Below are 144,179 nucleotides of genomic sequence, written 5' to 3' on the forward strand. Positions count from 1 at the left end.
TAACTCAATAGCAAAAAACAAACAAACAAAATACCAAAAAACAAAAAAACAATTTAAAAATAGGCCAAGGACCTATATAGACATCTCCACTGCAAAAAAAAAAAAAAAAAAAAAAAAAAAAAGGCATACAAATGATCAACATGTAAATGAAAAGGTGCTCAACAGCATTCGTCATCAGGAAAATGCAGATCAGATCAAAACCACAATGAGTTTGTTTCTCAGAGTCCATAGTCTCTCATGCTTCATTCCCCCTTCTGATTACCTCCCCTTTGGGCTTCAGAGGGGAAGGGGGTGGGGGAATGGGATAGGCTGGTGATGGGTAGTAAGGAGGGCACGTATTGCATGGTGCACTGGGGGTTATACGCAACTAATGAATCATCGAACCTTACATCAAAAACCAGGGATGTACTGTATGGTGACTAACATAATATAATAAAAAAATTATTATAAAAAAAAACACAATGAGATATTACCTCACACTTGTATCATTAAAAACACAAGAGATAACAAATGCTGGCAAGGATATGGAGAAAAAGGGACCTTTTTGATGTGGAGAAATATAACGGGAATGTAAACTCACAGAAAACTGTAGTGATTCCTCAAGAAATTAAAACTAGAATTACCAAATGAGCCAACAATCTCACTTCTGGAGATGAGGCAAGGAAATTAAACGGGATCTCAAAGGGATACGGCATTCCCATGTTTACCACAGCATTATTCACAATAGCCAAGATACTGAAATAGCCTAAGTGTCCACTGATGGAAGAATGGATAAAGAAAATACAGATTTATCTGTATAGATAAAGAGAGGAATATTGGTTAGCCTCCAAAAAGAAGGAAAGCCTGTCATTTGAGACAACATGGATGAACTTGGAGAGCATTATGTTAAGTGAAATAAGCCAGAGAAAGAAAAATACCACATAATATCATTTATTTGTGGAATCTAAAAAAAAAAAAAAATGAACATATAGAAACAGTAGAAGAGAGTTTGCCCGGGACTGGATGATGGGGGAAATAGGGAGCAATTAGGAAAAAGGCAAAAAGTTTCAGGAAAAAAAAAATATCTCAACAATTCCTTTGATGCTTCCTTTCCAAATCACAACAACTTTCCTTCGCTACTAGAAGTAAATACTAATCTGAAATTCTTTTTGGCTCAACATTGTGAGATTCATCTATGTTGTTATGTGTTGAATAAGTTCAATCATTTCCACTGCTATATACTATTCTATAATTTGTTTTTAAAATTTTCAGACAATGAAAATGTGGCTGGTTGCCATCTTTTTTCTTTGTTTTTGTTCATTTTGTTTTTTACTATTAAGAATAATTCTGCCATTAACATTCTTATCCACCTGCCCTGCTGCAGTATAGGCAAGTTTCCCAAGGGTGTGTACCTGGGAGAGGAATAGCTATGTTGTAGTGTATATACTCTTTTAACTTGGCTGGATAATCCTACATTATATCCCATTGTGTTTGTACCAAAGTACACTACTACCAGAGATATTTAAGAGTTTTCAATCTATGAGTTAGTTTTTGATAATCTGGTGAACGTAAGATATATATCATTGTGGTTTTAATGTGTATTTTCTTGATTGGTAAAAATACGTCTTCTCATATATTTATTGGCATTTCCTCTTCTGTGAAATGTTTGTTCATGACATTTGACCATTTTTGATTTGTCTTTTATTGATTCATAGGGTGTGCGTGTATTTGTGGCTTGGCTTTTTACTTTTATATCTTGATGAACCAATGTTCTTAATTTTAATGTAGTCAAATGTATCAATTCCTTCCATTTTGAATTGCATTTTTTTTGTCTTTTACAAAAAGTCTTCTAGCATCATGAAAATATTCTTAATTTGTCTAGAATTGATTTTTGTCTATAATGGGAGGTAGGGGTCCAATTTCAAATTTTTGGATCTAATTTCAAGGTGTTTTTTTTTTTTCTACATGGAAAACCAAGTATTTTAGCTCCACTTATCTGCAGTGCTATTTCTGTTACAGTTTAAGTATCACTATTTGAGTGGATCTTTTTCTGGACTGTTATTTCTCATCCATTTTCTGTTGATCTATCCATAAATAGATCTATCCATAATTCTGTCTTTTTAAAAACTCTGACAAAGAAACACAAATCTTCCCACCCACCCTTCATTCTTCTTCAGAGCATCTTGTTTTGGTTTTCATCATTTTGTTTCATTTGTTTGTTCTCTTTGCTCCCCATATGTTTCTTGTTTCTTTAACTTAGATTATGCATAGGTAATACATTTACATGGCTAATTTTTTTAAGTATACGGGAATATGCTGTGAAAATTCATTCTCCTGTGTTTGTTCCCCAGCTACACACTTCCATTCCTGTAAACAGCCATTACTAGTTTCTTCAGGGTCTTCCCAAGGATCCCCAGGACATTTTATATATATCAAGCATATATGTGAATATTGTCTCTTATAATTGTAAGTGCTCTTCTAGGATATTCAATATTTTGTTTTATCTTTAATAATAGATTTCTATATCTTTCTTATCAGTACATAAAGAATTTCTTTTCCCTTTTCTATGGCTAAAAAATATTCCATTTTAAGACTATACCATAATTTATTTTATCAGTTTCCTAGTGATTGAGTTTATTTCCTTTTGAATATTTTGCAATTAGAAAAATGCTGACATTACTAACCTTCAACATACATTTCACACAATGCAAATATTTGTACATAGGATAAATCCCAAGAAATAAAATTCTATATGCATTTATAATCTTGATGGTTATTGCTATCAATTTACACTCCTAAAAGCAATCTCAGAAATCTGAATAGGCCAATGCAATAACCAACAAAGAAATTAAATCAGTAATCGAAAATTTCCCAAAAACAAAAGTCCAGGACCAGATGGCTTCCCAAGGGAATTCTATCAAACATTTAAAGAAGAATTGCTATCTATTCTTCCCAATTGTTCCACATAGAAATGGAAGGAAAACTTCCAAACATTCTGTGAGGCCAGCATTACCTTGATTCAAAAACCAGACAAAGACCCCACTGAAAAGAATTACAGGCCAATATCCCTGATGAACATAGATGCAAAAGTTCTCAGCAAAATACTAACAAATTGAATCCAACAGTACATTAAAAGAATCATTCACCACAATGAAGTGGGATTTATTCTTGGACTGCAAGGGTGGTGTAATATTCACAAATCAATCACCATGAAACACCACATTAATAAAATAAAGGATAAGAACCATATGATCCTCTCTATAGATGAAGAAAAAGCGTTTGACAAAGTACAGCATCCATTCTTGATAAAAACCCTCAACAAAGTAGGGATAGAGGGAACATACCTCAACATTATAAAAGCCATATATGGCCATATATGAAAGAGCCACAGCTAATATCATCCTCAATGGGGAAAAAATGAGAGCTTTTCCTGTGTTGTTAGGAACAAGACAGGGATGTCCACTCTCACCATTGTTATTTAGCATAGTATTAGAAGTCCTAGCTTTAGCAGTCAGACAACAAAAAGAAATAAGAGGCATCCAAATTGGCAAGGAGGAAGTCAAACTTCCACTATTCACAGATAACACGATACTCTATGTAGAAAACCCAAAAAACTCCACCAGAAAATTGCTAGAACTGATACATGAATTCAGTAAAGTTGCAGGATATAATTTCAACATACACAAATCTGTTGCATTTCTATACACCAATAATGAAGCAGCAGAAAGAGAAATCAAGGAATCAGTACCATATACAGTTGCACCAAAAATTGTAAGATAGCTAGGAATAAACCTAAAAGAGGTAAAATATCTGTATTCCAAAAATTATAGAACAGTTGTGAATGAAATTGAAGGGACATGAAGGAAAGGAAAAACATTCCACACTCATGGATTGAAAGAATAAATATGAAAATGCCTGTACTACCCAAAGCAATCTACACAATGAAATCCCTATCAAAATACCATGAGCATTTTTCACAGAGCTGGAACAAATGAAAGACTCTGAATAACCAAAGCAATCTTGAGAAGGAAAACCAGAGCTGGAGGCATCACAATTCTGGACTTCAAGCTATATTTCAAAGCTGTAGTCATCAAAACAGTATGGTACTGGCACAAAAACAGACACATAGATCAATGCAACAGAAAAGAAAACCCAGATATGGACCCACAACTATATAGTCAACTAATCTTTGACAAAGCAAGAAAGAAAAGAATATCCAGTAGAAAAAAGATAGTCTCTTCAACAAATGGTGTTGGGAAAACTAGATAGCAACATGCAGAAGAATGAAACTAGACTGCTTTTTTACACCATACACAAAAGTAAATTCAAAATGGATGAAAGACCTTAATGTGAGACAGGAATCCATCAAAATCCTAAAGGAAAACACAGGCAACAACATCTTTGATATTGGCCGTAGCAGCTTCTTGCTGATACATCTCTGGAGGCAAGGGAAGTAAAAGCAAAAAATGAACTATTGGGACTTCATCGATAGGAAGAGATTCTTCACAGCAAAGGAAACAGTCAATAGAACTAAAAAGCAACCAATGAAATGTGAGAAGATATTTGCAAATGACATATCTGATAAAGGGCTAGTGTCCAAAATCTATAAAGAACTTATCAAACTCAACACCCCAAAACCAAATAATCCAATTAAGAAATGGGCAGAAGACATGAATAGGCATTTTTTCAAAGAAGACATACAGATGGCTAACAAACACATGAAAAGATACTCAACATCACTCAGCATCAGGGAAATACAAATCAAAACCACAATGAGATACCACCTCACACTTGTCAGAATGGCTAAAATTAACAACACAGGAAACAACAGATGTTGGTGAAGATGCAGAAAATGGGGAACCCTCTTACAGTGGGAATGCAAAATGGTGCAACCACTCTGAAAAAACAGTCTGGAGGTTCCTCAAGAAATTAAAAATAGAACTATCCTATGATCCAACAATTGTACTACTAGGTACTTAACCAAAGTATACAAAAATACTGATTCAAAGGGGCACATGCACCCTAATGTTTATAGCAACCTTATCAACAATAGCCAAACTATGGAGAAAGCTCAAATACCCATTGACTGATGAATGGAAGATGTGGAATATCTGTATCTATCTATCAATCCATTGATATGATGGAATATTACTCAGCCATCAAAAAGAATGAAATCTTGCCATTGCAATGAAGTGGATGGAGCTAGGTGAAGAGTGTATTATTCTAAGTGAAAAAAGTCAATCAGAGAAAGACAAATAGCATATGATTTCATTCATATTGGAATTTAAGAAATGAAACAGATGAGTATGGGGGGGGGAAGAGAGGCAAACCATAAAACAGACTCCTAACTATAGAGAACAAACTGAGAGTTGCTGGATGGTAGTGGGCACAGGGATGGGTTAAATAGGTGATGGATGTTAAGGATGGCACTTGTGATGAGCACTGGGTATTATTATATTCCTAATTTTAATATACTCTTTTTTAAAAGATTTTATTTATTTATTTGATAGAGAGAGCACAAGGGGTGGCAGAGCGAGAAGGAAAAGCAGACTCCCCACTGGGCAGGGAGCCTGACATGGGACTCGATCCCAGGACCCTGGGATCATGACCTGAGTTGAAGGCAGACACTTAACCTACTGAGCCACCCAGGTGCCCTTTAATACATTCTTCATTTGGAATTAATTGTGGTAACATATAAGGTATAGAATTAAAATTTAAGGTATAGTTTAAATAAATATCCAATTAATTTCTAGATGACTACCCAGTTCTCCAAATAGGTGTGTTAAATACTGAGTCTTTTCTTCACTGATCTGATATAGCACATTTGTCATACATTGCATCAATTACCTACTACTGCGTAACAAATCATTCAAACATTTAGCATTTTAAAACATTAACCATCTTATTTGCTCTCACATCTCTGTGTGCCAACAATCTGGACTGGACTCAGCTGGGCAGTTCTGCTGGTCTCATGTCAGGTCACTCAGGTGATGAGGATTGGTTGGTCAGAGGGGTTTCTGCTACTTTCTTGAATGTACTTTATTGTTTATAATTTTAGAAAATGTATTATCTTGGGTTTTCCATTGAACAATTATATTATCTACATATAATTATAACTTTTTTCTCCTTTCTAATTTTCACATTTTAACTTTATTTCTATTGTTTCATTGGGTTTTCTAGTACCTCCAAATAATGTTAAATAATAGTGAGTGTCCTTCCTCTTTTTTTTAAAAATAACTTTATTGAGGTATAAATTATTACAAATCACTGAGCATATTTAATGTGTACAATTTAATAAGTTTGGACATATGCAAACTCCCATGATATCATCACTGTTATCAAGTTAATAAACATATCCAAAAACTACCAGCATTTTCTTGTGTCCCTTTGTTAGTTTTTTTTTTTTGTGGTAGGAATATTTAACATGAGATGTATTCTTTTAAATTTTGAAGTGCACAGTACTATATTGTTAACCCTAGCCACTGTTATATAGCAGGTCTCTAGAATTTATTAATCTAACATAACTGAAACTTTATATCCACTGAATAAAAACTCCCCATGTCTCCCCTTCCTTAGCCCATAACAACTACTATAGTATTCTCTGCTTCTATGACTGACTATTTAAGATATCTCATATAAGTGAAATCATGCAGTATTTATCCTTCTGTGACTCGCTTATTTCACTTAGCAAATATCCTCAAGTTTCATCTTTGAATATTGATAAATATAGAATATTGATCTTTGAATATTGATTCAATATTGAAATTGCAGGATTTCCTTTTTTAAGGCTGAATAATATTCCATTGTATGTATACTGCTCATTTGTTTATTCATTCATCTATCAATAAACACTTAGGTTGTTTCCATATTTTGGCTACTGTGAATAGTGCTACAATGAACATGGGGGTGGAGATATCTCTTCAAGATCCTCATTTCAAATCTTTTGGATATATACCCAGAAGTGGGATTGGTGGATCATTTGGTAGTTTTATTTTTAATTTTTTAAGGAGCCTCCATAGTGTTTTCCATAGTGGCTACACCAGTTTATATTTCCACCAACAATGTATAAGTGTTCCAGTTTCTTCACAACCTGTTTCCTACCCTAACAGACATGAAGTGATATTTCATTGTAGTTTTGATTTGCATTTCCATGATAATTAATGATGTTGAGCATCTTTTCATATACATGCAGATCATTTGCATGTCTTCTTTGGAGAAATGTCTGTTTCAGTCTTTTGCCCATTTTAAAAATAGGGTACTTTTTACTATTGATTTGTAGGAGTACCTTATATATTTTGACAACTCCTTATCAGATATGGTTTGCAAATATTTTCCCCCATCTGTAGGTTGCCTTTCCATTCTGTTCATTTTTTTTTTTTTGCTATGCAGAAGCTTTATACTTTGATGTAGTCCCACTTGTTTATTTTAAGCTTTTTTTTGCCTGTGTTTTTCATGTCATATTCAAGAAATCATTTCCAAGACCAGCATCAAGAAGCTTGTCTATTTTTCTTTAGGAGTTTTAAATTTTCAGTTCTTACATTTAATTCTTTACATTTTGTGCTGATTTATGTATGGTGCAAGGTAGGGGTCCAACTTCATTCTGTTGTATGTGGATATCCAGCTTTCCAGTAGCAGTTGTTGAAGAGACTATCTTTTCCCCACTGTGTGTTGTTGGCACCCCCGTTAAAGATGAGTGACACTCTACTGGGTATTTACCCCAAAGATACAGACGTAGTGAAGAGAAGGGCCATATGCGCCCCAATGTTCATAGCAGCAATGTCCACAATAGCTAAATCGTGGAAGGAACCGAGATGCCCTTCAACAGATGACTGGATTAAGAAGTTGTGGTCCATATATACGATGGAATATTACTCAGCTATCAGAAAGAACGAGTTCTCAACATTTGCTACAACATGGACAGCACTGGAGGAGATAATGCTAAGTGAAATAAGTCAAGCAGAGAAAGACAACTATCATATGATTTCTCTCATCTATGGAACATAAGAACTAGGATGATCAGTAGGGGAAGAAAGGGATAAAGAAAGGGGGGGTAATCAGAAGGGGGAATGAAACATGAGAGACTATGGACTATGAGAAACAAACTGAGGACTTCAGAGGGGAGGGGGGTGGGGGATGGGATAGACCGGTGATGGGTAGTAAGGAGGGCACGTATTGCATGGTGCACTGGGTGTTATACAGAACTAATGAATCATCGAACTTTACATCGGAAACCGGGGATGTACTGTACGGTGACTAACATAATATAATAAAAAATCATTAAAAAAAAAAAAAAAAAAAGATGAGTGACATTATATGTGTTAGTTTATTTCTGGAATCTAGTAGTCTAGATCCATTCTAGTGGACTGTATTCCTGTCTTTATCCCAGTACATTATTTACTTAATTACTGTAGCTTTTTGATATACTTTGAAATCAGAAAGTGTGATGCCTCCAGCTTTGTTCTTTTTTCTCAAGATCACTTTGGCTGTTCTAGGTCTTTTGCAGTTCCATAGGAATTTTAGGATTTTTTTTCTATTTCTGTAAAAAGTTCCATTAGAATCTCATTGGGGATATCACTGAATCTGTAGATTGCTTTGGATAGCACAGACATTTAAGCAATATTAGCTTCCAAGTTATGAACACAGGATATCTTTCTATTTATTTATTCCTTCTTCAATTCTGTCATCTATGTTTTATAGTTTTCAATGTACAAGTCTTTTACCTGCTACAAAAGGAGTATTAAAAGGGAATTTGGTAGCAATAAACACTACTTTAAAAAAAAATGTTTCATATAAATAACCCAAAATTATGCCTCAAGGAACTAGGAAGAGAAGACCAAAACTAAGCCCAAAGTTAGCAGAAGGAAGAAAACAATAAAAATTAGAGCAGAGGGGTGCCTGACTGTCTCAGTTGGTTGAGTGTCTGACTCTTGGTTTCAGCTCAGGTAATGATCTCAAGGTAATGAGATTGAGCCCCACATTGGGCTCCACACTCAGCACAGGGTCTGCTTGTTCCTCTCCTTCTCCCTATATTCCTCCTCCCCACTTATGCACACATGATCTTTCTCTCTCTCTCTCCAACAGTAAATAAAATCATTAAAAAATTTAGAGTAGATGGACATTAATGAAGGCATGTGATGTAATGAGCACTGGGTATTATGTAAGATTGATGAATCACTGACCTTTACCTCTGAAACCAATAATACATTATATGTTAATTGAATTTAAATTTTAAAAATGGAGAAAAATTTTTTAAAAATTTAAAAAAATAGAGTATAAATAATTGAAATTGAAACTATGAAAGCAATTGGTAAAAAAAGCAATGAAGCAATAGGTGGTGTTTTGAAAAGATAAAATTGACAAACCTTTATCTACACTAAGAAAAAAAGGATAAAATTCAAGTTAATAAAATCAGAAATGAAACAGGAAACATTGCAACTGATACCACAGAAATACAAGGGGTCATAAAGGATACTATGAAAAAATGTATGCCAACAAATTGGATAACCTGGAAGAAATAGATAAATTCCCATATGAACTACCAAGTATGAATATTGAAGAAATAGAAAAGTTAAATAGACCAATAATAAATAGATTTAATTAGTAATCAAAAACCTCCCAACACAGAAAATTCCAGGATTCAGTGGCTTCACTAGTGAATTCTACCAAACATGTAAAAAAGAATTAATGCCAATCTTTCCCAAGCTCTTTCAAAAATTGAAGAGGGGGGAACACTTCTAAACTCATTTTATGAGTCCAGCATTACCCTAATACCAAAGTCAGAAAAAGACACTACAAGAAAAGAAAACTACTGGCCAATTTTCCTGATAAACATAAATGCAAAACACACACACACACACACACACACACACACATGCACACACAGACTAACACAACAACATATTAATAGGATCATACACTATGATCAAGTGGGATTTATCCCTGGAATGCAAGGATGTTTCAACATAAGCAAATCAGTCAATATGGTATACCACAATAACAAAATGAAGGATGAAAGTCAGTCTCAATAGATGAAGAAAAATCATTTGACAGAATTCAAGACCCTTTCATGATAAAAATGCTCAACAAACTAGGTATAGATGGAATGTACCTCAACATAATAAAGGCCATTTATGACAAGCCCACAGCTAACATAATACCCAATAGTGAAAGCTTTCCCCTAAGATCAAGAACAAGACAAGGATACCTACTCTTGCCACTTCTATTCGAAATAGTACTGGAAGTACTAGCCAGAGCAATTAGGCCAGAAAAGGAAGTAAAATTAATTCAAATCAGAAAGAAAGAGATAAAATTATATGTTTGGTGATGACACAATATGTAGAAAAACCTAAAGATACATTAAAACCACTGTTAGAACAAATAAACTAATTCAGTAAAGTTGCAGGATACAAAATCAACATATAAAAATCAGTTGCATTTGTATATACAAACAAGGAACTATTTGGAAAAAACAATCCCATTTACAAGAGCACAAAAAGAACAGAATTCTTCTATTCTTGACTTTAGTTGGGTTGCTTCTAATGGTTTCTCTATTAACATAACCTGTGTTTCAAACAAATAGATATATTTTATCATTTTAAGGAAATATTCAAGTTTTTCTCTTTTATGAGTATATTTTAGAAATCTGGAAGGACTGTTGAACAGTGTTTTAGAATCTATGAAGGTGATAAAAGGGAGGCACACACCATAATGGTTTGGAAGATAGAGTTTGAAGTTAGTCTTTGCTTGGGTTCTGGAAAGTGCTTCTGTCACTTACTTGGTATATAATCCTGGGTAAGTTCCTTAATGCTTCTCAATAACAGTTTCTTTATCTACAAAATAGAATAATGATTCTTATTATTTCATATGGATATTGCAAAAAATAATGAGTTAAGATATGTAAAGTGCTTAGAATAATGACTAGTACATAGGAAACACTAGAGAAGTGTTAATATTATTATTTTTCTCATTCTATCTGTTAATATAGTAAATTCTATTAGATTTATTCCAATGGAATCTTCTTTGCATTTCTCGAATAAATCTCATCTAGCTATCAATTTTTTAATACCTGAATTATATCTATTTATATTTCATTTAGGATTCCTGTGCTTATAATAATATATTAGTTTGGTCTATAGTTTCCTTTTCTTAGGGAATCTTTTACATGTTTTGATATCAATGCAATACTTAATAAAATGCATGCATTTTCTACATTCAGGACCAGTTAAGAACTTTAATATTTGGCAGAATTTCTTTATGAAAACATCTGGATCAGGAGTATTTTTTAAATTCTAGTATAATTAACATACAGTATTCTCTTAATTTCAGGTGTACAATATAACAGTTCTGTACATTACTGAGTGCTCATCACAATAAATCATGAAGGAGTACCTCATTGACAGCTTCTTTTTCTTCCGTGGAAACTGATTAGATTTTTCATTTCTTCTAGAGTTAGATTTTATAGTTTATATTTTCTAGATAAATGTCCATTTCAATCAGGTTTTAAAATTTGTTTCTATAATATTAAGCAAAGAATATTATAACCTTTTATTTTTTCTCTAAGTCTGTGATTATTTCTTCTTAATAATTTGTGTGTGTGTGTGTGTGATTTTTGTGCTTTTTCTCTTTGTGTAATTTTCTTCAGTTTGTTGGCTAGTGGTAAGCATTGTGGCTTTTTTTTTTCCAACTATCTACTCTGAATTTTTTTAAATTATCTTTTCCATCTATTATGTTACCTAGCTAACAAATATTTCCTTTTCTCTATTATTCTTTTCTTTTGCTTCCCACTGTTTCTTAGTTTTTCTTTTTTCCAAATTTTTAGGTTAAATACTTATTTTTATTCTTTCTGAATATAAATACTTCATATAAATTTTCTTGGGAGTCTGTTTTACTTGCTATCTCATAGTTCTGATATGTAGCATTTTAGAAACTTCTATTTTTTTTTTTAGATTCACTATAATTTGTATTAGGGTTTTATTTTCATGTAAGAATTCAGTAATTAAGAATTTTAATTTCCAGGTGATGAGATGTTCTTTGTGTTCTGACATGGTGTTAATTTCCAGTTTAATGATATTATATTTAAAGAATATAATCTGTAAAGTTTCCACTTTGGGGAATTTTTGAAGTTTCTTTTGCTTTAATATTTGGTTAATTGTAGGAAATATTTTACGGGCTTTTGATCTGTCATGGTCAGAGAGTTATATAGATGGGCGTTATCATAGATGGGGTAATTAAAGTCTGTTACCACTATTTTCTTCCTACCAATACCTCTTTTTTATCTCTTGTAGTTTTTGCTTTATGATGTTGTTATTTGCTATAAATGTACTGGATTTTTCTTAAGATTTATTTATTTATTTTAGAGAGAGAGAAAGAGAGAGAGCATGAGTGGGAAGAAGGGGCAAAGGGAGATGGAGAGACTCTCGAGCAGACTCCCTGCTAAGCACAGAGCCCAAAACGGGGCTCAACCCTATAATGCTGAAATCATGACCTGAGCCAAGATCAAGAGTTGGACACCCAACTGGGTGAGCCATGCAGATGCCCCTAACTGTAACTGTTTTGTATTTTTTATTGATAGCAAATTTAACATTACAAAGTACTCTTTGTTTTCTGGGTTTTTAAAAAGGTCTTATTTATTTATCTGACAGAGAGAGAGCACGCAAGCAGTGGGAGTGCAGGCAGAGGGAAAGGGAGAAACAGACTCACCATGGAGCAGGGAGGCCCACTCAGGGCTCGATCCCAGGACCCTGGGATCATGACCTGAAACAAAGGCAGTTGCTTAACTGACTGAGCCATCCAGGCACCCCTAACTCTATTTCATATTTATTATTGATAGGAAATTTAACATTACAAAGTACTCTTTGTTTTCTAATTTTTTAAACTTCAATTTAATCTTGGGTTAAGATTAGATCTTCACCTTTTTGTTTGCACCTGCCTACTATATATTTGCACAGTTTTTGATTATCAATATTTTTCAATAACTTTATTTTAGAGGGGCAGAGTTAAGATGGCAGAGGAGTAGAGGTCCCCTTTTTCAGCTAGTCCTCTGAGTCGAGATGGATAGGTACCAGACCATCCTGAAAAGCCACGAAATCAGCTTGAGACACAGAAAGATACATCTGGTTCTCTACAAATGAACATCTCCAGCACTGAGTATTGAGGTACGAAGCAGGGAGCTGTGAATCCTCGCACAGATATCGGAAGATAAATGGAAGGGGGAGGAAGCCGACACGTTCAGGCACCGGGAAGCGGTAGCCACCTGCACTGGGGAGTGGGCTGATTCATGGACCAACACCTGTGAGAGAGCAGACTGAGACCGTGAGCCTGGAAATGCGTGCGAGCGACCAGACTGAAAACCAGAGCTCCGGAGCGCTGACTGGAACCTGTCTGATAATGGGAGCTCGGGAGTGCATGCGTGACCAGACTGAAATCCGGTGCTCCAGAGTGTGCCTGAACCACACTGAAACAGAGAGCTCGGGAGCACAAGCAGGGCCGGCTGGCGGTGTTAGAAACACAAAGGACAGAGATATGCCGGCCCTGGAAGTGAGGGCTGGGACACCAGCTGTGGGGTGCACAACCCAGGATGCTGCAGGGTTTTTAGCAGCACTAACAGAAACAGAGTTAAAGAGGCCAGGAGAGCTCAGTGGAGAGTGGACTGCGATCTCTCTGTTCTGAGATAGAGGCTAGGATTCGGCCACTGCTGCTCTGACGCTCAGAAGAGCCACAGAAAACCACCAGGAAAAGCCGCTGGAGAACAAAAGCCCAGAAATACCAGCTCACATTGTGCCCATCCCCATCTCCCCTTGCAGAGGACAGGGAGACTCTACCCAAACAGGGTTGCCCGAATATCCACGCAGCAGGCACTTCCCCCAGAAGGCTGGCTGAAAAATCAAGAAGCCCACATCCCTAAGATCCCTATAAAACAAGAGCACACTGCTTGGGTCCTGGTCAATAATTTGGGCTCTGGGCAACTCCACAACCTCTCCTCATCAGAATGATGAAAAGGAGAAATCCCCCCGCCCAGCAAAAAAGATAAGATAATGAGTCTGTGTCCTCTGCCACAGAACTGATGGATATGGATATAACCAAATTATCAGATGGAATTCAGAGTAACAATGGTCAAGATGATATGTAGACTTGAAAAAAGTATTAACAAAAATATTAATGAGAATATAGAATCTCTAAGGGTGGAAATGAGAGCAAAACTGGCAGATATTAAAAATGCTATGAATCAAATGCAGTCAAAACAAGATGCTCTGCCGGCCAGGGTAAGTGAGGCAGAAGAACGAATTAGTGAATTGGAGGATGGGATGGTAGAAGAGAAAGCTGAAAAGGAAACTTGGCTCAAAAAAAAATCCAATCTCAAGAATGTATGTAACGGGAGATTACTGACTCAATGAAACGCTCCAATGTCAGAATCATCAGCATACCCGAGGGGGTGGAGAAAAACAGAGGTCTAAAAGAGATATTTGAACAAACTGTAGCTGAAAACTTCCCTAATCTAGCAAAGGAAACAAGCATTCGTGTCCAAAAGGCAGAGAGGACCCCTCCCAATCTCAACCACGACAAACCTATGCCACGTCACATCATAGTGCATTTTGCAAATATTAGATCCAAGGATACAGTATTGAAAGCAGCCAGGGCAAAGAAATTTCTCACATACCAAGGCAAAAGTATCAGGATTATGTCAGACCTGTCTACACAGACCTGGAATGAGAGAAAGGGTTGGGGGGGGAGCATTTTTAAAGCTCTTTCAGAGAAAAACATGCAGCCAAGGATCCTTTATCCAGCAAGGCTGTCATTCAGAATTGATGGAGAGATAAGGATCTTCCAGTATCGCCAGACACTGACCAATTTCGTAACCATGAAACCAGCCCTACAGAAGATATTAAGGGGGGTTCTATAAAAGTAAAAACTCCCCAAGAGTGATATAGAACAGAAAGTTACAATCTATAGAAACAAAAACTTTACAGGCAACATGGCATCATTAAAATCATATCTCTCAATAATCACTCTCAATGTGAATGACCTAAATGCTCCCATAAAATGCCACTGGATTGCAGATTGGATAAAAAGACATGACCCATCCATTTGCTGTCTACAAGAGACTCATTTTGAACCTAAAGATACATCCAGACTGAAAGTGAAGGGCTGGAATACCATCTTTCATACCATCTTTCATACTTCAAAAGAAAGCTGGGGTAGCAATCCTCATAACAGACAGATTGGATTTTAAACTAAAGACTGTAGTTAGAGATACAGAAGGACACTCTATTTTCTTAAAGGATGTATCCAACAAGTGGATATGACAATTATAAATATCTATGCCCCCAACAGGGGAGCAGCAAGATACACAAGCCAACTCTTAACCAGAATAAAGAGACATAGATAAAAATACGATAATAGTAGGGGACCTCAACACTCTGCTCTCAGCAATAGACAGATCACTGGAGCAGAAAGTCAACAAAGAAACAAGAGCTTTGAATGCCATACAAGACCAGATGGACCTTATAGATTTATATAGAACACTACACCCCAGAACCAAAGAATACTCATTCTATTCTAATGCCCTTGGAACATTCTCCAGAATAGACCATGTTCTGGGTCACAAAACAGGCCTCAACTGATACCAAAAGACTGAAATTATTCCCTGCATATTCTCAGACCACAACACTTTGATACTGGAACTCAATCACAAGGAAAAATTTGCAAGAAACTCAAACACTTGGAAACTGAGAACCATCCCACTCAAGAATGATTGGATAAACCAGGAAATCAAAAATTAATTTAAACAATTTATGGAGACCAATGAGAATGAAAGCACAATGGTCCAAGACCTATGGGACACTGCAAAGGCAGTCCTAAGGGGAAAATACATAGCCATCCAAGCCTCACTCAAAAGAACAGAAAAATCTAAAAGGCAGTTTTTATATTCTCACCACAAGAAGCTGGAACAGCAACAGAACAGCAGGCCTAATCCACACACGAGAAAGCAGTTGATCAAGATTAGAGCAGAGATCAATGAATTAGAAACCAGGAGCACAGTAAAGCAGATCAACAGAACTAGAAGCTGGTTCTTTGAAAGAATAAATAAGATCGATAAGCCACTGTCAGGACTTATTCAAAAGAATAGAGAAAGGACCCAAATTATGAATGAAAAGGGAGAGGTCACAACCAACACCAATGAAATAGGAAAGATCCTTAGAAACTTTTATCAACAATTTAAGCCAATAAATTACACAACCAGGAAGAAATGGATGCCTTCCTGGAAACCTGCAAACTACCAAGATTGAACCAGGAAGAAATTGATTTTTTAAGCAGACCAATTAATTATGAAGAGATTGAAGCAGTGATCAAAAACCTCCCGAAAAACAAGAGTACAGGGCCTGATGGATTCCCTGGGAAATTTCACCAAACAGTCAAAGAAGAAATAATACCTATTCTCCTGAAGCTGTTTCAAATAATAGAAACAGAAGGAAACCTACCAAACTCATTCTATGAGGCCAGTATTACCTTGACTCCAAACCAGGCAAAGACTCCATCAAAAAGGAGAATTACAGACCGATATCCCTGATGAATTTGGACGCCAAAATTTTCAACAAGAATGAACTCGTGGGACTTCATCAAGATAAAAAGCTTCTGTGCAGCCAAGGAAACAGTCATAAAAACTAAGAGGCAGCCCACGGAATGGGAGAATATATTTGTAAATGATACTATGGATAAAGGACTGGTATCCAAGATCTACAAAGAACTTCTCAAACTCAATACACGAGAAACAAATAAACAAATCATAAAATGGGCAGAAGATACGAACAGACACTTTTCCAATGAAGACATACAAATGGCTAACAGACACATGAAAAAATGTTCAAAATCATTAGCCGTCAGGAATGTTCAAATCAAAACCACACTGAGATTCCACCTTACGTCAGTTAGAATGGCAAAAATGGACAAGGCAAGAAACAACAATTGTTGGAGAGGATGTGGAGAAAGGGGATCCCTCCTACATTGTTGGTGGGAATGCAAGTTGTTACAGCCACTCTGGAAAACACTGTGGAGGTCCCTTAAAAAGTTAAAAATTGAGCTACCCTGTGAACCAACAATTGCAGTACTGGGTATTTACCCCAGAGATACAGACGTAGTGAAGAGAAGGGCCATATGCACCCCAATGTTCATAGCAGCATTGTCCCCAATAGCTAAATCGTAGAAGGAGCTGAGATGCCCTTCAACAGGTGACTGGATTAAGAAGATGTGGTCCATTATACGATGGAATATTACTCAGCTATCAAAAAGAACGATTTCTCAACATTTGCTGCAACATGGACATCACTGGAGGAGATAATGCTAAGTGAAATAAGTCAAGCAGAGCAAGACAATTATCATATGATTTCTCTCATCTATGGAACATAAGAAATAGAAAGATCAGTAGGGGAAGAAAGGGATAAAGAAAGGGGGGGTAATCAGAAGGGGGAATGAAGCATAAGAGACTATGGACTATGAGAAACAAACTGAGGGCTTCAGAAGGGAAGGGAGTGGGGGAATGGGATAGGCTGGGGATGGATAGTAAGGCGGGCACGTATTGCATGGTGCACTGGGTGTTATATACAACTAACGAATCATTGAACTTTACATCAAAACCCAGGGATGTACTGTATGGTGAATAACATAATATAATAAAAATATTATTATGAAAAAAAGAAATTACTACTTAAAAAAAAAGATCCTAGCTAATAGCATCCGACAGTACATTAAAACGATTATGCTTCAACACCAGTTGGGATTCATCCCTGGGATGCTAGGGTGGTTCAACATTCACAAATCAATCAGTGTGATAGATCATATCAACTAGAAAAGAGTCAAGAACCATATGATCCTCTCGATTGATGCAGAAAAAGTATTTGACAAAATACAGCATCCTTTCCTGATTAAAACCTTTCAGAGTGTAGGGATAGAGGGTCCATTCCTCAATCTCATAAAAACCATCTATGAAAAGCCTAGAGCAAATATCATTCTCAATGGGGGAAGCTGAAAGTCTTTCCCTTAAGATCAGGAACATGAGAAGGATGCCCACTCTTGCCATTATTATTCAACATAGTACTAGAAGTTCTTGCAAAAGCACTCAGACAACAAAAAGGGATAAAAGGTATCCAAATCGGCAAAGAAGAAGTCAAACTGTCTCTCTTTGCAGATGACATGATACTCTATATGGAAAACCCAGAAGAATCCACCCCCAAACTACTAGAAGTTACAGAGCAATACAGTAATGTGGCGGGATACAAAATCAATGCTCAGAAATCAGTTGCTTTTCTATACACGAACAATGAGACTGAAGAAAGGGAAATTAGGGAATCCATTCCATTTACAATAGCACCAACAATCATACGTTGTCTCGGAATTAACTTAACCAAGTTGTAAAGGATCTATATTCTAGAAACTACAAATCATTCTTGGAAGACACAAAAAGATGGAAAAATATTCCATGCTCATGGATCGGAAGAATAAACATAGTTAAAATGTCTATGCTACCCAGAGCAATCTACACTTTCAATGCCATCCCGATCAAAATACCAATGACATTTTTCAAAGAACTGCAACAAACAGCCCTTAAATTTGTGTGGAACCAGAAAAGGCCCTGAATTGCTAAGGAATTGTTGAAAAGGAAGAAGAAAGCTGGGGGCATCACAATGCCGCATTTCAAGTTGTACTACAAAGCTGTGATCACAAAGACAGCATGGTACTGGCACAAAAACAGACACATAGACCAATGGAACAGAATACAGAACCCAGAAATGGACCCTCGGCTCTTTGGGCAACTAATCTTTGACAAAGTAGGAAAAAACATCCAGTGGAAAAAAAGACAGTCTCTTCAATAAATGGTGTTGGGAAAATTGGACAGCTACATGCAAAAGAATGAAACTTGACCACTCTCTCACACCATACACAAAGATAAATTCCAAATGGATGAAAGACCTTGATGTGAGACAGGAATCCATCAAAATTCTAGAGGAGAATGTAGCAGCAACCTCTTTGACATCGGCCACACCAACTTTTTCATGACACATCTCCAAAGGCAAGAGAAACAAAAGAAAAAATGAAGCTGTGGAACTTCATCAAGATAAAAAGCTTCTGTGCAGCCAAGGAAACAGTCAAAAAAACTAAGAGGCAGCCCACGGAATGGGAGAAGATATTTGCAAATGAAACTACAGATAAAGGACTGGTATCCAAGATCTACAAAGAATATCTCAAACTAAATACACAAGAAACAAACAAATCAAAATGGGCAGAAGATATGAAGAGACACATTTCCAATGAAGACATTCAAATGGCTAACAGACACATGAAAAAATGTTCAAAATCATTAGCCATCAGGAAAATTCAAATCAAAACCACTTTGAGATACCACCTTATGGCAGTTAGAATGGCAAAAATGGACAAAGCAAGAAACAACAATTGTTGGAGAGGATGTGGAGAAAAGGGATCCCTCCTACATTGTTGGTGGGAATGCAAATTGGTACAGCCACTTTGGAAAACAGTGTGTAGGTCCCTTAAAGAGTTAAAAATTGAGCTACCCTGTGATCCAAATATTGCAGTACTGGGTATTTACCCCAAAGATACAGATGTAGTGAAGAGAAGGGCCATATGCACCCCAATGTTCATAGCAGCATTGTCCCCAATTGCTAAGTCGTGGAAGGAGTCAAGATGTCCTTCAACGGATGTCTGGATTAAGAAGATATGGTCCATATATACAATGGAATATTACTCAGCCATCAAAAAGATCTATTTCTCAACATTTGCCGCAACATGGACAGGACTGGAGGAGATAATGCTAAGCGAAATAAGTCAAGGAGAGAAAGACAATTATATGGTTTCACTCATTTATGCTACATAAGAAGTAGGACGATCAGTAGGAGAAGGAAGAGAAGAAGAAAGGGGGGTTAAACAGAAGAGGGAATGAACCTTGAGAGACTCTGGACTCCAGGAAACAAACTGAGGGCTTCAGATTGGAGGAGAGGGGAAATGGGATAGGCTGGTGATGGGTACTAAGGAGGGCACGTATTGCATGGTGCACTGGGTGTTACACGGAAGTAATGGATCATGGAACTTTACATCAAAAATTAGGGATGTACTGTATGGTGAATAACATAATATAATAAAAAATATTATTATTAAAAAATAACTATTTTAGGTGTGTGCCTTCTATTTAGTTTTTTTTTTTTTGCTTTATTATCCTATTAGAAAGAATTTCTTTTATTAGGTAACAGTAGTGCGTATTAAATTCTGGAATATCCCCTGTTTAAATAGGTCTTATGTGGCCTTGCCTATTTGCTTTTTTTTTTTTTTTTTGAGTGCTTCTTTTAATATTTAGGAAAATTTGTTTCTGGATGTAGTTGTTTATCACTCTGGCCATTCCCATTCCTCACTAATGTATTTTCCTGAATTGCAGAAGTCATAAACAAAAGAACTCCATTTTCTTTTCTCTTCTGCTTCTGGGTTTGATTGGAAATTAGTTTTTTTTTTTTTTAGAACAAAACTGTGACATGAAGCTGGTGATGAAAAATTGAGTAAACTAAACAGGTTGGCACCAGCAGGGTGGCAAGTAAAATCAAAGATATGTGAGTGTTTCAAACTTGTAGGTTACAAGTTCCAGTGGGAAAATGTATTGCATGGTCCTTTCTAGATATGGTTAACTCCCAGATATAAAACTTAACTACATACTCTTTCTCTTCCCATCTATACCGATCTCCTGGACCTTGACCCAATGACAATTTTTGGACTAATGGTATTAACATGGCCTTTTTAAAAGTATGTGACCCTCTGACTATGACTTTTCAGTCATAAAGAACCTCAATATCATAGGGATCCCTCATGATTGACTAAATTTCAGCTCTAGACTTGTAGTCCATCCATTTTTAATTCTTAAACCAAAGAGGGAAATTCCTAACAAACAATTGAGCATATATCCTCTAGTTTGGAGAAGTTGTAGATTACTTCTAGGAAAATATCCTAAGGGAAACTAGAAAGTCTGACAGATTACTGTCACCTTTCACACGTAATCAGGAAGGACAAAGTTGATGTCATTGCATAAATAAGGCTTAATCTGGTCCCCAGCTTTGGGTGAGAGAATTTCATGGAGTGTTGAGTGCGGAAGTGAAAAAAAAAATCAAAGTTGGGAGCTAAATGAGGGGAGGACATAGGAGCAATAAGTGTACCACTTTTTCCCAAAGTTTGATAGTAAAGGGGAAGCAAGAAACAGGTTGGTCACAAGAAGAAAATGGAATAAGGGAGGCTTTTTAAAATGGTATTTATTGGAATATTTCCATTCTGATGGGAAAAACTGAGTAAAAGGAGAGAATGAAGAAATTGAAGAGAGGAAATAAGTGATAGAAGTCCTCTCAGTAGATCAAGAGCACAGGTAGGATGAGGAAAATCAGGCATAAGGAGAACATTGCTTCCATAATGTGGGTGAGATGGAGGCAAATCTGGATGCCCTTGGTTAAGACTATACCTTTTGTGGCAAAACTTTGACTGAGTCCTTATTTGGGTACTTCTATTTTCTTTGTGACATGGGAGGTAAGGTCCTCAGGAAAGAGAGTAAGAAAAATGAAGGTGATTTAGCTCCTGAGGAGTTTGGAAAAGTTTTGGGATAACTCATAATCATAAAAGAGATAATCATCATAAAAGAGATAGGTAGGAAAATTTTAAAACTCAAGGTTCCTGGCAACAGTCCTGACCTGATCTCAGAGGCACTCACAATATTTTAGGCCGCATTATGCTGTTAAACATGTTCACTTTTAAGACTCCCAAACCCTATTGCAAGGTCCCAAAATCTTACAAATTTGCTTCTGTTTCTGAGATCTTGTTCCCCCTTTTATTCAAGTTCTTGTTACTGGCCTCCTAGTTTGTTCCTAAGTCTGAGTTCTTCTGTTTACTGAATTCTTATTCCCAAATTCCTAGACTGATGACCTTGTAAATCTGATACCCTTGTAAATCAGTTAGGTTTTGATGCATAACAAAAACAAACCACTCCTAAACTTAGTGGCTCAAAACAATAACCATCAATTTAATGTCTCATTCTGTGTGTTGGCAATTTGGGCTTGGCTTGGTTGGATGATCCTTTTGCTGGTCTTGGCCAGGCTCGTTCATGTGCTGGTCAGGTAGATGATTCTGCTACTGATGGTTGGCAGGTGTCTGTTGGCTTGGATGATAAGGGTGACAGGGAAAATCTGTCGTTTGATAAGCTAGCCTGGGACTCTTCACATAGTGGTGATGGTCAGGGTTCCAAGATAAGAGAGAAGAGGCAAGCCCCAGTAAGCACATTATTCTCAAGCATCCACTTGCAACATGACAAAATAGGTTAAATGGTCAAATGGGTGGAGAATAAACAGATGGAGAATAGATTATACCTTCTGAAGGAAGAAGCTATAAAGTATACATTGCAAAGGGGCCATTTTTGTAATCAACTACACTGCATTTCCGGTCACTTTGGGGCATGCCTTGCTCTTATCCGTCAGATCCACATCAAATGCCAGTCCCTGTGGCTTGGGGCACAGTTACTTATCCACTGGCAGATCTCCAACTTGCTACGCATCTGGACTCCTTTACGTTACAAACATTGGATTCCCCATTCCAAGGGGTTTTTGTTTGTTCGTTTGTTTGTTTTTGACTTTTTTTTTAACTTATAGCATATCCTTTTATATTATCTTAAATACCCTCCACTTTGTCCCCATGACTACTTATATTCACTGTGACATAAAATACGTGGTGGGTCTCATGTTGTTTTTCAGATCACATTGTTTTTAGCAGTGAGAGTTAGGTAAATACCCTACCATTTCTAGCCTCTCTCTATTCTGCCTCTGCTCTAGTTTGCCCTTGATCTATCTTGTCACCTCTTGTCAATACATATTCTTACCCCATTTTCTCCTCTGTTTATCTTCTAGTCTCAGAATCTGCTCTCCTGGGTGCTTCACTCAGATTTGAATAGCAGTATACCTCAGCAGCTCATTCTAAAATGGTATAGAATATTAAATTATCTAGATACTGAGGCAAACTCAGTCAAGCCTAGTTTTCATTTTTGTAATGATTGAACTAGCAGCAGAATAGGAAATTTTGCTGCAGTACCTCACATTGTCAGTCTGCAATTTGCTTTAAGTATAAGTAAAACTGATCTGTTATACCTCCACATCTTTTTTGTCTCAAGGGATGTGTGCATGTATGTGTTTGTGTGTGCCCACATATGCATGTGTGAGTGTATGTAAAGGTGAGAGGGGGCAAAGAAATGAACCAAGAAAGAGAAAGAGAAAACATAAAACGGAATTCAAAGGAGAAAGTATCGGAAGACAGATGCCTCATACCAGAGGCCTGTAAATGTGTGATTATGTGTGTAAAGTTGTCCATCATACACTTAGGTTTTATTAGTCACTCAACATGTATTTATTAGGTGTCTTCTAGGAGACCCACAACATTCTAGAGGTTATGAAGTTGACCCCAGAGGTGAGTATTGCACTGGATATGATTCTATCACTGGCCTGGTTCAACATTCTTGAAGTAAGATTCTGGCATAAGAAAAGGTGAAAGAGAAAACCCAGGAGGCTCCCATGTGCAACCTCAACTGATTGAAACCATACTTTTACCCCTGAAACATTCATTCTGGCTTTACTGTCAGGAGATAAAAATCATTCTTCTCCCTCCTTCTCATGGGGAAATGTTTTATAGATAATGCTACTTTTACTGGAGAGAAGCTCTCTGTAAAGTGGAGGCTCTTCTCTGTTCCTCTCAAGCACCAAATCACCTGGCTGACTAAAGGAGAAGGGCCAGGAAAGAGGGCTTGGTTACAGGCTACTGGAAATTGGTTCCACTTGAGAAAGTAAGGAAGCAGGAGTGTTAGGTGAAAACCAGGAGACCTTATTTCTGATTCTATTTCTGTTACTTTCGGAGACTAAGACTCTCAAATTCCAGACAAGGTTGACCAGCCTCCAATCAGGAAGGCAAGTATAGAAGTGACATAGCAGGAGGAGTTAAGATGATGGAGGAGTAGGGGTCCCCTTTTTCAGCTGGTCCCCTGAGTCGAGCTGGATAGGCACCAGACCATCCTGAACACCCATGGAATCAGCCTGAGATGCAGGAAGATACATCTGGATCTCTACAAATGAACATCTCCAGCACTGAGTATTGAGGTACGAAGTGGGGAGCTGTGAATCCGTGCACAGATATCTGAAGATAAACGGAAGGGAGAGGGAGCCAACATGCTCGGTCGCCGGGAAGTGGTAGCCACCTGCACGGGGGAACGGGCGGACTTCCGGACCAGCACCCGCGAGAGAGCAGACTGAGACCATGAGTCTGGGAACGCGCGACGAGTCCGAAAACCAGAGTTCCGGAGTGTGCGCGAACCACACTGAAATGGAGCTCCGGAGTGCGTGGGGGCGGCTGGTGGCTGGCAGTGTTAGAAACACAAAGGACAGAGACGCGCCTGCCCTGGAAGTGAAGACTGGGACGCTGGGTGTGGGGCACACATCCCGGGACGCTGCAGGGTTGAGCAGCACCAAAAGAAACAGAGCTAAAGTGGCCAGAACATCATTGGAGAATGGTCCGCGATCCCTCTGTTTTGACACAGAGGCTGAGATTTGGTCACTGCTGCTCTGATTCTCAGAAGAGGCACAGCAAACCGTCAGGGAAAGCTGCCAGAGAACAAAAGCCTGGAAATACCGGCTCACAGTGTGCCCATTCCCATCCCCCCTTGCAGAGGACAGGGAGACTTTACCCAAACAGGGTTGCCTGAGTATCAGCGCAGCAGGCCCCTCCCCCAGAAGGCTGGCTGAAAAATCAAGAAGCCCACATTCCTAAGGTCCCTATAAAACAAGTGCACCCTGCATGGGTCCTGGTCAATAATTCGGGCTCTGGACAACGCTGCAACCTCTCCTCATCAGAATGACGAGAAGGAGAAATCCCCCCCAGCTAAGAAAAGACAATTAGTCTGTGGCCTCTGCCACAGAACTGATGGATATGGATATAACCAAATTATCAGAAATGGAGTTCAGAGAAACAAAGGTCAAGATGATGGGTAGATTGAAAAAAATATTAACGAAAATATTAACGAGAATATAGAATCTCTAAGGGTGGAAAAGAGAGCAAATCTGGCAGATATTAAAAATGCTATGACTCAAATGCAGTCAAAAGTAGATGTTCTGCTGGCCACAGTAAATGAGGTAGAAGAACAAATTAGCGAATTGGAGGATGGGTTAGTCGAAGAGAAAGCTTAAAAAGAAACTTGGCTCAAAAAAATCCAATCTCAAGAATGTACGTTACGGGAGATTACTGACTCAATGAAACGCTCCAATGTCAGAATCATCGGCATACCCGAGGGGGTGGAGAAAAACAGAGGTCTAAAAGAGATATTTGAACAAATTGTAGCTGAAAACTTCCCTAATCTAGCAAAGGAAACAAGCATTCGTGTCCAAGAGGCAGAGAGGACCCCTCCCAATCTCAACCATGACAAACCTACGCCATGTCACATCATAGTGCATTTTGCAAATATTAGATCCAAGGATACAGTATTGAAAGCAGCCAGGGCAAAGAAATTTCTCACATACCAAGGCAAAAGTATCAGGATTATGTCAGACCTGTCTACACAGACCTGGAATGAGAGAAAGGGTTGGGGGGGGGAGCATTTTTAAAGCTCTTTCAGAGAAAAACATGCAGCCAAGGATCCTTTATCCAGCAAGGCTGTCATTCAGAATTGATGGAGAGATAAGGATCTTCCAGTATCGCCAGACACTGACCAATTTCATAACCATGAAACCAGCCCTACAGAAGATATTAAGGGGGGGTTCTATAAAAGTAAAAACTCCCCAAGAGTGATATAGAACAGAAAGTTACAATCTATAGAAACAAAAACTTTACAGGCAACATGGCATCATTAAAATCATATCTCTCAATAATCACTTTCAATGTGAATGACCTAAATGCTCCCATAAAATGCCACTGGATTGCAGATTGGATAAAAAGACATGACCCATCCATTTGCTGTCTACAAGAGACTCATTTTGAACCTAAGGATACATCCAGACTGAAAGTGAAGGGCTGGAATACCATCTTTCATGCCAATGGACCTCAAAAGAAAGCTGGGGTAGCAATTCTCATATCAGACAGATTGGATTTTAAACTAAAGACTGTAGTTAGAGATAGAGAAGGACACTCTATTTTCTTAAAGGATGTATCCAAAAGTGGATATGACAATTATAAATATCTATGCCCCCAACAGGGGAGCAGCAAGATACACAAGCCAACTCTTAACCAGAATAAAGAGACATATAGATAAAAATACGATAATAGTAGGGGACCTCAACACTCCGCTCTCAGCAATAGACAGATCACTGGAGCAGAAAGTCAACAAAGAAACAAGAGCTTTGAATGTCATACTAGACCGGATGGACCTTATAGATTTATATAGAACACTACACCCCAGAACCAAAGAATACTCATTCTATTCTAATGCCCTTGGAACATTCTCCAGAATAGACCATATTCTGGGTCACAAAACAGGCCTCAACTGATACCAAAAGACTGAAATTATTCCCTGCATATTCTCAGACCACAGTGCTTTGATATTGGAACTCAATCATAAGGAAAAGTTTGCAAGAAACTCAAACACTTGGAAACTGAGAACCATCCCACTCAAGAATGATTGGATAAACCAGGAAATCAAAAATTAATTTAAACAATTTATGGAGACCAATGAGAATGAAAGCACAATGGTCCAAGACCTATGGGACACTGCAAAGGCAGTCCTAAGGGGAAAATACATAGCCATCCAAGCCTCACTCAAAAGAACAGAAAAACCTAAAAGGCAGTTTTTATATTCTCACCACAAGAAGCTGGAACAGCAACAGAACAGCAGGCCTAATCCACACACGAGAAAGAAGTTGATCAAGATTAGAGCAGAGATCAATGAATTAGAAACCAGGAGCACAGTAGAGCAGATCAACAGAACTAAAAGCTGGTTCTTTGAAAGAATGAATAAAATAGATAAGCCACTGGCAAGACTTATCCAAAAGAATAGAGAAAGGACCTAAATTAATGAAATTATGAATGAAAAGGAAGAGATCACAACCAACACCAAAGAAATAGGAAGGATCATTAGAAACTTTTATAAACAGCTTTATGCCAATAAATTAAGCAACTTGGAAGAGATGAATGCCTTCCTGGAAACCTATAAACTACCAAGACTGAAACAGGAAGAAATTGATTTTTTAAACAGACCAATTAATTATGAAGAGATTGAAACAGTGATTAAAAACCTTCCAAAATACAAAACTCCAGGGCCTGATGGATTCCCTGGGGAATTTTACCAAACATTCAAAGAAGAAATAACACCTATTCTCCTAAGCTGTTTCAAAAAGTAGAAACAGAAGGAAAACTACCAAACTCATTCTATGAGGTAAATATTACCTTGATCCCCAAACCAGGCAAAGACCCCATCAAAAAGGATAATTACAGTCGGATAGCCCTGATGAATATGAATGCGAAAATTCTCAACAAGATCCTAGCTAATAGTATCCAACAGTAGATTAAAGGATTATCCATTACGACCAAGTGGGATTCATCCCTGGGATGCAAGGGTGGTTCAACATTCACAAATCAATCAGTGTGATAGAATGTATCAACAAGAAAAAAGCCAAGAATCACATGATCCTCTCAATAGATGCAGAAAAGCATTTGACAAAACACAGCATCCTTTCCTGATTAAAACCCTTCAGAGAGTAGGGATAGAGGGTCCATTCCTCAATCTCATAAAAACCATCTATGAAAAGCCTAGAGCAAATATCATTCTCAATGGGGGAAGCTGAAAGCCTTTCCCTTAAGATCAGGAACATGAGAAGGATGCCCACTCTTGCCATTATTATTCAACATAGTACTAGAAGTTCTTGCAAAAGCACTCAGACAACAAAAAGGGATAAAAGGTATCCAAATCGGCAAAGAAGAAGTCAAACTGTCTCTCTTTGCAGATGACATGATACTCTATATGGAAAACCCAAAAGAATCCACCCCCAAACTACTAGAAGTTATAGAGCAATTCAGTAATGTGGTGGGATACAAAATCAATGCTCAGAAATCAGTTGCATTTCTATACACGAACAATGAAACTGAAGAAAGGGAAATTAGGGAATCCATTCCATTTATGATAGCACCAACAATCATACATTATCTCAGAGTTAACTTAACCAAGTTGTAAAGGATCTATATTCTAGAAACTACAAATCACTCTTGAAAGACATTGAGGAAGACTTAAAAAGATGGAAAAATATTCCATGCTCATGGATCGGAAGAATAAACATATTTAAAATGTTTATGCTCCCCAGAGCAATCTACACTTTCAATGCCATCCCCATCAAAATACCGATGATATTTTTCAAAGAACTGGAACAAACAGCCCTTACATTTGTGTGGAACCAGAAAAGGCCCCGAATTGCCAAGGAATTGTTGAAAAGGAAAAACAAAGCTGGGGGCATCACAATGCCAGATTTCAAGTTGTACTACAAAGCTGTGATCAAAAACACAGCATGGTACTGGCACAAAAACAGACACATAGACCAGTGGAACAGAATACAGAACCCAGAAATGGACCCTCGGCTCTTTGGGCAACTAATCTTTGACAAAGCAGGAAAAAATATCCAGTGGAAAAAAAGACAGTCTCTTCAATAAATGGTGCTGGGAAAATTGGACAGCTACATGCAAAAGAATGAAACTTGACCACTCTCTCACACAAAGATAAACTCCAAATGGATGAAAGACCTCGATGTGAGACAGGAATCCATCAATATCCTAGAGGAGAACATAGGCAGCAACCTCTTTGACCTCAGCCACAGCAACTTTTTTCATTACACATCTCCAAAGGCAAGAGAAACAAAAGAAAAAATGAACTTGTGGGACTTCATCAAGATAAAAAGCTTCTGTGCAGCCAAGGAAACAGTCATAAAAACTAAGAGGCAGCCCACGGAATGGGAGAAGATATTTACAAATGACACTACAGATAAAAGACTGTTATCAAAGATCTACAAAGAACTTCTCAAACTCAATACACGAGAAACAAATAAACAAATCAAAATGGGCAGAAGATATAAAGAGACACTTTTCCAATGAAGACATACAAATGGCTAACAGACACATGAAAAAATGTTCAAAATCATTAGCCATCAAGGAAATTCAAATCAAAACCACACTGAGATACCACCTTATGGCAGTTAGAATGGCAAAAATGGACAAGGCAAGAAACAGCAATTTTTGGAGAGGATGTGGAGAAAGGGGATCCCTCCTACATTATTGGTGGGAATGCAAGTTGGTGCAGCCACTCTGGAAAACAGTGTGGAGGTCCCTTAAAAAGTTAAAAACTGAGCTATCCTATGACCCAGCAATTGCACTACTGGGTATTTACCCCAAAGATACAGACGTAGTGAAGGGAAGGGCCATATGCACCCCAATGTTCATAGCAGCATTGTCCCCAATAGCTAAATCATGGAAGGAGCTGAGATATCCTTCAACAGGTGACTGTACTAAGAAGATGTGGTCCATATATACAATGGAATATTATGCAACTATCAAAAAGAACAATTTCTCAACATTTGCAGCAACATGGACGGCACTGGAGGAGATAATGCTAAGTGAAATAAGTTAACCAAAGAAAGACAATTATCATATAGTTTCTCTCATCTATGGAACATAAGAACTAGGAGGATTGGTAGGAGAAGAAAGGGATAAAAACGGGGGTAATCCGAAGGGGGAATGAAGCATGAGAGACTATGGACTCTGACAAACCAACTGAGGGCTCCAGAGGGGAGGGTGGTGGTGGAATGGGTTAGGCTGGTGATGGGTAGTAAGGAGGGTGCACTGGGTGTTACACGCAAGTAATGAGTTATGGAACTTTACATCAAAAACCAGGGATGTACTGTATGGTGACTAACATAATGTAATAAAAAATATTATTATTAAAAAAAAGAAGTGACATAGTGATTCTAATTCTCTTCTTCCCACTGGAAAACTTGTACTTTCTGTGGAAGTAGAAGTTGAGACATTATTTTACTCTCAAACTCCAGGGTTCTTATTTTTACCAAAGTTGATTATTTTTATTATTATTGATATTAATGACATTTGACATCTATTATATGGCAAACACTGTATTAGGAAACTGACATATTTATTGCTTATTTAATGCTCCCAACAAGTCAGTGAGATGGGTACTATTTTCCTACTTTTTCAGATGAATACACTGAGTTTACCAAGTTCTATTCAAGGCCAGAGACTGTGAGTCATATTACAAGGAGATTATCATGGAATTAACATTAAGTATTTGAAGAGAACTGGTAAGTCAATTAGTCCACTTCCCATATAATCCAGAAACTCTTTCTGCAGCAGCCCTGGTAAATGTCTATTCAGCTCTTGTTTGCATGGACCTTGGGGTAGGGGCTTGTGAACTAGGAAAGCCCTGGGTCTGAAGTCAGAGGCTTGGATTCCAATTTCAGCTTGTTTGTGTACTAATTAACTGTGTACCTACCTTGGCCAGGTTACTTAACATCTTTCAGCATCAGTTTCTTCATCTATGAACAGGAGAGAATACCCAAATAAAGGGCTAGATGATGATAAAATATGATGATACATTTGAGCACTCATTCAATCATTCAGCAAATTTCTTTTTTGCTCTTTCTATGCCAGTCACTCTGCTGGCCACTCTGCCAGTCACTCTGCTACACACAGTGGATGCAGTATTGAACAAAACAGACATGGTCCCTCTATCCTGAAGCTTGCAGTTTAGTCAGAGAGACAGATAACCAAGACTAGGACAAGAGTGAGGACAGTGAAGCACTTGCCACTGGTGTAAGTTTAAGGAAGTACCCAAAAAACTCATAATCAAGATGAATAATATCTTAATGCAATATTTAAAAAAAATAAAAATCAATGCAAAAATTCATGTAGAAACAAATAAAAATATTAAATAATGTTAGGATCAGTATTACTGATTTTTATTTTTCCCCAGCCTCCAGTATGGCTCAGTATGATGCTTAGATAACAAAAAAAAAAAAAAAATCAACACACAAAAACAAAAAGTGTATGTAAGAATTTTAGCTGGTAAAGAATAGGGATGAGGTCATTGGGGCACCTGGTGGCTAAGTTGGTTAAGCATCTGACTCTTGATTTTGGCTCAGGTCATGATCTCAGGGTCATGAGATTGAGCCCTGCTTCGGGCTCTGTGCTGGGCGTGGACCCTGCTTCTGATTCTCTCTCTCCCTGTGCCCCTCTCCCCATGTGTGTATTCTCTCTTTCTATAATAATTTTTTATTATGTTATGTTAGTCACCATACACTATTTCCTTAGTTTTTGATGTAATGTTCCATGATTCATTATTTGCATATAACACCCAGTGCACCATGCAATATGTGCCTTCCTTAATACCCATCACCGGCCTATCCCAATCCCCCAAGCTCCTTCCCTCTGAAGCCCTCAGTTTGTTTCCCAGAGTCCATAGTCTCTCATGGTTCATTCCCCCTTCTGTGTACCCCCCTTCATTCTTCCCTTCCTTCTCCTACCGATCTTCCTATTTCTTATGTTCCATAAATGAGTGAAACCATATGATAATTGTCTGTCTCTGCTTGACTTATTTCACTTAGCATAATTTCCTCCAGTCCCGTCCATGTTGCTGCAAATATTGAGTAATCGTTCTTTCTGATAGCTGAGTAATATTCCATTGTATATATGAAACACATCTTCTTAATCCAGTCATCTGTTGAAGGACATCTCGGCTCCTTCCATGATTTAGGTACTGTGGACAATGCTGCTATGAACATTGGGGTGCATATGGCCCTTCTCTTCACTACGTCTGTATCTTTGGGGTAAATACCCAGTAGTGCAATTGCTGGATCATAGGGTAGCTCCATTTTTAACTTTTTAAGGGACCTCCACACTGTTTTCCAGAGTGGCTGCACCAACTTGCATTCCCACCAATAATGTAGGAGGGATCACCTTTCTCCACATCCTCTCCAACAATTGTTGTTTCTTGCCTTGTCCATTTTTGCCATTCTAACTGCCGTAAGGTGGTAACTCAATGTGGTTTTGATTTGAATTTCCCTGATGGCTAATGATTTTGAACATTTTTTCATGTGTCTGTTAGCCATTTGTATGTCAGCCATTTGTATGTCTTCATTGGAAAAGTGTCTGTTCATATCTTCTGCCAATTTTTTGATTTCTTTGTTTCTTGTGTGTTGAGTTTGAGAAGTTCTTTGTAGATCTTTGATACCAGTCTTTTATCTGTAGTGTCATTTGTAAATATCTTCTCCCATTCTGTGGGCTGCCTCTTAGTTTTCTTGATGGTTTCCTTGGCTGCACAGAAGCTTTTTATCTTGATGAAGTCCCACAAGTTCATTTTTTCTTTTGTTTCTCTTGTCTTTGGAGATGTGTCATGAAAAAAGTTGCTGTGGCTGATGTCAAAGAGGTTGCTGCCTATGTTCTCCTCTAGGATTTTGGTGGATTCCTGTCTCACATCGAGGTCTTTCATCCATTTGGAGTTTATCTTTGTGTATGGTGTGAGAGAGTGGTCAAGTTTCATTCTTTTGCATGTAGCTGTCCAATTTTCCCAGCACCATTTATTGAAGAGACTGTCTTTTTTTCCACTGGATGTTTTTTCCTGCTTTATCAAAGATTAGTTGCCCAAAGAGCCGAGGGTCCATTTCTGGGTTCTGTATTCTGTTCCATTGGTCTATGTGTCTGTTTCTGTGCCAGTACCATGCTGTCTTTGTGATCACAGCTTTGTAGTACAACTTGAAGTCTGGCATTGTGATGCGCCCAGCTTTGTTTTTCCTTTTCAACAATTCCTTGGCAATTCGGGGTCTTTTCTGGTCCACACAAATTTAAGGGCTGTTTGTTCCAGTTCTTTGAACAATGTCATTGGTATTTTGATTGGTATGGCATTGAATGTGCAGACTGCTCTGGGTAGCATAAACATTTTAACTATGTTTATTCTTCCGATCCATGAGCATGGAATATTTTTCCATCTTTTGGTGTCTTCCTCAATGTTTTCAAGAGTGATTTGTAGTTTCTAGAATATAGATCCTTTATGTCTCAGTTAAGTTAATTCTGAGATAATGTATATGATTTTTGGTGCTATCGTAAATGGCATGGATTCCCTAATTTCTTTTTCTTCAGTCTTATTGTTCGTGTATAGAAACCCATGGAATTGGCCTGATATGCAGGAAGATAAATCCGGATCTCTACAAATGAACATCCCCAGCACTGAATATTGAGGTACAAAGTGGGGAGCCGTGAATCCGTGTACAGATATTGGAAGAAATGCAACTGATTTCTTAGCATTGGTTTTGTATCCCGCCACATTACTGAATTGCTCTGTAACTTCTAGTAGTTTGGGGGTGGATTCTTTTGGGTTTTCCATATAGAGTATCACGTCTCTGCAAAGAGAGACAGTTTGACTTCTTCTTTGCCGATTTGGATACCTTTTATCCCTTTTTGTTGTCTGATTGCTGTTGCACGAACTTCTAGTACTATGTTGAATAATAATGGGGAGAGTGGGCATCCTTGTCTTGTTCCTGGTCTTAAGGGAAAGGCTTTCAGCTTTCCCCCATTGATAATGATATTTGCTGTAGGCTTTTCATAGATGGTTTTTATGAGGTTGAGGAATGTACCCTCTATCCCTACACTCTGAAGGGTTTTAATCAGGAAAGGATGCTGTATTTTGTCAAATGCTTTTTCTACATCAATTGAGAGGATCATATGGTTCTCTTCTCTTTTCTTGTTGGTATGATCTATCACACTGATTGATTTGTGAATGTTGAACCATCTTGCATCCCATGGATGAATCCCACTTGGTCTTGATTGATAATCCTTTTAATATACTGTCGGATCCTATTAGCTAGGATCTTATTGAGAATTTTGGCGTCCATATTCATCAGGGATATCAGTCTATAATTCTCCTTTTTGATGGGGTCTTTGCCTGGTTTGGGGATCAAGGTAATACTGGCCTCACAGAATGAGTTTGGTAGTTTTCCTTCTGTTTCTACTTTTTGAAAAGCTTTAGGAGAATAGGTATTATTTCTTCTTTGAATATTTGGTAGCATTCCCCAGGGAATCTGTCATGCTCTGAACTCTTGTTTTTGGGGAGGTTTTTGATCACTGCTTCAATCTGTTCATAATTAATCAGTCTGTTTAAATAATCAATTTCTTCCTGTTTCAATATTCTCTCTTTCTAAGAAAAAAAAAAAAAAAAGAATGGGGATGAGGCCAGGTGGAGAAAATGCATTTACAAAGTCCCTGAGGTGGGAAAGTGCTTAGAATAGTCCAGAACCTGCAAAAAAAAAAAAACAAAAACAAAAGTGAGTGTTGGTGGACAATGGCCAATGGTCAGGGACAATTATGCAGGGTGGCGTGGTCCCAGGAAAGGACATGGGGTTATATTCTAAGCACAGTGGCAAACCACAGAAAGGCATTAAGTAAAGAATTGACTTATTTTTGTTTTTAAGAATATTCTGGTTGCCAAGTAAAAAAGAGATATTAAGGGAGTAGTAGAAGCAAAAGACCAGCTAAGATGTTAATTCAACTGTCCAGGCCAGAGAAGAATGCCTTGACCTATACTAATATGGTTATTTGTGTATTGTGAAAGGTACTAGGAATACCGTGTGGTCCTCAGCAAGTCATTCTGCCTCTCTGATCTTTGGTGTCTTCATCTGCAAATTGGAGAATATAATAATAACTATGTTATATGGTTGTTATGAGGATTAATTTAGATAATACATGCAAATGCTTGGAATAATAAGTAATGAAAAAATACTTGGTTAGAAATTTTTCATATTTATCTTTATACTCCTGACAGTGCCTAATATAACACCTGTCTCTAGTAGGTGCTCAATAAAGATGTGGTGAATTAAAATGTTACTGTTGTACCACCAGTAGCTTATGCATGCAGTTTTTTTTTTTTAATTAGTGAGGATGATCCTGTTAATGATATGTCTTAGTATTTCTCAGAGTCATCCCTTGCTGTCCAACTCCATCCTAATTCTGGCTTTCATAATCTCTTGCATAAGCTATTGCAATAACATATAACTCATCTTCCAGACTCCTTCCACTCCAGTCTACCCTACATATTGCTACAAGACTTGTTTTCCTAAATACAGTGCATTTCATGTAATTCCCCTTCTCAAAAACCTTCGGGGGCTTCCTAACGCCAAATAATTACGCTGAAATTCCTTAGTGTGGTGCTCAGAAAACCCTCTACAATCAAGGCTGATCTTTCTATCTTCAGCTGCCCATTCCATAATGCCTCTCTAGTCTGTTTGCTAATCACTGAATATACACATGATCTCAAGCCTTTATGCTTTTGTTCTGATAGTTTCCTATATAAGAAATGCACACCCCACCAGTATCAGCCTGTTAAAATTTATGTAACAAGACCCAGTTAAAATGCACCTCCTCTGTGAAGTCCTCTCACCCTACAATAAGGAAAACAAAAACTAAATTTCTTTCCCTTCTTTCTGTAGCTTCTATGCATTAGATTCTTATCCCTTATATGGCATTTTCCACATTACCCATGATCCACATATTTTGTCAGATTAAAATGAGGAACTATGGCACTAAATAATAGTAAAAATAGTTGCAAGTCATTTAACACAGTAATTAAAACTACATGTCTATGAATCTGGCAGACTTTCTTCAAATCCCAACTGGTTGTATAGCCTTAAAAATTACTTAACCATCTGACCCTCAGTTTCCTTATTTGTAAAGTGGAAGCAAAAAATCCCAATCGATTGTACTATTGTGAGTAATACATTAGAAAATATATTTAAAGCTACTGGTTCAGAATGGGCATATGATAAATAGTGCTGTTCCTTTTAGTGTGGTGTATATAGCAAGTATGAAACTTGGAATTATACAGACTCAGGATCAAATACCAACTTAACTGTATTGTATTTGTCTTTCAGAAACTCACTTAACCTCTCAGTTTCTTCCCTGGAGATAATTGTACACATCAGTCAAAGGTCTCTTTGTAAAGGATTAGAAAATGACAGTAATACTATGTGAACAGTGAACCCCTGATGAGTAATCATCATGAATGATAAATTATTCTAAATTTAGCTTACATGTATCAATTCATTTCATTAGCAAAAAACTTTATAAAACAGATGTTATTACTATCCTCTTTCTATATATTAGGGAACTGAGACACAGATAGGTTAAGTAACTTGCTCAAAATCAAACACTAAACAAACTATTGCATTGATGTTTAAACCTAGTCAGTCTGGGTTCAGAGTCTAAGCTCTTATAACAAATGGAGAATGGAAATGAGTGCCAGGCATCTGGCAAGTTCTTAATGTTGTAATAAATGTTAAGAGTCCCCTTCTTCCCTTCTCATTCACTGTGTCAGGAGAGGGCCATGTTTTACTCTGTTTAACTCTGTAACTGACACACAGCACCATGCCAGCATATAAGCAGAGGTATGCTCAAGTTGGCTCATACCGGAGCCAACTGGGTACTTTTCTTCTCAGCTCCACAGTCTGTAATGTCACATTGGAAGCTTAAAATTGATTATGGGGAAATATTTATATCACAGGAATAAGACAATGTTAAAATAAGTCCTGGACTTCACAAGTCAGTAAATTCCCCTTTTTGCTTAAGCTACTTTGAGTTAGCTTTCCATCATTTATAGCCCAAAGAGATTAATCTAAGAAATCTGTTATTTCAGATATTCTCAAGAAGGCTAAAGATGAGGAAATATGCCATACAGCAGTATTCGCAAAATTAGTTACCTAGGGAGAATTCCTGCAATATTATAATAGCCATGAGGACTGCTTATTTTGGAGGAAGGTGGAATTTGTTCTAAAAGTTTTTTTTAACCGAATTATATATTTAAACACTCAGATCTGCTGTCCCATAAGCTTAGCACACAATCTGAAGTAAGTAGGGGAAGAACAAAGCACATGGAATTTTAATGTAAGAATTTAACTACTGGTTGCTGAAAGTATGAGAGATTTTATAGATATGGATAGTTGATTACCAAATGGAAGCTGTTGGTACTATTGTTGCTCCTATTATGGTTCTAGAACCTAGACGAGTTGTCCCTTTTGCCAAAGAATGCAGCAACAAAATAAAACAAAGCAAAAAACTTCTCCTTTCTTCCACAGATGGCAATGTGGGTGGTCACAAGGACCCATAAGATTTTGTTTAATTTGTAAGACTCTACTTTATAAAAGTTTGTAACAATGCTTTATACTTTCATTATGTTTTGTATTTTTCAAAGTACAATTTTTAAAAATACATTATTTCTTTTGAGCCTCATAATAATCCTAGCAAGGAAAGAGAGGTACAGAGAAGTTAAGTGACATGCTCAATGTCACAGCCACGTAATGGCAGAGATGAAATAATAATATCTCAGGATCATAGTGTCAACCATTGATCTTACACTACCATGAGCTGCTGGTAGGTTTCAGATAGCGTTCCTCTGGGTGGTCCACATTAGTCCTCCAGGTGTTTGAGAAGCTGATCAAAGTAAAAAGCAGATTAAAAAAAGATGCAACAGCATTCTTCTCTTGCAGAATTGAATCTACAATAAAATGCATAAAATCAGCCGGAACTGGAGAAAAGGAGAAATGGCAGTTTAAGTACTACAAATGCCTTGCTATCTAAAATAAAAAATTTATGTCTAAAGAAAGGGTTTATTTTGCTATCTTTTTTTCTTTTCCTCATGGTGGAAGCAAAACTAAGAAGGCTCAGGAAATTTTCAACCCTGTCAATTGAGTTTTAGAAAATTAGATAATTTGTACATAAACATCTCAAACAGAAAATATCCAGGACATGTGTTCTGATTATTAGGACATTTGTTCCTTTCAAAAGTATTTATTGAAAACTGAGTATGTGCTAGACACTATGCTCACTTCTGAGATGAATTCAAAGGCACCTAAGATGGAGAGTTTCTGTTTATAATTATCTAACATAGCCGTAAACACTAAGATCCTAAGGGAGAGAGAGTTGATCTGTTGGTAATATTCATGAAGAAGTCTGAGTCTTAATTTTTTGACTGTGAAACAGGAAAGAATACAAGAGTTTTGGGGAGAAATCAGACTACTAACTTGTGTCCAATGTTGCTCAGCAAATCTAAATTCTTTTAATTATGACTTTAAAGTTTCTTGCTTCCAGTTCTTTAATCCTTTGATATATTTGGAGAGCATCTGTATTGACCTTTCCTCACCCCTGACTAAATCACTATCTGGGGACTAATTGATGTCCAATAATCATTGGATATGGAAGGAAGGACTAGGACATCAAAACCAGAAAAGACTCCAGCCCACAACCATCCAAGTCAACAGCTATCAGACTTGTGTAAAAGGGCCAAGAGCAAGTGGTAACTGGAAGTCCATAGTACATTCATCTGTACATGTTCTGTACATGTGACAACAGAGTGAGTTCATTGAATGATCTCTGGAAACCAGGGTTCCCATGAAAAGAACATTAAGTATTTTGAAGGGCATAAGCAGATATTTTCCTGTTAAGAGAATATAGGAAAAAGGGCCAATCTAGTTGATGAAACCAATAAGATGAAGTATAAATGCAATTATTGGGAAAATGTACACTTCATCTGTTGCCCCCACATTTTTTATTGTGTAAAATACATATAAATTTATTGGGGTACCTGGGTGGCTCAGTTGGTTAAGTGTCTGCCTTTGGCTCAGGTCATGATCTCAGGGTCCTGGGATCAAGGCCCACATTGGGCTCCCTGCTCCAGGGAGTCTCCTTGTCCCTTTCCCTCTGTGCTCCCCCCCACCCATATGCACACTTTCTTTGTCTCAAATAAATAAATAAAATCCTCAAAAATAAATAAATAAATAAATTTATCATCTTAATAATTATTCTGTGTATAGTTCAGTGGTATTACATACATTTACCTCCAGAACTATTTTCATCTTACAAAACTGAAATTTTATACTCATGAAACAAGAACACCTTATTTTCCCTGTGCCCAACTCCTGGTAACCACCATTCCTTCTGTCTTTGATTTTGTCTAGTCTAGGTACCTCATGTAAGTGGAATAATATAGCATTTGTCTTTCGGTAACTAGCTTATTTCACTTAGCATAATGTCCTCAAGGTTCATCCATATTGTAGCATTTATCAGAATTTCCTTTACTTCCAAAAAAATTTATTTTCCTTTCTTTTTAACCTGAATAATATTCCACTCTGTGTGTGTGTGTGTGTGTGTGTGTGTGTGTGTATCACATTGTGTTTATCCATTCATATGTTGATGGACACTTCGCTTCCACATTTTAACTGCTGTGAATAATGCTGTTCTATACAGAAGTGTACAGATACCTCTTCAAGAACCTGCCTTCATTCATTTTGGTATATACACAGAAGTAAAATTGCTGGATCATATGATAAATCTATTTTAAATTTTTTGAGGAACAACCATACTGCTTTCCACTGTGGCTGGTACCAGTTTACATTCCTACAAATAGTGCACAAGGCTTCCAGTTTCTCCACATCCTCACCAACACTTGTTATTTGTTTTTGTGGTGGTAACTATCCTAATGGGTATGAGGTAGTATCTCACTGTGGTTTTGATTTGCATTTCCCTGATGATCGGTGATGAGCATTTTTTTTTCATGGATTTATTAGCCGTCCATATATCTTGTTTGGAGAAATGTCTGTTCAAGTCCTTTGCCCATTTGATTAATTGATTGATTGATTGGTGTAATGTTTTAGGAGTTCTCTATATATTCTGGATACAAATTCCATATCAAATATTTTTGCAAATATATTCATCCGTTCTATGGGTTGCCTCTTTATTCTGTTGATAGTGTCCTTTGAGGTAAAGACGTTTTTAATTTTCAGGAAATTGTTTGTCTTTTTTTTTTTCTTTTGTTGCCTATGCCTTTGATGTCATATATAAGAAATCATTGTTAAATTCAATATTGAAAACTTTTGTCCTGTTTTCTTCTAAGAGTTTTAAAGCTTAGTTCTTTTTTTTTAAAGCTACTTGCAGCCACTATATTTATTTTGATATGAGAGTAATTAAAGTTTACAAGTTAATTTTTCGGGTCAAATTGTTCCAGTTTCCTTGGGCTTCTCAATTCTGATGACATCTAGGCATGTAAATGGAGAAATAAAGATGAGAACGATGACTTCTTTATGCAAATGTTTTCTCAAAGTCATATTATTAAAGATTGTGTGATATTTTATTTTATTTTTTTAATTTTTTTTTATTATATTATGTGAGTCTCCATACAGTACATTCCTGGTTTTTGATGTAAAGTTCGATGATTCATTAGTTGTGTATAACACCCAGTGCACCATGAAATATGTGCCCTCCTTACTACCCATCATCAGCCTATCCCATTCCCCCACCACCCTCCCCTCTGAAGCCCTCAGTTTGTTTCTCAGAGTCCATAACGTCTCTCATGCTTCATTCCCCCTTCTGATTACCCCCCCTTCTTTATCCCTTTCTTCCCCTACCAATCTTACTAGCACTGGAGGAGATAATGCTAAGTGAAATAAGTCAAGCAGAGAAAGACAATTATCATATGATTTCTCTCATCTATGGAACATAAGAACTAAAGCTTTAGTTCTTACACTTAGATGTTTGTATATGGTGTGAGGGCTCAACCTCATTATTTTGCATGAGGATATTCAGTTTTCCTAGCACCATTTGTTGAAAAGACCATCTTTTCCCCATTGAGTGGTCTCAGAACTCTTGTCAAAAATCATTTGACCATATCTGTAAAGGTTTGTTTCAGGGCTCTCTATTCTAGTTCATTGGTCTACATGTCTAACTTCATGTCAGTACTACACTGCTGTGGTTACTGAAGATTTGTAGTAAGTTTTGAAATCAGGAAGTTGAGTTCTCCAACATTGTTCTTTTTCAAGACTGCTTTCACTATTTGGAGTCCCTTGGGATTTCATATGAATTTTAGGCTGTATTTTTCTAATTTCACAAAAAGAAATAATTGGGATTAGGACAGGGATTGCATTGAATCTGTAAATTGCTTTGGGGAGTATGAACATTTTAACAATATTAAGTCTTCCAATCCATGAACATGGGATGTCTTTCAAATAATTTATGTTTATTTTTTTTTTCAGCAGTGTTTTGTAGTTTTTTTGCACAACTCTTGTATCTCTTTGGTTAGGTTAATTCCTAAGTACTTTTATTCTTTTTGATGCTTTGGTAAACTGAATTATTTTCTTAATATCCTTTTTAGATTGTTCATTGCCAGTGTATAGAAATGCAATTGATTTTTGTGTGTTCATGTTTTATCCCACTACCTTGCTGAATTTGTTTAACTTTTTTTGTGGAAACTTTAGAGTTTTCTATATATAAGATCCTTTCTTTTTTCCCCATGTGATAAGCTTTATTTAACTTTGATTCTTTTAAATACTTCCTGATGTTTTTTTTTTAATTTTTTTCTTAATTTTTTTCTTCCTTTTTAAATTTAAATTCAATTAAGTAACATATAGTGTATTTTTAGTTTCAGAGGTAGAGTTCAGTGATTCATCAGTCTTATATAATACTCAGTGCTCATTACATCACCCTCCCTTCCTAATGTCCATCACCCAGTTACCCCGTCCCCCCCACTCCCCTCCCCTCCAGCAACCCTCAGGTATGTCTCCTATGATTAAGAGTCTCTTATGGTTTGTCTCACTCACTGATTTTGTCTTGTTTTATTACCCCCTTCCCCTATGATCCTGTTTTGTTTCTTAAATTCCACATATGAGAGAGATCATATGATAATTGTCTTTCTCCAATTGACTTATTTTGCTTAGCATAATACCCTCTAGTTCCATCCATGTTGCAAATGGCAAGATTTCATTTTTTTGAAGGCTGAGTAGTATTCCATTGTATATATATATACCACATCTTATTTATCCATTCAACTGTTGATGGACATCTGGGCTCTTTCTGTAGTTTGGTTATTGTGGACATTGCTGCTATAAACATTGGGCCACAGGTGCCCCTTCATATCACTACATTTGTATATTTAAGGTAAATACCTAGTAGTGCGATTTGTGGGTGATAGGGTAGCTCTGTTCTCAACTTTCTGAGAAACCTCCATACTGTTTTCCAGAGTGACTGCACCAGCTTGCATTCCCACCAACAGTGTAAGAGAGTTCCCCTTTTTCCACACCCTCACCAACATCTGTGGTTCCTGATTTGTTAATTTTAGCCCTTCTGACAGGTGAGAGTTGGTATCTTATTGTGGTTTTGACTTCTGTCTCCTTGATGCCAAGTGATGTTGAGCATTTTTTCATGTGTCTTTTGGCCGTTTGGATATCTTCTTTTGAGAGATGTCTGCTCATGTCTTCAGCCCATTTCTAGATTGGATTATTTGTTCTTTGGATGTTAAAGTTTGAGAAGTTCTTTATAGAGTTTGGATACTAGCCCTTTATCTGATAAGATATTTGCAAATATCTTCTCCCATTCTGATGGTTGTCTTTTGGTTTTGTCAACTGTTTCCTTTCCTGTGCAACAGCTTTTTATCTTGATGAAGCCTGAATAGTTCATTTTTGCCTTTGTTTCCCTTGCCTTTGGAAATGTGTCTAGCAAGAAGTTGCTGCAGCCAAGATCAAAGAAGCTGCTGCCTGTGTTCTCCTCTAAGATTTTGATGGATTCCTGTCTTACATTTAGGTCTTTCATCCATTTTGAGTATTTTTGTGTATGGTATAAGAACGTAGTTCAGTTTCATTCTTCTGCATGTGCCTGTCCAGTTTTCCCAAACCATATGTTGAAGAGACTGTCTTTTTTCCATCAGATATTCTTTCCTGCTTTGTCAAAGATTAGTTGACTGTAGAGTTTAACGTCCATTTCTGGGTTCTCTATTTTGTTCCATTGATCTATATGTCTGTTTTTGTGCCAGTGCCATATTGTCTTAATGATTACAGCTTTGTAATATAGCTTGAAGTCTGGAATTGTAATGCCTACAGCTTTGGTTTTCTTTTTCAACATTCCTTTGGCTTTTAGGGGTCTTTTCTGGTTTCATACAAATTTTAGGATTGTTTGTTCCAGCTCTATGAAAAAAGTTGATGGTATTTTGATAGGGATTGCATTGAATGTATAGATTGCTCTAGGTAGCATAGACATTTTAACAATATTTGTTCTTCCAATCCACGAGCATAGAATATTTTTCCACTTTTTCATTACTTCTTCAATTTTTTTCATGAGTGTTCTACAGTTTTGTAAGTACATATTCTTTGCTTGTTTGGTTATGTTTATTCCTAGGTATCTATGGTTTTGGTGCATGTGTAAATGGGATAGATTCCTTAATTTCTCTTTTTTCTGTCACATTGTAAGTGTACAGAAATGCAGGTGATTTCTGTGAATTGATTTTATATCCTGTCACTCTGCTGAATTCCTGTATGAGTACTAACAATTTTCGGGTGGAATCTTTTGGGCTTTCCACATAGATTATCATATCATCTGTGAACAGTGAGACTTCGACTTCTTCTTTGCTGACTCAGATGCCTTCTATTTCTTTTTGTTATCTGATTGCTGAGGCTAGGAATTGCAGTACTGTGTTGAACAACAGTGGTGAGAGTGGACATCCTTGTCATGTTCCTGACCTTATGGGAAAAGCTGAAAATGATATTCACTGTGGGCTTTTCATAGATTGCTTTTATGATATTGAGGTATGTTCCCTCTATTCATACACTATGAAGAGTTTTAATCAAGAAAGGATGCTGTACTTTGTCAAATGCTTTCTCTGCATCTATTGAGAGGATCATATGGTTCTTATCCTTTCTTTTATTAATGTTGTGTATCACATTGATCGCTTTGTGGATGCTGAACCACGCTTGCAGTCCAGGAATAAATCCCACTTGGTCATGGCGAATAATCCTTTTAATGTACTGTTGGATCCTGTTGGCTAGAATCTTGGTGAGAATTTTGCATCTATATTCATCAGGGATATTGGTCTGTAATTCTTCTTTTTTGGTGGGGTCTTTGTCTGGTTTTGGAATCAAGGTAATGCTGGCCTTATAGAATGAGTTTGGAAATTTTCCTTCAATTTCTAGTTTTTGAAACAGCTTCAGAAAAATAGATTTTAATTCTTTTTTAAATGTTTGGTAGAATTCTCCTGGGAAGACATCCAGCCCTGGACTCTTGTTTGTTGGGAGATTTTTGATTACTTATTCAATTTCCTTGCTAGTTATGGTTCTGTTCAGGTTTTCTATTTCTTCTTGTTTCAGTTTTGGTAGTTTATACATATCTGGGAATGCATTCATTTATTCCAGATCGCCTAATTTGTTGGCATATAGTTGCTTATAATATGTTCTTTTAATTGTTTGTATTTCTGTGTGTTGGTTGTGATCTTTTTCATTCAGGATTTTATTTATTTGGATCCTTTCTCTTTTCTTTTTGATAAGTCTGGCCAGGGGTTTATTGATTTTATTAATTCTTTCAAAGAACCGGTTCTTAGTTTCTTTGATCTGTTCTACTGTTCTTTTGGCTTCTATTTCATAGATTTCTGTTCTAATCTTTATTAATTTTCTTCTCCTGCTTGGTTTAGGCTTTTATTAAAAAAGATTTTATTTATTTATTTGACAGAGAGAGAAGCAGCAAGAGAGGGAGCACAAGCAGGGGGAATGGTAGGGGGAAAAGCAGGTTTCCTGCTGAACAGGGAGCCCAATGCAGGGCTTGATCCCAGAATTCTGGGATCATGACCTGAGCCTAAGGCAGACACTTAACAACTGAGCTACCCAGGCACCCCTGGTTTAGGCTTTATTTGCTGTTCTTTTTCCAGCTTCTTTAGGTGTAAGGTTAGGTTATGTATTTGAGACCTTTCTTGTTTCTTGAGAAAGACCTGTATGGCTATATACTTCCCTCTTAGGACCACCTTTGCTACATCCCAAAAGTTCTGAACTGTCATGATTTCTTTTTCATTTGCTTCCATGTATTTTTTAAATTCTTCAATTTCCTGGTTGAACCATTCTTTCTTTAGTAAGATACTCTTTAACCTTCATGTATTTGAGTTCTTTCCTCCAGAAAAGGGAGGCTCTGGTGTCTTATATCTCTTTTACAAGCTCAGCTAGCATCTTTATAATCATTATTCTGAACTCTAGTCTGACATCTTACTTATATCCATACTGGTTAGGTCCCTGGCAGTCAGTACTTCCTCTTGTTCTCTTTTAAGAGGTGAGTTTTTCAGGTCTTGTCATTCTGTCCAGAAAAGAATAGATGAATTAGAGAACAAAAATGCTATAATGGCAACAATGACCCCAGAGAAATATACACTAAAATCAGAAGAGACCTGAAACTGGAAAAAATAGAAATAAAAGAGAGAGAGAGAATATAATCAGATAGGTGAAAAGAACAGAGCAATACACTGGATCCCTGTATATTTTGATCTGTTTGTTAGAATACTAGATCACAAAATTGTAAGGAAGGAAAAACTTACAAATGTACAAAAATAAAATTAAATACAATGAAAGAATAGAATGTAACTGTAACAATGAAAATTAAAAGACAAAAAAGAAAGAAAGAAAGAAAGAAAGAAAGAAAGAAAGAAAGAAAGAAAGAAAGAAAGAAGAAAGAAAGAAAGACAGGTGAACAGAACAGAGCAATACACTATATCCTGGGTGTATTTTGGTCTGTTTGTTAGAAGAAACTACATTCCAAAAGTGTAAAAAAGGAAAAACTTACATATATACAAAAATAAAATTAAATATAGTAAAAGGACAAAATGTAACTGTAAAAATGAAAATTTAAGACATAAAAAAAGTAATAAAATAAGGAATTGGCTATAAAAGAAAGAGGAAAAAAATAAAATTAAAAGACTAAAATATCATGAGGGAAAAACTATATACTGTTATTCCCTAGTGCTGGAGTTTTGCAGTTCTATGTGATCAGTAAACTTGGTCTTAGCTGGATGTTCTTGCTGATCTTCTGGGGATGGGACCTGTCATGCTGATTATCAGGTGTCTTTGCCCTGGTTGAAACTGCACCACCCTTGCTAGGGGGCCAGGCTAAGTAAGTGGTTCTGGATTGCTCTATGTGGGTTTTGTTCCATGAAGGCTTTCCACATAGATTTAGAAGATGAGAATGAAAATTGTGGACTCCCAATCTCCAGCCCTGGAGCCGAGAGCTCCAAGGTCCCACTCCTCAGTGCACCCTCAGGGAAAAGCAGTCAGTCACTCTTGTCTCCCTAGTCTCGGACTGTACCCTGTGCTTACCCAGTCTGTGACTGAACATTTCTATCTCAGGCACACAATCTGGCCTCAAGTCTCTAAAACCTGCAGAGTCCTGTGGAGCATACCTGTGCTGCTCCTCCCCCGGGGGGAAGGTGTGTGTGTCTTGCCACAGTTCTGCCTGTTTCTGGGCCTCTGCTCAGAGAGCAGTGGCCTGACTGTGCCACACTTATGGTTTAGGGCAACACCAAGCTGAAAGCTTACTCCTGGACTCACTGATTGTAGCTGGCTTCCCCACTCTAAAGCCTGGGAGCTTTGCTGCACTCAGGCATCCCTTGTTCTTTCTGTGACCCTGGGGATCCTGAGACCACACAGTCCCACCTAGGATTCAACCCCGCTTTGCCACCTGAGCACCTTTCAAGCAGGGACATCCCTCATAGGAGCAAACTTATAAAAGTTCTGACTTTGCACTCTGCTGCTCTATCAATTTCCAGTAGGCAGCTTACAGAGGGTACCTCCCCTGGCAGGTTATCTTCTGATATATCCCCTCAGATTCACTTCCACTCACCTCTTACCGTGAAGAAAGTGATCGCTTTTCTATGTGTAGAATTGCAGCAATTTTTTTCTTAGATCTATGGTTGAGTTTACAGGTGTTCAGAATGATTTGATAGCTAATAGCTGAATTCCTGGTACCAAGCAAAACTAAGGTCTCCTACACCTCCACCATGGTGGAAAGTCCTCCTCATATAAGATCCTCTTACCTGCACAGAGAGATAATTTTACTTCGTCCTCCTCAATTTGGATGTGTTTTATATATTTTTTTCTTGCCTAATTTCTCTGGTTAAGACTTCCAAACGTTGAGGGGTGCTTGGGTGGCTCAGTCAGTTGAGTGCTCAACTCCTGATTGTGACTCAGGTCATGGTCTCAGGGTCATAGGATCAAGCAGCATGTCAGGCTCTGTGCTCAGCAGGGAGTCTGCTGGAGATGCTCTTTCTCCCTGTCCCTCTGCCCCTCCCCTCACTCGTGTACACTTTGTCTCTCTCTCTCTTTCAAAAAAACAAAAACAAAGCAAAACCCAAAACCCAAAACCTTCCAACTGTTGCATAGAACTGGCAAGAGTGAGCATCAGTGCCATGTTCTGATCTTAAAGGAAAAGCTCTCCGTTTTTCATGATTAAGTATGATGTTCATTCTAAGTTTTTTTACATATGGCTTTTATTATGTTGAGGTAGTTTTCTTTTTTTAAAAAATTTATTTATTTTTTAAAGATTTATTTATTTATTTTAGAGATTGAGAGAGCATGAGCAGGGAGAGTGACAGAGAAAGGGATAGAAGCAGACTCCCTGCTGAGTGGGGAATCCTATACAGGGATTGATCTCAGGACCCTGAAATTATGACCTGAGCTGAAACCAAGAGTCAGACACAACTGACTGAGCCACCCAGGTGCTTCAAGGTAATTTTCTTCTAATTCTCATTTGTTGAGTGCTTTTTATCATGCAAGTGTGTTGAATTTTGCTAAATTTTTTTTTCTACATCAGTGAGATGATGAGGTTTTGGTCCTCCATTCTGTTTATGTGGCATAATACATTGTTTGATTTTCATGTTGAGCCATCCTTACATCCCAGGGATAAATCCTACTTGAAGGAAGTCTATGATCCTGTTAATATGCTATTGAATTTGGTGTGCTAGAATTTTGTTGAGCATTTTTGCATATGTGTTAATCAGAGATACTGGTCTGTAGTTTTCTTTTCTTATAGTGTTTTTTTCTAGATTTGGTATCAGTGTAGCTGGCCTCATAAAATGAGTTTGGAAGTATTCCCACTTCTTAAAATTTTTGAAAAGTTTGAAAAGGTTTAGTGTTAATTCTTTAAATATTGGGTATAACTTAGCAGTGAAGTCATCATGTTCAGGGTTTTTCTTTGTTGGGAAATTTTTGATTATTGATTCAATCCTCTTACTAGTTATACATCTATCAGTTTTCTATTTCTTTTGGATTCAGTCTTGGTAGATTTTGTATTTCTACTAAGAATTTGTCCATCTCATCTAAGTTAACAAATTTGTTGGTGTACAAAATTTACAGCAGTGTCTTATAATCTGTTTTCTTTCTGTAGAACAGGTAGTAATGTCCCCACTTTCATTCCTGGATTTAGCAATTTGGGTTGTCTCTTTTTCTTTAGTTAATCTAACCAAAGTTCTGTCAATTTTGTTGATCCTTTTGAAAAACCAACTTCTAAGTTTGTTGATTTTCTCTGTTGTTTTTATCTTCTCTTTTTCATTCATCTCTACTTTAATTTTTATTATTTCCTTCCTTCTGCTAGCTTTTGGTTTAATTTGTTCTTCTTTTTCTAGTTCCTTAAGTTGTGAAGTTAGGTTGTTCATTTAAGATCTCATTTTTAATGTGTACTTGTATGTATAAATTCCCCCTGTAACATTACTACCACCGTGTTCCAGATGTTTTGTTATGCCACATTTTCATTTTCACTTATCATTAAGTATTTTATAATTTCCTTTGTGATTTTCCCTTTGGTTCATTAGTTGTTTAAGAGTGTGTTGTCTAATTTCCACAAATTTGTAGCATTTCTAGTTTTATGTTATGATTTCTAACTCCATCTCGTTGTTGGAGAAGATACTTTGATATCTGTCTTTTAAAATATTGAAACTTTATTTATGTCCTCAAAAATGGTCTATTGGAGAATGTCCCTTGTGCACTTGAAAAGAATGTGTATGCTGTTGTGGCTGTGAAGGGTGTTCTGTATATGTTATATTTACTTGGTTTATTGTGTTGTTCAAATACTCAGTTTACTCACTTATCTTCCTTTTTTAAGTTTTAAAATTCCAGTTAGTTAACATATAGTTTAACATTAGTTTCAGGTGTGCAATTTAACACTTACATACAACACCTGATGCTTATCACAAGTGCACTCCTTAATCCCCATCACTCATTTAACCCATCCCCCCACCCACTTCACCTCTTGTAACCATCAGTTTGTTCTCTATAGTTAGAGTTAGAATTTGTTTCTTGGTTTGCCTGCCCCCCATGATTATTTGTTTTATTTCTTAAATTGCATATATGAGTGAAATCATATGGTATTTGTCTTTCTCTGACTGATTTTGTTTAGCATAATTCTCTAGCTCCATCCTTGTTGTTGCAAATGGCAATATTTCTGTCTGGTTCTTCTATATATTATTGAGAATGGGGTATTGAATCTTGAACTATTCTATCTATTTCTCCCTTTATTATGTCAATTTTTGCTTTGTATATTTTCATGGTCTGTTAGCTGTGTAAATGATTATAACTATTAAATCTTCTTGGGATGCCTGGGTGGCTCAGCCAGTTAAGCATGACCTGCCTCTGGCTCAGGTCATGATCCCAGGGTCCTGGGATTGAGTCCCACGTTGGGCTCCTTGCTCGATGGGGAGCCTGCTTCTCCCTCTGCCTGCCACTCCCTTTGCCTGTGCGTGCTCTCTCTCTCTTTCTCTGACAAATAAATAAAATCTTAAAAAAAAAACTATACATCTTCTTGCTGTATTGAATTTTTATTAATACATAGTGTCTTTCTATGTCTCTCTTGTAACCTTTTTTGATAAAGTCTGTTTTGTCTGATAGTATAGTTATCCCTCTGTTTTGGTTACTATTTGCATGAAATATTATTTTCCATCTTTTCACTTTCAACCCATTTGTGTCTTTGAATCTAAAGTGAGTTTCTTGTAGATAGTGTATATAGTTGAATCTTGTGTTGTTGTGGTGATTGTTGTTTAATCCATTCTGCCAGTCTCTGTCTTTTGTTTGGAGAGTTTAGTCCATTTACATTTGAAGTAATGATTGATAAAGAGAGACTCACTTCTGTCATTTTGCTATTTCTTTTTATAAGCCTTATAGCTTTCTTGTCCTCATTTTCTATGTTACTGTCTTCTTTTGTATGTAGTTGATTTTTTGGTAGTGAAATTCTTTTCTTTTGTGCATATTCTATAACTATTTCCTTTGTGGTTATGATGGGGATTACACTGAACATCTTAAAGTTATGATACTCTAATGTGAATTTATGCCAGCTTACATTCAATAATATAAAAACTTTGTTCCTGTACAACTCTGTCCATACCCCTGCCAGTTCTTGATGTCACAGAACATCTTTATACATACTGTATTAAAAAAAACATAGCTAATATTTTTTTTATGCATTAGTCTCTTAAATCGTGTAGAAAGCAAATTGTGGAATTATTAACAAAAATCACAATAATACTAGTTTTAGACTAATTAATTTTTAATGTATTAGTTTTTAAATCATAGAAAACAGAACATGGAGTTACAAACCATTTTTACAATAACACAAGGTTTTATAAGTACTTATATATTTACCTTTACTGAGATCTTTATTTCTTCATATGGCTTTGAGTTACTGTCTAGTGTCCTTTCATTTCAACCTGCAGTGCTCTGGTTAGCATTATTTGAAGGGCAAGTCTAATGATGATGAACTCTCTCATTTTATTTATCTGGGAATTTCTTAGTTTGTCCTTCACCTTTGAAGCACAATTTTGCCAGATACAGGACTTCAGTTGACAGGTTTTGTTTTCCTTTTAGCACTTTGAATATATCAGCCCACTGCTCTCTGGCCACCAAAGTCTCTGATAAGAAAGTTGCTGGTAGTCTTATTGAAGATCCCATGTTGTGAGGAATCACTTCTTTTTGCTGCTTTTAAGATTCTCTTTGTCTTTTAACCGTTTGATTATAATGTTTCCTGGTGTGGATATCTTTAAGTTCAACATCTTTAGAGTTCATTGGGATTCTTGGATGTTTAGGTTCATGTCTTTCATCAGACTTGGGAAGTTTTTGGCGATTATTTCTTCAAATAATCCCTTTGTCTTTGTTTCTTCTCTTGGAACTCCCAGTATAAATGTTGATTCACTTGGTGGTGTCCTACAAGTTTATTAGGCTCTGTTCACTGCAATCTTTATTGCTGTTACTCAGACTTGATAATTTCAGTTGTCTTATCTTCAAGTTCAGTGACATTTTCTTCTGCCTACTTAAATCTAACTTGGGATCCCTCTATGAATTTTTCATTTTAATTATTGTTTTTTAGCTCTAGAATTTCTCTGTGGTTTCTTTCAAGACTTTATTTTCTTTATGTGTATTTCCATTTTATCCATACATCATTTTCTTAACTTTCTCCATGCCTTCCATTAATTCTTTGAGTTCTTTAAGACAGTTATTTTGAAGTCTTTGTTTGCTAGATACTTCATCTGATGTTCTCTGGGACAATTTCTGTTGGTTTATTTATTTATTTTTCTTTTGAATGGGAGACACTTTCATGTTTTTGTATGTCTTATAATTTTTTGTTGAAAACTATACATTTGAATGTAATTATGTGTCAACTCTGGAAATCAAATTCTCTCCCTTCCCCTGTTTTGCTGTTTTTGTTTTTATTTTGTTTTGGTTAGCCTTTTTAAAAATGATTTATTGTTGTAGACTGTCTCCATGGTGAGGATCAGCCCGAGGTGTAAACTTAGGTTTTTCTTGGCTCTTTTCTGAGCCTGTGACTTTCCCTGGGCATATGCAGTGACTTCCTAACTTCCCCCATGTATGTATGCAATTGCTTTTGAATATCCTAGTCTTTAATGTTGGATTTCTGAAAGGGGAAAAAAAAGAAGAAGTGTGAAAAAAAGATACTAGCTGTTTAAATTCTCTGGAAATTGCTTCAGATGAAGAGGGAGGGGCTTGCAACAGTGGATGAGTGGGTGGTAGTGCAAAATAGCTACCTGCCTCTGTGATCACCTCCATGATTGGAAGTAGCAATCAGAACACTGATCTCTAATATTTGGAGAACAGGATCTTTATTACCCACACACACAGCTGGCTGCCATGGGGCTAGGAAGTGGGGAATGTGAAGCCTCTTCTAAGCTAAGACCTAAAACTGATAAGATAAATTGCAAATACTGTCCAAGTCTTTCACTGGAAGATGCAAGCCTTCAGTAGACTCTAGAATTCCAACATAGTTACATTAGACAGATCTGCCAGTGTAATTGTTGCCTAGGTAGGGAGACATATCCCTGATGCTTCTTCCTCAGCCATCTGCATAGAATCCTCCCCACCATCTGTTGCCCTTTTTAAAAGGCTAATTTAGCTGAATCTACTGAATTGCCCTTTGAACCCAGAAATTCTACTATTAGAATTTAGTCTTATAGAAAATATTCCCAAACATATATTCACACACAAAATTATATGTATAAGAAAGTTCCCTGCCAGCATTGTTTTTAGTAATGACAAATTGGAAATAATTTAAATCTATATTATAATTCTTATGTTATATATAATTATAATAATCTATAGGATTATCATACATAATTGTAATATTTATTTATAATGTTTCATATATAATGTAAAAATGTTTATAATATTTATAAATAAATATATGTAATATGTACACACACTGTAATACTGTGTATTAATTAAAAGTTTCAGATTGATAAAATAGACTGGCATAGAAAGATTCTAAGTTATAATATGGTTACAAAAATCAAGTTGTAGAAAAGTGTATTTAGTACGATTCCATTTGTTTATGAGAAATCCACATATGTGTAATGGTAAAGAAAAAGTTCTGAAAGGATAAACAGGTATCTTTTAATAATTGTTATCTCTGGGGCAGGCATGAGAATGGAGGGAGTAGCAAAGAAAAATTTAACTTTTTATTCCATATACTTCTGTACTATTTGATTAGCTTTTTTTTTTTTAACAAGGGCCATGCATTCTTATAGTCATATACAATTGTTTTAAATAATTTAAAAACTCTTCATGAATATTCTTATGTCTGCATGGTCAGAGCTTACTGAACAGAAATTTCTGGAAACTTGGCTTAAATAATTATTGAATGGCAAACAAGCCTTGGAAATTGGACAATATGTATTGTTCTAGAGGAATTTAAAATCTTCTTTCCTCTGGAGCCCTTTGTTTACATCCCAGGATGGTGAAAAGAAGCTGGAGATCTCTCCTCTCCTTGGAGATCTGTTTATATTCTAGAACTAAGTTTTCTTTCTCCATTCCCCCTGCCCCCAGCTGCCCTGGGCAGAAAGGTCACATGTGTTAGCAGCTCCTATATAAGCTCCAAGTTTCATAATTTCAGTGTTCCTCTTCTGTAGTACAAACCCTGCTTTCCATACAAGTACATCTGCTTCTCAGTACAACATCCCATAACAAATTGTGGTATGGGAGACTGATGTAAGTTGCTCTGTGAGTAAATAAAATGTCTTTTCCCTGATTCAGAAATTTTGTGTCCCTGTAAACGTGTGTGTGTGTGCATGTGTGTGTGTGTGTGTGTGTGTGTGTGTGTGTAACTATGCAGGTTAACATCTTATCTTTCAAGCAGGAAAATATCTCATACTCTTCACAGTTTTAGTGAACACAGTGAATTTAGTTGAGTTATTTGGTGTATTCTGCTACTCCACAAATTAAGGCAGGAAAGACTATTGTCATGGACTGTTTGTAATACTGAGTTTGTTTTTCTAAGGCAGACCTGAATGAAGACCTGGATTGTGTGCCCTGGTGAGGGGAGAAAGCAGTTCTGTTATAATAGGGGTCCCACATGAGTGAAGGAGGCCTGAATTGGCTGAGATACAACTGAATCCCATCTATATTTGCACAAGGCGGTAAGTCTCACTTCTGTCTTTCCCACCATGCAGCCTTTTTCAAGAGAAAGAAAATGATTAAGATCATTTTAGAAAGGAATGTGCCACTCTGAATGTGGGCATACCAAACTGCTTATTGAGCCCTCTCCCAGGCTACCTTCAGAACACATCCAGGAGAACATTCCCCAGCCCTCCCCCTCACACACCAAAGGAAATTCTTATTCTTACATTTCAACTTTCTAGGATGCTTATCTCAAGACCATCTATTTTTTTTTTAAGATTTTATTTATTTATTTGAGAGAGAGATCGAGCTGAGTGGGAGAGAGAGAGAGCATGAGCAGGGCGGAGGGGCAGAGGGAAAGGGAGAAGCAGAGCAGGGAACCAGGTGTGGGATTCCATCCCAGGATCATGGGATGATCACCTGAGCTGCAGGCAGACGCTTAACCAACTGAGCCACCCAGGCACCCAAGAAGACCCTCTATTTCTTGACAATCTTTGTTTTCTACTGAGAGTGCCCCTTGGAGATTACAATCCTAGAATGTTGGAATCAGAAAGGGACTATTAAAAACACCCTCATTGTAGGCATGAAACGTTGAAGCTCTGAGGATTTTGAAGCCCACTATATTTTGGTAGTCATTTTTATGTTGACGGACTTATTCTTTTTGTTGTTAACTATATTAGATTTCAAGGCTTATCACCTTTTTTTTCTGTCACATGAGTTTGGTCTTAATCATTTTGCATCTCTAAGGTCACTTCTCTAATTCCTTAAGATTTGGTCTATGCTTATATCATAGTAATCATAATCCATAGGCTCTGGTTAATTACATTTCCTCCATTCATTCATTTATTCAAGCATTATGTTCTATTCCAACACTGTCCAATAGAACTTGCTTCAGTGATGGTCATGTTCTATAATCTGCACTGTCCAATATGATAGCCATTAGCTTGTGTGACTGAAGTACTTAATTTTTAATATTACTTAACTTTAGTTTATTTAACCATATGTGAGTAGTGGCTACCATATTGGAGAGCACAATTTTACTTTTCTTTCTTTTTTTTTTTTTTTTAAAGATTTTATTTATTTATTTGACAGAGATAGCCAGCGAGAGAGGGAACACAAGCAGGGGGAGTGGGAGAGGAAGAAGCAGGCTCATAGTGGAGGAGCCTGATGCGGGGCTCGATCCCATAACGCCGGGATCACGCCCTGAGCCGAAGGCAGACGCTTAACCACTGTGCCACCCAGGCGCCCCTACTTTTCTTTCTTGATCGGGCATTTCTAGGCTAAAGAGTAGCAGTTCAGAGATAATTTGGATACAAAAGCTATCTAGACAGTCTGCTATCATGGACTAGGCCCTAAAGACCCTGTTATATTTGGTTTTTTTCTAAGACAAGTGATTTGGCAGCTTTCCAGTAGGATGTAATCAGATTAAGACTAAGAATGTCTGGGCCATGATAAACATGGGGAGATAAGAACAATGATGTAAGAGGATGATTTTGGATGGCCTTGTTTTGCCTCATGAATTTAAGAAAAAATAAAATGTGCTAGAAGTAGAGGTAATCCATGAAATGCAAAGAAAATATACACAGTGAATAGAACATTTGAAAGGATACTAAGCCTAACATTTTATGAATACCTCCTGTGCCCCAAACATTTTTATGAAGCAATATATATGCATTATTTCATTTAACCCTTACAATAAACTCATGAATTGGATATACATTCCCCCTTTTATAGACGATGAATCAAAATGTCACACAACTACTCAGTGGGGGATCCAAGACCTCAAATCAGGTCTACTTGCATCCCAAGCCTCTGCATATGTTAAACTCATAAACAGAGAAGTAAGTTGAAGGGCGTAATTCCAACTCTACCACCACCTTGTTGTGCAATCTTCGGCAAATTATCTCACCTCTCTGGGCTTCAGTTTTTTTATTTGTAAAATATAGGGGTTGAATTCATTTGTTTTTAACTTCTCATTTAGCTTTGCCATCCTAACACTCTGACACTCAAATCACTCCTAATTTCCTTGTGGATTTCAACATATCAAATATTACTGGCAAACAAAAATGATGGTCTCTCTTTTCTTTTGTTCTGTTTCCCCTCCTATCTTTTTGTTCTATGAACCACAAAAGGATTTGATTTGGATAGCAATAACATTCCCAGATTTTCCCTGTGGGTCAGACATTAAAAAATATAGTTTAACATTCTCCTAAGAATGTTAAAAAGACATTTTCTTTTGAAACATATGAACACACACGTGATCTTAGTGATACCTTGCAAGCAACATAAAATGTCATAAATTGCTCTCCTGGAGTGGGAGTTCATTACTAAGAAGGGCTTTCTGTGGGGACAGGGAGAGTTGTCAGTCTCTAAAAGGTTTTGTTGCATTATTTTTTAATAATAATTTTTTATTATGTTATGTTAGTCACCATACAGTACATCCCAAGTTTTTGATGTGAAGTTCCATGATTCATTACTTGTGAACTGGTTTTCCTTTAAAAAGTTTTAAAAAAAGAGGTTTTTTTTGCAAACACATATTCAACAGCACAATAAGAGTCTGCTATTTGGAAAAATGGGGGGGAAGCATTTTATTTTGCTAAAATTAAGTAAACCTCTACAAAAGTCTGCTTAGCTCATGAAGAATATATGGAAGCAGTGATTGATTCTGTGTGGGGAGAAGGGAAGAGTCATAATATCAGAGAAGGAAGATGAGGGGTGATCAGTATTTTGTAGAGAGGGTATGAAAGTAAATTTTTTTGAAAGTTAAGATTATTATTTTCTTTTCTCCTTATTTTAATTACAGAAAAGATAATGCCTATTGTAAAAAGTTAAACTATATAGAATTTATTAAGAAAAAAATAGATTCTTATTCATAAAAACCCATATACACAAATCTAACTTATTATTACAAACAGCTATGTTATATGTAATATATAATAAACAGCTATATGATATATATAATATTCCATAATATGTATATCCAACCATTCCCATATTGGTGGGCATTCATTTTCTTTCTTTTTTTTTTAAGATTTTATTTATTTATTTGAAAGAGTGAGCATGCATGTGTGAGAGATAGAGAAAGCAAGAGTGCTCACAGCCAGGGAAGAGGCAGAGGGAGGGAGAAACAGACTCCTGCTGAGTTGAGCAGGGAGCCCTTTGCAGGGCTTGATCCCAGGACCCTGGGATCATGACTGGAGCATAAGGCAGTTGTTTAACTGACTGAGCCGCCCAGGCACCCCAGTGGGCATTCATTTTCTAGGATATTTTATATGTGTAAAAAAAAAAGGGTGAGAAAAGTCAGCCTTTTATTCATATCTGATAAAGAAACTTGAAGATTTGAGCTGATAAGGGGCAGAAAGCTAGATTAGGCAGCTCCAGGGACTATGCAGCCAAGACTGCCTTAAAGATAGATAATTCACATGGCAGAAACTGAGTAAATTCCTAACATCATAAAGTTATAGGGTAAGAAAGCTGAAAGGGGTTTACAATAAGTCCAGTCCCCTAATTTTACCAAGGGGGAAATTGAGACCCAGGGAGGTTGTCTTTCTCAAGGTCACATAACTAGTTAAATGTCACAATCCTGATTAAAGTCTCATGGCTCTAGACTAGCTTTCTTTGAAAGAAAGAAGTAATAAAAGGACATTATGGTTCCACCTATGATCAGGTGCTGAAGGGTTTCTTCCTCTGAGTGGCTGAAGCTGTATGCAGACAGGTTTTAAAGTCCTACATACACATAGTGTGGCTCCCATTTTTGTTATCTTCCAAAAATACTTTCCCATTTATTCCGTATATAGACATATCATTTTTGCATTAATGCAAGCATTCGAAGACTATTACTGAGCCTTCTCTGTTACGTGGGGAGGGAGCAGAGTATAATGGTTAAAAACCCAGATTCTAATTCTTGCTCTACCTCTTCCTAGTTGCATAGCCTTGGGTAAATTAATCTCTCTAATCTTCAATTTCCCTATCTCGAATGAGGGAGAATAATTCTACCTTATATTGTTGTTATGAGGATTAAAATAAGTAATATAGGTAAAGTGACTGTCAAGTAAACTTCACTACATGTCAGACATTGTGCTGGTCCCAGAGGTAAGCAATGAACAAGATACACATATGGTCCCAATTCTTAAAGAGCCGATCATATTCTTGAAATTCTCTGAATTAAATCTACATTTTTCATTGGTCTGTGCCTTTCTACGAGGTATTAATTCCTTTTGTTTGACCCTTCTTTACCCTTTCACTGTTCATCACTTGCCATCAAAACACTATTTTCTTTTGAGACCCAGTGGAAATCCCATCTCTTCCATGAAGTCCTTCTAGATTTCCTCAGCTGGAAGTCCTATCTCTTTACTTATACTTCCAGAGTCCCACAGCATGTGGTTTGATAGCATTTTTCACTATCTTGTGTCAGATTTAATCATGTATGTCTTCTTTAATTTTGGTAGTCAGTACTCAGTCAGTAATTGGTAAACCCAGTTCTATCACTATTCTTGCCATGCATTATTATTATGTTGATAATTGCCATTTTTACAGAACTACAAGCTAAGGCTCAAAAGAGATTAATTCAGCTACCTAAAGCCTACCAGCTAGTAAGAAGTAGGATCAGGGCTAGAACCCAGGTCTCCCAACAACATCTCTGGAAATGGACTTATCTGTAGACTTGCCTCAACTTGGACAAGTCACCACTCAGCTGTAGTTTATTCCTCTGCAAGTGAACAAGAAAAATGGTGGTGAACATGTAGTAGAAAAACATTTGTACAACTAAATGCTATAAAAACACCTAATAAAATAAACATTTTCCCGTCTATATTGCCCGCCACTATGTGTGAGACATACATGATAGATCTGACTATTGGCTAGTTAGCCAGCCAATGGCAGAATAAGAGGCATATCCTTGTCTCCTGAAGCCAGATCTAGTGGTCATTCCAATATAATACACTTGTCTGTTGGCATTAGCTACCTCTTATCCATCATCTACCATCCATCTCCAGCCTTTAAATTGAAAGTGGTCCCAGATGCATTGTCCATGTTATTTTTATTTGGATGGATATTTAGAAGTAGGGGAAGCTGGTTAAAAGAATAATTCATCTGGTAAGTGATCAGAGTAACTGGTTTACATTACCATTAAAATATACCATATCTTACATCCTAACAACCAACATTCTTGCCTTGATAGTCTCTTTTATTTACAGTAAAGTGCTTTAAGTGATTTCCTTTTCTTTCCTTTTTTTTTTGTTAGTGATTTCTTGTCAAAAAGCAAATCAGTTTTTAGTGTGTGTCATTAATGATCTATAAATCAGTATTTCAGTCCTGACTAGTATCTTTTCCATTGAAAAATTATGTATTCTACTGGAGTTTTTCATGTTAAAGTATATAAATATCTAAATACCTAAAATATAATACTTCCACCATTTCTGAAATTTTTTAGGGTCAGATTCTATTTGGCAGACACATTATAGAATTGGTCTTTCTCGTCCTCTTTCTCTCTCTCTAAATGTGTATATATGTGTATGTGTCTTCATCCTTAATTATTTTTAAATTATTTCCTTCTACCACTCTCTCTGCTTCTCAGTTTTAAGATATTTTCTTTAAAAATGTAGCACAAAACTAAGATGCACCTTGCTTAGCTGGGTGTGCACATATAGGACAGAATAAATAATTCACAGCAAACTGGATGTCCAAAAGTAGAGATCCAGAGCCATTTTATCTCTGTCATAGAGGTACTGCCTGGGGTTAGAATTTTCCTGATCTACTGAGTATTCAGTGCAAGCCAAATATGCACTATATATGATGGAAGTTAGAAATTGAAATAAGTAAAATCAGGATATGTACTCCATCTCATGGAGTTGTCTCCCTGAGGATCAAAATTACACACTAAGAAAAGCTTTAGAAAAGTAAACACAAATAAGGGCAAACTAAGTTATAGCAGATGGTACACTAAGGACACTGATGCAGGTACAGTGAAATTGTTACAGTGAGTAAGATGATTCATGGAATAACTGTAAATGTTAGCAGATTTAACCCTATTTCCTTTGGATATAAAGCTAGGATTCAACCCAAGATCTGACTCCAGATATTCCTATGCTCTTCATTAAATAATATAGGCAAACTCTATTGCAATGTATCTCCCGTGTTTTGTTTTTAATGAAATGATAATTAGGGAAAGCATCCTTTGATTTATGTTTTGAGAGATGTTGGGCACTGGATTTGCATAGAGGTGATATAATCTATTAATTAAGTGGGAGTTTATCTTCAATGTCTTATTGACTCTGGCATTGGTAATCATACTGAGCTTTATGCTAGAGGAAACAGCCTTGGCCCATGAAAGAGAAAGACCTGGGACACTGCCCCAGATTTCTTCACCAGGGCTACATGCAGGTATTAGAAGCACACCTAGACCCAGGTTCACACCAGTGTTTGGTCACTCAGGCCTGAAAACCCTGTGCAGGAGGCACACTAGACATTTTCTCTTGCCCATGACCAGGTTGAGGTATTTCCTGTGCTCAGAGAGCCTCAACCTTTTCCAAATTCCATCAAAAGAAGTAACTCAATAAGCAAGAAGAAACAAGTTCAGAGTGCAGCTGTTAACCATCTTATTTTAAAATGCACCTGCCATAGCAACAAGCTTGCTCATCACAAAGCCATTCTTAGATCTGTGATCTATGAGAAAGCTCGTGACCCCACCTGTGAGCTCCCCAGACATAAACTTTATCATATCAAACAGATGGGTAATAACATGGAACTTTCACTCTAATAAAAATTGCCTCCTCTTTTTATCAATGAGTCAGATCAGACCAGACACCAAAGAGTGCTCTACAATCTAGCCAAATACAGAAAGCTGCTTTTGCTGTACAAAGGGTAATGGAAAATGGTTAAAGAAATATTTTCCAAACTTAAGACCTATCCAAGACCAACACATCCAGCCCTTTTTTTAAGTGCATAGGCTTGTTCAAAGTCAGGCTGTTGTATGACCTCAAAGCAAAGACAATTCATTTTCTAATGAAGAAAGGCTTTTATATTTATGGAATAAGGAAATTCAAAAATATCTTAAAGCTCTCCCAACCCAATCTCCTTGCCATAGCAAAAACATTTTCTAAAGCACAAAAGATGGATGGGACCACCAATGTTTTAAAAATATTAAAAACATTTTTTGAATTGTGAAATAATTTCAAAAGTATAGCAAACTCCAGATTTAAAAAAGATCTTTAAAAAAAGATCTTTTAAAAATAGATCTTGACAGATCTTTAAAAAAATAAAATTTTACATACACGGGTATGTATATACATATGCACCTATTATATGTCATATATATGTATGTTGACAGATCTTTAAAAAATAAAATTTTACATACATGGGTATGTATGTACATATGCACCTATTATATGTCATATATATGTATATTCACATGTATATATGTACATATAGTATTGCTTTTTGTTGTAAATTTTACATAAGTGGTATCAACAAGGGTGTATATCTATTTGCAACTTAACTGTTTTCATTCAAAATTTTGCGCTTTTTTCTAGATTTTTCCAGGTTAACACATGTTACACCAATGTGTTTATTTCATTTAAGTAACTATTCAGTATTTCATTATATGGATGTATCTAGGACAGGATGACTATATAATTTATTATCAAAGCACCCTCTTTTGAATATTAAAATAGGCTCAATTAATACTTACATCACTAAAATAGGCATAACTTAGGACTATCCCAGGCAAATCAGGAGGCAGGGTCACCCTGAGTATGGTACCATTTTTGCATATCTCTGTTGACTGACATATTGTTTCAAATTTCAGGTAGTATAAACAACGATGCAATGAATATTTTCAAACGTGTCCTGATGCCCAAGGGCAGTATTTTCTAACATTTTACTTCTAAGCATATATATGCATATTTTCACTTTATTACATATTGACCTATTGCTTTGCAAATCTATATCTCCATTAGTTATGCATAGGACTTACTATTTCCCTTCATTTTCATCAGTACTTATAGAATCACTTGAAGGGTGGCATTTCATTACTGTTTTAATTTGCATTTCTCTTTTAACAGTGAGATTGCACAACCTTCCACGTATTCATTAGCCCTTTGGATTTCTTCTTTTTTCCGGTAAACAGCTGTCATTATTTGTGTCATTATATGTGGGTTAATCTCAGGTAAATAAAATATGGCTATTTGTTTTTCATCCTATTCAAAAATCTCTTTTAGGTGAGTTAAGGCAACTTAATATTTTCTGTAATTATAAATATATTTCACTATATATATTTTTTCTTGATCAATCCCACTAGGGTTTACCAATTTTATTGAAGTTTTCAAATAATTAAGTGTTGGTTATAGGCAAATTTCATGAGAATTGATATTTTAACAACATGAGTCATTCAATCCATGACCGTGGGATATCTCTCCATTTACTTGGATCTTTAATTTTCCTTAGCAATATATTGTTAACTTTAGTATTAGTATTTTGTTAGCCTTCTATTTATTATTTTTGAAGCTATTGTAAATGGTATTTTATAGTTCATTTCCAATTGCTGTTAGGATGTAGAAGTACTATTGATTTTTATATATTAATCTTGAATAAGTTAATTTATCAATAGCAGCCTTGCTAAATTAACTCAGTGATTCAAACTATAGATTTTGGAACTTTTGTATAAAACCACATCATTTATGAATAAAAGCAGTTTTGCTTCTTTTTTTTTTTAAAGATTTTATTTATTTATTCAACAGAGAGAGAGACAGCCAGAGAGAGAGGGAACACAAGCAGGGGGAGTGGGAGAGGAAGAAGCAGGCTCATAGTGGAGGAGCCTGATGTGGGGCTCAATCCCATAACGCTGGGATCACGCCCTGAGCCGAAGGCAGATGCTTAACCGCTGCGCCACCCAGGCACCCCAGTTTTGCTGCTTCTTTTCCAACCTTTATACCCTTTATTTCTTTTTCTTTTCTTATTTCACTGGAGTACAGGAGTGAATGAAAGTACTGAAAACATATTTTTGCCTTGTTTCTGATCTCACGAGGAAATTTTTAATGTCACAACATTAAGTATGCTATCTGTAAGGTTTTTGTAGATGACTTTTATCAGATCAAAATTCTCTTCTATTCCTAGTTTGCTGGGAGTTTGTAACATAAACATGTTGAGTTTTATCAAATGCTTTGCATCTATTGAAATAAACATTTTTCCCCTGTTTTAGTCTGCTAATATGGTTAATTGCATTGGTTGATTTTTCTGACTGTTAAGCCAGGCTTGGAATAAACCAATCCTACTTAGTCATAATGTATAATGCTTCTTCTATATTAGTTTTTGATTGACATGCCGAGAAATTTGGGCCTTAAAATACTATGTGAGATTTGGTTTTACCCTGAAGAGATTTTGACCTTATCTTTTGAGGCTTCTGCCCCATGCAGTTTCAAAATATAGCAATAATCTTGAGTCTTCCACTCTGTTGGGACTTCATCTCCTAAGTGCCCCAAGATGATGGAGATTTCATTCTGGTTTTAGAAGTTTGTACTCCAGCATCCTAGGCTTTTCTGTTGTCCCAGAATTTAGTAAATGCTTTGTTGGGAAAACAAAACCTGGTCATGTTTTTCAGTCCTTTTGAAACTGTAGAGTTTAGTTTTTAGAATTGAGGAGTGCGAGTTTCAACGGAGGAGGAGAATAAATTATGTGGGAAGGAATTGTTGTCCATCAGATAATTCAGAATTAATAATGACTGATATCTAGCCTGTTAAATCTGTATCTTTAAGTCAGAGAAAGGAAGAGGGGCCGAAGAACTCTAGCCCAGGTACTAGCTTAATTTAAATGCTATTTTATCTTTAGCACTTGGTCCTAATCGTCTCCTCTTGAACACTCAATACCTGCATTCATGCTGGCTGGCCCCAGGGATGCAGGGCAGCCCACTGTCCCCACTGAAAGGAAATGAAAAATCGGCTGATGCTAAACAGACCTCCTTCAGCAACTATAGCCATCTAAGCACTGTGTCCTGCAGCGTGATTAATGATTTTTCTTTCCCTTTATGTTTAAGAGCAATGTGTTTTAGAAAGGAAGGGAGAAAAATAGAATGAAGAAGGGGATGACGGAGAGAGCAGAGATGCAAAAGTAAAAAAGGGGAAACCATATAAGAGGTGGAGAGGAAAGAAAATGATCTTTCAATATGAAATAGAGAATATTTTATATAATTATCTAGAACTGTATATTTTCTCCTAATATAAAGGTTTCCACTTCTACCCTACATAAGAATGTCAAGTTATTTAGGTCAATCTTATCTAAATAATACACTCTACTGTAAACAGTAAAGGGAAAGGAAAGTTAAAAGAGGCTCTGCATCCCCATATAAAATTTTTGTTTTTAAGTCATCTGTACCTGACCTCAAAAAGAAATGAAGTTTTATTATCACTCTCTATAATTGTAGATTAATTGTTATAATCTAAGAATTTAAATACATTGGGAGGGGCAAGGAATTGAGAGAAGTGATATTTGGTGCATTGATAACCTTTATTTTTGCTTCCTCCAGGCCCCTTATTTCTTGTATATATAGGTATATATAACATGGTATGTTGCATACATATGATATATGTATACTTTTCTATATCATATCATGAGGGATGTGAGATTGTAACATCTGTCATCTCATTTATTGATACAGTTGATTTTCCAGGTCTGACAGCCTAGACCACTTTCCCACATGTGTCAAAGGCTCTGCAACATGGAAAAAACTTCTGCCAAGAGCTTATACATTATGAAATCTCATCTTTTTTCATCACCCTCAGCCTATGTTGAAGGTAAAAAGGCTATTTCCCTTCTTCGTCTTCAGTACCTACTCTGGGCTTTCATGCATTGGATTCTCAACAGCTTCTCATAAGCTATAGATCTCTTGTTAATATGAGCCCCATCTTCTCGGGTCTGAAGGCTGTGTCAGCGGTGACTCCTGGAAAGCATCTTGCAGAGGGGCTTGGTGGAAAGAAAGGGGAAGGTATTTGGGAGTATTCTGCGCAATTAAGTTTGAACCACCCAGCAGCCAAGAATCAAACATTTGTGCACATGAGAGACAAGCAGATTTGCTTGGCCAGAGCATAAATTATAGGTCAAAGTTCAATCATAAGCAAGAACAAGAATACTAAGGGATGTTGATAGACAGTCTTAAAGACCAGTATGAAACATTCATATTTGATTAAACAAAGACAACAGAAAACCTTGTAAATTCCTGAGAACCTATCAATAGATCAAAGATGAGATTCATGCTTACCAGTCGAGGCACTGGAGTGTAACTTGATCAAAATGTTTGAGAAGGAAAAATTTTTCTACTGTATAAAAGGCAGACAGAAGGGGCAGGCAGCTGGCAAAGAGGATGATTTGTAATATTTTAGGTGTCATGTGATTACAGAAAGCCCAGACTAGAACATGGACTAGAAAGAGGTAGGAAAGGATGGCTCTGAAAGATGTTTCAGATAAAGAAATAGGAGGACTTAGAGACACACTACTCATGGGGATTCTGGAGGAAGTAACCTGTAACACTCCAGGTGGTATGCCAGGAAGGTAGGATGGTAGCATGCCATTGATGAGGATGGAAAGTTGGGAAGGAATGAGGGTCCTGTCTAGGCTGCAATATGAGTTTCCTTGCCACCTCTTTATTAATGCAGGTTTTATGACACAGGTGGAATAATTAATCCAAATGGCTAGCAGATGTGGCTATCCATCTTTGGGCATACTGGTCTGCAAACGGTCTCCCAATCAGCAAATTCTCAAGCAAGGCCAAAGAAAATTAAAGAAAATAAATTCTGTTGAGATATTTATGGAGGCCACCTGGATAGAAATTTGACAGCTAAGAACTTGCCTGGATGCCAGGCAACTAAGGAAAGGTCAGAGCCTCTGGAGCAATAGGGCTTGTAGAGCCAAAGAACAGGAATGGAGGGGGAGGAGTGTTTGGTCACATTACATCTAAAAAAAGATTAAAAATGTTGTTTTGCCTTTCAGAGAGAAACATTGCTAAAGTCTTTCCCTATGTGCTCTGGAGATACCCACCTTGTCTCTTGACAAGAGTCCTACCATTTCTTTTCTTTTTTTATTATTATGTTCAATTAGCCAACATATAGTACATCATTAGTTTTTGATGTAGTGTTCGATGATTCATTAGTTGTGTATAACACCCAGTGCTCATCACAACATGTGCCTTCCTTAATACCCATCACCCAATTACCCCATCTTCCCACCACCCTCCCTTCTGTAACCCTCAGATTGTTTCCTGGAATCCAGAGTCTCCCATGGTTTGTCTCCCTCTCTGATTTCTTCCCATTCAGTTCTCCCTCTCTTTCCCTATGATCCTCTGTTCTATTCCTTATATTCCACAAATGAGTGAAACCATATAATAATTGTCTTTCTCTGCTTGACTTATTTCACTTAGTGTAATCCTTTCCAGTTCCATCCATGTCAATGCAAATGGTGGCTATTCATTCTTTCTGATGGCTGAGTATATCCCATTGTATATATGAACCACATCTTCTTTACCTATTCATCTGTTGAAGGACATTTCCTTCAATTGTGTACTCTACCCTGGCTCAACCAATCAATCAGTGAGGGCTTTGTTTATGTATCATTCACCTCCCCTTCATTTCTTCTAATTATCACCTCCCAATGTGGAAAATTTCTAACTAGTCTTCTTGCCTTTAATCTCTTTCTGCTCTTGCCTTAGCAATCATTCTAAATTACAGCTTTGATCATACTGTTTACCTGAGGGGAGAAGGATGGGGGAATGGGATGGACTGGTGATGGGTAGTGAGGAGGGCACATGTTGCATGGTGCACTGGGTGTTATACTCAACTAATGAAGCATCAAGCTTTACATTGAAAAAAAAAAGAAAACTTTTATCACTTCTCCTTTGCATGCTGAATAATATCTAAATGCCTGTTACTAAAATCTCTACATAAGTAGATTCAATTTATCTTTCCAGTCTCATTGCATACTACAAGTACCTCTGTTATATGAGCCTTCTGCTTCAGATAAATAAATTAATATCTGTCCTTGAAAAAAATTTTTGCTCCTCTTTTTATGCTTACACACTTCCTTGAAAAACAGAAACTCCTCCTTTTTTCTCTACACATTTTCAGAACCATAATCTCATGCTTTAAGAGTCAATTCATAGCCACTTCCATTTCTTTGGTCATCCAACAAATATTTATTAAAATAAGGTGGTGTTGTAGACTGTGAGTATACAGTGGTGTAAAGATAGACAAAGGATTTTCTCTCAAGGAGCTTCCATTTTAACGGGAAAAATAACAAAATAAATAATTAGAAGATAAAGAGAATAAAGGTAATAACAAAAGCTTTGAGGAAAACAGGTTTCCATTTTAGGGTAAAATGGAGTAAGCACACTCCACTCTGTCTCTTCTACTGAATACAGCTATAAAACCTAGACAGAATGCATTAAGCAGCTATTTCATGACTCTGAAAAGTAAATGGTAGCAGATGTATTTGAGAAGACTAGAATTCTGAGTATCACTGAGCCAGCAATTGGTTTACCATTTTTTTCCCCTATAGTAGCCTCCAGACTAAATTCAATGTACTAGGAACCCAGGATTAGGTATCTGAATGCAGACAAAGAACACTCCAGGAATTTTTGCTTAACAAGTAGGGAAAGGCAGAGAGAGCATGAAGAAATCCTTCCCTTTTTTCTTTTTTACACTCAATTTTCAACCCCTAAGCAATCCCATGGTAGAGTAGCAGGTAATGGGAGCTCACAGGAGCCAAAACTCTGAGAGAGGAATTACTCTTTTCCATTCAGTGAGCTGTAGTTTCAAGAGGATAAGGCCAACACTTGTTGCATGTTTTCTTCCTTCACTGTTCTTATGCTTAGCCCCTGAAGTAGTTGCAGTTGTAGAAGTCTGTAACAGAATAGGAAGACTACAGTCCCAGTTTCCAACCAGAGCACCAAAAAGAGGAGCCCCAAGGACTGGAAATAGTACCAAGGAGATTGCTCAGACGGAGAAAATCAGGAAAGCTCCTCCATAAAGTTATTTATGAATTCTTAAGCTAACCTTCTTGCCATGCATACATGGGAAAGATCAGTTTCAGATATCAGACACTGAGAACTGAAGAACTGAACTAACAGACCATATTTCAGGTCCAAGACTGGCTATGAGGTGGTACACAGGAAGGATATATCTGCATAGCACTTCAGTGTCTTCAAAAACTGAATTGACATTGGAATGACAGTACATAGAAGGTGGGTAAGAAATTGTGACCTAAGTCTAACAAGGTCATCTGCCTACAAAAGCAAAAATATCAACATATCTCATAGTATTTAAATAAGACCAAAGTCTCATAATACTCAAAATCTGTAGGATAAAATCCAAAATTACTCAACATCTCAGATTACATGAGAAAAGATAATCAATAAACATCAACACTTAGGTGACATAGATGTTAGAATTATTTGACAAGGACTGTAAGGCTGCTATTTTAAAAATGCTTCAGATAAGCAATTGCAAACTCTCTTGAAATAAATGGAATAATAGAAAGTCACAGCAAAGAAATAGAAGTTATAAAAAAGATGCTATGAAAACTATAGACAATAACCAAAATTTTTAAAAGCTCACTGGATAGTTTCGATAACATTATGGAGATGACAGAGTAAAGAGTCAGTGATCTTGAAGATAGATCAATAGCTATTATCCAATGTGGAAAACAGAAGAAAAGACTTATAGAACCTGAGGTACCTGTGAAATGGTTTTAAAAAAATCTAGTATTCATTTTATTGGAATCCAGAGGAAGAGGAAAAGTTACCTTGTGGATAAATATTCGAAGACAGAAAAACCAAAAACTTCTCAAATTTGGTGAAATACTTAAGTCTACAGATACAATTTCAGTGAACTCTGAACAGAATAAACCTAAAAAAAAAAATCTATGCCTAGATGTATCATGATCAAAATATTGAAAACTGAACACAAAGAGAAATATTTGAAAAGAGCCAGAGAAAGACCAAATAGAAATAAGTATGGCAAAGCATTCATTAAAATGTAAAATTCTTTACAAATGAAAAGACTTAATATTATTAATGTTGATAATGTTCAAACTTGTACATCTAGGTTATGCAATTTGTAATTTTAAAGTCAGAAAGTTGATTAAAGTTACAAGTAAAATAGGAAAGAGAAAGAAAAGAAGAAAAGAAAAGAAAAAGAAAAGAAAAAGAAAAGAAAGGAAAGGAAAGGAAAGGAAAGAAAAGAAAAGAAGGGAAGAGAAGAGAAAAGAAAAGAAAAGAAAAAAGAAAAGAAAAGAAAAGAAAAGAAAAGAAAAGAAAAGAAAAGAAAAGAAAAAAGAAAAGAAAAAAGCAGCCGGGGAAAAACAATACATTACTTATAGGACTGCAATGATTTGAATGATTGTGGATTACTCAGAAATAATGGAGGCCAGAAAAAAGTGGTACTAAAAAAAACAGATTTTACATTTTAGAGCAATTCTAGGTTCACAGAAAAATTGAGTAGAAGGTACAGACATTTCCCATATTCCCTTTCCCCCTGTATTTGCATAGCCTTCTCCATTATCATATCTCACACATGCATAGCTTCTCCCATTATCAACATTCCCCACCAGAGTGGTACATGTATTACACTTGCTCCTACATGGCTTCTCCTACTATCTATATTCCCACACCAGCGTGGCATATTTATTACAGTTGATGAACTTGCATTGACACACCATCATCATCCTAAGTCCATAGTTTACACTAGGGCTCATTCTTAGTTTGTACTTGTATGAGTTTGGACAAATGTATAACAACATTTATGTAACATGATAGTATCATACAGAATAATTTCCCTGACCTAAAAATCCTCAGTTTTTCACCTTTTTATACCTCTCACCCACTAACTTCTGGCAATCAGATCTTTTTACTGCCTCCATCCACAGTTTTACCTTTTCCAGAATGTCAGTGAGACTTGTACAGCATGTAGCCTTTTCAGATTGGCTTCTTTCCCTTAGCAATATGCATTTAAGTGTCTCCATGTCTTTTTTTTTTTAAAGATTATATTTATTTATCTGACAGAGAGAGAGACAGCCAGCGAGAGGGAACACAAGCAGGGGGAGTGGGAGAGGAAGAAGCAGGCTCATAGCAGAGGAGCCTGATGTGGGCCTCGATCCCACAACGCCGGGATCACGCCCTGAGCCAAAGGCAGACGCTTAACAACTGCGCCACTCAGGCACCCCATCCATGTCTTTTAATGGCTTGATAGCTTATTTCTTTTTAATTGTGAATAATATTCTATTATCTGAATGAAGCACTGTTTATTTATTTATTTATTTATTTATTTATCCACTCACCTACTGAAACACATCTTAGTTGCTTCCAAGTTTTGACAATTATGACTAAAGCTACTAGAAACATCCATGCCCAAGGTTTTGTGTGGACATAAGTTTTCAGCTTTTTGGGGTAAATACCAGATAGCATGATTGCCAGATTGTATGGTAAGAGTATGTTTAGTTTTATAAGACACTGCCAAACTGCTACCATTTTGCATTTCCACTAGCAATGAATGAGAGTTCCTGTCACCAGCATTTGGTGTTGTCAGTATTCTGGATTTTGGTCATTCTAATAGATATGTAGTGCTATCTTGTTGTTTTAATTTACATTTTCCTGATGACATATGATGTAATGTGTCTTTTCATATGCTATGTCTATTTGTATGCATAAAGTTTGAGGATTTGCCATCTGTATATCTATCTTCTTTGGTAAGGTGTCTGTTAAGGTATATGGCTCATTTTTTTTAATTGAGTTTCTTTTATCGTTGTGTTTTAAAAATTTATTGTTTACTTTGGATTTTAGTTCTTTCTCAGATATATCTTTTGAAAGTGTTTTCTTTACAAATCTTTTCAACTAAATGTTGCTGGAACAACTGGACATTCACATACAAAAAAAAAAGTTTCTAGAGACAGATCTTATATCCTTCTCAAAAATTAACTCAAAATGAATCACAGGCCTATATGTAAAATGCAAGATTATAAAACTCCTAGATAATAACATAGGAGAAAATCTATATGACCTTGTGGCTTATCTTTTCATCATTTGGACAGTATCTCTCGCAGAGCTGAAATTTTTAATTTTAATAAATTCCAGCTTATTTATTTTTTTCATGGATAATATCTTGGTGTTGTATTTAAAAAGTCAACAACTCCAAGGTCATCTGGGCCAACCGGAGCTTTCTAAAAAGGGAAACTTCATGGGTGGAATAGCTTGGCTCTTTATCTAGTTGTTTACCTGGAAATATGTTTATTCAGGATGGGTGTCCTTGAAGTGGATGCCTCAGCAATCAAACACTTAATGTTAGGCATTTATATTATATTGTTTTTAAGAAAAGCTGATTACTGGACACATATATTATACAAAGTCTCAAGTGGGCTACATTCATATCTGGAAACTTGAATGAAGAAGAATTTGCTTCCGTACTCATTTGGGCTGTGTAACTAAGGGCTCTTTCTTTGGATGACTGTTGGCTAGAGGCTGGAGTAAGATCTTAAAAACCACTTCAGTTCCTAGAGGCTGCCTATAGTTCCTTGCCATATCAACTTATTCAATATGGGCACTTACATATTTCAGCACATAAGGAGAGTCTCTAGAGAAAGTATACTAAGATGGAGTCAATGTAATACAAAACTGACAGCCCATTACCTTTGCCACATAAGCTAACTTAATCATGGGAGTTATATCTCTTCACCTTTACCATATTCTACTGGTTAAATACAAGACACAGGTCCTACCCACACTCAGAACGAATTATACAAAGGTGAGAACACTGGGAGGCAAGCAGTATTAGGGGCCACCTTATGGTCTGTCTGCCACAACTACAAACTACTAAAACTCACCCAAATGAAATATATAACTTATACAGTCCTACAACTATTTTAAAAATGGAATTTGTAGTTTAAAATTTTTCAATAAAGAAACCTCTAGGCCCAGGTGATTTTACTGTGGAACACTGTCTAACATTTATAAAGCAAATAACACTAGTTCTACGAAGTCTCTTCCAAGAAATAGTAGATGAGAAAATACTTCCCAACATATTCATAAAGCCAGCATTGATTACCTTAATAACAAAACTGGACAAAGACTGAAAAAGTAGAAAACTAGCTGTATAGAATCTGTATGCTAAAAACTATCAATAGCATTCACTAACATAGATTCAAGAATACCCAATAAAATATTAGCAAATTAAACCAGCAATATATAAAGAGAATGATGTATTACAACGAAGTGGGTTTTATCTCAAGAATGTAAGGCTATTTTAGTATCCTAGTGTTAACCAATCTTGTCCACCATCTGAGAAACCTAAATCAGAAAAACCACATGATAATGTTAATTAATGCAGAAAAAAAGCATTTGACAAAATTCAACATCTATTTAAAAAAATAACAAAACCTCTCAGCAAACTAGGAACAGAAAGAGCTTGCTCAACCTAAGAATATATACCAAAAAACCCCCACAAAACCAAACCAAACCAATAACAACAACAACAAAAAAAACCCTACAGCTAACATTATAATTAATGGTGGAAGACTGAATGCTTTTCCCTTAAGATCAGGAACAAGTTAAGGATGCCTGCTGTCACCGCTCTTATTCAACATTGTACTAGAAGTCCTCACCAGTGCAATAAGGCAAGAAAAATAAAGTAAAAGCCATACAGGTTGGAAATGAAGAAATAAAAATGTCTCTGTTTATAGACAATATGATTGTCTTTATAGAAAACCCCAAAATTTTATCAAAAACAAAACAACCTCTTACAATTAATAAGTGAGTTTAGTAAGGTGATATTTTTATATTTTAAAATAAACAATTGGAAAATGAAATGTTTGAAAAAAATTAATGATAGCGCCAAAAACCCTGAAATACGTAGGTATAAATCTAACACAACATGTGCAGGATGTTTTCTAAAACTATAAAACACAATAAGAGAGATTTTAAAAGGTCTAAATAAATGTAGAGTCATATTCATGGATTGGAAGACTCACCATAGAAAAGAGGTTAGTTCTTTTCAAATTTATCTATAGATTTAACACAATTACAATTAATATCTTAGCAGGACTTTTTCATAGAGACAGGGAAAATGTATATGGAAAGGCAAAGCCACTAGAATAGCTGTGACAATTTGGAGAAGGAAGAATAAAGTTAGAGGAATTGCACTACCTAATCTTAAGACTTACATACAGCTATAGTAATAAAGACAGTGTGGTATTGGCAAAGGGATACACATATAGATTAATGGAAGAGAATAGATGGTCCAGAAATATACAGATGCAAATATGGCTATTTTGTTAGACATAAGTACAAAAACAAATCAATAAAGAAAGGGTAGTCTTTACAACAAATAGTTTAGAAACAATTGCACATCCATATGCAAACAATGACAACAACAGCTTTGGCCTATGTGTCATATCTGATACACAAATTAACTCAAGATGAATCATAAATCCAAATGGAAAATGTAAAACTATAAGACTTTTAGAAGAAAACACAGGAGATAATTTTCATGCCAAAGAGTTAGGTAAGGGTTCTTAGACATGACATGAAAAACATGAAACATGAAGGAAAAATTGATAAACTGAAGTCTCTCAAAATTAAAAACTTTTGCTATGCCAAAGATCCTATTAAAAGAACGAAAAGACAAGTTAGTCCACTGAGGACAGGCCATTGGTTGCCAGAGGCTAGGAGTGAGGTGAGCTTATTACTCTTTAGGAGTAACACAGGAGAGCTTTTTTTGGAGGTAATAGAACTGTTCTGTGTCTTGATTGTGGTGGTGATTAACATGAATCTGTACATATATTAAGAGTCATAGAACTAACTGCCTTTCTCCCATAAATGTCTATTTGACTGCATTATAATTTTAAAAGATTTAAAACAACAACAATAAAAAACCATGATGCTGTGCTTGGAGTGTTATGACAAATTATTTACATTGGCAATCAAGAAGAAGTTGACTTAAAAAGTTGATGTTTGAGCAACAATCCTGAATGATGAAAAGATGTCAAAATGAAGGTCTATCAGTTTTAGTTATAAAGTGATGCATACTTCTGGGATGATAAAAAATTAATAGATGAATGAATTCTAGTAAGTGTTTAGAAACCTTGTCTTTGTGTAATGTTAACAGTACAGATTTTGTACATAACAGCAATATCATGAGGGAACAGAATGTACCCTTTTTATAGGTTCCCACTTCTTTCTCTCTATATACAAATGACTCTGGCAAGGAGTATAGAATTTTAGAATATAGTCCTTTGGAAACAAATGATAAATAGAAAAGAAAGAAAAAAGAAAAGAAAGCCTCTACTATAGCAAACAGCAGGACAAAACCTGGAAAAGTTGGATATTTGTAAACATCTTGCAAGTACGTAGCATACAACACAAGCATTTGCCACTTATGTAGACAAGGCCAATGTATGATGGCCAGGAAGAGACCACATATTTTCCGTCTCTGGACAAATGAACCTAAAGGAGATTGATGTAACTGTTTCATACTCAGCTAGATAAAATAAATATGGATTCAACCATTATTCATGTTCCAAATCTATAGATTCCATTGCCCTTTCCCAAGAATTTAGAACCTAAAAATACTATTTTTGCCCATTTATACAAATATGGCCTTCATTTATTCACCTATATAAGGTCTAGTCTTGTGTTGAACAAACTTATAAGCCCCATCGGGCTGAAAGGATTCAATTCAGCTTAAGAACTTGGCTTCTACAGAACATCAGTGTTACAACTCCTTGGAAAGGCCATGCCTCCCTAGTAGGTAAGTCCTTGCCTTCCATAAATAAGAACAGATTTACTATTTTACTCCTCTATTCCTTTTGGTTCAGTGTTTTTGCCTAGTTAGGAGAACTCACTTTAGGATCTGTCAGGTAATTGAGAAATACAATTATCTTTGCATTTTGGAAAAAAGAACACCTTTCCCTCTTCCTTAGAATATTTGCAAATAGCTTTAAGAGAGTAAAAGATCCTTTGCTTATTTCACTTAGCATAATCTCTTCCAGTCCCGTCCATGTTGCTGCAAATGTTGGGTAATCATTCTTTCTGATAGCTGAGCAATATTCCATTGTATATATGGACCACATCTTTATCCATTCGTCTGTTGAAGGGTATCTCAGCTCTTTCCACAATTTAGCTATTGTAGACAATTATCATATGGTTTCACTCATTCATGGAACATAAGAAATAGCAGAGAGATTGGCAGGAGAAGGAAGGGAAGAATGAAGGGGGGCGGTAAACAGAATGGGGAATGAACCATGAGAGACTATGGACTCTGGGAAACAAACTGAGGGTTTCGGAGGGGAGGGAGTGGGGGATTGGGATAGGCCGGTGATGGGTATTAAGGAGGGCATGTATTGCATGGAGCACTGGGTGTTATACGCAAACAATGAATCATGGAACTTTACATCAAAAACTAAGGATGTACTGTATGGTGACTAGCATAACATAATAAGAGAGAGAGAGAGAGAGATCCTAAGAGAAAAAGGGTGAGAGGAAGTGTGGACAAATACTTGGGCCTACATTGAACATACAAATATAAATTATGGAGTAATAGGGATACCCCCAGGAGTGTTCATGTGGGACTCCCTTTGCCATTCATTCATTCATTTATCCCACATGTAATGATTAAACAACTGCTGCATACCGCTATTTTCAGTGTTAGGCTAAGGCTGATGCTAATCAACAAGTAAAATGGGATTTTGAATTATTGAGTAAAATTGTACAAAAACAAAACAAAACAAAACTCCCTCCCCTAGTCATCCCTCCTTATAGAAATACTCTCACTATATTTTGGGAAAATGAGAAAGACCCTCCTTTTATGGGTTCCCAAGCCTACTGTTTGGGTGACAGGTTCAATCAGTAACACAGAAAGCCAGATCCCTTTGAATCTTATGAGTATAACCTTTTCCTTTTGGGAATGAAAAAACTGAGGTTCAGAATGGAAATTTGGTCAAAATCACAGAGCCTGTTTAGCAGTAGAACCATATGAAAAACCAGGTCTCTTAACTGGATATTCATTGCCTTTTTCCCTCTGATCTACCTTATTGTACATTTCAAGGAAGAGAGAAACACCTCCCTGCAAAGAATTTAGCTATTAGAGCCTGGGGTGAAGTTTGAGTTGGTTTCTCTCTTCCTGCTCTCCACTTTGCCTAAAGACTTTGGTGGTCTATTTTCCATTGATTATATGTATATATATATTTTGAAGTTTTCAATTATCCTGTAAGTCTCAAGGCCTGTCCTGGCCTGACTTATTTGGATCACTGTGCTTTGGCATATGTCCTTCCCCAGGAATCCCTTCTCCCCAAAACATGTCTTCCCGCCAATGACAGTACAAAGCACCTTTTCTACTTTTGTCTTACCCCTGGGCATCTGCTGTTATTTGTCATGAAATTATCTGGCTATTTGTCCACTTCAAAATGCATTTTAGAACTAGTATGTCTGACACTAATCTGTAAGTGGAATGTCCTGGACTCTTACAGGCCTAGGAGTATATTATCGAACTGGATATTGGTCGGTCACACACACACACACACACACACACACACACACACACACACACAGTCTATATTCTCCTGAATATCTAGTTAGCATGGAATTGAAAGGAGAACCTGAGACTTCTAAGGAGAACAGGGAAGTCTGCTAAAATTGCAGGTCAGGTGTACACCAAAAACAAGGTAGCCTAACAGGCTTTGCAAACTCCAGGACACCTACAGAGAAGTTCCTTAAATATATTTGAAGAAAGAAGACAAGTAGGATAGTTATGGTGATGATCTGGAACAAAAACAAGTGGCAAAATGACATCTTTACCTTGGTATTTTTTGAAAAAATTTTTAGCAAAATTCACAGTCCAAATTATTTTCTCAAATGGCCATCCCAGTAGTACTCAATCATAGTGGGTTCCTCCATGGCAGTAATCCCTGTCAAGACCCCATCTCCATCTCTCGATCATGTAACAGTGGAAGAGAGTGGGCATGTAGACCTGTTATCTGGAAATAAGAAACGGAATGCAAAGCTGGAAAGAGAAAAATAATAGGGAAAGCCCAAACACAATATAAAGGATATGTGTAACTTTTATTTATTTATTTATTTATTTATTTATTTATTTATTGGATATGTGTAACTTTTAAGATGAAACGATGAATTTCATTTAGAATTCACTGGACCAATCCACATGTCCGTTTACCATAATATAGTACTTTAGAGTTTAATAGAGCTCTCACTTACCTCATTCAATTCTCATTTGACATATTATTTGTTTACTAAGGACCGTATTTACCAACCTGCTAATTATTTTCCATTAAGTACTGCATAAGCCAGTCTGTGTTTATGAGCACCTTGATTATAATTTCCATGTTAGGATAAATCTTCATTCTGAGCACCTAAGAAAAATAGAACCTTACTGGCAGATTCCACTTCAATTCAAAAGCTAGCAAAAGACCACTGGAGGAAAAAAAGTTAATGTGTTATGTTAAAATAATCAACAGAATTGGGGTCATACTGTGAAAGTACTGTTAGAGGGTAAGGGTAGGAAAAGTACCAGGTTGGAGGGTTCAAACAGGAGGGACTTTGCTGGAGAAAGAATCAGCCACACTTTGTTTCTGTTAATTCCCACATGGAGGGTAGAAATTTATTTGTTGCTTCTTTCTGTCTTCCCCACCACATTTGGGTTTCTTCTGCTCTGATTAGTTACCACTTGGCCATCTACTTTCAACCTCCAAATTTTGTTGACATTTCTCATTCCTTATCATCATTTTTCATATTTATTCATGACTATGCATTTAAGTTTAAGAGAATTCCTTTACTATCATTATACTGGGATCTCAAGAGGGAATATAAATCAAAATAGGGAAATTGTATTAGCTCTCTACAGTGTAAAGCTGATTCTATTATATCTCATTATTATAACACTTTGATTTAATGAAATTTTTTATAGAAACAGAAAAAACAATCCTAAAATTTATGTGCAACCATTAAAACCATGTAGTTTCTAGTTGTCCTCTTGATTTCTATAAAAATTTTAATGAAACTGCAGAAAACAAATCCAAATACAAACTAGACATTGCTCATCCATCTGCATATTTGGCAGATGGTACAAATGTAAATTTTGGCAAATTCCATTCAGCCTATAAACTTTTTTCCTAAAGAAAATAAAAAAGATATTACTTGCTAAATATCCTACACATCTTGTATACAAAACTGCTAAAAAGGAATATGATTTGTTTACCAGTGATAATGAAACTTGCATAGTGAAATTTTTTGGTTACTTTTAGATTTCTTTAAAGTGTAAAGAAGCACTTAATGAGATTTTTGACTTTATGAAAAGAGAAGATAGCCTTCTTAGACATGCACTTATGAGATGGCTATTATTGTGGCCAGCCATGCAAAAATGTTAAAATGTTGACCTGCAGTAAAATCGTATTTCAAAATGTGGAATAAGAAGAATGTTTTTATTTAATTTAGAAATATACCGAGGGTAAGAATAAAGAATTAATTACAGTAAAACAGAAATGTATATGCTGTTTTGCCAAAATTGTTTGACGATCTTTGAAGAGACCATAAGGAGCCTGGAAAAGGATATACTAATTGCACCTGGATTGTTTGATGTCACAGATGTTGTGACAAAAATTCATACTGTTGGAAAGAAAACTGCTTTAGGCCTAACATACAAAAGCTAAAACAGAAAACAAAGTTACCGTAAAAAGACAGTAAAGTCAAATAGAACTTTTTCAATTTCTTTGCCAAAACTGTGGCTTATTTTGAATCTAACTTCAATTTCATAAATTCAAATAACTTTTGTGCTTTAAAACAAATTTCTCTGAAAAAAGAGAGCTTTAACTTAGAATGATATTCAGTGTGCTTTAGAAATAATGTTTGAAAATGGTGGACCTCTTATTATTTATATATTTCTTTTTTTTCTTTTTTTTATAATTTTATTTTGTTATATTAGTCACCATACAGTACATCCCGTTATTGACACAATGTTCCGTGATTCATTATTTGCATATAACCCCCAGTGCACCATGCAATATGTACCCTCCTTAATACCCATCTCCAGCCTATCCCAATCCCCCATCCCCCTAAAGATAAAAGTTTATTGAATACACTGCAAGGGAGCAGCGGGCAGGATGGCAAAGGAGAGACTATCTGCCACAAGACAGTGGTGAGGAGCCATGGTTGTAGGATAGAGTGAAGAGGTATGGGAACATATGGAATTTTCCTTTTTTGGTAACTGTGCCTGGTTTTAAGTAGCCCATTTGTTAGTTAGGGCCTACAGCAATTTTGAGGTGGTTCCCTTGATAAGCATGTTTGTATTCAGCTCAGTGGTCGCTGTGGGCCCATTTGCCTTGATCAAGCCTGTTGCCTAAAAGTGTCCTCTACATTCCCGCTGACAAATCAACAATGACAAATCTTTGGCATTTGAACAGAGGTCTCATCCTCAGTAGTTTCTTCCTGCTGAATGAGGGGTGTAGAGATATCCCCACCTATAAGTCAACATTGGTCAGTTGGGAATTTATATATGTAGGAATTACAAAAGGCAGAGGCAGCCAAATTCAAGGTAGAAAACATATATAAATCTCCCTGTGAAGAAAGAATCATCTGTCAGCTTGAAGTTGTAGCAGTGAAGAAATCTTGGTACCAGGCAGAAAGACATTGGAAAAGACAACAAAATAAGATGATGGTGGTGATGATGATGATGATGATGATGATGATGATGATGATGATTAGAAAGAGAAGCCAGAATAAAAGACCTTTGATAGCTGACCAAAATCCTCCTCCAGTCCAGGAGTTTAACCAATTAAAGGAAAAAGAGAGATGGTTTAAAGCAGTAATTTGAGTACTCATGTCTTTTAGTAACCCTGTCACATTTGTGGTGGTAATCGGTTTTAACGAAAGTATAGGTTCCTCCTTGAGATGAAGTCAGGATATCAAGGGTTATTCAATTTTGGAGGGCCACTTTTTGAATTTGTGGGTGAATTCATGTTGGGCTTAGTTAAAGGTGGCTGCCATATGCTTGGCTAAAGCATCTATTTGCAATTTTATATCCATAAAGGCTGTTCCTAGGACAAATATGGCTAAGAGATAAAACTATCAAGAAGCTCTCTTTGTTTGGTGTCTAGCCTTAACAATATCCTTGTCATAATCATGCTATGAAGGTGCACACACCTTGTGTCTTTCCACAATGTCAGCTTTATTCAATCATAAAGAAAAGTTAGATCACAATGATAAAGCAGGTTCAGGATTCCAAACTCAATGACAATTTACTGTGTGATTAAACTTGGCTTCTTACACAGCACACAGAGCAGGACAGAAGAAAAGCCCCACAACAAACAAGCTAGCAGAAGGGTCCAGGAAGTTAAGGAACCAAAAGCCAATCCGTTTGTGGGTGTGCAGTTGAGATAAGGCCTTGCTCTGGTCTGGGTCAGCTCTCGGCACTTACTGCTTCTTATGTTTGAGCAGTGAAGGACCTCAGTTCTGTTTGGAGATCCATAGGGCAGAGGCTTCAGGGGCAGTTGCCTTTTTTAAGTGGTCAGACATAGAGGGGTGAGGTCTGAAGAGTCTGACCATTTGCTGCTGCCAAAATCCTTCCCTTTTTAAAGGGATTTCATCAGCGATTGTGGCAATTTCTCTGAAGTTTTCCTCAAGTTGTCTAGCTTAGACAAACAACAAACACTTAAGGACAATCAGAACTAGAATTTAACATCCACAAAGGTGTTATTGAAACAATTTTTCTCTCTAAATTCACCCTGTGGTGAGATAGCCAAATTAAAATTAATTTGTTTGTAAAACAAGTTTTAACAAACTTGGCCTAATTATTTACATAAACTCAGCAAGAACAATGAGTAACCATGTATATTCTTTAAAATTTGTTTTACTGGAACTTATTATATAAGGAATCTCTAGATTGAATTTTTAATAGACACTTGAGGTCAAAAGCCAAACCAAACATTTGCCATCAGACATGCCTGCAATACCTGTAGACTTGGGTGAATTCGTCTTCTTGAGGTCCCCAAAAAACCCTGAGGTTCCTGCACCTGTCAGGAAGTGACATTCTTTACTCACCTAGTAAGGCTGCTGGGAACTTTCAAAGCAAGGTACCAGGCCAATATTTTCAAGGAGCTTCATTGGCTCCATAAAGTCAACCTTAATTCCTTACAGCTGTCTGGTCATATCTGAGTCTATGTATGGCTCTCTCAAATATGGCATTCCAGTCAAAGCCTTGGTAATACAAGTAGTGTTTACAATGGTGTCCCCGTTACAAGGAGAACAGATTCTCATTGAACTTTTGCAATTAATTAATTGTCATGAAAGAAAGAATAGCCACTGAGAGTTTCTGAATTTCAGAGGGTTCAAGTAGGGAGAAAAGTTAAATGTTTCAGTTTATTCCAAAGGAATACTTTATCACATTTCTGTATTTTAAGAGAAAACTTTCTCAGTCTGTAAGAAGAAATGGTAGAGAACCAGCAATTTTTCAAATAAGGGTCAGAAAAACTATTATCATCTTTCTCAATTCATTTAATCCCATATTACCAATTCTACTTTTTGCAGCTTTTTTGTTAGTTCATGGAAAACTTTACCCAGTTCAGTTTTATGATCTTAAAGATATCAAATACCTGTATTTGTAAAAAAAAAAAAAAATGTCCTTTTCATGAATCTCCTTGAAGGCAAAACTCATTGTGCAAGAGCATCAGGACAGTAACTACAAATGACCAAAAAAGCCCAGAAATAGACATGATTAAAGATCTGATATGAGAGTTCATTATAATGTAGCTGACAAAGAAATCCTGTTATTTCTTTTTTTATATACATCGTTTTCCTTTAAATTCTAGTTATTAAAACACATATTTTTTAAAAAATTACTTTTTGGGAGGGTGTTTCTTGTGATATCTGTTTCATACAGATGGATAACATATCTTCCAATGAAGAATTCAATTCATAAAAAAAATGAATACAATAATTTAACCATCCAAAAGGGAAGAGAGATAAGTACCAATATAATTAACTCTCATTTTTCTATTGATAAATCCTTAACAGTTACCTTTTTTATTACTTTCAGATGTAGAATTTCATGATTTATCAGTTGCATATAACACCCAGTGCTCACTACATCAAGTGCCCTTAATGCCCATCACCCAGTTATCCCTTCCTCCCACCCACCTCACCTCCAGCAACCCTCAGTTTATTTCCTAGAGTTCAGCATCTCTTATGTTTGCCTCTCTCTCGATTTTCATCTTATTTTATTTTTCCTTCCCTTCCCCTATGTTCATATGTTTTGTTTCTTAAATTCCGCATGTGAGTGAAATCGTATGGTATTTGTCTTTTTCTGACTGGTGTATTTCACTTAGCATAATACCCGCTAGTTCCATCCACATCATTGCAAATGGCCAGATTTCATTTTGATGGCTGAGTAATATTCCATTGTGCGTGTGTGTGTGTGTGTGTGTGTGTGTATACATGTATATAAATACACACAACATCTTCTTTATCCATTCATCTGTTGATGGACATCTGAGCTCTTTCCATACTTTGGCTATTGTAGACATTGCTGCTATAAACATTGGGGCACATGTGCCCCTTTGAATCACTATGTTTGGATCATTTGGATAAATTCCTAGTAGGGCAATTTGTGGGTCATAGGATAGCTCTATTTTTAATTTTTAAGGGACCTCCATACTGTTTTCCAGAGTGGTTGAACCAGTTTGCATTCCCACCAACATTGCAAGATGGTTCCCCTTTTTCCACATCCTCACTGGTGGTAGATGGTATCTCATTGTGGTTTCGATTTGTATTACCTTGATGCTGAGTGATGTTGAGCATTTTTTTCATGTGTCTGTTGGCCATTTGTATGTCTTCTTTGAGGAAAATGTCAGTTCATGTCTTCTGACCAAGGATTTTTTTATTTTTGTTTTTTGGGTGTTGGATTTTTTGTTTTTTGGGTTTTGACTTTGATAAGTTCTTTATAAATTTGGGATACTAGACATTTATCTGATAAGACATTTGCAAATATCTTCTCCCATTCTGTAGGTTGCTTTTTAGTTTTGTTGACTATTTCCTTTGCTGTGCAAAAGCTTTTTATCTTGAAGAAGTCCCAACAGTTCATTTTTGCTTTTATTTTCCTTGTCTTTGGAGACATGTCTAGCAAGAATTTGCTGCAGCTAAGGTCAAAGAAGGTTGCTGCCTGTGTTCTCCTCTAGGATTTTGATGGATTCCTGTCTGACATTTAGGTCTTTCATCCATTTTGAATTTATTTTTGTGTATGGTGTAAGAAAGTGGTCCAGTTTCATTCTTCTGCATGTGGCTGTCCAATTTTCCTGACACTATTTGTTGAAGATACTGTCTTTATTCCATTGGATATTCTTTCCTGCTTTGTTGAATATTAGTTGACCATAGAGTTGAAGGTCCATTTCTGGGTTCTCTATTCTGCTCCGTTGATCTATGTGTTTGTTTTTGTGGCAGTACCATACTCTCTTGATGATTATAGCTTTGTAATACACCTTGAAGTTTGGAATTGTGAGGCCTCTAGCTTTGGTTTTCTTTTTAACATTACTTTGGCTCTTCAGGGTCTTTTCTGATTCCATACAAATTTTAGGATTGTTTGTTCTAGCTCAATGGAGAATGCTGATGGTATTTTGATAGGGATTTCTTTGAATGTGACGATTGCTATGGGTAGCAGAGACATTTTAATAATATTTGTTCTTCCCATCCATGAGCATGGAATATTTTTCCATTTCTTTGTGTCTTTTTCAATTTCTTTCATAAGTGTTCTATAGTTTTCAGAGTACAGACTTTTTACCTCTTTGGTTAGGTTTATTCCTAGGTATCTTATGGGTTTTGGTGCATGTGTAAATGGGATCAGTTCCTTGATTTCTCTTTCTTCTGCCTCATTGTTAGTGTATAGAAATGCAATTGACTTCTTTGCATTGATTTTATAGCCTGCCACTCTGCTGAATTCCTGTATGAGTTCTAGCAATTTTTGGGCGGAGTCTTTTGGGTTTTCTACATAGAATATCATGTCTTCTGTGACAAGTGATAGTTTGACTTCTTCTTTGCAAATTTGGATGTCTTTTATTTCTTTTTTTGTTGTTTCATTGCTGAGGCTAGGACTTCCAGTGCTATGTTGAACAACAGCGGTGAGAGTGGACATCCCTGTTGTGTTCCTGACCTTAGGGGAAATTCTCAGTTTTTCCCTGTTGAGGATGATATTTGCTGTGGGTTTTTCATAGATGACTTTTATGATATTGAGGTATGTTCCCTCTATCCCTACACTGGGGAGAGTTTTTATCAAGAAAGGATGCTGAATTTTGTCAAATGCTTTTTCTGCATCTATTGAGAGGATCATATGGTTCTTGTCCTTTCTTTTATTAATGTTGTGTATCACATTGATTGATTTGCAGAGGTGGAAACACTCTTGCAGCTCAGGAAGAAATCCCCCTTGGTCATGGTGAATAATTCTTTTAATGTACTGTTGGATCCTATTGGCTAGAATCTTGGTGAGAATTTTGTCATCCACATTCATCAAGGATATTGGTCTGCAGTTCTCCTTTTTGGTGGGGTCTTTGTCTTGTGGGAGCAAGGTAATGCTGGCCTCACAGAGTGAGTTTGGAAGTTTTTCTTCAATTTCTAGTTTTTGAAACAGCTTCAGAAGAATAGGTATCAATTCTTGAAATGTTTGGTAAAATTTCACTGGGAGGCCATCTGGCCCTGGACTCTTGTTTATTGAGAGATTTTTGATTACTGATTCAATTTCTTTTCTGGTTATGGGTCTGTTCAGGTTTTCTATTTCTTCTTGTTTCAGTTTTGGCAGTTTATGTGTTTCTAGGAATGCATCCATTTCTTCCAGATTGCCTAATTAGTTGACATATAATTGCTCATAATATTCTCTTATAATTGTATTTCTTTGGTATTGGTCGTGATCTCTTTCACTTTTCTTTTTGATAAGTCTGGCTAGAGGTTTATCGATCTTATTAATCCTTTCTCAAAGAACCAGGTCCTAGTTTTTTTGATCTGTTCTTTTTTTTTTTCCTATATCATTGATTTCTGCTCTGATCTTTATTATTTTTCTTCTGCTGCTGGGTTTAGGCTTTATTTGGTGTTCTTTCTCCAGCTGCTTTAAGTGTAAGGTTAGGTTGTATATTTGAGACCTTTCTTGTTTCTTGAGAAAGCCTTGTATTATGCTTCCCTCTTAGGGAAAGGCTTGAGAAAGTCTTGTTATATGCTTCCCTCTTAGGACCACCTTTGCTGTATCCATCATGATTTCTTTTTCATTTGCTTCCATGTATTTTTTAAATTCTTCTTTAATTTCCTGGTTACCCATTCATTCTTTTGTAGGATGCTCTTTAACCTCCATGTATTTGTGTTCCTTCCAAATTTTCTCTTGTGATTGAGTTCAAGTTTTAAAGCATTGTGATCTGAAAACATGCATGGTATAATCTCAATCTTTTGATACTGGTTGAGACCTGATTTGTGACTCAGTATGTGATCTATTCTAGAGAATGTTCCATATGCACTTGAGAAGAATGTGTATGCTGTTGCTTTAGGATAAAATGCTCTAAATATATCTGTTAAGTCCATCTGTTTCACTGTGTCATTCAAAGCCCTCTCTGCTTAGATGATCTGTCCATTGATGTGATTGGGGTGTTAAAGTCCTCTACTATTATTGCATTATTATCATTGTGTTTCTTTAATTTTGTTATTAAATAGTTTATATATCTAGCTACTCCCATGTTAGGGCCATAAATATTTGCACTTGTTGAATCTTCTTGTTGGATAGACTCTAATTATAATATAGTGTCCTTCTTCATCTTTTATTACAGTCTTTAGTTTAAAATAGAATTTGTGTGAAATAAAGATTGCTATTCCAGCTTTCTTTTGATGGCCATTAGCATGATAAATGGTTCTCCACCCCATCACTTTCAATCTGGAGGTGTTTTTGGGTCTTAAATGAATCTCTTGTAGACAGTTTATCGATGGGTCTTATTTTTTTATCCAATCTGATACCCTATGTATTTTGATTGGAGGATTGAGTCCATTTACATTCAGAGTAATTATTGAAAAACATGAATTTAGTTCCATTGTATTACTTGTAAAGTCGCTATTTCTGGGGATTATCTCTGTTCCTTTCTGGTCTTTATTACTTTGGGGTTTTCTCTTCACTCACAGGGTACTCTTTAATATTTCTTGCAGGGCTGGTTTAATGTTCACAAAATCCTTTAGTTTTTGTTTGTCCTGGAAACTTTTCATTTCTCCTATTCTGAATGAGAGTTTTGCTGAATAAAGTATTCTTGGCTGCATATCTTTCCCATTTAGCATGTTGAATATATCATGCTAGTCCTTTCTGACCTGCCAGGTCTCTATGGACAGGTCTGCTGCCAGCCTTATGTTTCTACCCTGTAGGTTAAAGACCACTTGTCCCATGGTGCTTTCAGGATTTTCTCTTTATCTCTGAAATTTGCTAGCTTCACTATTATGTCTTGAGATGTTACCCTATTTTTATTGATTTTAAGGGGGGACTCCTGGACTTGAATGCCTATTTCCTTCCCCAGATTAAGGAAGTTCTCAGCTATAATTTCTTCAATAAACCTCTGTTCCTCTCTCTCTCTCCTTCTTCTGGGACCTCTATTATCTGGATATTATTTCATTTTATGGACTTGCTGAAATCTCAAAGTATCCCCTTGTGATGCAGTAGTTGTCTTTCCTCTTCTTCCAGCTTTCTTATTTCTCATCATTTTGTCTTCTATCACTGACTCTCTTCTACTTCATTTATCCTCACTTTAGAGCCTCCATTTTTTACTGCATCTCGGTAATAGAATTTTTAATTTTGGCCTGATTAGATTTTAATTCTTTTATTCTACAGTAAGGGATTCTCTAGGGTCTTCTAAGCTTTTTTCAAGCCCAACTAGTATCTTCATAATCATTGTTTTAAATTCTAGTTCAGACATCTTACTTATACACATATTGATTAAATCTCTGGCAGTGAGAACCTCCTGTTCTTTCTTTTGTCGTGAAATTCTCCATTTCATCATTATGTCCAGAAAATAATAGAAAAGAGAGAAAAGACAATAATACCAATAACAATAACAGGAAAAAATAATAAAACAAACCAGAAGAAAATAAAATAAGAAAAAATCAAACCAGAAACAAAACAGAATGAAACAAAATACTAGATCCTGGATGTATTTTGGTCTGCTTATTAAAAGAAACTAGATCCCAAAATACGAAAGAAAGAAAAACTTTAATATATACAAATATAAAGTAAAATAAAATACAATGAATTGAAACCAAAAATAAATATATATATTTATTTATTTCTGGCACACACACATATGCATCACATATGTAAAATAAAAATTAAAAAAAAAGAATAAAAAAGGAAAAAATAAGAAAATAGCTGAAAAAATAAAATTAAGATTAAAAAACTTAAAAAAAAAAGAATGCTATATAATGTTTTCCCTAAGAGCTGTGTTTTTACATTTCTCTATGATCCATAAACTTGGTGCTAGCCAGTTGTTCCCACTGGTCTTCTGGGGGAGGGGCTGATTCTCAGGTGCCTTTGCACTTGTGGAAATGCACCTCCCTTGCTAGGGGGCTGAGCTCAGTGTAAGTGACTCCAGATTGCACTATGTGGCGCTGTTTTGCTCCCTGAAGGTTTTCAGCCCTGATGGGAGATGAACATGGCGGTGCCCCGCTCTTTAGCCCCAGAGCTGAAAGTTTGCACCCCCTCACTCTTCAGTAAGTCCTCAGAGAACAGTAGTCAATTATGTTTGTCTCCCTGGTTTCCCTCCAAATTCTGCATTCACTCAGGCTGTGACTGAATGTTTTTATCTCAGGCACGTGACTGAGTTTCAAGTCTCCAAATTGTAGGGACTCCTGTGGCACAGACCTACACTGTTCCTCCCGGGGGAAGGAGGAGGGTCTTGCCAGGCTTCTGCCTTTTGCTGGGCCCCTGCCAGGAGAGCAGTCCTAGGACCATGCGGCAGGTCACAGTTTATGGCAACACTGAGCAGAAAGCCCCTGCTCTGATGCCTGGGAACTCTGCTGCACTCAGGCACTCCCATTCTTCTTGTGAACCCGGAGATCCTGAGACCATGCTGTCCCACCTTGGGATTCTGCCCTGCTTTACCACCTGAGCGCCTTTAAGCCGGGGACATCCCCCACTGTAGCAGACTTCTGAAAGTTCCAATTTTGCACTCCACTGCTTATAATACTTTGCGGTATACCCAACTTAAGCTGGCTCCCTCCTCTCTCTGTATCCTCCGATATATCACCCAGACTCAAATCTCCACACCTCTTACCTTCCAAAAAGTGGTTGCTTTTCTATTTGTAGAAGTGCAGCAATTCTTTTCTCAGATCTTTGATTTTGCAGGTGTTCAGAATGATTTGATAACTCTCCAGCTGAATTCCAGGGACTAGATGAACTTAGGATCTCCTATTCCTCCACCATATTAACTTAGGAAATCCAGTTATTTCTATGACACATAACACTTCAATAATCAGAATATCAAGTGATGACCTTATATGAGAACATAATATACCAAATAAACAAGCCTAATTTGTAAAAAAAAAAAAAAAAAAAAAGAATTTACAATTCAAATCTTGGGGAAGTTTGTTAAAAACCTTAGAAAGTTTTATAGCGCATACCTAAATAGGATTATTTACATTTAACCAAGGTGGCAAAAAGGCATTCTACAGAAAGTTATATAGTTGTTATCAAAACTTAGTTCCTTTAACTCTTGAGTAGTTTTAACTTTCTGAAGTAATCAAAGACCTAATAAAGACAAAACATAGAAGATTTGGTTTTCTGGGCAAATAAAGAAGAGAAAAAAAACCTTTGTTTATATTCTCTTACCAATAGCAGATGAATAATCAAAGAAAACTTTGTCATTTCAATCTTTGTCCATCCTGACCACACATACAATTCTTTCCTAAAGCTTTCTCTTCATAAACCTTCTACAGCTTCCTTTTGCATTTAGATTTTGCCTTTCCCTCCAAAAAATTAGTCTCATTTTAGGACAAAATTACATTGTTTTTCCCCTCAACAAAAATGTATTCTCATTCCTTATATCTTTTTTATCCATCTCCTACTTTCCTACATACAGATTTGCTTTCCTTATCGTTTCCATCAGTCTTAATTACATTTAGCAGAATTTTAGCTCTCAGAAACATTAGTTTCCAGTGAAAACTAAGTAGTAACCAATTGTGAACTGTTACACCAGGATTCATTAGGAACATACCTTTTTCATAATACAGTCTTTCAATAATGCACAAAGCATGTTTTCCAACAGACCCAAGTGTCTTTAGTTTCTCTGCAATAAGAAGTCAAAACCAGATAAACCTTATGTTTAGTAATTAATGTTTCAGTACTTTATCTTATTTGGAAAAGACTTAAATATCCAATGAATTAAACCCAATTTATCACTTAACTTAGCAAAACTTAGTTTCAAGTTACCAAAGATTTTGAAATCTACCTGCAGGGTCAAATGGACCATGAAACTGAGCAAAACACATTCTATAGTTTTTGTGGAGGATGGAATTTTTGGGACAGTATCATGAAGGCTTACACGTATGAGACCTCCAACCAGCAAAAGAGGTCAAGCTGGAAAATAGTATTATAAGGAAGAGTTCCATGGAGGGGCCATACCTCTTGGTCTGGAAATTTGTACTGAGGCCAGGAAACATTATAGAAAAAGATGAGACTTTTTTTCCTCAGGTCTTGGTGGGGGGCAAATTTCTTCCAGTTTTTAAGAATATAGCCCAAAGCAAGTCCAAAGGAATAGAGTGGGTTTGTCCCATAGTGGGAAAGACCAGCTGCTGATTCTGAAAGGAGCATTCCACCAAGGGGAATGGAGCTCTGACTTGTGGTCACAATTTTAGTCAGAGCATCCTACTGATGTGAAAAAGACTGGACCTTATACGGAGCAACTGACTCTACTGGGGTGTCACACCAAGGAGAGGGTCATGGCAAAAGGCAATACCAGTTCATACTGGGGCATCCCTTGCAACAGAGAAAGCCAGACACTGGGTGGACAAACCAGGTCAGAAAAAGGAGGCCAAGGACTTACCACTCAGACACCTAGCAATATGTTTTGTGTATAGATCAAGATGGCAGCTGGATCTGCAGGAACAAAAGAGAAAAGGTGTGGGGCAAATGAAGCGAGGTGGCTGAGAGTCAGCCAGCATCAGAAAAATGTTCCAGCTGAATCCTTAACATGTGCAGATTCACTATGGATGAGCTGCAGAGTGGGAGAGGAAAAGAAAGGAGTCCTTTGTCCTCACAGGCATAGGCAGTCTGACCTGTTTGCCCTCAGACATTTAGAGCACACCAGGGAGCCGCCCTGGCCAGAGATCTTCAGTTGTCTGTAGAGTACTAGGGTTAGACCATGGAAGGGCTGAAAAGAGAAAGGAGAAGAAGGGAAGGATTCCTCTGAAGGGCAATAAGGGAAATCTCTCACCCTTTTGGGCAAGATTGGTCTGAGGGTTTCCCCTGGGTTTAATATCCTCACGAAGGAGTAACCTCAGCTGGAGGTCATCAGTTCCTGAAGGAGTGATAGAGTTGGTCCACCAAAGGAAAGTCCCAAGAAATTCCTGGAGAATCTGGGGAAGGCTCTGGACCAGCAGAGGGACCCCATATGGGCCACCAAATGTGGGGCAGCCCATTTGGGTGGAGGCTGGCTGCAGAGGCAGTGAAATTCACCCAAAATAAAAGAGATAAAAGTTTATTGAATAAACTGCAAGAGAGCAGCAGGCAAGACAGCAAAGGAGACTGTCTGCCAATGATGGAACTTTTAGATGCAAATAGTACATTAGTTTTCTATTGCTCCATAACATATTACCACAAACTTAGTGCCTTAGAGCAACATTCATTTATTATCTCTCAGTTCTGTAGATCAGAAGTCTAAGCATGGTGTTACCTGGGTCTTCTCCAGAATCTTGCAGATCTGAAATGAAAGTATCAGCTAACTCATGGTCCTTATCCAAGCTCATGGGTCTCTGCTTTCTTGATAGTTGTTGTCTGGGGACTGCTCTTAGTTCTGTTAGTACCCTTTGTCATCAGCCTGGGTGGCCATATCTGTAACATAACAATTTACTTCTTCATGGCCACGAGAAGAATCTCTCTCTCACTTTGAATCTCTTTCTACAGGAAGGCCCCAGTCCCTCTTAAGTGCTACCCTGGTGTCAGGCCCACCAAGCATAACCTCCTTTCTGATTAACTCAGTGTCAGCTGATTTAAGGACCTTAATTTAATATGCAAAATTATTTGCCTTTGTCATATAACATAACGTAATTATAAGAGTGAACTACTCCCTATGCAAAGTCACAGTCACACTCAACATGAGAGGATTATACATGGGCTGTACACCAGGTGACAGAAATCATGAGACTCACAAATAGACTATAAGATGGATTTATATGTGCAAAGGACCTGATTGACAGTTGGTCTACCAAAACAAACTTATAAATACAAAGTGGATGTACATTTTTGGAGAGCTGGAAACTAATTCCTAAAAACCTAAAAACTTGCCATTTTTAACAAAGAAAATTTTAGGTATCCAATCCAACAAGTATTCTTGTTGAGAGGATATTTAGATTGATGTCATTGCATTGGACTGACACAATGAATCAATGTAATGTGGGCTTGATAAGAGCACAGCTGCAAGTCAAAGCACATTTCACATTTTACTGTATTCAGTTTTACCACTGCGTGCACACACACACACACACACACACTGTTCAAAAGGCTGAAGGCAGTTCAAAGAAATAGTATTAGAAAAGAAAATAGTAGAATAAATAGTATGTAAACTATGATATTAAAAATTAAAACAATTGTTAACTCCAGGGAAAATAAAAAAGTGATACAAAAAAGGAAATAAAATTGTTGTCATCTTTTTAGCTTACATGTGAATAACATTTCAGCAGTTATGACAATAAACAGTGAAATATATTGAGATAATTGGGGAGGGCAAATGTTTGCATGTCATGGAAGAAGAGATTAATCCTCATTTTCCCACAAATTAAAACTGAAAACTCAATAAATTGCAGTATAAAGATGGTAATTAGAAACTCGGAGGCAAATAAAAGTAACAACTGAAAGAGTTGGAAGAGGTTGCCACTGGAAATAAAATATGGTGGTTAGGGATACAAAGAACCTCTTTTTTCTGATAAATCATGTGGCACTCTTTGATTTTTTAAAGAATACATATTGTTAAAAATAAAAATAAAAGTAGGAAACTAAATTGTTTCTTTAGAGACACAGAGGGTTTAATAGGGCTTCTAGGAAAGGATAGGTGCTACTAGAAGGATATGTATTATCTCACTCAATTCTCAGTTCATTCTATGATATATGAAATTTTTATTCTAAAGAAATAAAATTTTCAAGAGAATAATTGTGGTGGCCAATGTCATGCAATTATTAAGTGGAAGTGTCAGGTTTTAAATCCATGTCTTTAAAGTAAGGACTGTCAGGTAGAAGGATGAATACAATATTCATAGGGAAAGTTGACATCTTAGATGGAACGTGAAACAGTCATAGAAACATGTAGAAACATGAAGGAAGAATATTCCAAGTATAGAGAATAGCTTTAGAAAAACCAGAGTTAGAAAAATGAAGAAGGCTTAGAGGCAAAGGACCTATTAACTAAGAGTAGGGAGATGAAATTCAAGGCCAAGTACAGAATCTTTTGACAATGTTTATCATCATTTTTGGCCATGTTAATTTTTTTCTGTTTTAAATTGTAACGTGTTTCCCAGTCCCTTTTTAAAATTCTTCATATTAACACAAAACTGGTCACATGCAGTACTAATTGTGCTTTTCTGGATCAAAATAAAAATGAGAGTATTTACGTCTTACATAGGCATAAGCACATACATAAATATCTACATACACAGATATAACGTAGCAATTAACAAGTTCCTATCTCTTGTCTTACTTGATTATTGCAACAAACCCCAAAGCTGGAGATTAGTTATCATTATTATTACACTTACTTTATAGATGGTCATGATAGCTGCTCCTAAAAGGTCATGATAGCTGCCCAAGGTTAGACAGTAGGTAAGAGGTACAATCAGAATCTGAACTCAGGTCTTCTGATGCCCAATCACAGTGTTCTATTATCACATACTGTCTTCTCTAAACCCCTATGAAGGTTTCTCTATACTTGCTCAACACCACAAAGTAAACTAAAAAAGAACAATACCTTACTATCAGACAGGTGGGATTGTTCAGACATTGACTTAGGAGTTTTATTACTAAGCCTGTTCTCAGTTGATCAGTCTGGAGCCAGGCCTACAGCACAGATAGAAAACAACTATTGAACTTAATGTTTTAAAAAATTCAGCAAAATTCAGACCAAGCAACTGGAAAATTTATTTTGCAGTTGTCAAATGTCTACTCAAGACTAAACATCCGGATAAACATTCAGTCATCCAGATGTTTTCAAATAGCTCAACATTTTGCAACCTGACTACCAAATATATAATCAATTGAATGCTTTGTAAATACCCAGATGTTTTAAACTTCTATGTATCTAATTGTGGATGAGTTATCTCCTTCCTTTCTTCCCACCACTAATAATTAACCTCTGTCATGAAATGCTTAAATATGATGAGGTACATGGAGAATCTTCATAGCCTGAGATATGAAAAGTATTATTTTTCTGGCTGGATATTTATATGGCCAAAACTATGTATTATTCATCATGGGGTGGGTTATGAAAAATCCTAACATTTCATTTGTTATTAATTAACACTGGCCCACCCACCGGAACACAGGAGCTGACTTTGTTCTCCAAATTTCTCCTGTGTCAAGTAGTATCCATCCTTTGCATTGCAAAGAATTATTATTTTCTAGAAGTTAGATCCTGTCTTCTACCCTTCAGCGATACAAGAGCACACAGAAAAGAGGAGGAAAAATAAAGTAACAGGTCAAGCCATGTCCTTCATTGGCCTCTTCCTAATTCTTGCCTTTTTCAAGAGAAAATCAACTCCCAGCTCTCTTATTAAGTCCCTTTAGGATTTCTTGGCCTCTGACATCAATTAATTAATTAATTTATTCTTTCACTGAGGATTGAACCCAATGAATGAAACATTGTATAAGATAATGTGGTAAGTAGTCAAAAAGAGGCATAATATCATAATGGTTTGGAGTTTATACTCTCCTATTCCCTTATCCTCTCCTTCTTCTATACTTTCCTATTCAATATTCATAATAGCTTCGAGAGATTGGTAATGTGATGCCAATTTTATTCATAAAGCTGCTGTAGCTCAGAGAGGTTAAGTAACTTGTAAAGGAAATGGGTCTTCAACCCAGACCTGACTCCAAATCCAGTAGTTTTTTTCAGTCAATCAAGTTTTCTAATATTGTGCTCAGTGAAAATCCTGGGACTTGAGATGTTAATTAGGTGTCTTGTGAAAAGGATTACTGTGACTGAATGTTTGTGTCTCCCCCCCCCCAAAATTCCAATGTTGGAACCTCATTCCCAGAGTGATGATGTTTGGAGGTGGGGCATTTGGAGGATGGTTAGATTATGAGGGTGGAGACCTCAGAAATGGGATTAGTGCCCTTATAAAAGAGTCTGCTGAGAGCTCCCCTCCTCCTTCCACCATGTGAAGACACAGTGAGAAAATGGCTAAAGATGACCATCTATGAACCACGAAGCAAGCCCATACTTTATTTATGCTCCCTCCTTTATTTTATGCCCCATTCCCACTTTTTGTTTCCATTAGCATTTTATTCTTTTCCAAGATATTGTCTTGCTCCTTTTCTGTTACCTTGCTTCTTAATAGTGTAGTCTGAGAATCAGCAGACACCAAGTCCGTGGGCACCTTGATTTTGGACTTCTCAGCCTCCAGAACTGTGAGAAATAAATGTGTATTACTTATAAGCCACTCCGTCTGTGGTATTATTCTTGCAGTGACTTGAATAGACTAAGACGAGGATGTTCCTTGGAAAAATGCTTTGTAGGAATTAGTTAACTTTAACAGCGTTTGCCAAACTTGTTTGGCTATAGAAGCTTTAGCCTAAAATACTTATAAATTCCTATAGTTCTAGCATTTTATAGAACAATTTGGGAAATCGTGCAGTATCACAGATTTACTCTCAATTATAGCTTAGTCATTGATGTCAAGAAATCCTCCTTCATTTCCTTTTAGAGATGTTTTTCTCATCTCCTTGCCATCAGCCAAGAGGGGGTACTCTCATATATTATTTGCTTGATGTGCCTTTTTGGGGTATGTTCTTATTCTTTCTTATCTGCCTAAACTTTATTTCACTAAGGCTGCCTCTTTTATTCTATGTCCCATCCCCACCTTTGGTTTCCATTAACATACTTTATTTTTTCTGAGACATTGTCTTGCTCCTTTTCTACTACCTTGCTACTTAAAAGTGTAGTTACCAGCAGTATCAGCATCACCTAACAATGCAGAATCGAAGGCCCCACAGCAGACCTAATGAATCAGAATATACTTTTAGACAGAATTCCCAGGTAATCTCATGAACATGAAAGATTGAGAAATCTTGCTCTAGCACAGTATTTAAGCCCTCCCTTGGTTTGTCAACAATTATGTCCTCAAAGCTATAAAAAGATTAGTTGTGAAGAGTAGGTCCCATGCTGAAGAGTGAATTATATATAGATCATTAAACATGCATGTTTACACATACACTTAATAAAATCACAATTATGTCATTTTGTTACTACATGTCTTTCAAAAGTTCCCCATAGAGGCATGATAAAGTCTAAGTTCCACAGCATGAAAGACCTCATGATCTGGTCTTGCTTAGCCTGTCAGCCTCATATTTACCATATTTCCCCCAAATCTCACTGTTATTTATGTTCCAGACATACTGAATGACTGGAATTTGTTAAACACTCTGTTTTTTTTCTCTTGTCTCTGATACTTTGTTCATTTAGCCCTTTCTCTTGGTATGGCTTTCCTATTCCCTTTCACTTAGCCTATGCCTACTTGTCTTTTAGGTCCCTCATAGGTGACTGTGCCTCTGTGAATTATTTGCTGGCCCTCTCGGGACCCCTAATCTCTCTATGGATTCATTTATTTCCTAAATAAATACATGCCCATACAGTACCAGCTACCTTTTCAATAGCATTTAACATAGTTATTACAATAGTTTGACTTATTGTTCTTACTAGATTAGAAATTATTTTTAATAAATATTTATTAAGTACGCCCAACTACACGTTTTATAAATGATTCCACACACAGAGAATGTGTGTGTGAAAGTCCTCTATTAAAAAGGAAAGGATCCAGTTGGATATCCTTGGTGTGGTCTCTATGAGATGTTAGAGACTTCATCTTAGACTTTTTGTGGACAGCTTTAATTCAAAAGTTTCACTCCTGTATCTGCCAGAGTGTCCTAATTTTTCATTAAAAAAATATAGCTACCACAATAATCAAACTCAGTATTCTCATCTTAAGTAAAGGCTTAAAATGTGGTTATGCTGTGTTATAGGAGAGATTATACGTGCCAGGGAGAGACATAAGCTGTAGCAAAAAGGAATATGGCTCTGGGGCTAGACTTCTCTGGTACAAATCGCCATTCCAGCACTTATCTATTTGACCTTAGAAAACTTATTTCAACTTTCTAAGACTCCATTTGCTCATCTCTAAACTGAGAATAATAGTAATACTTCTAACTTACAGAGCTACTAAGGGATTGAATGAAAAACATATATAGCACTTAGCACAGGAACTGGAATAAAGTAAATACTCCATAAATACTTAGTACTACCACTACTGCTACTACTGCTATTACTACTACTACTACTGCTACTAATTATGCATAGGATTTATATTTGAAGAAAGTTTTCAAAGCAATATTATATCATACAAGAAGGTATTGCTGCTGGTAGAAAATTTGGGGTTCCTTTCCATAGATTGGAGACAATGATTTACCTTCTTTCCTTCTCCAAGAAATCAAAAGGAAACAATAGTCTTTCCTAATTGTAGTCCACTCAGTTTACCCAGACTCCCACACCAGCTCTAACAAATTGAGGATTGCCACCTGCAAGGTTGTAAGCAAATTGTCATTACTTTGCAGACCATAGGAAGTTCCAAAAATTTGTGGAAAAATACAGACATAAAAGAATCTCATTCGACACTCAAGTCCTTGGCTTGGGACAATAACAAAAATGTTCCCAAGGACAGCAGAAACCTTTTCCATTGTTCGACTCAGCATTCCATTCAAGACTTAATGACAGAAGGCATTGCAGTTGTAATTATTCTCCTCTGGGTCCCACCCAGGCTGCCTTCCAACAGCTTCTCTGTAGCCCTGCCCAAGCCCTGTAGAAGAGAAAAGGCACAAAGGGGGATATTTGCGGCCAGACTGTCTCCAATTAGTGAGAATGAGAACAATGATTAGTCTTTCTTCTGGGGCAGCTTGGAAAAAAAAATCCTGCATTTCTGGGTGGGATGGGGAAGGAATTTTTGGCTAATGAATCAAATTTTAACCCGGAATTTTCAGGGATCTACATTGACTGTGACCTATTTCTCTCAAAGCAATCAGAGCCCCAGAAACTCATAAGAAGTACGTGTCCAGTGGCCTTATAAAGGACCATATGGCTGCTAAATCACTGCTTCTCAAAGTCTAGGGCATGTAAAATTTACCTGGATGCTTGTTTTACAAAGGCAGGTTCCCATCTCTGGAAATTGAGTCAGTAGGCCTGGAATAGAGCTCAAGAACCTGAAATTTTAACGATAACCCCTCTCCCACAGAATAATTATATTCCAGGTGATCTGCATACCAAAGTTCAAGGGGGGAAAATTGCCCTGAATGGTGTCTGGGGACTAGCTGCTAACATTCCGAGGTTCAGGCCAGATCAAGCTGACTTTCTAGCTCATGCATGATAAAATTATGCTAAGACATTAATAGTTAGCATCAGGACTAAAGAATAACGAGCAGAATAAAAGTCAAATATCAGATTCAGTTCTAAGTCCTATACCGAAGGACTGGAAATGCATAATTTTCTAAGACTCCTGCTCTTCCTAAGATGGTGAGAAAAAAACAAGCTTGTTGTTTTGAGTAAGTGAGGCACTATGTTGTAAATGTGCTTGTAAATGGTAACATGCTCAACAAATATTTTTGTTTTGGTTAATATGACTCTTGCAGAACCAAATGCATTTTAACAGTGGGATCCCGAACATTCTGAAAGTTAAGCCATAGAAATAACTTTTGGGTAGAAATTTAAATAGAGATTTTAGAGCCACTAATAAATAGATTTTAGAACAAGTGAGGAGCTATCTAGGGTCTCCAAATCTCACTGTGTAGATTAGGAGTATATATTACAAATATATACATATTTATGCATATGCATATATGTATACAGCCACATATATGCAGTGTATATGACTAATTCCCTATCTTTGGAACCAGTAGTTCAAAGCCCCAGCATCTTCTATGACCTGGACTCACTCACTTTCTCCTGAAATTCTTACACTTCAGTGAAACTGATGAAAAAAAATCCTGTGACAACTTTTCCACTTTGTTTTGTAAACCCATCTGCTCATTAGTCAACTGCTTCTTGAATTCTTTTAAGCTGTAGAGAATTTTCTAAGTCAGCGCTAAGTCTTTTCTAAGTCTGGGGTTACTGGACTATTGAATTGTTGGGGAAAGAAACACCCTTGTTATTGGGTCTAGCTCATCCCAGAATTCTTTTTTTTTTTTTAGATTTTTATTTTTATTTATTTATTCGACAGAGACAGAGACAGCCAGCGAGAGAGGGAGCACAAGCAGGGGGAGTGGGAGAGGAAGAAGCAGGCTCATAGCGGAGGATCCTGATATGGGGCTCGATCCCAGAATGCCAGGATCATGCCCTGAGCCGAAGGCAGACGCTTAACCGCTGTGCCACCCAGGCGCCCCTCATCCCAGAATTCTGTAGGATCCTGGGAAAATACCTCAGGGCCCAGCAGTAGTCCTGGGAATTCTCGGGAGCTCCTTCTCTGTACCTTAGTACTTGAGCAAATTTAGGAACAATTTGGCTATAGAGTATGTGAGAGCAGAAAATAAAAATGGAGATAAAAACTGGGGGCAGAGAGGGAAATAACATGAAGAAAAAAACTGAGAAAGAAGAGTCCCCAAGAAACTCTAGCCAAATATGCTTAATAATTTTTACATCTGGTGGGGAAATAGCCAGGAAAGAACCCCTATGTAGGTGGTGGGACCTGAGGGAATGTCAAGTTGATGAAGCTATCATTCACGTGCTCCAGCTTTGGCCCCCCTTACCCGTCCCACTCTAACATGCTGTTCCTTAGATCAGCAAAGGGTCTCCTCTCTGCAAATGTACCTTTAAATATCGAGGTCCTCTGTAGCCCCAGTGCCTCAGCCTTCAGGAGAGCAGAGGGCTTAAGTCAAAAGGCTGCTCAGGGACAGCCACTACTAATAAGCAGAAAGTCAGAGGAAATGGATACTTAACCTCCACCATACCCAGTATATCACACCTCCCTCACAGCCCAGAGGAGGCCCCAAAGAGGCAGGCTGAGTGCTTCCAAGCATGAGTGCTGGCAATGCTGGATGTTGCTGACAGTTCGGTGCATAGACAACTGAGGAAAACTGGTGGGTGTAAAGGGAAGTCCAGAGTGTTTTTCACTTTTATTAGTTGTGCCCTGAAGCAATTTGCTTTAAGCTCTGTCAACCCAGTTTCTCGATCTATCAAATAAGATGGACAGTATCTGCCCCAATTCCAACAGCATAGGATTGCTAAGAAAATTGGAGTCAGAATTCAGTATGAAATGGCATCTGGCCATCTACTCACGATGTGTTCTCCTCATTCCTATAAAGAAACTAAGAAAATATTGAGCAAAATAAAATTTACTGACAACATTGAGAACTGCACCTATTCTATTTCTACTCTTCCCTGTCAGTACTCTAGTTCAATACCAGCCACTGCTGGACACTTGGAACTTGCTGATTTCCTGGCTTCTGTTATTGGCCTCCATTAATGCATTTTCTATAGAGGATACATAGGAATTGTAAACAATTTATTATTAAATATATCATGCATACAGAAAAGCATGTGTGATATAGTTGTAGAGTTTAAGAATAACAATAAACAAGCACCTACTTCATAAATAGATTACCACCAATACCTACAACTTCCTGTGAGTCCCTTTCTGACTATATTCCCCTCCCTTTTCCTGAATGCTAACTACAATGCTATATTTTATCATTTGTTTGCTCTTCTTTGTATCTTTACCACAAAAGTATGTGTCCTTAAATAATAAATTGATTAGTTTTGCCTCTTTATTATAAACTTCATTTAATGGAATCATACTAAGTATTCTTTTCTTACTTGCTTTTTCTTGTTCAGTGTAGAGTTCCCAAGATTCATCCTTATTCATGCATACAGTCCTTTAAATTTTATAGTTGTATAGTATTCCACTGCATAGCTAAACGTAATTCATTATGCCTTCTTCTACTGATGTACATAAAGGTTATTCCAGTGTTTTGCCTATATATCTTCTCTGGTACATATTTCAGTTTTTCAAAGACTATCTCCAGGAGTGGAAAGAATTGCTGGTCATGAGGTACACATACATCTTAACAGTTATACAGAAGTGTTTACCAATGGAGAGATTATACCAATTTATGATTTCACCAAAAGTGTATGAGCTCCTCTTATTCCATATCCATACACGCAGTTGGAATTGTTAGATTTTATAGTTCTAGCCAATGCGTTAGTTTTCATTTGCATTTCCAGATTATTAATGAATGAGGGTGAATATATTCAGATGTTATATTGGGCATTCATGTGTCTTCCTTTCTGAATTACCTGCTACAATGGTCTATTTTTATATTGGGTTGTTTCTTTTCTTGTTTATATATTCTGAATGCTAATTATTTTTCAGTTATTTGTTACAAGTATCTTTGTTGGGTGTGTGGCTTATCTTTCATTTTATTTATGATATCTTTTTTATATTTAACCCATTTTTTTTATTATTATGTTATGTTAGTCACCATACAGTACATCATTAGTTCTTGATGTAGTGTTCCATGATTCATTGTTTGCACATAACACCCAGTGCTCCACGCAATACATAAAAACATGGAATGCTTCACAAATTTGCGTGTCATCCTTGCACAGGGGCCATGCTAATCTTCTCTGTATTGTTCCAATTTTAGTATATGTGCTGCTGAAGTGAGCACTATGATATCTTTTGATGAAAAATTATTCCTAATTTTAATGTAAAATTTATCAGATATTTTCCTTTATGGTTTACATATTTTGAGTCTTGCACATAAATCTTTTCCTATCCTAAGGTCATGAAGAATTCTACTATATTGATTCTAAAATTTTTAAAGTTTTGCATCCCAAATTTATTCTATCTGAATATTTTTTAAAAGATTTATTTATTTATTTGACAGAGAGCAAGCGCACAAGCAGGGGGAGTGGGAGAGAGGGAAGCAGGCTCCCTGCTCAACAGGGAGCCTGATGCAGGGCTCAATCCCAGGACCTCAGGATCATGACCTGAGCTAAAGGCAGGTGCTCAACCGACCTAGCTACCCAGGTGCCCTCTGAATATTTTAAAAACATTTTTTTAGTACAAAGTGTATTCATATATAGAAAAGTTCATAAAATGTAAATTAATTAATTATCACAAAATGATCGCCTGTGTAACTACCTCCCAGGTCAAGATATAGAAGATATGCAGTCCTTCGGAGTTCTCCCCATGTTCTCTCCCAGTTACTATTCCTTGACTACCCCACCAAGTATAGCTACCATTTTGACTTCTAACTCAATAGTTTGGTTTTGCCTGTTTTCAAAGTTTATGTAAATGGAATCAAAAGGTATGTAATGTTCTGTGTTCAGCTTCTTTCATTCAACAATATGTTTTTGATGTTCATCTGTGTTGTTGCATTTAACAGGTTGTTGATTTTCATTGAGATATGAAATACATTATTGAATGAATTATAATACAATTTATCTACTCTACAGTTGATGACAGTTATTGTTTCTAGTTTGCGTTGTTATCAGTAATACTTATCAATATGAACATTGTACATGTCTATTAGAAAAACATGCCATTATTTCTGTTGGGTATATACCTAGGAGTAGAATTTCTGGGTAATAAAGTATGGGTATGCACAGCTTTAGTAGATATTTTGAGATTTCCGAAATAGTCATACCCATTTACCATTCTGCCGGCAGTGCGTGAGGACTGTGGGTGTGCCACATCAATGCCAGTAAATGACATAGTTAGTCTTTAACTTGAGCCATTCTGATGGATGTGTAGTGGTACCTTGTTTGGTTTTAATCTGCAATTTCCTAATTATTAGTAAATATGAGCACCTCTTCGTATATGTATTGATTTATTGGATATCTTCTTTTGTGAAGTATATATTTAAGTCTTTTATCCAGTTTTTAATGAATTGTCTGAAATTCTTATTGATTGAAATTTACGTATATTGGATACCTGCACTGGGTTATATATTTCAAATAGATACAACTCCTTTGTCAGTTATATGTGTTGTATATACATATGTATGTATATATACGACTTGCGTTTTTATTCTCTTAATGCTATCTTTTGATTATCAGGAGTTCTTAAATTTAATATTATTCAATTTATCAGTATTTTCCTTTATGGGTGGTACTCCTACATTATTTTCTTTTTAAAAAAATACCACTTTTATTTCATTTTTTATTTTAATTCCAGTATAATTAACAACTGTTAACTATACAGTGTTATATTAGTTCCAGTTATATAATATAGTGATTCAATAATTCTATACATTACTCGGTGCTCATTGTAAGTGTACTCTTAATCCCCTTCACTTATTTCACCCATCCCCCCGTTTATTTTCAAGGTGTTTTTTTTTTTTTAAGATTCATTTATTTATTTATTAGAGAGAGAGAACAAGCACAAGCAGGGGGAGCTGCAGAGGGAGAGGGAGAAGCAGACTCCTCACTGAGCAGGGAGCCTGACATGGGTCTCCATCCTAGGACCCTGGGATCATAACCTGAGCTGAAGGCAGATGCTTAACCAACTGAGCCACCCAGGAGCCCCTATTTCTTACTTTTATTTTTATTCTTCATGTTTAGATTTATAATACACATAAAACTAATTTTTGTATATAGTCTGAGGGAGGATTTATTTTTCCATAATACGGTTAGATAATTGACCAAGTAGCATTTTTTGAAAAGACCATCATTTCTGATGCACCAAGGACCCATGAATAGAGGGTTCTATTTCTTGGCTCTCTGATCTCTTTCCCTGGTCTATTTGTCTACATCTGTATCAAAATCATGTGTTTTTAATTACTCTAGGCCTATAATTTGTCTTTTTATATGTAAGGCAAATCTATTACTCTGTTCTTCAGGTAAGACATGGCTATTCTTGACTGTTTACTGCACCATAAAGTATAAATTGTAATTTACAAATTCTAGAATCAGCCTGCTAATAAGTTCCATAGAAACACTGTTGGGGGGGACACCTGGGTGGCTCGGTTGGGTGTCTGCCTTTGTCTTAAGTCGTGGTTCCTGGGTCCTGGGATCGAGCCCCCTGTCAGTCTCCCTGCTCGTCAGGGAGCCTGCTTCTCCCTCTCCCCCTAGCTTGTGCTCTCTCTCCCATTATCTCTCTCTCTCTCAAATAAATAAATAAAATCTTAAAAAAAAAAAGAAACAATATTGTTGAGATTTTAATCAGATCTTCACTAAATTTGACGAAAATTAACTTCTTTATAATTTTGAGACTTCCCACCATTAACTTAGTATATCTCTCTATATAAACCTTCTTTAATAACTTTCGATATATTTTTTTTCAATATTGGACTTGCATATCTAGCAAAAGTACCTTATATTTGCTATTGTTGTATTAAAGGGTATATTATACAGTTGCGCAAATAAATTTTTATGTTGATCTTATATCAGACAAGCACTGTATTTGTTTTCTATTAATATATCTAGATTATGTCTTGTTTTCTATATAAGTTATATTACTGCTACAATACTTTTGTGTCTTTTTTCCCACTTCTTATGCTTTGATTTTTTCTTACATTTTTTCCATTGATAAGGATCTCCACTATAATGCTGAATACAATTGATGATGTCAGACATAGTTTGGGGGAATGCTTTTAATATTTTACAATCAAATATGATGTTTAAGTTTCACAAAAATCCTTTATTATGTTAAGAAAGTTCTCTTTAAGTTCTGGTTTGACAGAAGTTCTAATCACGAGTGAATGCTGGGCTTTGTCTGTGTGCACACGTGTGTGCGTGTATGCATGCGTGCATGTGTGTGCGTGTATGTGTTTTGTCTCTATCTGTTGAAAAGAGTCATGTAATTTTTCTTGCTTATCTTGAGATAGATTACATCAGTATATTGTTTTCCCTTTGCTGAACTAAACTGAATGCTGAAATATTCCCTATTTGGTCATAGTGGGTTTTTTTTCCCCGTGTACTGCTAAATTCAGTCACTACTATTTTATTTAGGATTTTGGCATACATGTTTATAAATGAGTTTGACCTATAACATTTCTTTCTCATTTTTTAAACTGTTCTTGTCTGGTTTTGATATCAAGAGTATATTAGACCATTCTAACTGGCGTAAGGTGGTATCTTAGTGTGGTTTTGATTTGAATTTCCCTGATGGCTAATGATTTTGAACATTTTTTCATGTGTCTTTTAGCCATTTGTATGTCTTCATTGGAAAAGGCAAGAAACAACAATTGTTGGAGAGGATGTGGGGAAAGGGGATCCATCCTACATTGTTGGTGGGAATGCAAGTTGGTACAGCCACTCTGGAAAACAGTGTGGAGGTCCCTTAAAAAGTTAAAAATTTAGCTACCCTATGATCCAGTCATTGCACTACTGGGTATTTACCCCAAAGATACAGACGTAGTGAAGAGAAGGGCCATATGCACCCTAATGTTCATAGCAGCAATGTCCACAATAGGTAAATCATGGAAGGAGCCAAGATGCCCTTCAACAGATGACTGGATTAAGAAGTTGTGGTCCATATATACAATGGAATATTACTCAGCTATCAGAAAGAACGAATTCTCAACATTTGCTGCAACATGGACGGCACTGGAGGAGATAATGCTAAGTGAAATAAGTCAAGCAGAGAAAGACAATTATCATATGATTTCTCTCATCTATGGAACATAAGAACTAGGATGATCGGTAGGGGAAGAAAGGGATAAAGAAAGGGGGGGTAATCGGAAGGGGGAATGAAACATGAGAGACTTTGGACTATGAGAAACAAACTAAGGGCCTCAGAGGGGCGGGGGGTGGGGGAATGGGATAGACCGGTGATGGGTAGTAAGGAGGGCACGTATTGCATGGTGCACTGGGTGTTATACACAACTAATGAATCATCGAGCTTTACATCGGAAACCAGGGATGTACTGTATGGTGACTAACATAATATAATAAAAAATCATTTAAAAAAAAAAGAGTATATTAGACCATGATTATTTCCTCTGTCTCCCTAGTCCCCCATGATCTGGAAGAAGTTTTGTGTTATTTATATTTTCTAATCCATAGATGTTTTGTTAAAGTTCCCTACAAAAATTTGTGCCTATTATTTTCATTGTAAGATGTTTTTAAAACTACTATTTAATTTCCTCAGTGGTTATAGAACTATTCAGGTTTTCTATTTCTCATTGAATACAGTTAATAATTTATATTTCTTCTAGGAATTAAATATTTCATAAGTTTTTAAATGTTACATAAAGTTATTCATAATTTCATTTTATTATATTTTCATCCCTGCTACAATTGTAGTTATATTACATTCTTTTAAAATCTGATATTTGTGCATTTTCTTATACTCTTTTAAAATCTGATATTTGTGCCTTCTCTCTGTTTTTCCTAGCAAGCTTATTTATTTTCTTCTACTTTACAGGTGTATTCTGTTGTTCTTTTTTCTCACTAAGTTGTATGCATAGTACATCAATTTTCAGACTTTTTTCTTTTCCAGTATTAGTAGGCAAATCTATAAATTTTTTAAACCACCATGTTAGCTATATACCATAAATTTTTACAAATGCTGTTTTTCTTCATGCACAGTTCTAATAATTTCCATTATGATTTCTTTGTTGATCTATTAGGTTGTATAGAAGTGTGGTTTAAAAATTCTAATCTGGGGGTGCCTGGGTGGCTCAGTCAGTTAAGCGTCCAACTCTTGATTTTGGCTCAGATCATGATCTCAGGGTCCTGATGAGTAAGGGACAGGAAGGGTTAGGTAGAGAGAGATAGGCAGGGGGCTACATGACCAGGCTCACAGAAATCCCAGGTGTAGAAAAATGTTATAGATGAGATATTTTCATGATAGTTACAAACAAAACCAGAGATAAGGGTACATAAGGAGACCACCTTGTTTGTCTTAAATGTTATAAACAAGGTATTTTCATGAAAGTTACAAATTGACCACTGAAAGTTACCAAACTCCAGAGGATAAGTAAACAAGATGCTGCCAGTGGTGACATTGAGAAGATTTAAGTTCTCTGGTCAGTGTTCTATAAAAGACCAACCATAAAAGCCCTCAGTTGCCACCCATTCAGGACCCTTCTCACTCTGGAGAGCTTTTTTCCTTTCTTTTCTGTTCTCACCTTCACTTAATAAACTTTCACTTCACTTCATTCTTTTGTGTCTGCAAGATTCATTCTTCAACTCTGTGAGACAAGAACCTTGCAACCCTGCAACACTGGGATGAGCCTTGGGTCAGGGTCCACACTCAGAGGGGAGTCTGCTTGAGGATTCTCTCCCTCCCTATCTCTCTGGCCTTCCTCCCTGCATGTGTGCTCTCTCTCTCAAATAAATAAGTAAATCTTTTTTAAAAATTCTAATCTGAAAATAAACAAAAAAAAAAGTCCTCCTACTGGGAAATTTTAAAATAAATGAAAAATGAAAAAAAAATTTAAATTACAATTTAAACCTATTTTCAAATAAATAACATAACCACTAACACACACACACACACACACACACACACACACAATCAGTTGTGTTTTTTCTATATATTAGCAATGAACAATCTTTAAAGAAAATTAAGAAAACAATTCCATTTACAATAGCATCAAAAAGTATAAAATACTTTGGAATAAATTTAACCCATGGGATGAAAGACTCATATACTGAAAACTACAAAATATTGCTAAAGGAAATTAAAGAAGATGCAAATAAATGGAAAAACATCTGTGTTCATGGATTGGAAGACTTAATATTATTAAAATATCAATATCCAAAGTGATGTACCAGTTTAATGCAATCTTCATCAAAATCCCAGTTGCTTTTTTGCCAGAAATAGAAAAATCATCCTAAAATTAACTTGGAATCTCAAGGAACCTGAAATAGCCAAAAGAATCTTGGAAAAGAACAGTTAAAAGTCTCACACTTCCTGAATTTAAAACTCATCACAAAGCTACAGTAATCAAAACAGTGTAGTAATGCCATAAAAACAAAAATACAGACTGATGGAATAGGTTAGAGAACACCAAAATAAATCCTTCAATAGATGGTCATATGATTCTTGACAAGGGTGCTAAATCATTCAGTGGAGAAAAGACTCTTCAAAAACCTTTTGGGAAAGGGGCGCTTGGGTGGCTCAGTCCGTTAAGCATCTACTTTTGGCTCAGGTCATGATCTTAGAATCCTGGGATCGAGCCCTGCTTCGGGCTCCCTGCTCAGTGAGGAGTCTGCTTCTCCCTCTCCCTCTGTCCCTTTCCCTAGCTCATGCTCTTTCTCTTTCTCTCTCTCTCAAATAAATAAATTAATTAATTAATTAAATAAAATCTCAAAAAAAAAAAAACTCTTGGGAAAATTGGATATCCGTATGCCAAATTATGAAGGTGGACCCCTACTTACACCATATACAAAAACGGATCAAAGAATTAAGAGCTAAAACTGCAAAATTCAGTAGAAAACGTAGGGGAAAAGCTCTGTGACGTTGGATTTGGTAGTGATTTCTTGGATATGCTACTCAAAGCACAGGCAACACAAGTAAAAATAGATAAATTGGACTACATCAGTATTAAAAATTGCATCAAATGACACAATCAACAAAGTAAAAAGGCAACCAACAGAAAGGCAGAAGATATTTGCAGATCACATCTATACCTATATCTATCATCTATCTATCTATCTATCTATCTATCTATCTATCTATCTATCTTTCTATCATCTATCATCTATCTATCATCTATCATCTATCAATCATCTATCTATCTGTAGAGAGAGAGTTAATATCCACAACATATAAAGAACTTCTACAAATCAAAACTATATATTCCAATTAAAAATTGGCAAAGGACCTAAACAAACATTTCTCTAAAGGAGATATACAAATGGCCAACAAGCATATGAAAAGAGGCTTAACATCACTAATCATTAGGAAAATATAAATGAAAACCACAATGTGATTTGGGCTCATATCCATTAGAATAGTTACTATTTAAAAAAAAAGAAAATAAGTGTTGGTGAGGATATGGAGACATTGGAACTCTTGTGCATCATTGGTAGGAATGTGAGATGGTGCAGCCACATGGAAAACAGTAAGGCTATTCCTCAAAAAATTAAAAACAGAATTACTATGTAATCCAGAAATTTCACTTCTTCAGTATATATATAAAAGAATTGAAAGCAGTTTCCCAAAGAGATATCTGGACACTCATGTTGATATAGCAGCATTATTTACAATAGCCATGTATCCATGGACAGATGAATGGTTAAACAAAATGTGGCACATATATATGAGGGAATATTAAAAAGGAAGGAAACTGACACATGATACAACATGGGCGAGTCTTAAGGACATTATACTAAGTGAAATAAGCTAATCACAAAAAAACAAATACTGTATGATTCCATTTATATGAAGTATCTAAAGTAGTCAAATTCATAGAGTGTAGAATGATAGTTATCAGGGGTTCCTGGAAGAGAGAAATGGGTAGTTGTTGTTTAGTTAGTGTGGAGTTTCAGTTTTGCATGATGAAAAAGTTCTGGAAATGGGTTGCACAACAGTGTGAACATACTAACACTACTGAACTGTACATATAAAAATAGTTTAGACTGTATATTTTATGTATTTTACCACAATTTAAAAATTTTTTATGATTATGGTTAAGCTAATAAAATTTGTGGTTGCTCAAATGTAAAATAAAACCAAAAATCAAAACAAAACAAAACTATAACCTGAGGATTCATTTCTCACCTATAGCATTGTCAAAAATGAAAAAAAGCATGACAACACATTCTGTTCTTAAGGCTTTGGGGAAACAAGACTAGTTACATATTGTTGATAGGAATGCAAATTGGCATTTACGTTTTTGGCAGGAAGTTTAGAAATATCTAACACAACTAAGTTATGTGTTTACCTTTTGACTCAATAATTTCATGTCTAGAAATTTACCTTAAAGTTTCCCTCCAACAAAATGAAAATATATGTGCACATTACAGCTTTGTTTATAATTGCAAAATGTTGGAAATACTCTGAATTCCTAAATACAGGAGAGTAGTAGAATAAACTATGGTATAGCTGCATATTATACATTATAACTTATACATGCAAAGTATATTATATATATATATATATATATATATATATATATATATATATATATATATATATATATATGGAAGCTATTTTCCCACATGTAAGATTAAAGATTCTGGGACTAGCGTATGAACAAACATTTCACTAGCGTTTCTATTTGTTGCCATGTCACTGTCCAAATTTTTACGCTCTCAGTACTATATAGATGGGTTAATGTTATCAGTATTGAGTATCATGATGATAATTTGAAGAATCTAGCTTCATATATGTAAAATGACACCATCAGTTTGCTTTGATTTACTCTAGTTAATATAAAGGATAAGCAATTTTTATATTTGTTTTCTATTTGTGTTCATCTGTGGATTTTTGAAAGTCTAAGAAAAAAAGAGTCCTCAAAAAATAATATGGCTTCAACAAGTCATTCATATATCTATCATCAAAATGATCACTTTAGAATTACTGAGTAATTATTATTAATGAATAATGGCATACCTAGCATGCTTGACACTCCATCCTCTATATAACAAAATTATCAGTAATAGTCATTAAATAAAATGAACAATAATGGTTAAGAAAAACAGGAGAGATATTTTTTCAGATATCTCACAGACCTTAGGATTTAATTTCTACCAGGTTTAAAGCAGTTATAAAGTTGGGTATTCATTTTTTCCCCAATATCCACAAGTCTACAGCCAAAACAAAATAGTTATTTCAGTCTTGAAAAAACTGGCTTTTTTTTCAGTGTTTGGTAAAGATTTATAAAGTCATGAAGTTGTCAAGTGTTGACTGCTTCCTTTGCTCTTTTCTCCTTGTCTTTGAACTGCAGAGAAAGGTCCATATTTATTCTGAAAAGGTTCACTTCCTTTCTTAACCAGATTACTTTTTTCATCTGGAAGTAGTATTGACCAAGCAGGAATATCAAAATAGATTAAAATATCATTCACTGTCTTCTCTTCATCAAAGTCTTGGCTTTACTTGTGCTATTTTCTTCTTTTTATTTTTTTTTCAATCCTGTCAGTGTCTATGCTAACATTTCCTTTCTCTTCCTCGGTGTCAATGCTTATAGAAAATGATTCATTGTTGTCTTTCATCCCTATGTCATCTGAACCTTGTGTTGTTTCTAGTATCCACACTTTGGATGTGCCAACTCGCACTCTTCACAATTTTCATAAACTCCAGGCAATGTTGAAGGCATTACATATTTCAAAATAGATCCAGACATTGCTGCAATTGCCTCTTTTGCTTTTTTAAAAATTTTCTTTGTTGGGCTTCACTGGGTTGTTGCCCTTTCATGTTGGTATGGCTTTTTCACCTCATGTTTCTTTACCAAATGCAGAAAAATTATTAAATATTTGCTGGTTTCAAAACAATATTCCAAATGACTGAAAGGTCCTTCAAGTTTCATAGGACAAAAGTGCAGAATTTGATAGCTTTTTAATCAATCTGGCAGTTTTAACTTACGTGTTTTTGTCAATATCTTATGTAAAATATTTTATGGAAATAATTATCAAATAACCATAAATGAATTTTAATGCAAACAGAATATCTTCAGAAAGGTCAATTTATGTAATGACTAAATTGTATCACTAGAGTAATGTCTAATTTTCTAGATTTGTTTTTTGGCTTAAGAATAGTGAACAATTTAAAAGGGAATACATTTAATGTTTTTAACTATTTTCCAAGATCATTTAAAAATTTTACATATGAACTAAAACTTGCACTTTCCAAAGAAAAGATTACACCTCACAGTTTTCACTTTGTTCCACTGTTCAAATTTTAAACATAAATAATAACTCCATGTGGTCATATAGAATGACAAAATGGAAGTAATTCAAGTTCTGTCTCTTCATTACTACAACCACAACACTATCACTGTTTATTTCAAATCTACAGTTTAAACGCAGGTATATATAGCATTGTAATAATTACAGATGAAACTGTACACAAAGTGCACTCAGATTATTCTGAATTTTATTAACTTATGCTTGGAATGAATGCATATATATTTTTGAGTCTAACTGTGTTGGGGGTATGCAACTGTAAATAACCCAAACTAGCTCTTGTGGAATATAATATTTATTAAAAATTAAGTAAAAAATGTGCTCATTTTTTAGAAGCTTATTAGAAGCTTTTAGAAGCATTTTTAGAAGCTTAAATATGCATTACCAAAAAAAAAAATCAATATTAACTGTAGCAGTTGTTTAGAACTTAAGCCAACAAGAATTCTGGGGGAAATGTATTTTATCACTGACATTCTTTAAAATTTCCAGGATGAAGTGATAATAAAAAAACAGATACACTTTGACTCAGTTTTCTTTTGTTTATAATTATCCTTGAAAAAGGAGTCCCCCCTCCTGGTTGCCCAGCAAGAACTGCTTTCAATGCCCCATCCCAGGTAAGCCACTATTAATGAATAACACATGAACTATTTACTGAATTCATGTCTCTGTTTCTTCACATATTATGTTCTGCTCCTTGTCTCTCTCTTAACCATGGAGGACTCCAGGTACATGTATGTTAGTCTTCTTGATATAATTCCATAGGTCTCCAGAAAATTTTTTATCTCTGCTCTCCAACTTAGAAACTTCTTCAAGTTCACAGACTCTTGCATCATCTCCATTTTTGTAACTAAGCCCATCTAGTACATTTTCTAGAGTTCAAGTTTTGTATCTTTCAGTACTACTCCCTTCCTTTTTTATTTCTTTGCTAAGAATTTTATCATTTTATCCATTCTGAGAATATTTTCATTTTACTTTGTTAAGCATAATTATAATAGTTGCTTTAAAATTCTTGTCTATGCTGACATCTAAGTCATGCCAGGATAGGTCTCCATTGATTGTCTTTCTTCTTGAGAGTTGGCCAGGTTTTACTATTTCTTTCCATGTTGACGCATTTAAATTTTTTTTCCATGTTAACAAATTGTATATTATACCATGTACATTGTGAATAATATGTTATAGACACTAGATTCTTTTGATATTCCTTTGAAGAGTGCTGATTTGGTGCGTGTGTGTGTGTGTGTGTGTGTGTCTGTGTGTCTGTGTGTCTGTGTTTTAGCAGGTACTTGACTTTGCTGGACTTGTATTGGAAACTGTCTCCCTGTGATGAGTGGAAACTTAAATAATCTCAATTCTGTGATGTTAGTTTGAACAGTTTTTCCAAAACATGAGCAAGATACCATAAGACATCAAACACTGATAGTGCCAAATTCAAACAACGGTTTAGAAACCCTACTCTGGTGGATAAAGCCAGAAGGTAAGAACCCTTGCTCTATTGAATGACACTGGTGGTGGTAATAAAGAGGAGGAAGAATAACTAGGTAACATTTAAGGTTATTACAGTTTAAAATTATTGAGATTCAATGGCTTTTTGCTTTCTACAGTACTAATTTTAAACTCCTTGAGCTTGGTGTTTAAATTTTTCTAAAAATTAAATTCCATTTACTTTTAATATCTTTACTACAATTACTCCTACCCCACAAAAAAACTCAAACTAATCTGAAATATTCATCCCTCAGGTTTATTCCTATCTCTATCCCTCCACTTATTACTGTATCTTTAGTCTTTAATATTCTTCTTTATATTCTTCATCTACTGGAAATCCTACTTCATCCTTCATAGCTCAGATAAAATCCTACTTCAGTCATTGTGTTTCTCTGATTACTTCAGTCCACAGGGAAATATACTTCAGTTCCATCACTTACTACCTCTATTAACCTTAGGTCTTCATTTATAAAAGAGGCGTTATTATCCCTAGTTTATAGGAATGCTTTGAGGATTACAGATAATACTTTTTTTAAAAGATTTATTTATTTATTCTCCACAAATGAGTGAAACCGTATAATTGTCTTTCTCTGCTTGACTTATTTCACTTAGCATAATCTTCTCTTGTCCCACCCATGTTGATGCAAATGTTGGGTAATCATTATTTCTGATGGCTGAGTAATATTCCATTGTATATATGGACCACATTTTCTTTATCCATTTGCCTGTTGTAGGGCATCTCAGCTCCTTCCACAGTTTGGCTATTGTGGGCAAAGCTGCTATGAACATTGGGGTACATATGGCCCTTTTTTTCACTATGTCTGTATCTTTGGGGTAAATATCCAGTAGTGCAATGGCTGGGTCATAGGGTAGCTCTATTTTTAATTTTTTAAGGAACTGCCACACTGTTTTCCAAAGTGGCTGTATCAAATTGCATTCCCACCAATAGTATGGTGACTAACATATCATAATAATAAAAAAAAGATTTAATTATTTATTCATTTGAGAGAGAGCGCCCCCCATGCTCATGTGGGGGGAGGGGCAGAGGGAGAAATCCCAAGCAGACTCCCCACTGAGTTCTGAGCAGAGGCAGGCTCATTCTCAAAACCCATAAAATCATGAGTTATGTGCTTAACCTACTGAACCATCCCGCCACCCCAGATTACAGCTAATACTTTTAAACCAAAACATAATAATATAATGAAACAGAATTTACTTTGTGCCACACATTGTTCTATAGTCAAAAGGAGATCCAAGATTTAAACCTAGTTAGGCTCCAGAGCCCTACATTCTCATAGCAAATACACTATGTTACTCAGCAAAAGATGACATTCAATTCAATAGTTGCTATTATTATTTTGAGCATGTATGGCTACTGAATTTCTCATGAATGCATTTCTTATTTTATTGAAAAGATTTTAGCCCTTTGAGAACAGGGATATTGTCTTATATATATTTCTTACTTTTACAGTATTGTGTTTGCATAGGATATGCTTTTTTTTTTAAAGACTTTATTTATTTATTCAACAGAGATAGAGACAGCCAGCGAGAGAGGGAACACAAGCAGGGGGAGTGGGAGAGGAAGAAGCAGGCTCATAGCGGAGGAGCCTGATGTGGGGCTCGATCCCAGAATGCCAGGATCACGCCCTGAGCCGAAGGCAGACGCCCAACCGCTGTGCCACCCAGGCGCCCCTGCATAGGATATGCTTAACTAATATTTGTTAAGTGAATAAATGATGAACCATTTATAGAGAGATTATTTACTTCTTAGATTTTAAAATCACTGAGTTTTACCTCTCACCATATCTTTCTTGGAAAAAAATCAGAATATTCATACAGTGCCTGCTTCTAGATCAAATACAAATTCTCCCAAGAGATGGAACTTCAGTATTGTTATTGATTGTTTCTGTGCACTCCTGGAGACATCATTCTTAAGCACTATACCAGGTTTTGCATTCCTTGGAGCCTTTCCCATCAGGATCTGTATTTAGTGGCTTCCTGTGGCTCCTGGGGAGAAGTTGAAATCCCTGTCCTGATCAGGGCAAGCAAAGATTCTAAAGGAAAATAAGCTTCTGATGCCCACAATAAATTCAATACTCTGGGTTTGACTGAAGTATAAACTACTGAGCCAACAAACAAAATATGTGCAGCAAAACCTTGCTGCAAACTGACTGCTGGGGATTTTTTTCCCTCACATTTTGGAATATCTAGGGCTGGCTGGCCCTGGCCTAATTGGACTAGCAGTGTGAAGGAATTTCTGTGTAATATTTAGCATTTCCAGTGACTTCAGCATTAAGGCTGGATGGACATTTTGTTTCTTAAGAAACAGTTTTCTTTATACATATGTCCCAATGACCCTGTCATCCTTACTTCTCACCAGAAAATGTCTCAGTTCTGAACATCATCGGGCTATATCTTTCATTCCCTAATGACATATTTGAGACTTCCTTCTGTTTCATACTGGGGCCAAACTGTGAATTCAGGGTCACAGGCCTAGTCCTTTAAGTGGGAAGTTAGAGTAATGTCTCCAAGGATCCTGTTTCTTCTCTCAGTCTGGGAATGGAATCAAGCCCCACAATTACCTTGTCAACCTTTTCTCCAAGAACCAAACCAGTTTTCCACACTCTGCATTGTATAAATATACCAAACTTATTCTTCTAAAATTATGGCATGTTGTCAGCCAGTTATCTGTATTTTCACAATAATTACAAACATAATTATATAATTATAATATAATAATTATAAGCTTATTTTTGCCTTTTAATTTTCTAATTTAAATATCATTTTCATACAATAGAATACACAGATATTGAGTTACAGATACAAGAGAGTTTTCCTTTTTTATGTATATTTTAAAAACAGCTTTATTGAGGTACAATTGGAATAAAATGTAATTCAACAATTTAAAATGTACAATTCAATGAGTTTTGACAAATGTATATAATCACGTAACCACCACAACAATCATGAAACAGAATAATTCCATTACCTCAGAGAGTTCTGTCATGCCCTTTTGCACTCATTCCCCTTCCTGCCAGCCCTGGCTTCTGGAACCATTGATATATTTTCTGACACTTTTCCGACATTTTTGCCATTTATAGAAATTGGTATAAATGGAATTATATAGCATTTAGTGTTTTGTATCTGACTTAATTAATTTAGCAGAATGATTTTGATATTCACCCTCATTGTTTTTGTGTCAACAGATCATTCCTTGGTACTCCACAGTACTTATATACTACTATTTGTTTGTACATTAAGTATGTAATAGACATTTGAGTCGTTACAAAGTTTTGAGTGCTATAAATAAAGCTGAAATGACTATATAAATATAAGTCATTGTGTGAACAAATATTTTTGTTTTCTGTTGGGTAAATTCTTCAGTGAGACTGGTAATTTGCATGGTAGGTGAATGTTTAACTTTTTAAGAAACCATCAAATTCTTTTCCAAATTGACCATACCACTCTGTAATCCCTTCAGAAATATATGAGGGTTCAAGCTGCTCCAACACATCCTTCCTAACATTTAATATTATTTGTCTTGTTAACTTTAGTCATTATAGTAGGTATCCAGTATATCACTGTGATTTTAATTTGCACTATCTTAAAAATTAATGATAATAAACAACTTTATATGTGCTTTTTTGTCATTAATATATCTACTTTGGTAAATGTCTATTCAAATTTCTTGTCCATTTCTTCAGTTGGGTTGTCTTATTATTTAACTGTAAGAATTCTTTATATATTCTGGATACAAGAAAATGACCAATTTTTCTGTTTTGCAAATATTTTCTCCCTCTGTGGCTTACCTTTGCATTGTATTGATAGTTTGAATTTTGATGAAATCCAATTCATCAAATTTTTTTTCTTTTACAGTTGGTGCTTTTGTATCCTATCTAAGAAATCTTTACTTAACCAAAGGTCATAAAGATTTTTTTAATGTTCTCTTCTAGCAGTATTATAGTTTAAGCTGTTATATTTTTGTCATTGATCTATTTTGAGATAATTTTTAAAATATATGGTACAAGGTAATGGTCTATGTTCATGTTTTTGCATACCGATATCCAATTGTTCCAACAATGGTCTGGTTAGCACTGGAAATTTCCTTGCCATTCATTGAGCTGCAACTGTACCTTCTCCAGTGAGATCTGAACTCTGGCTTGGGGCAGTGATTTTCCCCTCAAAGTGTGTTCTTACCTGGGAAGTTTCCCTTAGCCCTACAGTACTGTTTGGCATTCTCTGTACATATTATTCTATACATCTTATAGTTGCACTTTTCTCATGGCCCATTATTTCTTTATACTAAACTAAAGCAGTAGACTAATATCAACCAGGAATTATACCTAATTTTATTGGACTTGTTTTCTTTTTCCCGATGAATTCACACTTTTGCCATTATGAAATTTCTCTTTATTTCTAGTAATAGTACTTGGTTTTTAGGTCTATTTTGTATGATATTAATACATCCAGGCCATATTTCTTATATGTATTGATAAGATGATACATATTCTTCCATTACATTACTTTCAAACTATCTCTGCCATACTTAAAGTGTCTTATTTGTAAAGATACAGTCTGTCTGTCTTTTTTTTTTTTCAAAAGATTATACTTATTTATTTGAGAGAGAGAGAGAGCACAAGCAGGGTGAAGGGCAGAGGGAGAAGCAGGCTCTTTGCTGAGCAGGGAGCCCGATGCGGGACTCGATCCTGGAACTCCAGGATCTTGACCTGAGCTGAAGGCAGATGCTTAACTGACTGAGCCACCCAGGTGCCCCAGTCTGTCTTACTTTCTAATGCAGTTATCAGTATGGTTGGTTTGTGTCTGCTGTATTGCTATTTTCTTTTTCTTTCTTTCTTTCTTTCTTTCTTTCTTTCTTTCTTTCTTTCTTCTTTCTTTCTTTTAGTTATGACATTTGTTGGTCACTGCTGTTGTTCCTTTTCTCTCCTTTTCAAACTTTCTCTTTTTCAATCTTGTATGGATTGGAAAATTTTAAAAAATATTTAGTATCTCTTCTAATGGTTTTTTTTTAATGATATGTTAGTCACCATACAGTACATCATTAGTTTTTGGTGTAGTGTTCCATGATTCATTGTTTGCGTATAACACCCAGTGCTCCATGTAATATGTGTCCTCCTTAATACCCATCACTGGGCTAGCTCATCCCCCCCACCCTATCCCCTCTAAAACCTTCAGTTTGTTTCCCAGAGTCTATAGTCTCTCGTGGTTCATTTCCTCTTCTGTTTAGCCCCCCTTCATTCTTCCTTTCCTTCTCCTACCTATCTCCCTGCTATTCCTTATGTTCCACAAATGAGTGAAACCGTATGATAATTGTCTTTCACTGCTTGATGTATTTCAGTCCCATCCATGTTGATTCAAATGTTGGGTAATCATTCTTCTAATGTCTTCTAATGGCTTTTAACTATATCTTTCTGTTTTATTTTTTAAAGTGATTTCTGTAGAGTTTTGAAGTAATCACAATCAACTCTGAATTAATACTATATCACTTCATGTATAATGTAAGACCCTTACAACAGTATTCTACAACTATCCTCCTCCCATTACTTGTGCTATTCTTATTATACATTTTATGTCTTCATGTTCTAAATCTCACAATACATTGTTATTATTTTTGCTTTAACCAGAGAATACTCTTCTGACAAATTAGGAAGTGAAAAAAATATGTCTGTTACATTTGCCCACATATTTGCCATTCTCAGTATTCTGCAGATCTGAGTTTCCATTTAGTTTCATTTTTCTTCACACTGAGGAACTTCTATTAATAACTCTAAGAGTGCAAGTCTCCTGGAAAAACTGTCTCAACTCTGTTTAAACAAAATGTTTTTACTTTACCTTCATTTTGAGGAATATTTTCACTGGAGTTGAAATTCTGGGTTGATTCCTCTTTCCAGTACTTTAAAGATCTCATTACATTATCTTCTGGCTTCCGTCGTTTTTGATGAGAAGTTATTAGTAAGTCTTATTGTTCTTCTGTTATATGTGTCTTTTTCTCTGGTTGCTTTTAGGATCTTCTCTTTATCATAGGTTTAGTAACTTTATAATGTGTTTCTCTCTATATAACTGTTCCTACTGCGTGCAGTCCATTGACCTCCTTGGATCTGTGGATTTATGTTTTCAACAATTTTGAAAAATATTCAACTATTATCTTCTAAAAATATTCTTTTCTTGTGTCGATCTCTCTTTCTTATTCTTCTGGCTCTCTAATTACAGATATGCTAAACTGTTTCATTTTGTCCTGCAAATCACTAAAGGCTCTAGAGGTTCATCATTCATTTTCTTGTCAGTCTTTTTTTTCCCTGTGTGTTTTGATTTGCCTTGTTTCCATTTCAGTGTCTTCAAGTTCACTAATATTTTCTTCTGTAGTAACTAATCTGATAGTAAGTCCATTCAGCAAAATTTTCATTTTGGATATTGTATTTTCTAGTTCCAAAATTTTCATTTGGTCATTTTTTTTTTAGTCCCCTTTTCTCTATTTAGATTCTTATTTGTTCCCTATTTATGATAAAGTTTTCCCTTTAAATGTGTGTGCATATTTATAATAGATATTTTGTCTCCATGTGTTAATTTCATCAATTCTCTCTTTTTTGTTTTTTTCTTCTAGAGAGTGCTAGTTTTAACTCTGTTTGTGGAAGTACAAGAAACAGTGGCATCAGACAAGGATGGATCATCTCCAGAAAAGATGGGTCAAATTCTCTACCAAATTCCTGATATGGATGGTGCTTCTATCTCCTATTTTTCTTGGGGGAGGGAGGGATGAAAGTTTGGATTACTATCCAGGCCCTGATGCTCTTGCCAAAAGCTCCTTAAACCAAATTTTTCTCCATAATAATGAGCTATAGAAGCAACTGTTAGTATTACACTTGGCAAGAATATGCCTACTCTTGTAAGCACTTTAAAAATTAGATCTGAAATCCTCCCAATGACTTTGCACAATGGGTATCATTATCCTTATTTCATAGAAAAAGATCTGAGGCTCAGAGAGCTTCCATACTGGGTCTGCCTGTCTGTCTACAAATCTCATTCATTTAGTATTATCCACACTGCATCTTTTCTCTGGATGGTTTATCTATGAGTGTTCACTAAAGACCCACTAGGCAGTCCTGATGTAATGCATGATCAGTGCCTCTCATAAACATGGTACCTTAATTTCTGTTGGACTTGCCAGTATCTGATGTAACCTACTCTCTTTTTACATACTTTTTAAATCCCTTTTATGGTAATATCTTTCCTAAGTTCCCTTTTCTCCTTTATTCATAAATTCTACCAAAAGAATTTACTCACCAGACCATCCACTTCTCAATGGCACTCTTAGAATTGGAAATTCCCTGAAAGTTTTGTAATTCTACAAATAAATTCAGAGATCAATATACCATCTCCTTTCTAATTTGGGGAAATAAAAACTACCGAAGTTGCATTTAGTCTCTGGTGTCAACAATGCTTTCCACACATTTCTACACAGCCAAGTAGCCACTTTAATCTAGGTCAATTATCATATAGTTTTTATTTATAGAAAAAAATGTGGAGTTCCCTGCCCATTAAATACATGTTTCTTTGTAAATATTTCTAAAGAAGAGGGTACTTCTCACTCAGGTACTCCCTTGGATTAGAGTCTTACTTTTTTTTTTTTTTTTAACTATACATATATGTACCTGATCCTGTCTGATCAGATAAAGCTCAAGTGTCCATGACTCAGAGCTTCAACTCCCCCAGAAGGGCTGCAGAAAGTGTACATTTCAAATTATGCTCTTCTTGGCTGTGAAATCTTTCCCCCACAGTTGAGAGATTTTTAAGAAATTCTGACACACATGATTCAATTGCTGCCTCAATCTTGACAAGACCTAGAAAATTTTAGGCCAGAGTCTATTCTGTTAGGTTAACTCTTGCTTTGCAATGAGGTTAGGCCATTAGATATTCTAATGAGCCCCAACTTATACATTCTCACTAAAGATTAATTTGGCTTCCTTGCAACATCTGTGTTCTGCTGACTCCTATCAGTTCCCCAAGCTGCAGGGCCAAACACATCCATCATCACAGACAGGCCCTTGGAAGCCACCCCTTGCTGTTGCTTCCACATATCAAAGAATGAGTCAACTCAGGCAGGGAGACTCCTGGAATAGCCTGTCCCAGGGGCTCCCTCTTCTTAGAAGCCCGTCCCAGGTCTCCCCACTCACTTTTTGGGGCTGAATCTTATGAAGGCAACAATACAGCTGAGTCCTTTAAAGCACAGCAAATGGAGTATGTTGAAAGGTGGCTTTACAGAGGCATTACAGCCACCCGGAATCTGGCATTTCTGCCATGGCTCCCTACCCAAAATAGCAACTGGTGAAACTTAACCTGAACACTGTTGTCAAAAACAAGTGTGAGTATTTTAGTTAATGTTTGGAAGCCATCCCATCTGTGAGTGTGGGTTCATCCTGAGGCCCAGTGAGGGATTTCAAGAGCCTGGTTGTGTCCTAGGCTTTTGCTCTAAAGCTTTCCTTGCTTGTTGACAGAGTGCTGCAGGTGAGCAGGGAACTGGTCCAAGTGTGCAGTTAAGAGAGGAACTGAGAGAAATCCATAGGCACTAGCAGTCTTCAGAGCCACAGCACCATGCACACTGGGCACACACCCCTCAAACAGGTTGTCTGTATGAGTATGGATGACTGCCCTGTGTTCAGTGTGCTTGTGGTGCCCAGACTTCCAGGGGCAGAACTCTGACCTGACATCAACTCTGCATGTTATAGATAGGCACCCTGCCATAGGTATAGACAGCTGTGAAATACATCCACCTGTGTAACATATAATCCACGTGAAGAAATGTAATCAAATATGATCCAGACAGTTTGGAGAGGTAGGAAGTTTCCTGATAATCGAGGTATTCAAGCCTCGGCTGGTAGACTGTAAGATGAGGAAGTCATAGAGAGGAGAGGGTTCAGGTGTCAGATGAGTCATTTTAAAAGACTGTCTTTGAAGACTCTTCCTCTCTGAAATTATATCGTCTATGAACTCTCCAGTCAGCAGCACATGCTAAGTTGATAACACAGACATATACTACCTGCAAATGTGTACATCAAGCCATTTACAAGTGTACACCATATATATGCTTAGTCTTAGTGCCTCAATTAAACAGAAGATACAAGCACAGAAGCCATTTATGCACATTTGCATAAATGGACTTGTTTACAAACAAAGATGTACATACAGACCAGCCAGGGTGACTAAAGAGCCTGGGAGCCTTCATGCTGTAGTTTAAGTGATATGTTAATTCCTAAAACTAAAAAAACAAAACAAAACAAACAAACAAACAAAAAAACCACCACGTCATTTTTGCAACCCTTTTCCTTCTTCCCTTTGTTGAACTGAATAAATGGTGAGGGCCCCCTAAATAATATGGTCCTTTGGAAAAAATGAGAGAAAAATTAGGTGATTGGGTAAGTGCAGGACATGGAAAAGCATGCTTTATTTTTCAGAAATATCACTGTACTTATGAAAACACAGGAGGAAGAAGGGGAAGGAGCCAAGAGCAGGAAAGCCTTTACCTGACTGCAACTGTCATTAACAGGGTAGAGGGTATTGAGTCACCTGCTGGACACAAACACAGAGCCCTCCCACCCCCAACCCAGTCCAGTCCTCTAGTGCATTTGCTTCTGCTCGGCACCAGCTGGCTTCATGCACAGCCTACTCACTTTATTTATTGCCTCTTATTCTCTTTAAAGTGAACCTAGGGGCCTTTGTACCAGCATGGATCAATGAGGGAGCATTCACTCCTTTCCAGCATCAGATGGGGAAGAAAAGAGAGGAAAGTTATGGAGGAAGCAGGAAGAGAAACAAATGATAATACAGTGGACAAAGTTGAAGTGTTTCTAGTATGACCACTTTGGGAGAGCTAAGGAAGGCACCAGGATGTCCCTTACAGAGGACTTTTGGGGAAACAGTAAAACAGAGTTAATGGGGTAGGCACTTTTGCAGACTGTACTCCAAAGCTGGTTAGGAAGCATTTTGTTAACTGCCTCAGATTTCTGATTATTCCCTATTTTATGGTGTGTGTTGGGAAGGGGCTAAAGTGCAAATTACATAGCCCTTACCTACTCTTTCCTGGTCAGTTTATTAGAAGCACATTCACCATTTATAAAACTCACAATTATATGAGCTGTTTTTAATGTTTATCATTTAATTTTTAAAGTAGCTTTTTTCAAAGAAAGCCCTAGCTAATATATTATACTGGATAAGCTTAAGCACAATTGTAATGAGAACACTGACACAATGAAGTATTTACAAGTCTTAATACCAGAATTGACTAATTGTCTTTATTCTGGCCTAATCTATACAGTGAATTGGTCTCAATAACAAAATGGCTTCATCCGTTGTCTCCAGTTGCCTTAAAGAACTATAGCAGAGTGCGCTTAATGACAAATGTAATTATGCCGATCGTAATATCTACCATTTACTTGGGCAGGCACTTAAAAACTATCTTGACTTCTCACAACAACACTGCAGATTGGTATTAACCAATTTACATAGAGGAAATGAAACAAAGAGATGTAAAGTTCCTTGACCAAAGCCACACAGCTAGTAAACTGGGGAGCCATACCTCCTTCTATAGCACTGTCTACACCCCCTACTCAAATTTTCTGAATACGAACGTAGTCTAATAGGATTTGTGTACAAGGATTAGGTAGAGATGACAACCTAACATATGGTATAGGGTCTCACCTTATCACCCTCAGAGAAGCTGAGGGGTCCTCAGCTGCAGTCTTGGCTCAGCAGAAGTGCTATAGAGAAGGAGGTGGGAACACTTCGGCAGCTGTGACCTTCTCCCAAGTCCCAAATATCAGAAATACTATATCTGCTCTCTCTCTCTAACTCACATGAGCAAAGGCCAGGGAGAAACTTACTAAAGTTCAAATAGAAGGGTTTCATGGGCTGCTGCTTATCTTATAGATTATCAACAAATCCTGATCTTATAGATTATCAACAAAACAAGAAAGACCATAGGCCATCACCTCCCCAATCTATAGAGGGAGATACTAAAGCCAATGTTATTGTGAAAGCTCAAGTTTACACTTGTCATACAGTATGTGGGTTGGGATCCATGCTGATCCAAATGCTTAGTTATTAGAAACCTTGTGACTTATTGTGTCGTCTGTGGACCAGCAGCCTCAGCCTTGCCTGAGAGCCTACTAGAAATGCAGAATTTCAGGCCGTACCCCAGGCCCACTGAATCAGAATCTATATTTTCACAAGATCCCCAGTCTATTTACATGTACATTAAAGGTTGGGAGACAGTAAGGGACAGTCGTACATGAAGAGTCTAAAATTCTGGATTCTTAAGGAGACAGGTTACTTGGCAGGAAAGTGCAGCTGAAATGGTTTTTTAGTATTTTAGTTTTTTAGTACAGGAACTGCTAAAAGGGCATTTTCAGCAAATATAGTCCCTGAAAAATGTCCTGATTCATGTTGTAAGGATCAACACATCTATAATTGGTTCACGCATCAGAAGCTCTAAATTTTACAGCCTAGATATAGTCACAGCATGACTTGTAGAGTATTCATGCAACGGCAGTAAGTCTTGCTTCATTGGTCTCATGTCTGACTCTATATTTCCTTTCTCTAGGATCTACATTTCATTAGCAGTGTTATAGTTAGAAAGGTATAGGGGCTTTTGTGTGACTTCCTCTCAAGGAATATAAAATTACCCTAAGAAGAATAAGTACAGAATTTAACCAGCACCAAAATCCATGTCTTATATTGAAGATGATGTGATAACTTTAAAGCTACAAGGTGAACCTCAAGGGGTTAAAATGTCCTTTTACAGAATCTCTCTGTAAATATAAAGTTGTCAGAAACATTAAGACCAATGTAGCCATGGCATTAACCTAGGAATGCCCATCCAGGTGACCCATGGTTGAGGCAGTGAGCATCACTGGTAAGTTTCAAACAGATGTAATTGCTCAATTCTCTAACAGGTCACCAACAACCCAAGATGGAATCACACAGATGAGTCTTTTGAGAAGGAACTGTGTAAGCCAAGAAGAGTCTTCACCATATTAGAAAGGGGTAAAAATATGATGGAAAGACAAGAGGTAGAGAAAAAGGGAAGAAAGTGAAGAGAAGAGAAGGAGAAAAGGAAGAGAAAGGAAAGAGGGAGGGCAAAACAAAGGAGCAAAGATTCATGTGCTTACTTTGAACTAGGTGCTATGGTAGGTCCTTAATATGTATCTTTTCAAATACAGTTAATAAAATTGAGGCCCTGAATTTTAATAATTTTCCTAAGGTCAAATAGAAAGTCTGAGTTCAGAATTTTAACCTAGATTTATAACAGCACCAACGTGTATTGTTTTCTAAATGTCTGCTGATCATAGAATCACAGACCACTCCATTTTCAAACTGAAAACAACACTAGAGAGCAGAGTTTTGAAAATCTGAGTCTCCTGGAATTGAAGTGACTGGTGGATCCTAGACGACCGACTGTAAGGAATTTATTTGCTTGACACCACACAGTAGGTAGGCAAGAAAGCCTACAGAAAACAACTATTTTTGAACATATCACCATACACAGCAGGAGGGTATTTTGCAGAGCATAATTATTGAGCAATATGTTCACCACTCGCCTGGTCTGAGATAGTTTGCTCAGAAGTGCAAAAAATTAGTTTCCACATGATTGAAACCAACTTAGGATTTGCAGGTGTCCAAAACTTAGCCACTCCTAAAACTTGTCCAGAGGGAATTGGCTTACCCCGAGTCAAGTATGACTTCCTGTTTTTAAGAAATAAGGCTTAAACTGCTTGTTAAAGAATCTCATTGAATTTCCTGGCCAAGATATAGCTTTAAAAAAAAAAAGACAGTCTATTTTGATGATATAAGTGTAATTGAATCCGAACCATATGGATTGCATTCCCTCTTTTAAACTGCACATGAATTAGAAATTAAGTGTTCATTCTCCTCAAACTAATTAATGACTCAATTGATTAAATATGATACTGGCCTTAATGACCATGCTGAGCTCACACTGGCTCCATTTTGCAGGAATCAAGATACTTGCTAACTCCCAGACTCAGACAGCTCACATACATTCCTGTTTATGTCCTAGGCCAGTTTAGTTTTGTTCCCCACAAATAAGATATACTCTCAGATTAGAACATGGGCAGCCTGATCATAATGCAGTGCCTTTGCCCAGACCTCTTTTCCTTTAGGTGGGCCCTAAGGGGAGGGAAGGGGGCATAGATTCCTTCTGCCTGGCCCCTGATTGGGTTGAGCTTTGGGGACAGAGGCAGAAGGCTGGGCTCTGAGAAGCTTTGGGAAGGTGGGCCCTGTCTGCCTAAAGTACCTCTCCACTCTTCATCATTCACAGAGCTGTAGTTCCTTGAAAATACTATTCTCAGCCAACCTGGCTTAATGTATTTCTCAGTCACCTCTCAGCCAGTCTAGCTCACGATCTTCACACTTGTCTTCTTAACCAGCAGATCTTAGAGAGACGGCAAGTAGGTGTGTCTCTTTCGACACCATTATTTTACATTCTGATTGCTCCTTCTGACAAAGGCATTCATATTTGCTGAGCTCCTACCTCTTTGCCAAGCTCCATACAAGGCAGTTTTCTCACAATTACCCTTAAAGGTAAGGTAGGTATTATCGACTTTGTTGAATAGAAGAGGAACTAGGACTTGAAGAGGTGGAGCAATGTGCTTAAAGCCACACAGGTGGGAAGTGGCAAAGCTGTGATTCAGATGACTCTGTCAGTTCTAGATAACTCCAAAGCCTGCTGCCTTTGTACTGTTCCATCATCTTCTTAGACACTGATACAGACTCACATCAGCCTTCTGTCCTAAATGGCCACTAGCCCCCATCCTTCTTTTCTGTCACTGGTTTATTTTAGAAACACAAAAAGGTGAGCAGAGAGATGGGCTTGGGTCACTGAGGCACATATAACACAAGACAATAGTTCTTACAGACTATCCTACCCAAACCCTACCCAAAGAATCAAGAAGCTACAGAAAACCATCCTTTTGCCACCTTTTCCAGCTTCTACAAATTCTGTGCTTTTCACAAAATTATAATTTTGAAAGATAAAACTAAAGATACATACATGTATTATTGAATGGATTTAATGTCTATTACTTCAAACAGTTGTTCATTTGTAAATCCCTACTGAGGGAGTTACTACATGTTGAAATTTAATATAATGGTAGAATCCTGTATATGTTTATAAGCATGCTTTCAAAATCCACAATATCCCACAGATAGACCTAGTACACCGATTACTACATATATGCACACATTACACTGTTGAACTACTTGCACACAGGAAAACCACACATTTTTATACAGCTCACTCCCTCATAAACAAACACACCCACATAAACACATGGAAACAATACGCACACACAAAGAGATTTGCAAATGTACTCTCAAATAAATCTGCAAAAAATGGAAAAGTCACATGCTCATTCACACTTCTCTCTCGTCCTTCTCTTCCCTCCATCCCTCCTTCCTTTTTACTCTCTCTCTTTCTCTGATACACACAGACACACATATCATAGCCTCGAAACAAATAACTTTTCAAATTGAAATACTGAGCAGCAGAAATCTTTTTGATTCAAAATATGTTCTCTCATAGACCTGAGGAGTAAGTGTTTTTATAAGTCCAGATATTCTGCAGGGGTCCCCATTTGTAATATTATTGCTTTCATAGGGACACTGTTCATTCTAGACCTTAAAAAATCCTTCCCAAACTCTCAAACTTTGCTATGTTCTCCAACATGAAGTTTATCCAGATGAAAATCTTGCTTTTTTTCTTCTGCTGATGCTGCTGCTTTTCTCAGTCTTCTTCCTGTTTTTACTGGTGATAGTGGGCAATCACAAAAAATTCTGTTCACTCAGAAAAACTTTATGAAGCACCCTTGATAATCCATGGTAAGGATAAGGTATGTAACTCTGAATAATAGTTTCAGACTTCAGAGAATACTGCCAGGTACGGATTTAGATACAATAATTCAGTATTATGTGAAGTTCATTTTCTGAATTGCAACAAGAAAAAAGAGCAAAGAAGAGGGTGCAAGCTACTATACCTGGGGGAGGAAGGAAGGTCTTTACAGAATAAGTGGCATTACTGAGAGAGGAATTAGATAAATTTTGTAAGCAGAGTAAACAACATGTGTACAGGCATGGAGCAGAGGGATGCAGATGCCTGGGACACAGCTCAGTGTGGCTGCCTGGGGTTATGAGATGAGGGTTTCAGTGGGTGTGGCAAAGGGTGAGACTGGAATGGTAGGTAGAAGACAATAACTAAGTTTAGACTTTTTAGTACTAAAAATGCTCACACAATGAGCATCAATACAGGGCCTTATGCAGGATGGTCATCTGGCCAGATTTTAGTTTAGGAATGAACTCTTTCTTCAGTAAGGAAGATGGAGAAACTGAAGGCAAGACCAGTTAGAGGATTACTGTGGTGACCCAGAGAAAGGGGGTGTGTGTACTCAAGCAGTGACCCACTTACATGACCAAGTCAGAAACTCCAGAATCTCCTCTAGACTCCCATTCTGCCTTCTTCCATCATCCCCATCTTCTTTATTACCAGTGTCTTAATGAGTCTGCCTCACAAATTCTTCTGAAATTCATTGCCTTTTTGACACCCCAGACTATTTCAACCTCCTCCCGCCCCCAACACATACCATTTCAGATTCTTTGGTCAGTTCTGTTCCATGCCTTAAATTATTGTATAGTGTCCCCTTGATTTAAAGTCTAAACTCATTAACGAGAAACATAAGACCCTGCCTATCTCTCCAGCTCCATTCTTAACTACTTCCCTTCCAGTTTTATCAACCATCTTGGTCTTTCTCACTAATGCCACAGTGTCACCTGCATATGTTACACATATTATTTCTTTGGCCTAGAATAATATCCCATCAGTTGTCTGACAAATTCATTCTTCAGGAATGAGAACATACGTCACCACTTCAGTGTAGTTTTGATTCAACGGGTTTATTGAACATACACAACAATCTGGGACTACTACTAGATTCTATCCTCCCAGAGCACCTTGTGTATAGCTCTGTTGAACCATCACACTGGACCGAAAATGTTATTTCTTTTAATCCCATATCCCCATACTCACATCATTAGTAAAGAAACCTGGGTCTTATCCAAGCCCTTTGGTGCTCTATACAAATTGATATAAAAAATTAAGTAAAAGAAGAAGATTTCAGAGACATTTCTGAGGTTCATTTCACAGGTCATAGTGCCTAAATTGATGGGTTGGAAGGAAGAAAGAAAATATTTCTGCTTCTAAAGACTAATGTTTCGTCTCTAAATGACAGTGGGAAGCAGTTTGCATTGCAAAGGAGCAGATATTAAATTTGTTTTGCACATTAGAATTTGCATACTTGTGGGGCATGAAGAAGAAAATTTCTATTGGTTGTCACAGATTCAGAATGAAGCTGAAGCCAGAAAGTATACATGTTCCCCCAGAAAAAGCATGTAGAACAATAAGAAAATGAGGCTAAACAGACCCTGGGGAACTTGAAGCCAGAGAATAAATGTTTTCCTTGAATAAGGGAATAAGCATCTTAGGGGATCCTCCTTCCTTGGCCCAGAATACTTGTAGAAGGAACAGGAAGGCTGTGCTTGCATCTGTACAGGGTCTGTATTTGTTTTTAGTGGCATAAACATCTAGGTACCGGCTAGAAGGGTCAGACCTGCACTTCCCAGCTAATACTCAACACACAGCATGCAGTCACTGAGCTTGGGAGGCTACTGCTCAGTGAGGTGAGGGTCCATGCTCATAAAGTAGAAAAGACCCTGACACCCCCATGAAAGAATTACATACACTGCAGGTATCTGAGAAAGCTCCACATTCATACTTCTTAGTATCTCTTAAAATGTGGGTGCCGCATACATGTGGAATGTCCCACACATGGCAACTTACTTAGAGCACTATTGGGACCCTCCCCAATAAAGGCAACCCTCTGAGGGGCTGCCATCTTGGGAATAAGCCCACCTTCCCATGAGTCTTAGGTTACTGAGTTCCCAGATATAGAAACTGGACCATTCTAAAAACCCTACGAGCAGGGTTTTGTGCTTTCCTACATTTCTCAAAGCATAACCAGAAGAGATGACTTAAGGAACTTTGAAAATTAAGAAGAGTCAAAGCTCTATTTTGAGGTAAGGTAAGGCACATCTTATTGTATCGTGATACCATTAAAATCTAAGTGTATAAAATTGGGACAAGGATTAAATAAATGTGGACATCAAGGCTGGTTGTTGGGGGGGGATTTGAAGCTATTGGCAGCCACCTCCCCCCTACCATGTCCGTTCTAGCATGATATCCAGAATTTTATTACAGCATTATTGCTTATGTAATGTTTTCTCTTATTAAAATGCAAATAGTCCAAGATGAACTAACATAGTGATAGTAACAGAATCAAGGATGTTAGAAACTGGCTAGCCCATTGGTTTTTTGTTTTCTTTCTCTCTTTCTTTCTTTCTTTCTTTCTTTCTTTCTTTCTTTCTTTCTTTCTTCCTTTTTCTTTCTTTCTTCTTTCTTTCTTTTTTCTTCTTTCTTTCTTTCTTTCTTTCTTTCTTTCTTTCTTTCTTTCTTCCTCTTTCTTTCTTAACCTTAGAATCCTTTATTCACATTAAAGCTTACTGATAAAGTTCAATGTGAATAAAGGAAAAAAGCAAAGCTGCACTAGTGTGTATCAGCAGTAAAGCAAAACACCTGGGGTCCAGTGTTTAACACCACTATCACACTTCCACTCTTCCACATTTAAAGAAGCTCTTTTGCATAACTCCCTTTGCACTAGACTTGGATGGGATTAATACTGATTGTGATTACTAATCAGAATTGAATAGAGCCGGCGACCCCATCCAGCGCTTCAACGTCAGTCTTTGTTCCACTTTGAAACCCAGGAGCTGTGATTCCACCTTTAGTCCCGTATCCTCCCCCTACTCCATTTCATGTCCTTGCTTTGCCTGTGTACACATCTATTTCCCTCCCTAGATCATATCTTTGCTATCTTTATCCCAACTTACTGATTTTGATATATCCCACACATTCTGCTCATGGTACCGTACATAATGCTTTTCACAATCTAAGTGTTTCAAAAATGTTAAATAAATAGATTTTATAGAATTAATCACAGGTCCACAGAAACTAAACAGTATTCTCTATTTGTAAAATACAAAGACAAGACTCAGTTCCTGGCACACATTGAATGTCTAATAAATATATGAATGCATGGTTGGATGAATGAATAAATGAACCAGGTGATAATGTATGTGCATGTACCTTGTAAACATAAACTACTTCACAAATATGAGTTCTTAAACAGGTTATGTGGTTATTTTCTAGCTCTCCCATCTGTTGCATGCTTACTGAATTTTCACAAATTCAAGTAAAGCCCAGGAGGAAATCTGTGGCATGCCTCAGGGGAAGCTGTGAAGGCAGGCATAGAGAGATAAATCTAAGGGGGTGTCCAGAAGCCCAAGGGCCTGGAACAGAGGGCTCCCTGACTGCTAACAATCCAGTTCTCACCCTTGAATTTCCAATGATCAGCAGTAAGCAAACATTAATGTTTTAAGCAGCTCATAAATCTTCCTGGAGCCTGGGTGCTGAATAAGTCCTAGGAAAGTGGTAATGGTGGAAACAGGATCTCCTCTCTGGAAGTAGATCCTTTCAGTGCCAGCTTTTGCCCCTGTTAGCTGCTAACACACATACCCCAGCTGCCTCAGTGAGGCTCATATTCCAATAAAACAGGGCAAATGGGGGAATCGAGACCAGAAGAAAGCTTCCTGTCATCCCTGAGTTTCCCAATTGGAGACCCCTTGGTGGGTGATGCCACCCCCCTCAAGAGCTTACATGTTGGAGATCTGTCCCTGAGGTCTGGCATCCTACAAGGACATGGTTTACAGACTGAAAGAACAGACCAGTTACTCAGCTTCTACTCAGTAACCCAAAATGAAGAAGAGAAAAAACAAACCCACAAAGAAAGGTTATAAAAACTTGACTGTGCAATCTAAACTGAATTCACATTTAGCAGATTTCTTAACTATATTTTGATGAGGGGGGAAAAGACCAAAATCTTGTATAAAACATTTTCCTGGTTTGTGACTGTGTCCGGAGGAAGTTAACAATTCTCAGAGTAGCATAAAGCCAGAGGATCACATTCTAAGCAGAGGTAGGCCTTTCCTCTGTTCCCGTTGCTGGCTTCATATTTTATTTCAGCAGCCATCCAGGTATTGTAATTATTTCCTTACATGCCTCCCAGGTGGAAGGGTCTCTATCTTGTTTATCCTTTAGTGGCTGATTGACAGCCACTAACACACAAGAGGCATTCAATAAGGACCTTTCCCAATAAAATTTTGATATTGATAACACTGATTTATTTAACAGAGTTTATTGCCAGGATGTGATTTTTACTCAGGACAGGTTTAAAAACCCAAAGTAGCATAAAATGAGAAGTGTTGGTAGGTATGATGGATCCAGTGCACCACAACATTCAGTACTTGACATTGGACTGGCTCACCTTGAGGGAACTCCAATCATCTATGGCTAGGGAGTAGGGTCAGAGAGTTATATATATGGCAAGTTCCTATGTATATATATGAAGTGCGATTTAGATTTAAGAGTACTTTTCAGAGAAGAATTGTAGAGGGTTCTGCCAACAACTCAAAAATGTATCAATTACAGACTACACACACACACACACACATATATACATAATGTCTTAGGACAGGAAATTCATGCAGTTTGCTTAGTTGAGGTAGTGGCGTATGTGTGATACTATTTTTTTAATGCTTTACTAAATCTCCAATTAAGATCAGCTTCTTTCTCCTAGGTTTGTAAAGAAGGGTAGGATTTCAATATGGAGACATTTAAATCTATACCGAGATCCATTTATTTTTGCTAAGGAAACATGCTCTCCTGAGGAGCGTCCTGTCCTGCTCTGAAGGCTACTGTATTGAGGCAGTGTTACCAGTAGGAGAAACTGCCTGTTCATTAAGGGCAAATTAAATCCAGCCACCTTTTCCTAAGCCCCCTGTTGGGAATCACCTTTATTTGCTGTTGCCTTTAAAGCGATCTTGTCAGGTTGTTTAGACCTTTAACGTGACGGATCTTACAGTTGTGTTTTTGAGCAGGAAATGGCCAGACCCCACCCTGAGTACTCTGTCTTTTTTAACAAAAAGCAAAATCCATCATTCCAACAATGAATCTCTTTTCTCAGTTTAAAGGAACATTTAAAAACAGAAAATCCATATAAGAAGCTTAAACAAGAACAGTTACTTGCAAAAACCTAGCCTTACTTAAAATTAGTCATAAGGAAAATAACCCAATTTAACCTTCGGTTCTAGAAATTAATGGAAAACTTTATATTTATGGATAAGCAAAATTGTGACTATAACCTAGTCTATGAAATGGAATTTAATACTAGAAGCCAAAAGGACTTTCTTGCTTTAAGACGTGGACCTTCTTGATTGAGAAGGGAAGAATTTGGATAAGGCAAGGATTGGGGCAATTCTGTGAAGAAAACTAAATAGAAACGTTCTTTCATTAATATGGTTATGTCTCTTTTGTAACATTCTGGCTGGATGCAGCCTGGAAAGTAAGATTACACATTCATAAAAATAGATTTATTATAGGGATTAAGAATATAATAATGAGAATTTAGCCCCGGTATAACCTGCCACTTCCTAGGAATTTTTTTAGGCTCTTAAATAAATAAATTATTTATTCTTCTCCCATAAAGAAAAGAAGAAATAATCAAGTTGCAAATGAAATATAAAATACTTATATGGAGGCACCACAATTTTAGAGAAATCACAAATCTCACATTTTAGTGAGAAACTTAAGTAATGACATCAGTATATTTATCATGATGCAAATTTTGGGTGAAATTGGCCTTCAAAAAGTGTTCAATCCAGTTTCCAGCCTCCCAGTAATATAGCCTCTGTTAACCTTAAAAATAGACGCTGCCAGTTATTTTACTAGCAAAAGACAGGTTTATTAGAGAATAAAGGAGAATTATAATCCTGGACAAACAAGCTATGGCAAAACCATAGGCAAGTCCAGGGAACAAAGGAGAGACACCTGTTTTAAGGAGAAAATGGGTAAGTTGGGAAGGTTGTTATGAAATAAAAGTCCACTGGAGTAAACTGGGAGTTTGAAGTGTGGTGGCTCTTCATTGAGCTGTTGCAGGGGAAGGGTAATGAGGAAAGCATTTCTCCCTTCTGCTGGAGTAGTAGAGTAGCATTCATGTGCAAGGTCATGTCCTTGTAAGGTCGTCCATCTCTTCCTGATGGGTCTGCAATGGACTACAAGTGGTAGTGCACAAGAGCTGTCCCTGCCAAAACCTCCTGATTCCATTTTAGTGAGGTTTCCCATTACTAATTTTCACACCTCTAAGAAGACTTAATTGCTTAAATATTTTATTTTCACTGCCTTTGGGAAGCAGAATGTGAATGTGAATTTCACTTTAATTTTTGAAAAGAATTTCTATGTTACTATTAACTAGTCTTATTGGTTATATAATTATATAATGTGATGAAAGAGTATTAAAATCAATGGAAAAAGATTTTTTTTCTAAAAGAAATTACATTGAATGCTTTGGAAAGATTCGGTAAAGGTAAGTCATTAAAAAATTGCTGTAGGCAAGACAATGTAGAAGATGGAGGAAATTTTTGTAAAAGTACAGAAAGCTTGTGCACTCAGATTGCTTTAACAGTGTCCTTAAATTCTCACTACATTTTTTAGAAACTATAAATGGAAATGAGAGACGCTGCTTTTTGGTGACACTAAACTCATACTCAGGGATTCATATTCAAAGAAAAAGGTTTGCCCTTGCATCAAAAGATTGGTTTATAAATAGTCGTTCACATATTTTAAATTATAATAAAATTCATAAGGTGATATGTATGTATCATTTTTTTATGATTTCTCACTGTAACTGGATTTTCTGATCAACAGTTGAACTATGAGTCCCATCTGCATTAGATAAAGATGATTTTTAATGAACTACTTGATATAACAGTTAATAATGTTAGGGGATGCTCCTCATTTCTTAAGGTGGTACAGATAAGATTTTGAAAGTATTTGAAAAAAATTAGATGATGGAAAAAAAGGTCACTCAGAAGCAATAAGGAAGGCATCTATGCCTTATGTTCAGTATGATAATATCATTTCTTAACACTTTTCCTGGCAAAAAGAATACTAAATTAGATGGATATGTAATCATACCAACTTTTACCAATATCTCAACTGTCCTCTGCTGAAGACAAAAAACATCAGTGCCCTTACCATCCTCTTGTCTTGCATCACTCCCTTCAATCCTCCATCTTGTCTTCTGTCATCTATGCCTTTTCTTTCTTTGTTTAAATTTTATTTGAGCATATTTGACACATGTTACATTAGTTTCAGGTGTACAACATAGTGACTTGACAAGTCTGTACATTATGCTGTGCTCACCACGAGTGTAACTACCATCTGTCACCATTTCTATTTCAATACCATTGACTGTATTCCCTATGTTGTGCCTTTCATTCCTGTGACTTATTCATTCCATAGCTGCAAGTCTATATCTCCCATATATATGCTGCCTACAAGAAACTCACCTCAGACCTAAAGACACATACAGACTGAAAGTGAAGGGATGGAAAAACATTTGCTATGCAAATAGAAGCAAAAAAAAAAAAAAAGCTAGAGTAGCAATACTTAAATCTTTCTTTTTTATTTATAATTCCTTAACCCATTTTGTCCACCCCCACCCCATATACTTTTTCTTTCACATTGAAAAGTTATTAAAATTTATATTCTGATCTATAAACATTTGAGTATTTGTTGTTTCACCTATAAAGCAATTCTAGAAGTTGAAAAACAACAAACAATATTATTATGAGTATGTGGCTAACGCTTCCTATAAATTGTAGGGTTGCCAGATTTAGCAAATAAAATTACAGGATGCCCAGATGAATTTGAATTTCAAATAAACAACAAATACTTTTTTAGGTATCATACAATAGCTAAAAGCAATATTTGGGACATACTTATACTAAAATATTGTTGTTTATCTGAAATTCAAATTTAACTGGGTATCTTTTTTTATTTGGTAAGTGGTCTACAAGGATTATATCTTTACAGGGATTATATTTTCTTCATGAATCTAATGCTATGACCCTGGACTAATCAAAGAAGAATATTCCTGGATTTAAAGTCAAAGAAGTAATCTTTTTTAAAACACCATCAATTATTTAAATCACAGATTTCTTATTTAAAATCAGCCCAAGTAAACAAATAGATTTGTTCAGGACTCAGCATTATCATATTCTTATTCTCTTTGGTGACTCTGAAATCATGTGATGGGTTTTATGACTCCTCATCTTAAAAATGAAGAGATTAGACTACTTGTGTATTTTTTCACAAATACACTTTTTGTGTTTTTTCACAAATACAACTTTTTTGTGTTTTTTCACAAAAAGTGTTATTTAAATATCTGTTAAAGTGGTGTTTTACACACATTATTTAAAGTCACTCCTCTGCTTGAAACCCTCCTCTGACTTCTGAATTCACTTTATAAAAAGCACAAAATCCATTAAGTGGTCCACAAGACTATGCCTGATTGAGCCCCTTATTTCTTTTTAGTCCTTCTAGTAGCACTATTTTCATTTGATTCATGTTCTTCATATGGTTTTGTTGTTGCTCTTATTGTTCCTGGAAAATCAATCATTCCTCAGCATCATCAGATTGTTCCTCCCACCCAAAATATCACCCTACCCCATTGCTACTTCACCTTTTCTTCATTCCATTAATTCCAATTCATCCTTCATATGTCTGCCCAAATGCTACTACCACAGAGATTCTTTTTACTTGGTGCCACATATATTTATTTATTCATGTGATTATTGATGCTTGTCCTCCCCAGTGGAGAGACTGTAAGCTCTGCCGAGAACCATATCTCCTTGGTTTTCTACCATATGCCCACCTCTTAGCATGGTGTTTGATATGTAGTGAACGTTATATAAATATTTGTTAAATGAATAGATAGATGGATAAGTGAATAAAGAATGGTTACAAGATGAGGATGATATGGTTTTCATCACCATTTTACTAATTATGAAAACTGAGTTTTGGAGAAATTGAATAACTTGTTTACTTAACTAATCATGGGAGTCAGAACTGAAATTCACATCTGTCCATTATCTTTTTTCTGTTACTGCTACTCTCTAAAGTTCCTTCACGTTCCAACAACCATGATTATATGATCTATAATCTTCTTTTTAAGTCTATTGGTGGGGAGCATAATATTAGTTGGTTTTCATGGAAGTGTTTTTTCAGACATTAAGCTATGTGTCTTGGAGGAGTTGTGGAGGAGTGGGATTGGCTTGTGGTTTGAAAGGGAGGGGCAGATTGAGCCACACAGCCACCAGAGACAGCACCTGGAACAGAAGAGTTTTTTGCCCACACACTGAGTATCTGGCTTCCAGATGGATCTTGGGCACACATTTGTTTTTGTAATTTCCCCCTCCTCCTCATCTCTTCATTCGCCACCCTCCTTTCAGAGGAATTTAAGGATGGGCTTTGTGCTGCATTGCCTCTTTGTTTCCTTCTTCAACCCCACCCTCTCTATTTCTTCCACAAACAGTGACCAGCAATGACAGACCTTTTCTGTGCTTTGAATCAAAGCGGAAACAAAATCTAACCGATTCACTCGGCACCCTTCGGCCTAGACACCTGGCTCTTTCTGCAGCTTTGGGGTAGAGCCTGGTCTATGTAGTTAGGACAAGAGTAGCTCAGTTCATCTACTTGGACAAACTAGAAGTTCTGTGTGTTGAACTATGCTGATCTACATTCTATAGTTACTCCACCATTATAGTATCACATGGAGCAGTTTCACTGCCCTAAAAATCCTCCGTGCTTTGCCTTTCCATTCCTCCCTCCCCAGTACCTTTTTCCAAAGGAACTCTTTAGACATTTTCAGAAATTAGTCATTGTCTCATTCCACTCACTAAACTGAGGGTGCAGTCTAGGATGGATGGTCGTGGTAGGGGTCTGTCTTCTATTATTCTTATTCTTCAGGCCTCATACCTGTGCTAGATGAGGATAGTTCTATAAATGAATCCAGGTACATCAGTAAATACATTCCAGGCTCCAGTTCCCATTCCCTTCAACCAGATGCTTTGAAGAATACACCTGCCTTCATCTTTCCACATTTTATGGGGGTGTGGGAGGGATGACTCTGAAAAGGTCAAGGGAAGGTTGCAGCAAAGATGGTTTTTGTTGAACTAATGTCTGGTCTTTGCCTTCACCTTGATTTTTCAGGCTAAAAATACGAGAGCTTAAATTGTGAGTAGAAGAATATGGAATGTGAATTATCATCACCATCTGTTTATAAGTTAATGGAGGGAGGGATCACACCACTGTCTTCCTTTCAGTTTCCCTATTATGGTAGATTGTTATTGTTACAAATACTCAGTGTTTCTCCATGTGAAAGATGACATATTTTTGCCCTGTTGATGTTAGACTTGGTTAGGTTGCTTGCTTTGGCCAGTTAAGTATGAGCAGAAGTGATGTGTGCTACTTCTAAGGAAACATTTTAAGAGCTATAACATGATATTCTTTTTTCTCTCTACTTCAAGACTAGGAATGAGGTGCCTGTGTGGCTCAGTCTGTTAAGTGTCCAACTCTTAGTTTTGGCTGGGTTCATGATCTCAGGGTCATGAGATCAAGCCCTGCGTAGGCCTCCACACTCAGCATGAAGTCTGCTGGAGATTCTCTCCCTCTCCCTTCCCCTTGGCCCCTCCCCCCACAGGCGTGCACATGCTCTCTCATTCTATCTCTCCTCTAAAATAAACAAATAAATAAAATCTTAAAAAAAAAGACTAGGAATATCCCTGAAAAGTATCATTCATTCAGTCTGGGTTGTGGAAAGAAGATAAGGTGAGGCAGAACCATAGGTATTCTACAGTGGATATTGCTTGAACAAGAAATAAATACATGTAATAAGTTAGTGAGATTTGGGTGTTATTTACATCAAAACATAATTCAGTTTATATTCCCTGATTCAACCTCCGTGAATGTGGTTCAAAGTTAGGTAGTTATATCAACCTCCAAGGGAACACACAGCACTCGTAGACACTGAAGCCCCAATTCAAAAAAATACTGAGTGGCCCTGCTATCATATGAATGGCAATATCTGTAGCATTTGAGAGTCCTGAAATTTTTTCTTGTTTTAGAGTTACACATCATGTAATTGGGATGATTTCTAGATACACTATAAGCTCCTGTGCCAATAAATTTCCTTCTTTCATCTGTTCCAACTCATTTGTCGTCTTTACTTTATTAAAGTCTGGCAGCAAGGGAAGGGTCAAGGTATCAAAAACAGGAACCAAAATGTGAGTAGGGACACCATGGATTTACCTTGGGTTGGAATAAGTTGCAAAGTTTTCCAAGAATTCCCTGTGGATAGAGGACAATTACAGAATTAGGTACTAGCCAGACTCTAGAAGTGGGATTTCAGCAGGGACTGGAATACTGAAATGAGGCCAGGAAGAGCAAATAAACAAAGCAAACATGTTTCTGTTACGCTCCCACCACTGGCCTAAATCCAAGGGAGATTCAATGAAATAGAAACATGGCCTCCCAAATTGGAGTTCACAATTTACTGAGGGAGATAAGTAAGCCAAATTGTTAAAAGCATATTATTGAAATATAATACACACACAGAGAACAAGGTGAAGTTTTTCACCTACCGGGTGAAGGTTTTTCACAAACAGTACACTTTGGGTGGCACAGAGCATCATGTTAAGAAACAGAACATCACCCATCCCCCAGAAGCCACCCTCATGATTCATTACAACTTTCTCAAAAGGTTAACCATTATTCTGACTTCTAGTAGCATATATTAGTTCTGCATGGTTTTAAACTATATATAAATAGAATCTAGCTGTATGTGTTCTTTCATGTTTGGTTTCTTTGGTTCAGTGTCATGTTAGTAAAGAGCATTTAAATTGTCCAGTGTAGTGGTACGGTGTTCATTCTCATTGTTGTGTAGTATTTCATTTTGTGAAGATACTGTACTTAGGTATACAGTCTACCAGTCTACTGTTGATGAGTATTTAGTAGTTTTCTGTTTTGGAGTATTACGAATAGTGTGGGTCTGAAAATTCTAGTATATGATTTTGGTTAATATATATGTATTTATGTTGCATGTTGCCTAGGATTGCAATTGCTGGGTCATAGGTATTGGTAGTGGTTATGTGGAGCCCTCCTGTGCTGAGAACTGTAAGGTCACATCTGAGCTTAGAAAAAAATGGTAAGATTATTAATTTCTTCCATAGGCAAAGGGTAGAGATGGTATGCATACCAAGTATTTGGCATCCACAGTATTGGACGACAGTTGAATCAGTTCATCAAACAGGTGACTCCAAGTATAAAGCTAAGGAGCAAGACAGGAAGCAATACTGGAAGTCAGAGAGCAAAAGCCACACACACACAAAACAAAAACAAAAAGAACTGATAAGATAGCACTGGCAGTTCTTTCAAATGCAAATTGTCTTTCTCAGTTGTCCACTTGTTCTTTCTTTTCTTTCAGTTAGTCCAGAAAGCTATATGGTTGTTTTGAGAGACTGATAGTAATGGGGCATGATTAGAGTGTAAGACATTTCTCCAAGTGACATAAGCCTGGTTGACTTGGGGTACAAGATATCAAGGAAGAGACAGGTTATAGAGGACATCTGTGATGAGGACAACCTCTTGGTCCTATGAAAGTGGGCAGTAGGTAGGTATGAGTATGTATTTTTTTTTAAGATTTTATTTATTTACCTTGAAGAGGTGTGTGAGCAGGGGGAGGGTTGGGGGGAGGGAGAAGAAGAGGGAGAGTCTCAAGCAGACTCTGCACTGAGCTCGGAGCCTGGCGAGGCACTTGATCTCATGATCCCAAGATCACGACCTGAGCTGAAACTGAGTCGGACACTTAACCAACTGAGCCACCCTGGTGCCCCACGAGTATATGTCTTAAACTAAAGAGTACTATATTAAAAGTAAAAATTAATACATAATATAAAAATATTAGGGAAAATCAGTGAACCAAAAAGGTTGTTCTTTAAAGTATCAACAAAATGGGCAAATCCTTAGCTAAACTGACCAAGAAAAAAAGAAAAAAAGAAGCAAATTACTAAAATCAGGAATGAAAGAAGGGACATCACTAACAATTTCAAGAAATGAAAAGGATCATAAGGGTATACTATGAATAAATGTTTGCCAACAAATTAGAAAACTTCAATGAAATGGACAATTCTTAGCAGAACATAAATTACCAAAACTAAATCAAGAAGAAATAGAAAATATAAACAGACCTATAAATATTGAAGATATTCATTTAGCAATTTTAAAACTTACCACAAAGAAAAGCCCAGGCCCATGTTCACTTCACTGGTTAATTCTATTAAACATTTAAAAAATGCAAGTCTTCATAACTCTTTGAACAATAAAAGAGGAAAGAACACTTCTTAACTCATTTTATGAAGCCAGTATTACCCTGATAATAAAGCAAACAATAACATCACAAGAAAATAAAACTATAAATAAATATCCCTTGTAAATATGGATTCAAATGTCCCCAACAAAATACTAGCAAACTAAATCTGGCATCTTTCAAAAAGGACTATGCACCATGATTTATTCCAGAAATACAAAAAAAAAATTAATAAAATACATCATGTTAATGGAAAAAGGATGAAAGCCATATAACCAACTCAGTACATACAGAAAAAGCATTTGATAAAATCCAGCACTTTCATTATAAAATCACTTGCTGGTGTGCCTGGGTGGTTCAGTCAGTTAAGCATCTGACGTTGGTTTTGGCTCAGGTCATGATGTCCAGGTCGTGATCTCTGGGTCATGTGATTGAGCTGCACTTTGGGCTCCATACTCAGCACAGAGTCTGCTTGGAGTTTCTTTCTCCCTCTCTGTGCCCCTCCCCCCCTAAAATAAATAAATAAATCTTTAAAATTTTTTTAAAAATATCACTTGCCAAACTAGGGATAGAAGGGAACTCACTCACCATGATAAAGGGCATCTATGAAAGACACACAACTAAGATCAACAAGAAGACAAGAAGTCTGTTCTCACCACTTCTATTCAACACTTTGCTGGAAGTTCTAGTCAGGGTAATCAGGTAAGAAAAAGAAATGAAAGGCATTCAGATTGGAAAGGAAAAAGTAAAACTATTTCTGTAGATTTTATGATTACATAGGAAAAAATCTTAAAGAATTCATTAAAAAAACTATTATAACTAAGAAACGTTCAGCAAGATCACAAGCTACTAGATCATTGTACAAAAATCTATTGTAGTTCCATACAGAAACAACAAACAACCAAAATTGAAATTAAGAAAATAATTCCATCTACAATAGCATCAAAAGGAAGAAAATGCTTAGGAATAAATTTAAGGAAATAACTTAAACACTCATACTCTGAAAACTACAAAACATAGTTGAAGAAAGTTTATAAGATCTAAATAAATGGAAAGCTACCCTATGTTCATTAATTGGTAAGACCTAATATTTTTAAAATGGCAAATACTCCTTAAATCTACAAATTCAGTGTGATGTCTATTAATGTATTTTCAGAAATTGGCAACCTGATCACAATATTTGCAAGGAAATTCAAGGAACCCAGAAAAGCCAAAATAGGAAAAAGAGAGCAAAGTTGAAGGATCACACTTTCTGATTTCAAAACTTTTACATAGCTGCAGGACCCAGAACAGTGTGGTACTGGCATAAGGGTAGATATATAGATCAATGGAATACAATTGAGTGTACAGAAATAAACCCTTCTGTTTATAATCAGTTAATTTTCTTCAAAGGTACCAAGACAATCCATTGAGGGAAAGAATAGTATTTTCAACAATTGGTGCTGGGATAATTAGATTTCCACATGCAAAAGAACAAGTTTAACATAAAAAAAATTTGATTCAAAATGGATCATAGACAAATTTGAGAGTAAAAACTGGGACACTCATGGAGGAAAACATAAAAATAAATCTCTTTGGCCTTGAATTAGGTCTTAAATGACACCAAAAGCATAAGTGACAAAAGAAAAATTAGATTAGACTGAACTTCATCAAAATTAAATTCTTTTGTACTGCAAATGATACTGTTAAGAAAGTGAAAAGACAGCTCACAGAATGGGAGAAAATATTTGCCACTTACGTATCTGATAAAGGACTAATATCCAATTATATAAAGAACTCTTACAATTTAATAATAAGGAGATAAGTAACCCAATTAAAAAATGGGCAATGGATTTGAATAAGCATCTCTCCAAGAAGACATATAATTGGCCAATGAGCACATGAAAAACTGCTCATTAGCTATTAAGGAAAGACAAATTAAAGCCACAGTTAGACCACCTCACACCTACGAGGATAACTACAATCACAAAGACAGATAAGTGTTGATGAGGTGTGTAGGAATTTGAACCCTTATACATTGATAGTGGGAATATAAAATGAGAGAAGCAGTTCCTCCAAATGTTAAACAGAGTTACCAAATGATCCAGCAATTCATCTCCCAAAAGAATTGAAAACATCTGTCCACATGAAAACTTGAATGTTCACAGCAGTGTTATTTGTAATAGCTGAAAAGTAGAAAAAATCCTACTGTTTGTCAACTAATGAATGGATAAATAAAATGTGGTATGTTCATACAATGGAATATCATTTGGCCCTAAAAAAGGAGTAAAGTACTGATATATGCTATAATATGGGTGAACCTTGAAAACATCATGCAATTTGAAAAAAAGCCTGTGACAAAAGAGCACTTATTATATGATTCAGTTTATATGAAATGCCCAGAATAGGCAAGTCTATTGAGACAGAAGATTAGTAGTTGCCTAGGGCTGGGTTTATGGGAAGTGACTGCTAATGGATCAAGCTTTCTTTTTGGGGTGAAGACACCCTAAACTGTTCTAAACTTAGATCATGGTGACATTTGCACAATTTACTGAAAATTCTAAGACCATTGAACTGTACACTTTACATGGATGAAATTTACGGTATAATTCGGTTTCTAAAGTAAAGCAACAGGAGAAAAAAACAAAAATGCAATCACAGGTAAAGGTGGACAGAAGTACAGTTTGTGTTAGAAATTGTTAACCTGGGGTGCCTTCGGCTCAGGTCATGATCTCAGGGTCCTGGGATGGAGTCCCGCATTGGGCTCCCTGCTTGGTGGGGAGTCTGCTTCTCCCTCTCCCTCTGCCCCTCCCCTCAGCTTGTGCTCTCTCTCTCAAATAAATAAAATCTTTAAAAGAAAAATTTTTAACCTCACTTCATAGAGTCACATGGTTTCCAACTGCCAGTACAAAAGTGGAGTCTTTGGTAAGGAGGACAAAACACCTAGAACAAGGTACATAGCTTTTTGCTGAGTGCAAACCTAATCTTTGTACTCAGCTCCAGGATTTCCAGGATTTGAGCAGCAAACTGCTTATTTATGAAAAGCTATTTTTTAAAATTTAATAGTAAAAAAAAAAAGCTTTTCATAAATAAGCAGTTTGCTGTTCAAATGCGCCAAGGCTGCCTCTCCAGATGGTAGGCAGCAGGCTAGGCTGGGCTGATTCTGCAGCCTTCAGGAAAGCCCTTCTCTCTGCCCTTCACCACCTACGACATCTTCCAGGAGCTG

At 36.5% G+C, this 144,179-nt stretch overlaps 1 non-coding gene across 1 annotated transcript; it reads right to left on the reverse strand.

Annotated features, from left to right (window-relative positions):
• Positions 1-100,796: 100,796 nt before the first annotated feature.
• On the reverse strand, positions 100,797-100,903 carry LOC113244449 (U6 spliceosomal RNA). The gene has a single exon (XR_003312387.1). It is a non-coding gene; the product is annotated as a U6 spliceosomal RNA (small nuclear RNA).
• Between the last annotated feature and the right edge of the window lie 43,276 nt (positions 100,904-144,179).

Source organism: Ursus arctos, unplaced genomic scaffold (assembly GCF_023065955.2).
Source record: "Ursus arctos isolate Adak ecotype North America unplaced genomic scaffold, UrsArc2.0 scaffold_12, whole genome shotgun sequence".
Lineage (NCBI taxonomy): Eukaryota > Metazoa > Chordata > Mammalia > Carnivora > Ursidae > Ursus > Ursus arctos.